Source organism: Amia ocellicauda, chromosome 7 (genome assembly GCF_036373705.1).
Source record: "Amia ocellicauda isolate fAmiCal2 chromosome 7, fAmiCal2.hap1, whole genome shotgun sequence".
Taxonomy (NCBI): Eukaryota; Metazoa; Chordata; class Actinopteri; order Amiiformes; family Amiidae; genus Amia; species Amia ocellicauda.
In genome coordinates, this window is record NC_089856.1 from 21,926,378 (window position 1) to 22,070,556 (window position 144,179).

Sequence of the window (144,179 nt, forward strand, 5' to 3'; positions counted from 1 at the left end):
CTATTGCCAAGATCTCAAGTGAATCTCAATTACTGAAAGTAAAGTTAAAAAGATGTCTGCGATACAAAGGGCACTACCAGTTCCAAACCCTAAGCCCTTGTAAAGGTAAAGCTGCATTAAGGAAACTTGTAGAGATACATTCAGAGTATACAGATGTAAATTTGATGAGTCTATTGTTGAGAAATACCCAGATATAACTGATACTACTGATGATGCTGTAGAAGAACACGTGGAAATCCGTAAAAGTCAAGGTGAGTATGATGATTTGGCCATTGCCCAGACTGAAAAACTAATGACAAATGAGCAGAGTTCAGGTAATGCTAGAAATGAAACTGTTGCACAGAAAATGAACATATAAAATGAACAATGTAATGCACAACATGATGAAAGTCAATCACTACTGTCTGATGAACAGCAAAATAATGAAACCCCTGAAGAGATCAATGGCATTTGCTTAGATACATGCTTACAACCTGCAAACATTACCCAGGAACTGTTATCATATGAAGACAGTGTGTTCTCCATAGCTCCTACAGAGGGAAATAAACCAGTGAGTTGCTTTTAGATTCCAAAGATTGAAGCAATGGCTTTCCCTGTTCAGTTTCCAACTGGCAACAATACATTTGATGAACCACACAGGCAGCTAAACCTGGTATTTCAATACTCGACTGTTTAGTGCTGATAGTCGATTTGCCAAGGACACAAATTATCTGTTTTTTGCACAGTTCACAACTGAAATGCATCTGGCATCTTCTAGTATGTCAATACAGCTTTGAAAAGGGAAACCTAAAACAAAAGATGGACGCACTGTAAACTCTGCCATGCTCAAAGACAAACATGAGGTTGACAGGCTAGTAAGAAATGATGAAGGTATGAAATTCATGCAGCCTCTCAGAGGAACACCTGCATACTGGGAAAAAACAATGAGAGACTTGTTTGCAATGCTCAGACAACTAGGGACACCTACGTTCTTCTGTACATTCAGTGCTGCAGAAATGAGATGGCCTGAAGTTGTAACAGCTATCAAAGCACAGGAAGGTGAAACTGTTGATTTCAACACGTTAGATTGGATAGGAAAATGTGAGATTCTGAAAAGCAACCCTGTTACAGCCATGAGAATGTTTGACCAGCGTATACATGCACTAATCACAGATTTGATAATGTCATCTGCTAATCCCATAGGCGAAGTTATAGACTTCTTCTACAGAGTTGAATTCCAACAGAGAGGATCACCACATATTCACTGTCTGTTTTGGATTAAAGATGCACCAGAGTTTGACCAAGACACAGACGAAACAATATGCAACTTTGTTGATCGGTACATCACATGTGAGCTGCCTGACCAAGAAGAAGACCCAGAATTGTACAATATTGTGACAGAGGTGCAGTGTCACAGTAAAAACCATTCAAAGTCATGCAAAAAAGGAAAGAAGCATTGCAGATTTGGGTTTGCCAAGCCACCAATACTTCGAACATACATAACACGTCCAAAACCAGTTGAATTACAAGAGGACATTGAAAAGGATGATGACCAGCACATGAATGAGAAAAGAGCCAAAGAAAAGTTACAAGCAGTTTGGAATTTACTGAATGATAAGACAAAAAGTTTTGACTGCATTGATCAGCTTCTTCAGCAAGCAAACTTATCTTACAGTGAGTATTCTGATGCACTGGATTACATTTCTACGTCAAGTGCAATCATTATGCATGGATTACTACGAGAAGAACAAGATTTCACAAAAGCAACTGTCACAGTCTCCCCTGCTTCTACCTTAGTTCACCACCAGAGGTCTCCCTCTCCCGAATACTAAATCTAGTGATTCGCCTTTCCTTTGTGCAGTCCAACCAGTTTTTCCACATTCTTTCCTTCCAGGTGCACCTGTTCTGTCCTCCTCTCCTGTCATTGGTTAGTCATTCATTCACCTAGTTCAAACCTTCTTTGCTACACAGTATTTAAACCCCTCTGTTTCTAGCTTCATCGTGAAGTCTCTCCTGGATCAATTCTGAGCCGTGGTTGCGTGGTTGCGTGGTTGCGTGGTTGCGTGGTTGCGTGGTTGCGTGGTTGCGTGGTTGCGTGGTTGCGTGGTTGCGTGGTTGCGTGGTTGCGTGGTTGCGTGGTTGCGTGGTTGCGTGGTTGCGTGGTTGCGTGGTTGCGTGGTTGCGTGGTTGCGTGGTTGCGTGGTTGCGTGGTTGCGTGGTTGCGTGGTTGCGTGGTTGCGTGGTTGCGTGGTTGCGTGGTTGCGTGGTTGCGTGGTTGCGTGGTTGCGTCCCTCTCTCGTTTACCCCTTTTGGATCTCCCCACCATCCTGATCAATTGACCTTGGACTGTCCCTGTTTACTCTCTCTCGTTTTGCCCTTATCGGATTATCTCCTTCAACTCTAAGCTCTAAGCTCCTTCAACGCTTGGATCCTTTCCTTTGGTCCTTGAGGATGTCACACTAACAGCATTTACTGGCACAGCAGCTTTCAATATATCAGGAAAAACACTTCACAGCACATTTAAAATGCCTCGTTCTTTAAATCCACCTTACCAAGGACTTGGAAATAGCCTGGATGAAATCAGAGCTCAGCTTTCTAATATACAGATTCTTGTCATTGATGAAGTATCTATGGTTTCAAAACAGCTATTTGCATATGTAAACTGGAGACTGCAACAAATAAAGGGAACACGAAAACTATTTGGGGGAGTTTCAGTACTTGCTGTTGGAGATTTTTACCAGCTGCCACCTTTGGGTAAAGCAAAACCTCTTTGTGTATATGAAGAACACATTGTTGATTTTTGGCAAGATCATTTCAAAATTGCTGAATTTCCACAGATTATGAGACAGAAAGAAGATGTTTGTTTTGCTCAGCTGTTGAACAGGCTGCGTGTAAGATGTAAAACAGAACCCTTGGAAGAGGAGGACCGATGCATGTTGGAAGGTGTCACTAAAGCACCCAGTGAATGTCCTAGTGATGTTTTGCACATTTTTCCAACAGACAAGGAGGTGGATACACACAACACTGCTGCATTGATGAATAATTTCACAAACATTGTATTCATTTAAGCTGATGACTACCATTAAGATCCATGGACTGGTCAAATGAAAAGGCAAAATACATTTTTGAAAGGTAGCAAGAATGATCTTTTGGACCTGCTACAGGTTGCAGAAGGAGCTCGTGTAATGTTAACGAGAAACATTGATGTCGATGATGGCTTGGTGAATGGTACATTTGGAAGTATTGCAAGAATTGTTACTGCCAGTCAAAATGGGAAATCTGTTGTTCATATGATTGATTTACAACTTGATCACAAACATGCAGGATCTAAGCACCGCAATAAAGTCCAAGGTATTCCAGCCACTGAAAGATTTGAAGAATCTGTGAGCAAGAAGGGCACAGTTCGATGACAGTTTCCAATGAAATTAGCATATGCATTTACAATTCACAAAGTCCAAGGCATGACAACCAATGCTGCTGTTGTTTCCTTGAAAAACATTTTTGAACCTGGGATGGCATATGTTGCACTAAGTAGAACAACAACACTTAATGGTTTGCATATAGCTGAATTTGATGAAAAGAAGATATTCTTATGATGAAATATGAGATATGATGAAATTACAGATTCCCTGAACAACATGCCAAAAGCTGACTTTGACAGTGTCCAACCTCTACTGAAGACTTTGTCAACAAGTGAAATTCCGACTCTCACAATAGTCCATCACAACACTGAAGGCTTGGAATTACACATAGCTGATTTAAAGAGTCATCATGAAATACTGCTTGCTGATGTTTTGTGTCTCACTGAGACTTTCCTGACTGGGTTATCTTCTCCATCTGTTGAACTACCAGGATACACAATGTACAATAGAAATAGACATGTTTCCTACACCAACAATACTCACATTTATTTCTGCTCAGAATGGTGGAGGAGTTGCTATGTATGTGAAGAACAACCTACATACTAAAGTTATTCAGTATGTACACAATGTGACAGATCTGGAATTTTTGGTTTTGAAGGTTGAGCAACCACACACAGCCCATTGCTACAGTCTACAGGCCACCAAACTATTCTATTGCAGAATTCATTGCCAATCTTAATTGCCTAGTCGAATCATTGGACATAATGGATCACCACCCAATTATAATTTGTGGAGACTTCAATGAAGACCAGCTTTCAAATGTGAACAAGCCAATTTTGAATTTATTCATGGACAAGGGCTTTGAGCAGTTAATAAGAGACCCAACAACTGCCAAGAATACTCTTCTTGATCCAATCTTTATTTCAGATCCATCTACTGTCTTCTCATCTGGGGTTCTACAGACATACTATAGCTACCATGATCCTGTCTTTTGCTCTATTTATTCTGTACCTGAAAATACAAACCTGTAATTTGTCCAGCCACATTCTTTTATCCATACCTAAATATGATAAACCATTCAAATGTTATTACATTTCATACAGTTTGATGTACAATCTGAAATTCAATGAAGACACACAATCACTACATGTTAACCACTAAAGTATCCCTTAATGTTACCCACTAATTGTTCCCCTTTTACCCATTTATTTGCAGCAGATGTTCCTATCCTTTTAGCTCATCCTTCCAGGTGCCTTAGGGCACCTATATTGATGCCCAAAAACCTACCTGGTTGGGAGGGCACAATACCTTCCATTCCCCTGACAGAGGAAGCAAAAGCAGACAGAAAGCAATTCCACAACAGAAACTCCAACTCATTACAGGTAACATACATGTATGTCTTTTGGTATTAATGTGACATATATATTTCTAAATATATATTTTTGCAGTAGAAATTTTGCAGTTTTATTTTTTCTATCATTACTTTTAGAATTAAAAGATACAATACAACTGCAATAATACAAAACTGTTTGGTTCATGACTATCAATATTCTTTCTTTCTTCTTGTACCTAAAACACTATAATAATATTATTTCAGTCAGGACAACTCACGTCATAACATAATAGTTTATTGACAATATTACAATCATTTATCATAGACTTTGGCATTGCTCCCACAGTCAAGGAGTCCCTGCTAGCCATTCATTTTGGTAATGCTTGGTGACATCAGCTTAGGACAGGGGGCAGAGCAGTTGCCACTCCTGCCTTGACATGGGAGCCAGGACACAGGTGGAGGGTGCAGAGGTGGAGGTGAATTCAAAAGCACAGCAGGGGATGCTGTTTTAGGTGAGTATAAATACTAGTTCTTCCTATTAATTTTCTGAGGCAGCCAATGGGCTTCTACCTGCTGTCTGTGATTAGATGAGTTTCCTGCCTGAATCACCACTTTGCTTAATACTAGACACATATTATGAATATACAATTTATTTATTTTAACAAGTTGTCTAACAGTCTGACACATAACAACATTATTGTTTATTTCATTGCACAATAATCAAACATAAACACCTGTGAGTTTGTTTTTATTAAATCACAATATGTATTGCTATACCCTAATTGTTCTTCACCTATTACAGCATATCTGAAAAATATAAAAATGGACCTGTCAGCCCTAGTCTCAACCACCACACCACATGGAGTTTTATCAGCATCTCAATCTCAACAAATTGATGTGACATGACTCCCAATTCATATAAGTCTATAACAGCACAGCTTGGATTGATGAAGTCAGCAATAGACAAAGCATGAAACACACAGACAAGACATTTTAAAACTGATGTTTACATTGACATCTGCTGGAAACAACACTTTCAGAGTTAAAATCCAATCTAAACCAACAACGATATTTCACAGGCAAAGCCATCCTTTCATCCATTCCTTCCCTGCAACAACTGGACTGAGCTGGCATACACAGTGCACAAGGAAGGACTCCCTGGATACAACCTCACTGTATTGCAATTTCACGGCAGTCCTCTGAAGAGACCAGTCAACCCCCCAATTCACCTGGAATGTGTACAGAAATAAAAATACATAAAACAACAAATCAACTATAAATAATAACATAAAAACAGTACTGCATCTTTTTTAAGCCAATGTCCATCAAAGCTCCAAGATGACTTATTGAAATGCCAGCTATCTATTAATATAAATAAATTTTCCATGTCCTCAAACATACCAAAAGTGCAGGAAGAGAAAATGCACTTGACAAGGTGGTTGTGGTAATGGGCCAACAGACATTGAGAAATGAGAGCTTGAATATTTTTCAAGACCTCACGACATTGAGCTGTATTTCACTATTTGGTTTCGCCCCACATTTTGAAATCTTCAGTTATACCTTCTGTTATCTTACATTGTTTAATTATTATAGAGAGATGAATGAAGACAGGAAAAATGGGTGGAGGATGAAGGAAATGTGAGTGTAGGGAGGGGGAGCATACAACATGGATGTGGGGAGAGAGGGGGTATGACCTAGTAGTGTGGGGAGGGAGGTATGGGCACTAGGTGTGGAGAGGGGGATATGAGATGGGCGTGTGGGGAGAGGAGGGTATGATCTGGGGGTTGGGAGAGGGGGGGGGTATGGGCTGTGGTGTAAGGAGAGGAGGGTATGATCTGGGGGTAGGGAGAGAGGGGGTATGGGCTGGGGGTGTGGGGAGAGGGGGGTATGATCTGGGGGGTAGAGAGAAAGGGGGTATTGGCTGGGGGTGTGTGGAGAGGGGGGGTCTGATCTAATACCAATATATTAAATAACAGAAGTTTGGAGGAACTATCAATTTAGTCCCTTAGACACTAAACTGACATTTCCCAATTACAATTATTTTTTAAACTAATTTTTACATTAAATCTAAAACACATAGATTATATCAGCAACAAAATAAAATTGATTATTATTATTATTATTTCTTGTCAGACACCCTTATCCAGGGCAACTTAAAAAATATAAGCGCAACACAAAATGCAAAAATACAGTTCAGTACAAGGCATAATTGATCATTCTTCCAGACCCCTTACAACTGTGTTAATTTCATGTGTTCCATCCTCACAAATGTTGGCAATATATTTTCATTGTTTTTATTTCTACCACTGAAATACTATTGGCTTCACACTACACACATATCACAAACTGTATAATTTTTTTTAAATCTTACAATTAAAATCACAAGAACATGGTCTATTAAAAAATGTCCAATGTTACCCTTGACTTTACGTTAAGGTCAAAGAGAATTGTCTCATAACCTCATTTAGAGTGCAGTTAGGGTTATAGTTACTGTGGAACACATAGGAACCCATGTATGATCGATATGGAAATGACCTTTCTAATTACCTTTGACCTTCCTGTACGATCAAATGCAAAACCTTCACTTCACTCATAAATCCTTCCAGAGAAAACCTATGAAGCTGCATTAAAGCTACAATTCCTTAATAGGTGTTTAACATGCTGGACTACTTATATTCATCAGATACTCCTTTAAATGGTCTTAAAATGGCAGTTTTTCAATGCAGATGAAGTTTCCAGAAATTTCTAAATCTAGTTATTATTATTATTATTATTATTATTATTATTATTATTATTATTATTATTATTATTATTCTCGTTTCTGACCGATTTGTAAACGCATCTCCTCCTACAGTTTTCAACTATTCCTTACCAAGCTATGATCATTGCTTTGCACAACGTCCCGAATGATATGCTATTACTTTTGGTGTAGGTCTGTGGTCTACCTTCAGACCTACATGCCACTTCTTGTGAAAGTGAAAGTAGTTTATAACTCTCTGACGGTTGTAAATACAGTCGTAGTATGTATTGAACACATATAGGAAACCTATGGAGCTTTATCTGACCATGCCCTTTTATTGACCTTTGACCTTTCTGGAGCCAGATACTGGTCAATTAATCTGATCCATGGTGCTCTCAGATATTGAGCATCTCATTACTCCTGGAAGGAAGCTGTTCTGAGAAATGTTACTATGGAGCATAGATAGGAAAGTGTATATGAGGTTTTCAAAACTGCTGACAGTTTTCCAATCGGAGCTGTGGATCATGGGATATCGCCAAAAAAAAATCTTGATTTTTGAAGGCTTATAACTCCTTACGGGTGGCAGATACGATGATGGTCACTACAGAACATGTATAGGAAACCATATGGGCTGTATCCATGCATGACCTTGAACTTGACCTCTGACCTCTCCGTCAAGGTCAAATCAAATTTTCTTGCATTTCAGGGTTTACAGCATGCAAAATCCACCAAAGTCACCATGAATCATGTCATAGGGGACCAAATGTGTTCTTTTGAAAAAATAAATTTTGAACTTTTACCTTTCCTTCAGGGGTCAAAGGTCAATTAAATGTTATTTTGTCTAATAACTGCTTTCAGATTGAAGATGGAGTCAGATTTACTATTGGACACATATAGGAAACCATGAGTGGTCTATGTGAAAATGTCAACAATTTTGACCTTTAACCTCTCGTTTCAGGTCAAATGCAATATTTTTTTAGTTTTTGCTCTATAACTCCTCACAGAGAGGAAATAGTCCTTTGGTATATATTGAACACATACAGGAAATCATAGATGGGCTTTCAAAATATGCCCTTGAGATTGACCTTTGACCTTTCATTAAAGTATTAAAAATCTCATATTTTCTCCTAGACGCAATTCTCAAAACTGATATCTGACTTCAGATTTGTAATGAGCATCATACGTTTACTTCTAAAATAGTGCAAGCACCTTCATTTTGAACTTTGACCACCCCTTAGTGGTCAGTCAATGCCTAAAACTGCTTATATTGAACTAAATAATGTAGATAGGCTAATGATTGATATACAACTCAGATAGGAACTCATATGTGGTCTACTTGAAAATGTCCTCCATTGTGACCTTTGACCTCTCCTTAAGGTCAAACTGAGTACGGGCTCATACCTCTTTACAGAGTGCAGTAAGGCTCATACTTACTATGGAACACAAATAGGAAGCCATGTATGATCTAAATGATAATCTCCTATACGATGACATTTGACCTTCCTGTAAGGTCAAATTTAATATGTTCTCATAAATTCATCCACAGAGGAGCTATCAAGCTGCTTTCAAGCTACAATAGCTTAAAATATATTTAACGTGCTGAACTGCTTATATTCCTCAGATACTCCTCTAAATGGTATTAAAATGCCAGTTTTTCAACACAGATGAAGTTTCCAGAAACTTCTAAATCTAGTTATTAGTCTTCCATGCACGAAGTGCATGAAGCCTATTGTTTCTGTTAGGATTTTTATTATTATTATTATTTTTTTTTTGTTCCTTCCGCCCAAACTTCTAATGCCCCTAAAACACTCATACACTCATGAAACTCGCAAGTGTTGTAGACACAACTTATACCTACAAATGCAGTGAAAACTCCACGTGTCGGTCACATGGTGCTGCCGCCATGTTGCGATGAGTGTCGAAATTGTGAAATGCTACAAAAATCTTCTTCTCCAAAACCAACGGACACATGCATATGCCACTTCATACACATGCATACCTTATGCCCTACTGTTACGCTTGTTTATCAGAAGTTGCTCGGTCTCACGCTTTGTCCGCCAGGCTGCGTTATCTGATTCAAGCTTTGGTGCCTTCTACTCCAAGACACTTATTCCCACTGTGCCACAAATTGGTATGCATAACAGTACTACAGAGTACTACCAAGGTTGTTAAAGGCGAGTTGCCCCATTAAAAAACATGGGTGCTGTGGCCAATGAAAAAAAACGTACGCGTCGCTTCAGACAAGTTACACATTTCCTGGACACTGGAATGCAGTACACACATGAAACTCTGCAAATGTGTGTATGCCTCTGCCATGAAGAGAAAACCAGAGAATGAAGTTTGTGGGGTACACGGTTTAGTCGTAATGTTGGATTTAACATGAATCCACGTGCGAATATGAAAATGGCTACTACTCCAGAATGATAAACCCCAGTGCCTTTGAAAGTTTGCATGTATTACATAGATACTGCAATCTATCAAATGTGCAAAAGGCAAGTGACAGCGTGCAAAAACATGGCAACCACAACCAAACAACTGAGCATGTATGCAAAATACGCGTATTTATAAAAGCATGAACTTTGACCCCAGCAAAAAACCATGAGCCATATTCAAAAACTCACCAAACTTGGTACACTAATGAATTACAATGTTATGCTTGATTGTGGTGAGTTTTGTCTCCAAAGGTGACACAGCGCGCTGGTACCGATACAGAAGGCCATGTCACATGCAGCATTGAATATCTACAGAACAGTGAATCCTAAGGTGCTTAAATTTTCAGTGATTAACACTAGTACAAACATCTGTCAAAGTTGAAAAAGCCAAGTTGATTGGACAAAAAACATGACTGCTATACACCAATGAAAAAGACAGCCTCAACCATATACTGACATTCGTTATGTAGACCTCTACCTCCATCATGAGGACAAACTTGGAAATTGCTTTCTGTATCTTCAATGCAGAAAACTTGAAACTTTCAAATGTCCATAAAACGCTTATACATGCATGAAAACTCACGAAACTCGCAAGTGTTGTAGAAACCACTTATATCTACAAATGCAGTGAAAACTTCACATGCTGGTGTCATGGTGTTGCTAAATATTGTGATAGGAATCTGAATTGTGAAATGCAACAGAAATCTTCTTCTCCAAAACCTGATGACACATGCATATGCCACATCATACACATGCATACCTCATGCTCCACTATTACGCTTGTTCATCAGAAGTTCCCCGGGCGCACGCATTGTCCGCCATGTAGCATCCTCTGATTCCAGCTTTGGTGCCTTCTTATCCATGCCACTTATACCCACTGTGACACAAATTGGCATGCATGACACTAGTACAGAGTCCTACCAAGGTTGTTAAAGGCTAGTTGCCCCAGTGAAAAACATGGGTGCTGTGGGCCAATTAAAAACAATGTATGTGTCACTTCAGACAAGTATCACATTACCTCTACACTGGAATGCAGTACACAGATGAAACTCAACACCTATGTTTATGTCTGTGCATAGAACATAAAACCTGATCATTAAGATTGTGAGATACACGGTTAAGCCGCAATGTTGGATTTAACATGTGTCCGCGTGCAAAAATGACAACAGCTAGTACTCCGGAACCCTAAAGCCCAATGCCCTGAAACTTTGCATGTATTACATAGACACTGCATTCTATCACATCTTCAAGAGACAAGTAACTGTGTTCAACAAAATGGCAGCCACAAGAAAATGACTGTGCACGAATGCAAAATACACATATTAACAAAAGCATGATATTCACCCCAGAATAAGCTATCAGCAAAATTCAAAAACTCACCAAATTCTGTTACATTATGTCACTTATGACAGCAAATATCTTCAGAACTATAGCCTAATGAACTTAAATTGTCAGTGATTAAACTAGAAGAAAGATCTGTCAAAGTTGATGAAGCCAAGTTGCTAGGACACAAAATCTTGTTGCTGTACACCAACCAAAATGAAAGCTTCGCATGTCAGCCACATCATGACATTCCTTATGTAGACCTCTACCTCCATCATGAGGCCAAACTTCGGAATTGCAGTCTGCATCTTGAATGACACAATTCAAACTTCACATATATGCTAGAATTAAGGGAAAAATACAATGGCACCTTTCAAAATTGATGCATGCAATCAATAAATTAATATTATACTTCACTGACATTGAAATACACACTTCAAGTGACAAAATATTGAAAAACTCAAATATATACTACATTGGATTAGAATTGAAAAGTACACATTTAATAACACATGCATTTAAACTACAAATGCGTGTTCAAATCTGAAACCTACTGATACAACATGGTAGCCTTAAAAGTTGCATGCAACTTCTAGTTATTATTATTATTATTATTTTCTTCCACCAGAATATTTTCAAATGCCTATAACTTTTGAACCGCTTATTGAAAACTCACCAAACTTGGTATTATTGTAGGAGTCTATGGTATGGTCACTCGAATGCAATATGGTGGCCTAAAGTCACATGGTTTGGCAGCCATCTTGAATGTAGTCCAAATAATTGACCGTTTTCAAACATTGTTTTATCAGGAATGGTGAAGAGTTGAGTCATGAAACTTTTTCTACATAGTGCACTTATGTTAATACTTGATTTGGATATATCAAAAATTGATAAGTCACATGGTGTGCCCACAATTTTTGATTATGCTGAAAACACTTTAGCCTCAACTCCTCATAGACCATTTGACTGGCTGATGTGTGCTTTGGTATACAGCATCTATAAGAAAAGTTCCTACATGAAGAAATATGGGAGCAATGAACAAATGTTTTAGACAAAAAGTAAATTTTGTCCAATTTTCTGACTGTAATGACACACTGTCACCACTTGTGGGAGCATATATCATATTTTTCACTGAGAAAACAAGATTCAGGCGCCATCTTTGGCATGTACATCGTAAAACCTAAGAACTATTATTCACTTGCAACAGTATTAGAGTTGGTGGAGAGTATTCGTTTTAAACAGAGACACTTTTGCAAGCAATACACATAGTGTGAACTGAAATTTGTTATAGTTAGGGATTGTTTCAGCTATACTATAGAGAAGCTGTGGAGAGAAGCGAGAGAAACCGAAAGTGAAACTAAAACATACAATTAAAAACACACGATAATACAAGTTATTAGCATAAATACATGAATATGAACAATGGTACAACAGCAATGATGTTGCTGAATCCGTAGTGGTGGGATATTGCTTTAATTTGAACGTTTAAGCTGTAGTGAAACTGTGAAGAAGTACGAGAGAAAATGAAAGTGAAACCAAAACATACAATTAAATGTGATTCACAACACACGAATATGCAACTTATTAAAATAAATACATGAATATGAACAGTGGTACAACAGCAATCACATTGCTGAATCTGTAGTGGTGGTTTATTGCTGTCAATTGAAAGTCATTTCAAACTGAGATCACAACGAGTGCGTTACTTCCTGTTTATATCATGTTAACGATGCAACACGGGGGTGGGGAGCACGACTTTGTCCTCCTCTCTCTCAGTGAAATCGTAACTTATGGTGACATGTTATATACCAAACTGTGCAGAAAAGTTAAAAGTGAACATAAGACGTTTTCTGTGCGAGCTAAACCCGAAAAAACTGACATACTTGGTCAGGCGCAATAGTATCTATTTGCTCCTTAGTGATTGTTAACTTGACTGCCAGTCAAAACCCTTCAGGTACATGTGGATCGCTTCCCAAGTTTATCACAGCAACAGTAGGAACCCTTCAGTGCATTACGAGCCCGGGAAGTAAAGTCACCGACACAATGCCAGATCGTTTGTCTTCAGTTTATTTTTGCAACAACACACACTTTTATACATGTCAGAAATCTGATTGCCAAGAGTTCCGGGGCAGGTACATACAGATATTACAAACATATTACAGATCTAGTTGCTAGGCAGACATGAAATGTGTTCGTTCTCATAAGTCATAACATTCATAACACACTCAAGAGTTTCAGTTGACACAGCTGCACGGTTTGACTAGTAGTAGATGACGTGGGAAATCTTATTTCTGGTTTGTCTGAAGAGCAGCATGTATATTGTTTATGTTATTAGCTCTGAGCTGTTCCTCAAAATATAATATAAATATAGAGAGTTTTGCGGTTTGACATTTCCAAGATAGAGTCAAGAAGGCCATGAGTTAAATTGTCTAGACCTTCACAGAAATAGTTATGCGCGAGTATGTTATTTATGATTTTATTTCTGCAACAATTACAAATTTCAGCCCCCCTTGCCACGGCAACATTTCCTCCAGTGAGATATTTTAACAATGTTAACTCTGCAACTTCTGTTAAAGGCTAATCCTACAATAAGAATACAATACAATGAGTTACATGGTTACAGTAGGTTAAATAATCAGTATGCCCACCAAATTCAATAATCCCCAACAGTTAGTATATGAATATGTTATATAAAAATCCTTACAGTTATATACTTTGCTTTTCCAGCTGTAAATATTATTACTAACGTTAATAGGGTGAAAAGGTTCAGTTCCCTCAGTCTCTCCGAGTAGGACTTTCCCTTCAGACCTGGAATAAGTCTGGTTGCTCTCCTCTGAACTGCCTCTAGAGCAGCAATATCCTTCTTGAAGTGTGGTGCCCAGGACTGCACACAGTATTCCAGATGAGGTCTAACTAGCGCATTGTACAGTCTTAACATTACTTCCCTTGTTTTAAATTCTACACTTTTGACAATATACCCTAACATTCTGTTTGCCTTTTTTATTGCTTCCCCACATTGTTTGGATGGAGAAAGTGAGGAGTCCACGTAGACTCCTAGGTCTTTCTCATGCGTTACTTCATCTAGATCTGTACCTCCTATAGAGTAATTATAGTGGACATTTTTGTTACCTACATGTATTACCTTGCACCTCCACATTGAATTTCATTTGCCAGGTGTCGGTCCACAACTGAATATTATCTAAGTCCCTCTGAATAGCCTGTGCTGCCAAGATTGTATCTGCTGAGCCACCTATTTTAGTATCATCTGCAAATTTGACAAGTTTGCTAACAATCCCATAGTCCAGATCATTAATATAGATTAGAAAAAGCACAGGCCCTAGTACTGATCCCTGTGGAACTCCACTAACAACCTCACTCCAGTTAGAAGCAACATACATAGTATTAGTAGCTAGCTAACTAGTTGCATAGAAAAAACGAATGCCATCCCTTACAGAAATTAAAAGTTTGCTGCAAATTAGCAGTGAATTTGCTGCAAATTTGCAGCAAACTAAATCGTTTACCAGAAGTGTTTGCCAGATATTTCTGTGAACTTCTGGCAAATATTTCACTTAACTTCTGGAAAACAGCACAGCTTTTAAATTATATGAGAAAATAAATGGATATGAGAACTGAATTTATTTAATCATCATGATGATAATAATTATAATATTATAATAATAATAATAATAATAATAATAATAATAATAATAATAATAATAATTGGTGTGACATCCTCAAGGACCAAAGGAAAGGATCCAAGTGCAGGCTTAGATATGGAGCAGATAATCCGATAAGGGCAAAACGAGAGAGCGTTAACAAAGACAGTCCAAGGTCAATCGATTAGGCTAGTAGGGAGATCCAAAACGGGTAAACGAGAGAGGGTAGCAAAAGGTAACATACACAGTTACACAAACAAGAAACAAGGCTCAGAATTGATCCAGGAGACAATTCAAGACTTTGCGAAACAGAGGGGTTTAAGTACTGTGGAGGAGAGAGGGTTTGAACGAGGTGAATGAAAGATTGACCAATGATAGGAGAGGAGGACAGAACAGGTGCACCTGGTAGGGAAGAATGTGGAAAGACTGGTTTGACTGGGCAAAGGAAAGGAGAAGCACTAGACTAGTATTCGGGAGAGGGAGACCTCTGGTGGTGAACTAAGGTGGAACCAGGGGAGACTGTGACAATTGGTAAATATACGTATTATTACTGTGATTTCATAGTTGTATTTAATGGGGGGGTGGGGGGTAAAAAAATGTATTCTTGAGTATAGACAACTACATAGACAACTACTCACACCCTTTACATATAACTAAAATCAACACTGATCATAACCGGTAATTCATTTAAAAATACACAGTTTATTTCCCTGTCAAAAAGCTTATTGTACAAATACCTCATAACAAACAAATGTAATTACATTAATTCATGACCACACTAGGCCCTACACATTTCAATTGATATAATATATACATTTCACACTGAGTATTCATATTAAACTGTACATCTTAACATATTTACAAATATAACTACATGACATACAGTGTAGATCTTAACTCTCTGACTGCCAATTAAACATACCACTAGTATCATTATACTGAATGGGATTTGTATTCGGCTGCATCTAGTGCTGGCAGTCAAAGAGTTTAACTAAATCTGATCAATCTGACTCTAATGTATTTGGAGATTCGCATACAAATATTTTGTTATTCGCAGGGATATCAACATTCACACATAAGCTACACAGCATGGTAACATCAACAATAACCATTTCCGATTCTGGTATTACAGCATGAATGTGTGGTATATACAATCCAAGAATATCTGGACATACAGAACAATGAACAACAGATTCATGTTGCTCAGAAAGTGGTGTAATCAATGCAAAAGATCTTGAATGGGTACAATCATAAACAGTACACTGACAGCTTGACATGTGTTGACCAAAATAATTAATATATCCAAATTTGACAATCCTTGATACTGTCACGGGTTCCTCGGGTACGGGAACGGTGGACCCAATTGCAGAGCGCGGAAAGGGTGGTTGAACAGGCGTAGGTCGGGTGCTGGCAGATCAGGGCAAGAAAGGCAAGGCAGAGTCGTGGTCGAGGTCACAGGCGAGGGTCGTGGGATCAGGCAAACAGAGTAACAAGGGAGAGACGGAGTCGTGGTCAGGATATCGGACAAGGGTTCGAAAATACTACGGTCAAACAGGGCTGAAGGAGAAATGCTCAGAGATGTAGCGTGAACTAACAAAACTTTGCCCAGACTGAGGGAAGTGAGGGGATTATAAACGGAACAGTGAACTAGGTTGGGAGGTGCAGGGCGAATGGGAGCAGCATGTGAGAGAACAAGTGCATGAGAGTTTCCGGAATGATAATGGAATGATTGAAGCTGGGAGAAGTGACTGACCGTGACAAGGTAATGACGACATCTACGGGGATGTAGTGTAAGTGCTAGGTAGTTGTGACAGATACATTACAAAAGTATTTCACAGTATATGTGTTACGTTTCATGTCCCTTGCATATTTCTTAGAATGATATAGCTGGCCATCTAAAAGTAAGCGGTTATAAAATATTATATTTGGTATTTCATTTCCAAGGATGTGTATTAATTTCATCATTATGTTTTGGGGTAATTCAATTTTATAGCCATGCCCCAAAAATGTGAGTTTATTTCCTGAAGGTTTTCATTTTTTCTTCTGCAATGAATCAATGAACTTTTTATATTTTAATGGAATGTATTCCAGAAGTGATGGTAATGTCTGAATAACATTTACTGAACTAACTATTTGTATGTCAACATTCTGTGTGCCATAGAAGAGTCGTGATAAATCACCATTAACATCTTCATAAGGAAAGCATGAATATACCCAGAGAGGCCCTAATTCCTTAACACATTGAGGAAAGTGTAGTAATAAATTAGATAGCAAATATTTAGCCTCCACAAATGCACCATAGTGATACAAATATGCTTCTAACATAACATCAGCTAAAATGGGTAGAGAATAATATAATAACCAAGATCTCAACTCTGAAGCTTTCCAGTAGTTTAAATGAGAACTAACTGTTCTTGGTACTCTTGTGATAAATGAGGGTGGCTGAATGCTAAGCAAGCGCTTATCAATCAAAGCAGTGTAGTGAGATATGGAAAATTCTTCTCTACAATAAACTGGGAAAAACCATAATTTCATCAGTAATTTTGTGATATCCAGTAGTACCCCATGCATATAATCAATTCCTGTACTTTTGACATAGTCATAATGCTTTAAAGTCAAGCGAAATGATGGTCCCTTCATTCCATTTACTATCTGTTTACTTTCTACAGCAGTAACTGCATCCTTAACACATTGCATTGCAGTTCTGGGCTCACCTAGTGGGTTCTCCTTGTTGAAAGGGAAAACATGTACATTAACACCATTCTTTGTATGGACAGTCTCACCACGTTGATAGTATTTGTGACAGCTAAAAGGACCATTAAACTGTATCTGATTAAGAAAAAGGCTTTTTGCTGGTAAATCTGCAGTGCCACAAATGATAAATGCTTTACATGTTGCATTCTCACCTCTCACATTGATTTTAATACCTTGTGTTTCTAGTTGTCACGGTCTCCCCTGCTTCTACCTTAGTTCACCACCAGAGGTCTCCCTCTCCCGAATACTAACTCTAGTGCTTCTCCTTTCCTTTGTCCAGTTCAAACAGTTCTTCTACATTCTTTCCTTCCATGTGCACCTGTTCTGTCCTCCTCTCCTGTCACTGGTTAGTCATTCATTCACCTAGTTCAAACCCTCTTTGCTACACAGTATTTAAACCCCTCTGTTTCCTAGCTTCTTTGTGAAGCCTAGTATTCTCTCCTGGATCAATTCTGAGCCTTGTTTCTTGTTTGCTTAACTGTGTATTTGACCTTTTGCTACCCTCTCTCATTTACCCCTTTTTGGATCTCCCTACTAGCCTGTTCGCCTGATCGATTGACCTTGGACTGTCCTTGTTAACGCTCTCTCGTTTTGCCCTTATCGGATTATCTGCTCCATATCTAAGCCTGCACTTGGATCCTTTCCTTTGGTCCTTGAGGACGTCACACTAGTAGTAACAAGCTTCTGTGTAGTGGTTCAGTAAATGCTGGCATAAATGGTTTAATTTCTCCAAACCATAAACCACAAAAAATCATGTTCTCTTTTAAACAGCTATATTTGAATGGAAGCTCATTGATTTGAAGATAAATGGGCCATATTGAAAATCTGGAACTTTTAAACAGTGCCACTCCATCTGTATTCCAAGTAAAAGAAACATTGTATGGATTTTCATTAGATAAAGGCCCACCACACATTGATAACTGTTTATAAGCAGTACCATCATATATATCTTCAATATTGTCAATGTTACTTTTTTTACGTGTAAATCTGTGGGAGATTAAATCACTAAAATTGGTTCTTTGAAAAAAACTTTCTAATTGCTTTTCTATGGAAATTTCTATGAAATAAGATTTTGATTTTGGGATCTTTAGGTCTTTCCTACAATAACTGTTGGGACACATTTGAGTATGTGATTCCACACATGTAAGACAGAATGAGCAGTAGTGGTGTTTGACTAAAGGGGACTTTAAGTTTGAGAAGTATTTTTTGAAGTGGAACAAGCTTTTGAGGCCTGGGTGTACCTGTAAACAGTGGAAACTAATCAAGTATCAAATACTGCAATATTCATTACTGATTTCATCAAAGACCTCATCATCACTGTTGTGATCATCAATGCCATCAAAAGTCAAATCACCCTCACTGACCTCATCGTCACTATTAAAATCAAAGTCATGATCAAAAGGAACATCTTGCGATATTTCACCTACAATATTGTCCAATCTCTGTGGACTACTTTGCTTGTCTTCACCAATGCCCTCAAGTACTTCAGCTACCTGTGCATCATGTTCCAACAGGGCATCACTATAGCCTGGCTGAAAAGCATTTTCAGGTTCTTGAATATAGTTGCCCACCATAACTGTTGCTAATAGCTTGTGTTGCTTCTTATATTTTGAAGGCCTCACTTGCCCACGCTGGTTCACTTGTTTTCTGGTTCTTAAACACACAAACACACACACACACATATCTATCTATATTATTGTGTTGACCACAAATAGATTTAGGTGAGACAATATATTTAAACCACAGTGTAAAAGAAGTTGGTCTGAAACAAAATAGTCTATTTTTTAATTGAGTGTTGTTCACATCTTAAATGTAACAATAAAATACAAAAAAGATTCAAGCCACTCCTCAAAGATATTCAAATCAACAGTTGCACGGGGTCCAATAATGGTAGATGCATCTGGACACAGACATATATCGCAGCTTTACAATTGAGTTGACATGAATGTAATCTGATTTTCTACACAATGTTACAGTAAATCAAATTACCTTTGTGGATCACACTTTCCATAGCTGAATGGTCCCTCACAATTGATTCCAGACACTCCTTTCTTTCAACAGCCTATATAAAGGCTTTTTTATATGCAAATACTGCACTTTTTGGGTTTTATTTCCATAGGTGTTTGCGTTAACCAAGACATGACATTTTAACTACAATTTTGCATTTTGTTTATTTAAATCAATAAATCGCCCCCCTATCACTCACTTTCCAAAGATAAACGGTACCTTGCAATAGATTGCAGACACTCTTTTCTTTCAGCCTTGACTTCTACTATAAGTATAATAGAATATAGAAAATATTAAACATTCCCAGTTGAGACAGATAAGGTGGAAGAAGATGCCCCCCTAATTTGTCAATAAAAAGGCTTTTTATATGCAATAATGCACATTTTGTTTTTTTATTTCCATAGGTACTTTAAGCCAAGAAACGTCATACTAATTTTGTATTTTGTATATTGAAATCGATAAATCGCTCCCCCTACTATTAATGTTTATTTTGAGACGGCTATGCAGATATTGCAGTCTCGAAGGAACATTAGACAATGTTGTAAACAGTTACAAATGTGTTTTTTCTACACAATGATTGAAATGCATAATAGAATTAGGCAAATTATACCTTGTGGTTCTGCACTTTCCCAAGATGAATGCTCCCTCACAATTGATTGCAGACTTTTCTCCAAAATCGAAAGTTAAAAAAAACATATCATATTAAATATTATATTTTATTGTAGAGTAAAATATATTAACTACTTAAATGACAGCGGAATTAGAAGTCTTGTTATATAAAATATTTGGTTCATAATTATACACATCGTGAGGATAAAACACACATTTACAGATATTAGTTTAACTTTTACCTCATCAAAAGTCGATGGTGACAGATTCCGCGATCGAGACTAATATCGATCCAAGTATGAATGACCTTGTGCGCGCAGCTTCCCGTTTCCCATATCAGCGCGTCAAATTGAGAGAGAGCTTCAAGTTCAACTGCGTGAGGTGAGTAGTTCATTTATTGAAGTATATTATGAAATTATTGTATTATTATTATTGTAGTACATAGGTATAGGTATAGGTAGGTATAGGTGCTAGAAATAACGTTACTGCCAGTGTGACTAGTGTTATATACAATATACATTTTCCTCAATCAATCAAAACTTTGACACACCCGCTGATAGAAAACTACAGATCTGTACTCAGTTGCGGCTGCATTTTCAGTAAGATGACACTTTATTCTAATCATTAATGTAACCGCTATGATGTACAGGTGTGTAGTCTGCTATTAGCGGGTGGGTCAAAGTTTTGATTTAATCCGGCCCATAGTCAAACTGATTATTTTTCTGCGATATTTGTTTAAGCTGTACCTTTCACTGTTGTAGTATTAGGAGTACATTTTTGATGCAATTATGGTCTGCAATGCTAGTCTGTATTATTGTTTACATAATTAGTGCAATCTGTATTTAAAAAAATAAAAAATAATTAACATTATCATTCCATAGGTTCAGTTGAGGAGGTGTTATACCAGCTAGCAGATCATCTCGACCACACAAGAACAGTTTCCAAAAAGAGAAAAATCAAACCCAAAACATTTGAGGATTACATCAGTCTTGACGGAGAAGGTAAGTAGATTATTATGGTTCATGTAGTAAATGCAAAGTTTCAAATTAATCAGTTTCAGTATCAAATTACTTTATTAAGGTAAACACAAACTACGAGTATACAGTCGTTACTCAAAACATAAAAGTAAAATGTTGTACATAGATTATTAAAATGTGTTGTTTATTTGAAAACATTTGCCATATTTAATGTATTTGATTTTGTTTTACAGCAGAAGAAAAGCATCAACTGTCTTCAGACACTTGCCCTTTAAAAAAAAAAAAAAGATTAAAAAGTGCTGTGGACACTGAAAAATCAGGTATTTTATTTTTATAGATAGATAGGTGTTCAGCTGGTGAACCATTTACACATTTATATGAAAGTGGCTGAAGTTGAATTTCTTTGCAGTAATGGATAGGGGTTGTTAATAATATTTATAATATTAATAACCATAATTCTTATTATGCCGTTTGCATTATTTATTAATTTAACTGGCACCCTATAGTTTATGATTATCAAAAGGCAATGTTCTTTATAATATTACAACAATAGGCACTATAATACAATTATAGTACCAAAACAATATGTATTAACTTGATTAATCCAAAGTGACGTTACTTTTCCCCTGGGAAAAGTAAAATGGGGCACCTCTAAACTGACTTCTTATCACCCTGTCCTGTGCAGTTTTCTGCTCTCAGAAATCTGGTAAATATTCCTATTTCTATTCAATGGACAATATGGTATTAATTTAATTTTATCTTCCAGAGGCAGCAGCACAGAAAAAAACAATGGATGTTGCTCGGAAGCAAACCATTAATGAGGTCCAACAATTTGTTGTAGATCGGTATTTAAATGCCAACAATAATGACACTGACCACATCCAAAACATGGGATTCCATACATCTAACATGCATACCAACATGCATGAGCAATACAAAAGCACAGATAGTTGTATCAATCAGCACAGCAGAACAGATACAAATGAAACCACAAAAAACCCTGCCTTTAATTTTCTTCCAGCTCCTCATTGCTCACTGCTTAACCTCCTCACTCCTCATTGCTCACTGCTTACGTGTGAACAGTGAACAGGAGGCGTGAGCAGTGAGCAATGAGGAGTGAGGAGGTGTGAGTAGTGAGCAATGAGGAGGCTGCAAGAGCAGTGAGGAGGAGTCAGCAATGAGCAATGAGGAGGAGGCGTGAGCAGTGGCGACTGACTGAGGTATGGGGTGAGTAACGATCCTGTTACCCGGAGAGTGGGTGATGCTTGATACTTGACTCGAGGATGTCTGATGCGTGAGGATGTCCTAAAATGGACACCGTACAGTAAGGTGGAACTGGAGTATTTATCAGATTGTGCTGAGTATAAGTACAACTATAACAAAATACAATGTATATCGTATTCTAAATATATAGGTTAATTTAAATAATTTTTGATCTACTTATTTCAAGTATGTGAAGGGTATTTTGTTGCTATAGTATAATTTAAATTGTTTAATTATCATAATATGTTACTATGTAGAAACATGTTTGTACATTTCAAACTTCATCTGTTATACTTTCATTTATATATTGAATACAATTTTAAATGTAGTTTTCAATGTGATATTATTTTAGAGAGGGTGTATGGGAACTACCTGCCATTTAAACAATTAGAACTTGGCTGTTATTGACTACTCTAAAATGTGTAATCTTTGAAACAAATATTCAAATAACTTTTTAAACCGGTAAAGACTATCAAAATATGGATCAAGAAATAATTAATTATCTTCTTGTTACAAACAGTTTGTACACCCTGAAGTACCAGTAGACTATGGAAATTTACCTGACAAATAATCTGTTAGCCAGAAGATCGCCACTACTGTTAGCTAGAAGATCACCAGTACTATTAGCCAGAAGATCACCACTACTGTTAGCCAGAACAGCTAATTTGCATATGAAAAAGTAAACTTGCAGCAAGTTTGCCGCTAACATTCACCACACGTTTTCAGCAAGTTTGCGGAAAACTCGCCATAACAGTTTGCCAGAAGGTGTATATTTTGGTAAGGGATTGTTTAGCGTTGCTTTCTTTCTTCTTTCTGGCCGTGTACTTAAGGTTAGCCTAACGTTAACTAAGTTACATTTATTCAAAACAAAGATTATATAGTTAGTTTATAGCAAACACCCTGGGTTACTTAATTAATTCATGATTGTTAGCTGTCCTAGTCACATGCCTTGGTTCATGCCAGGTCAGTTCGACATTGGACTGTGGCTGGATTGCTTGATGCCGGCTGGCTGTGAACAGTCAACACAGAAATGAGCATCAGCACCGATCAGACAGTCATTTAAGATGCAGCTCCATGGAAACACCCGCTGTGAGGATAGACTGAGCCGGTTGTACTAATGGGATCCGAGATCCCGATCCTGATCCTGATATAGATTAACATCATGAAGCATATTTAACCTCGCAGACATAATTGATCCTGTTTTAGGACCTACATCGAAGCACAGCCCTACCTTACCAAAACGTCTGAAGCTGTATTTAGCGTCGAGATATTTTGCAACCAGCAGATTTCAGCAAGTAGTAGGTAACATTATCGGTGTAGACAAATCTGGTTAAGCAAAATGTTAACGAAAATGTGACTTACATTATTTACAAAGATTTGCACTTTCAAGTAAACAATATAATGTTTCTACTGTTGTGTATTTATGGTGAGGTGTACTTTGTGTTTGATTAGGTTTTTATTTATTAATGTAAAACATAATGTAAAAGCACGTATTTCTCCAGCACTCCATTGCAAACTGAAGAGTATAGCAGCTCCACGGCTGCACAACGCTTGAGAAGCGCCCACTGCATAGTTTTAAGACATTTGCTAAAAGTTGAACTCACATTTTTAAAAAGCTGTTCAGGATCTCTCTTAGTTGCAAGTTTTAAATACTCTTGAGTTGTTGCTGCGGTGTTGCCTGTTTGATCTTGTCTGTTTTGACTGACATATTGGGTATGAGAAAATCACATTATAAATACAGTTGATTATTGGCAAATTATTATTATTATATTATTTTTGTAGTTGAGGAGTTAAAGAAACAGTGGGGTAGCTTGTGAGACGAACACCAGTGCAAGAAACTGGAAATAGTGAGGTTTTAACGGATCCAATGGGCAATGTCCTTGACGGACAGCTTTTCTTACCTTCCATTGACTGTTTTTTCCATCTGTCTGTCAACTGTGCTACCTCCTCTTTGTTCTCCTCCCTCACCTCCTCCCTTGACTCTCTGTCCTCTCACGTCTCGTCCTGCCCATCCCTCCCCTCCTCAGCCTTGGCTCTCTGCTGTTCTCCCCTCAACCCGAACTAGTCTGCGTGCTGCCAAACAGAAGTGGAAAAGGACCAAACTCCCAGCTGCCCTCGAAGTCTACCGCTCTCTACTGTCCACATTCTCCTCTTCACTCACCTTAGCCAAGAAGTCTTGCTTCCAATCTCTCTTCAAATCCACTGTTAACAACCCCCGCAAACTCTTCTCCACCTTCTCCTCCCTCTTTGCCCCCACTCCCTCTTCTCCTTCTCTCATACCCTCTCGCATCTCTTCCTGCTTGTTTGCCATTTCCGCCTGGATGCACTCGCACCACCTCAAGCTCAACCTCTCCATATCGAATCTCCTGTTTTTCCCCCACTCTTCCTCACCTTCTGCTGACCTCCCCATCTCGATCCCCTTGGAATCCACCACACTCACTCCTTCTTCTTCTGCTAAAAATCTAGGAGTCACCCTCGATCCTGTGTTCTCCTACACCCAGCACATCACCACGCTGACACGCACCTGTAGATTCTTCCTGAGCAACATACGTCGGATCTGTCCCTTCCTCACCGACTACTCAACTCAGCTGCTCGTCCAGTCACTGGTCCTCTCCCGCCTGGACTACTGCAGCTCCCTCCTGGCCGGCCTGCCTGCATCTACTACCTGCCCGCTCCAGCTCATCCAGAACTCTGCCGCTCGTTTGGTATTCTCTCTGCCACGATTCGCACATGCTACCCCACTGCTCCACTCCCTCCACTGGCTCCCGATAGCGGCACGCATTCAGTTCATGACACTGACCCTCACCTACCGCTGTCTTGACCACACTGCACCAAGCTACCTTCAGTCACTCGTCTCTCCATACATCCATACAACTCAAAATGTAGTAACAAGCACAGAAAGCCTGTCTACATGTAACAATATGGATCTTCTTAATTGTACAGCAGCAATATAACAATCCAAGATAGCACAGCAGCGTTGTGCCAACGTCGGCCTGACGGATCATAAGTGGTTAGACCGACGTTGGAAGAGGACATCTGGCCGTCGTCTTTTTGCTCAAAAAGAGGACTGCTCGACGACGGCCCGATGTTGGTCCATCCGTGTTTTTAATCACGGTTTTTAATCATGTTAATCCCCAAAAGTATCCTTCCCAGCCTACGACATCATGCCGGAACTGGAATCCTGTCAGCACTGTCGGCTTGCTGTCGTTGTCACTAACCATATGTCGGGACAGTACTGGGCCGGTGTCAGTGACGTCGTTAAGGCAGAGCATCACTTTGTGGATTGTGGCCTGACTCCGGCTTTCCATTTTTCATGTATGAATTTGACATTGATTCTGATTTGTAACATTTCGGATTTATTGCCTCTTCTATTTTATAGTTTTTTTTTAATATATATATACACTCACCTAAAGGATTATTAGGAACACCATACTAATACTGTGTTTGACCCCCTTTCGCCTTCAGAACTGCCTTAATTCTACGTGGCATTGATTCAACAAGGTGCTGAAAGCATTCTTTAGAAATGTTGGCCCATATTGATAGGATAGCATCTTGCAGTTGATGGAGATTTGTGGGATGCACATCCAGGGCACGAAGCTCCCGTTCCACCACATCCCAAAGATGCTCTATTAGGTTGAGATCTGGTGACTGTGGCGGCCAGTTTAGTACAGTGAACTCATTGTCATGTTCAAGAAACCAATTTGAAATGATTCGACCTTTGTGACATGGTGCATTATCCTGCTGGAAGTAGCCATCAGAGGATGGGTACATGGTGGTCATAAAGTGATGGACATGGTCAGAAACAATGCTCAGGTAGGCCGTGGCATTTAAATGATACCCAATTGGCACTAAGGGGCCTAAAGTGTGCCAAGAAAACATCCCCCACACCATTACACCACCACCACCAGCCTGCACAGTGGTAACAAGGCATGATGGATCCATGTTCTCATTCTGTTTACGCCAAATTCTGACTCTACCATCTGAATGTCTCAACAGAAATTGAGACTCATCAGACCAGGCAACATTTTTCCAGTCTTCAACTGTCCAATTTTGGTGAGCTTGTGCAAATTGTAGCCTCTTTATCCAATTTGTAGTGGAGATGAGTGGTACCCGGTGGGTCTTCTGCTGTTGTAGCCCATCTGCCTCAAGGTTGTACGTGTTGTGGCTTCACAAATGCTTTGCTGCATACCTCGGTTGTAACGAGTGGTTATTTCAGTCAAAGTTGCTCTTCTATCAGCTTGAATCAGTCGGCCCATTCTCCTCTGACCTCTAGCATCAACAAGGCATTTTCGCCCACAGGACTGCCGCATACTGGATGTTTTTCCCTTTTCACACCATTCTTTGTAAACCCTAGAAATGGTTGTGCGTGAAAATCCCAGTAACTGAGCAGATTGTGAAATACTCAGACTGGCCCATCTGGCACCAACAACCATGCCATATATATATATTTCTACTGGCTTTATTATCTCCCAAATTATTGTTGTATATTAAATTTAATAAAATCACGAACACACGAATGAGTAAATACATTAATGTGTTTTCATACGGGCGTGTTTATGCAAATTAGGCGTCTATATAATTTTCCTGCCTAAAAGACTCCTTCAGTCTCTGCACGTCATTTCCTCAGACAGCCGCAGAGAAACGACGTTTTTGGTAAGTACTTGAGTTTATTTAATTCTTCAATCGCAATTTAATTACACAATAAAAACACATAATTATTTATAGATTTTTGTAGTGTACATGTATAACTTTAATTAAAAAATAACAAACGTCCCTTACCATACATGACGGGCTTAAATTGTTGCGAGGAGGTGTATTGGATGTTTATTTTATTGTCAAGTATATGACGTTTTCAATTCTAACTTTTTTAAAGTTATTATTTGTGAATTAATATACACATTCACAATTTCTGATATTTTTGATAGTTGAATGAAACGTGGCTAACATTCACATTTAAAAATGCGATAGTTCTCATTTGAGTAAAGCATTGTATTTTTTATATCGGAAATTTGCTTATAATAGTACTATTTTTTTTCAGTCGGCCTAATACTAAACGTGTGCAATGTTTTGACTAACGCATTTCAGTAGACTGTCTGTTCTCATTCATTTTGGCAGTTTGTGTTCGTGTTTGTTCAGTGGGGGTGCTGCAGGGTGTGATTCTAACACAATTCATTTGTCAAAGTTGTGTAGCTACACCATCCTACAGTTTGAAACCATGACCGATTTTTTAAATGTTGTAATAAAAATGCAGGTATTTTCTATTGTTTTTTAATGCTAAGCAGGTCATTTTAGAATATGGATGTATACTTTCTATTTACATGCTTAATGTATATTTTCTACCTAATTATTCAGAAATTATTTAACATTGTCAAAAGCAAGAGAGGAAATCCCTTCAAATAAGCTCAGCATGAATGATGATACAAATTAATACTTATTGATAAAACTATTTTATTCTGACTTTTAAAATGTGACTACAATTAATATATTTTATTATTTTTTAGGAGTGATCCATTTTCATGGAGGGAGAAAGGCATCAGCTCTGAGGTACTGGGCCAGTGCTGAAGTTTAAGCTAATAATAAGCTAATATTATACATATAAAGCTGTAGGGTAATGTTGCATATGATCTTACTGAAGCAGAAGTCAAAGGTTGTGGGAGAGTTCATGTCATTAAGCATTCAATAACTTATACATGTTCAATAGTAGCCATGGTTGTCTTTGCAATATATCAGAAGTTATTCCACATTTTAATTATAATAAACTGTTGTTTATTAATCATGTTGTCTTGTATTTTTATTTAATACATCAATATCCTGAAATTTCATAACATATATATATATATAGTTTTCTTAGTGCTTTCAAAATGTGGTGCTTAATTTTATGTTTGGTTGAAAATGCAAAGGGATCTGTTTAAAAAATAATTTAAAAATATTTTGTAGTTATATCTCCATAGAAAACCATATATGGTGTGTAGCGTTATGTTGGGTGTATTTTGATAAGAGCATTTGGGCTCTGAGCTGAAGCACTGATCTAAAGAAGACCTCTCCCCCCCCAAAGTTATCAGATTTCCTCAGCTCATCAGCTTGGAACTGGTTTGCATCAAAGTGACAGTTTTGGGGAGGATGGCACCGAGAAGAGGCCAAATAGGTTGGAATCCTGCTATGAAATGTCTGGAGAAAGGGGCCTGTAGGTGATAAAAACTCTTTGAAGTGGACGAGAGCCGAAATCCCGACATAGAGCTACGAACCCGGGCCAACCGGCATTTCCAAAAGATGGCATGGATTGACATCAGTCATAAATCAAGCCCCCCTCCAATAGGACACTGGGGGCTGAAACCGAAATCCAATCTCAAAAATTCAAGAACCAATCACCTATTGATCTGACAGACTATAAAGAACAGCGCACGGCCTTTCTCTCACGCTCTCTCTCACCTGAACCAGAAACTCGCTGCCACAGCTCAACCTGTAGCTCTGTTGCCAGAACCGGAACCAGAAACCAACCAAGTCTTTGCCGGCAACAGAAGAGTTAAACTGGGAGAAGGAGATTGAGCCGTACGAAGAATTCTTTTAAAGGACTTTATTAAATAAAGAACTTTACAGACTGCGCATGCCCGCCTGTGCCCACCTGATCAGTGGAGTTTTACAGCTGGACAATTGACTAAGTCGACTGTATACGAAAGTGTCAGTCATTTAAATAGCTATTTGAGTCTTAAGAAACTTGACTCTTGGAACGAACGGGGCCCTGCTTTCCTCAAAGATTTTGTCTTCAAGTAACTACGGTGGAACCCTGCTTACAAAGAAGATTTTGTGCACAACCTTGGAGCCTTCAAACCAGTGGAAAATCTGTTTGGAAAAGACTCTACATTCGCGAAACCCCAACTTCCAGGTGCATCGACTGAGTGGAAGTTCTTGGACAAAGCCGAACTGGACTGCCTTTGTTCCAAACCCCACGGACCTCGTGCCGTGTGCTGTTATCTGAGCCCGAAGCCAGAGAGGCCTCTCTGCGATGAAGTTCAGATAAGTTTAACAGTTTGGAGTTCATGATTCATGACATTTGAGAAATCAATTAGAAATATTAATCTGTGATTCATAACTCTAGAATGTGTAATATCATTTAGTTTTCTTAAATATAAATGTGTGTTGCATGAAACTGTTTTGTTGTCTGAAATATCTTCTCATTCCTGTTTAACTGTTTAGTCTGAAATTGACACAAGTTAATAGACATTAGATTATTGGTGGCCCTGCCTATCCTTAATCATTGAATAATAATCAGTTAAGGGAAATTGTGGTAACAAGTAATGATAGGATCTTTCTCGGCACCTAAACGTAAATGAGACTGATATATATATAACGAGAAGTTACCTGACATAAATACTAACCTGCGTAGTTATTTAATGTCTGACTAATAATACTAACGAGAGACTCACCTTCGTCTTACTAACCGGTATTGTAGTCAATGTGTTTATAACCTTTTTTGTTTAACGATTTGTGTGATATCGTATGCAATCCCATGGTCTTTGATTTGGTCACGGAAGTGATTTGTCTTTGATTTGTTGATCGAGAGTTGAATTTTAATTAGTTTTTCCCTTTTGTATAATTAGTGTAGTGCTACATTTAGTCTTTGTTTTTGAATAAATTTGACAATTTATATCTTTGGAATTGGTGTCTGTGTCCAATTATTACAGAAATTGAGTTCTACAAGATTCCAGGATTCGTGATAAGGTGATACTATAAATTCACTTCTTAAATTGAAATTTATAAGAGTACCTTACGCTACAGGTGCTTTGTACCTATTACACAAATTATGTTTATACAAGTTTAAGACAAAGTTTATATGGGTATCAAAGTTTTTGCAGGTACTTTTTTTTTCATCTGATCAATTGTAATCCAGGTCCGGATGACGTTTTAATTGAACTGATCCATTATCAAAATGCATTATAGTCCTGAATAGGATGGAACACGGTACAATTTCGGCTGGAAAAGTCTGGCCCGGTTTTGGCTAGCAGGCTGTAGCCCGATTGCGACAGCCGTTTCTGGCTCAGTTCCCTTGGTGTGATTCAGGGCCGTCATACATTCTGACATCGGGTCGGTTCTGGCAGCTGTCATTGGGCCAAAATCGCAAGCGTAATTGGGCCAGTATTGAGCCAGAATCAATTTGCTATCTGGGTTTGCTCTTGTCCTGTATCCAGTGTTGCGCGTTCCTTCAGTGTCCTTGTCCTGTAACCAGGGCCGTAGTCAGCTATGAGGTCACCGACGTCCGGTCTATCTATAAACATTTTGTCTAATAAAAAACAATCGGTGCTGTTTAACTGTATAATCGGGAATTGAAAACATCTGGGGCCTTGTACTGACAGGATTAGAAAGCAGGATCGGATCCGTGCTCACTGGATCCGGATCATGAAAAGCTGCTGTAGAAGCAGATCGTGATCCGGCTCCGCTGATCCGAGTGTTTGATCAGATTATTAAGCAGCGCAGGCGGTAATAAGGAGTTTCCTATTGACATGAACACCGGAACTCACATCCGCACCACAGTTAGGCGGGGGAATGAATTTAGGTGTTACACCACTCGAGGACAGAAGCTACTTTTACGCACAAGGTAATTGATTGCGTTTGTGTTTCACAGATTTTAGGAGATTGTATCTCCCATTTTGAATCGTAGCTTAGTATCCGAAACGATATACTAAACAATTGTATGCACTTAATGATTATAATAACGATGTTTTGTTTTTAAGGATTGAATGTGTTTGTGTTTTAATGTGCGGAAATATGTAGCCTATAATTGAAACCAAAAGCAGTTTTAATAACACGAATATGCATGTAAATAATTTAGCTGCAACATAATTTCAGTGAAACGTATCGAAAAGTGTACAGAATTGCTATTTGTTTAAGCATTTTTGTTACAGAGCTTTGTGGTCGGTTTAGCGGATATGTAAGTAAGAACATAAAGTTTACAAACGAGAGGAGGCCATTTGACCCATTGTGCTCGTTTGGTGTCCATTAATAACTGAGTGATCCAATGATCCTATCCAGGCTATTTTTAAATGTTCCCAAATTTTCAGCATCTACCACATTGTTGGGGAGTTTGTTCCAGATTGTTGTTGTGTTACATATTTATCTGCGCCAACTCGTGTACGCGTCCTCACAGTAAGTCCTTGGTATTCTTAAAATTGATTTAGACATAAGACACGTCTGCAGTAAAAAGTTGTTTTAGTGAAAGTATTGCTTTCTGGATCCCTCTTGTTGCCGGGCGGTCACTTTGAAGACCTTGCAAATGGGACAGGTATGTGTATACAATTAATAAGGTCTGAGGGTGTTTTGGAGTTCACTGTCTCTGCAACACTTGGTCTGGTTGGTTGTGTGTGTGTGTGTGTGTATTGCATGCCAAAATGCACATATCATACGAGAGATTATACAGGCGAAACTTGTATATAGTGCTTTCATATGTGGAACGTTTCAATGAACAAAACAACAACATTGTTAATGCGCATGCGCGATATTTTGTAAAGCACTGTATACAAGTTTCGCCTGTGTAACTTCTCATATGATCTGTGCACTTTTAACATCCCAGCTGGCACAGTTAGTTGGAATAAAGTTGCATTGACGTCAGAATCAGTCGTCAGATTTTGGTAATATGATGGTTATATATGAAAGTAGGATTGACGTTAGAATAATGTGGTTGCTACAACGTCAGAATCTGACGCAATTCCAACTTTCACATACAACCAGCATATGACCAAAATCTTACGTCGGACTTTAAGTTCTTAAATTAAACAATGCTATTAGTACACCACTCAATATATAATTGAAATAACACAAGGCTTTCATAGAAAGAAACTGAATAAAGTCATACTTTATTTAATACAATTTTGTATTAACAGTACAATTAACAATAAAAACAAAGTAAAAACATGTCATTTAGCTAGGCCAGTGGTTCTCAACCCTGATCCTGGAGGACCCCCTACCAATTCTGTTTCTTATTCCATTTGACCTCTCGATTACTTAATTGAACTAATAATATGCCTAATCTGAGCCTTACAATAATTTTAAACAGGGAGTTTCAAGTTAAGCATAATGTTATACGAAACTTGAATTGGAACATTTTATAAGATACAGGCCTACAATTTAAAAAGTCACATTTATGTAAATTATTACTCAAATGAAAGTGTTCAATTAAATAATCTGAAATCTCAGAAATTAGAATTCTGACTCTGAAGAAACAATATACCCACAATCATTACCATTATTACTGTCATGTCCTGATACTTTCTCCATATCAATCTGTTAGTTTGTTCATGAACATCACTTGTTTATGAGGACTACAACTGTGTCTTCCTGTTTCTCATTGCTGCTGCTGACTTCAGCAAGCGCTCTGACTTCAGCATGACATTTTCTTCCTCGTTTCATATATGCCATTTTTCAGTTTCAGATGGGCAACGCTGCAAATACATTTTTTTTGTCACTGGAAAATCTGGTCATTTTTGATTGCACCCCAAATATGATCAGTGTAAAACACATTTTAAACATCTACACCAGCTGACCTATTCAAGATTCAGTATTCTTGTAGCAAATTAATTAATACAACAACAGAACCTACAAGACCTGGAGCCAGTTGCAATAAAGCCATAATCTAGACTTAAAATTGACTTCAAAATGACATTTCCCCATCATGCTTTAACTAGAATGTTGTTTTGAAGTGAGTGGATTTCAAATCCTGCTTGGGAGTTAAGTATGCAGTCGGCGCCTAGTTGGTTATCCCGTGTATAAAAGGGATACAAAAGTGCATTGAAAAAAAATCTTTATTATGATTATTTTCTTAAATGAACAATTTTATTATTCAGTTTTTCTGAAAAAAAGTGCACCGGATAATGTGAAATGGGAGGTTTTCAACACAACAACAAATACAATATGCTACAATTGTATCTCGGGTCAGGATAAATAATTAGCCTATACATGCAGTGAGTATTGTTATTGTGATGAGCCAGACCATATTTAACGTTGGTCTGAACATTGTGACCAATAGTGGGATGCTGTTGTTATTGTGAAAATATGGGATAAAAGTAATGCTCAGAAGGTATATGGGGACTTTTTCTGACTGTTATTTGTGTTTGGGATTGGCTTGAGTGTAGAGGCTGCGTAGTTGCCTGTATTGAACTGAACTCTGCACCTGCACTGTGTGAGAGACCTAGGGGGAGGAGCACGAGAGAAACCAGCAAACCTCACTCACCTGTACTAATTCAAGTTCACACAGTATGTTACAGAAACGGGCAGTATAATGTAAAATCTCATAATATTCAACATTATTAACTGTCAACCATGTGAACGCTCCATTGATTCTATATTTACTATTTATGGACAGCAGGGACGTGGCCACGGCCCCACCTGAAATGATGCTGGCCACGGCCCCCCACTACGAATGCCGTCAGGCCCCACCGCTAACGTGAACAAAACACCGTCAGCGCCCCCCCCCACTAGCTTGAACGAAACTCCGTCAGAGCATTGATGATAGGAATGAACCTCCTCAATTTGCCTTGTGCCCCCACTCGGCCACCCCGTTGAACATTTTCTCGACAGTAATGCACGATGAGTGTGGGGGTGTCCTAACAACACACAGACACAGCTTCGGCTGCAAAGGGTTAAGATTACTTTCAATGAAAATATAGAACCAATCAATCGCATATATGTTTACATCAATATAAATAAGTTGTGATTATAAACTCATCGCATACACCTGTAATCAGACCTAATGTCATGCGTCACTGGTTTGTTTGAGCAGATTTGTTTACTTCCTGGCATGCATTTAGTTTAGGCCACCTTTTCGCCCGCATATGTGATCACACTTAGGCCTCCTAAAACCGCAAATGTGAACAAATGTCTGAAAAAAGCCGGACTAAATTTGAGGCGGCCCAGGGCCAGCCTAATAAGTGTGAACGGGGTGTTAGAGTATGTACCTCGGTGAGCGAGGGTGTAGGGTGTAGCGCGATGCTAAAATCAAATGGGACACACTTCAGCATTCAGCGCCTTTACCTTTGACCACAACAATGTTTGTTAACAGGGAAGTATCTATCTATCTTTTCTTGTCAGATTGTAGTTTTAAAGAATAGACTGCTACAGCATTTGCACTGTTAAATCATGATTATAGAATATTTTTATATTATCTATGTATTATAATTTCCTTTATAAATGTAGCTATCTACAACTGCCTAGCTAGCTATATTAAATTAGTTTTATATTTCAGCACTTCAGCACTAAAACCTTTAAGAACATGAGAAAGTTTACAAACGCGAGGAGGCCATTCGACCCAACTTTATTAATATCGTTTGCTTATATTCAGGGGCATTGCAAAATCCATATAATATTGAAAATCATGAAAAGTCAACTTAGTGAAAAATATTTTTTTAGGACAATAAATATATAATAAAGGTTAGTTAGTTAACATGGCTGTATTAACTAGATATTTTTCAATTGCTGTTATTTGCAGGGGTTTTATTTTTAATTTCTCTCTCGCTCGCTCGCTCTGTGTGAAAAGTTATATATACAGTACTGTGCAAAAGTTTTAAGCAGGTGTGGAAAAAATGCTGTAATGTAAGAATGCTTTCAGAAATAGACATGTTAATAGATTATATTCATCAATTAAATGCAAAGTGATGAACAGAAGAAAAATCTACATCAAATCAATATTGGTGTGATGACCCTTTGCCTTCAAAACGGCATCAATTCTTCAGGGCCGGCCTGAGGTACAGGCGGACTAGATGGTCGCCTAGGGCCCCAGAATATATAAATATACAACATATATATTTTATTAAAGTTCCAAATGAGCACTTCTGTGCTGCGCTCAATATGCTGGCTGCAAATGCAGTGACTGACATGTAGCTTTAGCTGCCTTAAAACTGAACTAGTGCTGGAGGTGTGGGTCAGGTGTGGGTTACAGCGGTGCTGTTGATGCGACAGCGCTACAAGGTGGAGAGAGACGTCATCTTTTAAGAGCATACCTGTTGGGTGTAGAAAAGAGGATGGTGATAAGGTAGAGCAATTACAGAAGTTGTAATTTATTTCACTTCACGGCTCACCTGTTGTCGAGTGATGCTTGTGTGTGACCGCAATGCATTAAACAAGTGTGGAAGAAACTCAGTCTTCAATCAGGTTGGAATGTTTATTGCGATGCCTTTATTACATGCAGCATGGAGAACAACAGTGAATCAAGAAGATTCCAGTGTTCCATACTAAAAGTCAGAGCTTTTTATACACGCAGAAGTCAGAGATCTGGTTATAATTAAGACGCCATTACATACTTACAAGTCGTTATCTTAAAAGCTAGCTAAGCAGAATGTCATTAGAGGACAGAGTTCATAGGTCAATACAAGGATTTAAGTAGCAGACACTCAAATCATACTTTTTGTCATTGTCTCCAAGAGGTCAAACTACCTTCTGGCCTGACCTGTGACTCGAGCAGAGTGTCTCCAGTGAGGTCAAAACACGTCAGGGATATTTATGCTAAATTTCATGTAAATATGATGGATATAAGTGTATGTTGCTGAGGAGTTTATGAAGAGAATGTCAGCGGAACTTTAACAGAGATTTTCTGTGTTGTGTGTATTCCAAGCAGTGGGACGTATTGAGGAATTAACATGTATTAACAAATTATATATAAATCAATTATCCAGCTCAATCACATGAAGTAATAATTCATTTTAATAACTGGTTGACCCTCCTTTGACAGCAACCAAACATTTCCTGTCCAACGGGCAGGAGGAATTTTGGACCATTCCTCTTCACAAAACTGTTTCAGTTCAGGAATATTCTTGGGCTGTCTGGTGTGCTCTCTTGCTCTCAACACATTGCTCTCTTGAGGTCATGACACAGCATCTCAGTCGGGTTGAGGTCAGTACTCTGACTGGGCCACTCCAGAAGTCATATTTTCTTCTCTTGACGACTTGTGTGTTTTGGGTCGTTGTCCTGTTGCATCACCCAACTTCTGTTGAGCTTCAATTGGTGGACAGATGGCCTTACATTCTCCTGCAAAATCTTGATTAAACTTGATGATAGCAAAGCATCCCCAAACCATGATGCGCCCCCCCTCATCCCAGCTGTGAAATATGGTGTTTTGATGTTGGTGTGCTGTGCCTTTTTTCCTCCACACTTAGTGTTGTGTGTTACTTCCAAACAACTCAACTTTGGTTTCATCTGTCCACAGAATATTTTGCCAGTAGCGCTGTGGAACATCCAGGTGTTCTTTTGCAAACTTCAGATGTGCAGCAATGTTTTTTTGGACAGCAGTGGCTTCCTTCCGTGGTGTCCTCCCATGAACTCCATTCTTGTTCAGTGTTTTATGTATCATAGACTCATCAACAGAGATGTTGGCATGTTCCAGTGATTTCTGTAAGTCTTTAGCTGACACTCTAGTATTCTTCTTAACCTCATTCAGCATTCTGCACTGTGCTCTTACAGTCATCTTTGCAGGACGGCCACTCATAGTTTCAGCACTGTTGCTACTCTCCCTTTCTCCATTGATAGACAATTTGTCTTACCTTGGACTGATGAACATCAAGGCTTTTAGCGATATTTTTGTAACCCTTTCCAGTAGGGATGCACCGATTAATCGGCCAGCAATCGGTATCGGCAGATTATAGGCAAAAAATGTAATAATCGGTATCTGCTGACTACTTAAAAATGGCTGATTACTTGCGACCAATTGTGGTGTCTGAAAATGACAGATAATATAGTGCCAGGCTGCTTTGTTGTATATAAGGTGAGAGCTTTCATACTTTTGCCCCTTCCCACTGGCTTAACCGTCTGGACCATGGGCGTTGCTAGACCCCTTTTACTGGGGCACGTGCCCCAGTATAAATCTGCTGTGCCCCAGTAAAATCTTAAGTTTGAGTTTTAACAATTTACTTTGTCAGTGCATTCATTTAGATTGATAATCCCTGAAAAAAGAAATGGATCTAAATGCAACGCAGTAACCCAATCAACGCTTGTAAAAGCAAAGCAGATTAACTGAAAACACAAACTGATGCATGCGTGCCTGTGTGCTGCTATAATAGCCACTGCAGTGCGCACACAGAGTCCAGGTGTCGGCACGCAAGTCAGAATTTAAGTAGGTTTTGTTATTTGCATATACAGTGTATGCCTTTTATGCCGTAAAACATGTTGAGAATGTTCATGTACAGTATGTTGAAGATACTTAAATATTTTCATAAAGATTAATATCTCTACATGTTTACCTTTCCCAGTACTTGTTGCAGTGTAGGAGTAGTGGGTTAAGCAAGGGAAGTTTGTATAGTGCATTTTGTTGCACAATTATTGCACGCAGCAGGCTTTCGGAAAAAAAAAAAAAAAGCGATATGAGTAATGGGGAGCATGTGCCCCAGTATAGTTTTATGTCTAGCAATGCCCCTGGTCTGGACGCGTCCACGTTTTGTGGACGGTTAACTATCTGCTGCCAGACGTGGCCGTAAGCGTCTGTTAAGCCCACTAAGGAAATACTTCAATTTCAGAAGCAAAGATGTGTGCTTGACTTGTAGACAGACAGGGAAGAGATCAACTACATTGTCGAAAGATATATAATCTCAAGTGCTGTGTGGGATCACGAAGAAATTAGTTTTATTAGCAGCATGGAGTGAAATCCACATACAGAAACAATGAAATGTTTTACTGCTTACAGTTAATATCCGAGTGTATTAAAAACTTGGATTTCATAGAACCCCGGTGCAGTATCGTGACTAGTTGAACAACTGGACGGTGTTTCAGGCTGTTGTTTTGTAAATGGTTTGCAGGTTTGTTGTATAACGGCCCCGCAGAAAGAATCCATATGAAGGCGAACTTGATTTAGTTAACGTATGCCCATTTACAAGTTAAATTAATGAATGCATAAATACAGCAGATCTGGGTTTCCCTCTAAAACATTGAGGACTGGTTTAATAAATGCATCCATAAGTCCATAAATGCCATGACTGAAATGTACACACTAGTTAAATTATAACCTGCTATATTGTAGCTGCTGTTACTGTATGATTACTCGTTAAACATGTATTTATTTAAACTGTAACTTTCCCTGCTTTCGTCTGCTAAGTAAATTAAAAATAATTTGGCAAAAAGTGTAGCAGTTACAAATCTGTAGTAAGAGTAGTAAGGTAAGGGAGTCACGTTGTGCCATTTAAAATGCATATCTACTAGCACATATCTTGATGATGATTACAATAATAATAATAGCACACTTATTTTATTGTTGCACATGGAAACGTTTTCTTACAGTAATGTAATGCTTGTCTGAATTTAATGTTGTCTATACACAATTAGCTCTTCGTAGTATCTTTTAACAGAAAAGTGTATTTATTATGCTGTCTCCAATCACATAAAGCATAAAGAATAAAATAGACACAAAAGCCCTTTGCACATCAGGCTCTATCACTCGTAGTGTTGTTTTCTGTCTTTTTTTTTTTTTTAACGAAACTTCTTCCATTGACATTTTTTTATCTTTAAAATACAGACAGTGTAAATAAATGGGTGTTTAAAAGTAATTGTTTTAAAGTTCGTTCTTTGTGCAACTTACGTTAAAGTACGTTATGAACTAGTCTGTCTGAAATATATGTTCTTTCCCCACTCATTTCAGATAACATATGCATAATGCATGAAGCCTGCTTCTATAGTAGTGAATAATAATCTTAAGAATTTGAATAAGATATGCACTTACATGCATATTTAATCAACCTACTGCATTATCCTATATTGTACGTTATTAAATACACTAATCTGTAAAGAAATCGGAGATAATGTGTTCTTATTGAAACTATTACCACAGTATTAATTACAAAATGCCACCAATGCTTGTACCCCATTCATACAAATCCGAAGTAAAATAGACTACCTCCGCTGCAGGAAAGAAATGTCGGCTTTGTAGACGGGTTTCTCTTTGCGTTCCTTTAATTTCTAAAAAATACACCATATGTCAAATTGGTGGCCTTTTATCATATGTCTGAATGGGGTCTTTTCTTATTCAAATATATGGGAAAATAACTTGTATAATTAAAATTTGCTGAAATTAGAATCCTCATCAGAAGCAACATTTTTATTTTATTTATGACAGGGTAGAAAGTTGCTGAAATGTCAAAACATCAGTATCGGCATCGGCCAATTAGGTTATATGAACATCTGCTATCGGATTCGGCCAATAATCGTCTTATCGGTTCATCCCTACTCTTAATCACCAAGTCACCAATTCTTAATCTTAGGTCTTCTGAGATTCCTTTTGTTCGAGGCATGGTTCACATCAGCCAATGCTTGAGAATAGCAAACTCAACATTTTGGAGTGTTTTTTAGTGCTGCAACTTTCGACTATTAAAATATTTGAGTATTCTGTTGATTATTTTTTCAATTAATTGAATAATGGATATACGGCATTATTGAAGCTTTCAGTCATTTTATACTTATTATAGCCACCCCTTATTAATGCCATAATTAAAACCTTTACATGATGTAACAAAATACAGACTCCGTGCATACATTATATACATGCAGCATTGTGCCTAGATACTATGTACAATAGTATAGAGAGAAACCACTTAATATAATTCAAATTACAAAATATCTGATAAATCAATTATATAATGTTATTTAGTTTACGGGCTGTGCATTAATAATTAATAATAATATTATTATTATTATTATTATTATTATTATTAAGTAAATTGGTTTGGCTACCCCCAAAATCTGCTATAAATTAAACACTGTACTGCATCATTGTATTCTAATGGGGTAAGGGGCTTGGAAAGGCAGAGGTGTGTGCACAGGGAATGACATTGATGCCCCAAAAGACTCAAACTCCCAAAATGCAGCGCCATAATAACATGAAGCTCAGTTCTCAGTCAGTAACACAAGATGCAGGCAAAGATCTTGAAAAAGACGGACTGATGCAGGAGAGCACAATCACTCAAAGGTTACAAACCAAGTGTCTGAGTAACATTAGTATGAAATGCAAAAAGTCTCCGTTAAACAACTGAAACATTAGCTTTAATAATATAAATACATTTGACAATACAGTACACAGGTTTTTCTATTGTTTACTATAAAAACAAAAATACATTATTTTTCTTAAATGTCCGTTTACGTTTTGCTAACTGTTACACTTAGGGTGATAACCAGTCCTGCATTTTAAGTCATTATTTTCAGATAATTGTCAGACAAATCGTTCAGATGTCCCGGTTTTGTGAAGCACAAAATGAGAACACCTGGATCAATTTAAATGATGAGCTAACACAAACACGAATAAAAGATAACGATAGCAATAGCTGGGTTTTTAGCAAAAAAAAAAAAAAAATCACGGTCACTGTGAAAAAGGCAGGAAATAGTGCTTTATGAACCCCCCCACTGTTTCACTTATGTTTATGTGCTGTAAAATGTCTCGGCTTGAAGTGAGTCTCTCTGGTACGCACATCATACTGGCATTTTTGACGGTCGGACTGCGTTCTCATATGTTGTCATGCAAACTGATTAACCTTATCTAAGTGGCCCTGTAGTTGGTGCACATACTCCAGTCCCATCTCTGTAGCGGTGTCCTTAACAGGTGGCCTGACATAAAGCATTTAAGTGTGCGTTCTGAGCTCCCTGCTGAACATGATGGACGCAAGAGTGCAGCCAGTAGTCTGGTGGACCCCAGTTCTGTATGCCATGAGTAGCAGAGGGAGGTGCGTGTCCCAGTCACGCTAGTGTTGCTCAACGAAAAGGGATAGTCCTAGCAATCAGAACAAAGTGATTGCCTCACTCCATGGTCGGCAGAGGCCCGAGAACGTCAATGGCCACTCGCTCCATAGGCTCACTTACATTATACTGGTGCATTGGAGCTCTTGCTTGGTTTTGGGGCCCTTTTCTCGCTGTGCAGGCATCACAGTGTTGACACCAGCTCTCCACATCCCTTTTACAGCGTACCCAGTAGAAGCACTGCTGCATCCGCTGTAAGGTTTTAGTAATTCCGAATTGCCCTGCTGTTGGAAGGTCATGTGCAACTCTTAAAATAGAGGGCTGGATAGCAGTGGGCACCACTAACTGCCAAATAGTGCAATCTCCCCCCAGCGCCCACCATTTCCGATAGAGCACCTTGTCTTTCACCTCCAAGCTGTTCCATTAAGTCCATGACGCCTTCACTATGGCTCCATGTGGGGCGATTTCTTCCCATTTAGGCCTCTGACCCTCTTGCTTCCAATTCACAACGGGTGCAATGTATCTGTCAGCCTTCTGTAGGACTGCTAGTTGCTCACTTGTCCACTCCTCCAGTGGCTGCTCTGCTGTCTCCCTTATGATCCTGACCCCACAGACCTGTCTGTCATTCTCCTCCCTCCGGTAGCAGTACAAGAAGTTTGCCTCCAGGCAGGGTTGTCGAGGGTGTTAGCGTTGCTATGGTTGCGGCCTGCTCGATGCTTTACCTCAAAATTGTACTGCTGCAGTTTCTCTAGCCACCGGGCAAGCTGGCCTTCTGGATAGTGGAAGCTCATGAACCATTGCAGTTTCCTGCGAGAGCATGGCACCCACACCGTGGTTACTAAAATCAGTGTCCAGGATGAAGGTGTGTTCTGGGAGAGTATAGTATAAAAATACTATAACAGATGGTAATATGAAAATACACCATAGGCCAGGGATGGCAAACCTTTTTTGCTTAGAGTACCCAAAGTCTGGTTTGTATACTTTGCCAAAGGTGCCAAAGTGCCAAAGGGTGTCAGTGATTAAATTAGGTATATAAAACTTTATACAGGCGCTAAAGGGCATTTTTTTAACCAATATTTATATGTATTTTTTGTTGTTATTAAGCAAACATGCCAACAAAACAAATCGCAATACAGAAAAATCTGAAAACTATGGACAGGTATAACCATCCCACCCACCCACCAACTGCATCTTCTGCCAACCCACCCCCCCCACCACCACCACCACCACCACCTTGATCCTCCCCCCCATATCCTTCTGTAGTTTGGAGAGCAAGTGCAGCTCCAGTCTGCTAATGGGAGTCTGCTGCAGAATATTAAGCTGAATGAAGCGAGGCACATATTCTTCCCAAAAAGGATAATAAATATGCAGGTTCCATTTTTGCTCACAGATTATTGTCAATTTACAAATATAAAAAAGCAATAGTAATAGTAACTTCACTGGCTCAATCATTTTTGGAATATGTGCCTTTTTATTTTTTACAATGAGAATCTTTAATCCTCATTCAAATTAAATCAATCAATCTTAATTGTATATAATGGAACACCATGCCAAATCATGTCACAACATTAAAGAATAAGTGCATCATACAATGAATAAATCATTTAAATGTTTCAGTATTGCTACAGTGCAGTAAAATGCATGAATCCCATTTCATCACACATTATGTATGAGGATTATAATGCTAAAGTATATTTTAAAACCCCATTAAAATCACAATCTACCCCCAAAACAAAGTCCCACAGATTCTCCTACTGCCCTGCCTTTGCATAAAAGAAGTAGAAGTTTGTTAATTTGGCTGCATTAGTCACCCATAATGTTTTGTTTTGTTTGCACTTGCACTCAATCATTATCAATGCACCTTTTTTCAACGTACAGTGCATCCGGAAAGTATTCACAGTGCTTCACTTTTTCCACATTTTGTTATGTTACAGCCTTATTCCAAAATGGATTAAATAAATTATTTTCCTCAAAATTCTACAAACAATACCCCATAATGACAACGTGAAAGAAGTATGTTTGAAATCTTTGCAAATTTATTAAAAATAAAAAACAAAAAGCACGTGTACATAAGTATTCACAGCCTTTGCCATGACACTCAAAATTGAGCTCAGGTGCATCCTGTTTCCACTGATCATCCTTAATGTTTCTACAACTTGGTTGGAGTCCACCTGTGGTAAATTCAGTTGATTGGACATGATTTGGAAAGTCACACACCTGTCTATATAAGGTCCCACAGTTAATAGTGCATGTCGGAGCACAAACCAAGCCATGAAGTCCAAGGAATTGTATTTAGACCTCCAAGACAGGATTGTATCGAGGCACAGATCTGGGGCAGGGTACAGAAAAATTTCTGCAGCATTGAAGGTCCCAATGAGCACAGTGGCCTCCATCATCCATAAATGGAAGAAGTTTGGAACCACCAGGACTCTTCCTAGAGCTGGCTGCCCGGCAAAACTGAGCGATCGGGGGAGAAGGGCCTTAGTCAGGGAGGTGACCAAGAACCCGATGGTCACTCTGACAGAGCTCCAGCGTGTCTCTGTGGAGAGAGAAGAACCTTCCAGAAGAACAACCATCTCTGCAGCACTCCAGTGGCCAGACGGAAGCCACTCCTCAGTAAAAGGCACCTGAAGGACTCTCAGGCCATGAGAAACAAAATTCTCTGGTCTAATGAAACAAAGATTGAACTCCTGTCTGGAGGAAACCAGGCACAGCTCACCTGGCCAATACCATCCCTACAGTGAAGCATGGTGGTGGCAGCATCATGCTGTGGGGATGTTTTTCAGCGGCAGGAACTGGGAGACTAGTCAGGATTGAGGGAAAGATGAATGCAGCAATATACAGAGACATCCTTGATGAAAACCTGCTCCAGAGCTCAGACTGGGGCGAAGGTTCATCTGCCAACAGGACAATGACCCTAAGCACACAGCCAAGATAACAAGGGAGTGGCTACAGGACAACTCTGTGAATGTCCTTGAGTGGCCCAGCCAGAGCCCAGACTTGAACCCGATTGAACATCTCTGGAGAGATCTGAAAATGGCTGTGCACTGACGCTCCCCATCCAACCTGATGGAGCTTGAGAGGTCCTGCAAGGAAGAATGGGAGAAAATGCCCAAAAATATGTGTGCCAAGCTTGTAGCATCATACTCAAAAAGACTTGAGGCTGTAATTGGTGTCAAAGGTGCTTCAACAAAGTATTGAGCAAAGGCTGTGAATACTTATGTACATGTGCTTTTTTGTTTTTTATTTTTAATACATTTGCAAAGATTTCAAAAAAACTTCTTTCACATTGTCATTATGGGGTATTGTTTGTCGAATTTTGAGGAAAATAATGAATTTAATCCATTTTGGAATAAGGCCGTAACATAACAAAATGTGGAAAAAGTGAAGCGCTATGAATACTTTCCGGATGCACTGTATATACAGTGAGGGGAAAAAAATGTTTGATCCTGTGCTGATTTTGTACGTTTGCCCATTGACAAAGAAATGATCAGTCTATAATTTTAATGGTAGGTGTATTTTAACCGGGAGAGACAGAATAACAACAAAAAAATCCAGAAAAACGCATTTCAAAAAAGTTATAAATTGATTTGCATGTTAATGAGGGAAATAAGTATTTGACCCCTTCGACTTAGTACTTGGTGGCAAAAACCCTTGTTGGCAATCACAGGGGTCAGACGTTTCTTGTAGTTGGCCACCAGGTTTGCACACATCTCAGGAGGGATTTTGTCCCACTCCTCTTTGCAGATCCTCTCCAAGTCATTAAGGTTTCGAGGCTGACGTTTGGCAACTCGAACTTTCAGCTCCCTCCACAGATTTTCTATGGGATTAAGGTCTGGAGACGGGCTAGGCCACTCCAGGACCTTAATGTGCTTCTTCTTGAGCCACTCCTTTGTTGCCTTGGCTGTGTGTTTTGGGTTATTGTCATGCTGAAATACCCATCCACGACCCATTTTCAATGCCCTGGATGAGGGAAGGAGGTTCTCACCCAAGATTTGATGGTACATGGCCCCGTCCATCGTCCCTTTGATGCGGTGCAGTTGTCCTGTCCCCTTAGCAGAAAAACACCCCCAAAGCATAATGTTTCTACCTCCATGTTTGACGGTGGGGATGGTGTTCTTGGGGTCATTCCTCCTCCTCCAAACACGGCGAGTTGAGTTGATGCCAAAGCGCTCGATTTTGGTCTCATCTGACCACAACACTTTCACCCAGTTCTCCTCTGAATCATTCAGATGTTCATTGGCAAACTTCAGATGGGCCTGTACATGTGCTTTCTTGAGCAGGGGGACCATGCGGGCGCTGCAGGATTTCAGTCCTTCACGGTGTAGTGTGTTACCAATTGTTTTCTTGGTGACTATGGTCCCAGCTGCCTTGAGATCATTAACAAGATCCTCCCGTGTAGTTCTGGGCTGATTCCTCACCATTCTCATGATCATTGAAACTCCACAAGGTGAGATCTTGCATGGAGCCCCAGACCGAGGGAGACTGACAGTTATTTTGTGTTTCTTCCATTTGCGAATAATCGCACCAACTGTTGTCACCTTCTCATCAAGCTACTTGGCGATGGTCTTGTAGCCCATTCCAGCCTTGTGTAGGTCTACAATCTTGTCCCTGACATCCTTGGACAGCTCTTTGGTCTTGGCCATGGTGGAGAGTTTGGAATCTGATTGATTGATTGCTTCTGTGGACAGGTGTCATTTATACAGGTAACGAGCTGAGATTAGGAGCACTCCCTTTAAGAGAGTGTTCCTAATCTCAGCTTGTTACCTGTATAAAAGACACCTGGGAGCCAGAAATCTTGCTGATTGATAGGGGATCAAATACTTATTTCCCTCATTAACATGCAAATCAATTTATAACTTTTTTGAAATGCGTTTTTCTGGATTTTATTGTTGTTATTCTGTCTGTCACTGTTAAAATACACCTACCATTAAAATTAGAGACTGATAATTTCTTTGTCAGTGGGCAAACGTACAAAATCAGCAGGGGATCAAATACTTTTTTCCCTCACTGTGTGTATAATATATATATATATTGATATACTTAAATAATTGTTAAACTAACCCATTTTGCCATAGCCGCCGCTGTGTAATCTTGCATTCTTAACACAGAAGATGGCTGACCGAAATCTCACTCAAAATCAGATGTTGGCAAATGTATTTCTAGTATATATATATCTATGCTACAGCCATACCAAAGATCCTCTATTTAAACAAGATAGTCAACACCCTCTTTTCTTCCATCTTTGAGAGACACCGCATTATGTAATGCTCTCTCTAGTAGCGGCTTCATGAATCACACGTATTTTCCTGTATAATTGGCTACAAGGAGTCAAACTCAGAATGACCTATTCTCCCAGCACTTGCTCATGGAATTACCCTAATTACACATCTCAATTAGTGTACTTGACAAAAAAGCTTTACACATAAGTTGTATATATTGTTCAATATGTTGAAAATAAGTAGCCCCACATAGTTTAAATGTTCAAAGGTGATACTCTTGCAATGAGGTTCATTCAGAAACCGTTGCTATGGCAATGTGTTGATGCTACAGCTGTGATCAACTTGATGGACACATAGTCCACTGTCTCACCCACAAACTGTTAAGCTTCTATAGCAGTTGCAGGGTATTAATTAAGCACAGCTTTATATTGAAGAAAAAATGTTTGCTTTCGACCACAATTTCTAACCCTATTTACTGATGACTTTCCCATAGATCTGAATGCAGTCGCTGTCACAGTCACTTTAGTCATTGTTCTTATTGAAACACTAGCCAGTTGAGCAGTCTTTGTGACTGAAGCTCCTGCTATTGTGCCCCAATAATGACCCATCTTTCATAGTCACTTAGATCCTTTCCTCTTGCCATCTTGATCCAAAATCGAGGTCAGCTGTGCCTGCTCAGCATTTTTATACATGCCACATAGCATGATATGATGTGAATTGCTTAATTGTATCATGCAGTACACCTCTTTGGAGGCATCTACATTCGTTAACGGAAGGATTTACAAGTTGCCATAGACGGACACAGGGCAGTACAGGTGAAAGGCAGCCATCGTGTTGTGTTCCTAGTTTCAGACTTGGCACTTAGCAGTCTTAACATTCCTGATTTTGTTTTAACGGCCTTGAAGTTAATCTTGTCTGTAGTTTGCCTTAATTGAAGTCAATTCAGTACTGCTGCTGAGTTGGTGAAAGTAAATGGGTTGAAGAAAAGGTGATTTAGCAGGACTAGCAGGATTTCAGTTAAGTGAGTTGTGCCAGGTGGATCCAGTTGGAGCTAGTTAGGTGTGAATTGGGGGCAGGTAGACAAAAGGGTACTTAAAGCTGCTGTTGAGAGAGCTGCGCTGTTTCTCGGTAACAAAGTCGAGCAGTTGACCATGGGACAGAAAAAATATTAAAAAATAAAATAAAAAACTTGCAGAATTTAGAAGCATGTGGCCACTACAGTGTTATGTTTGCAGAATGATTGCCTTCCTGGATGAACTCATCCAAGAAGATTTCAATTGTGAATGTTGTCAGCATGTTGAAATCCTAAAGATCAGGATCTTTAAAGACACATTTGAAGAGTTAGGAAAGAAATTCAAGAACAGAACCCCCATGGTAGTTTTCTCCTAAATACTTCTTATACCATGTGCATGGCCAGGGAGACAGGCTGAGATTAGAAAGTTTAACAAATGGTTGACATCTTGGTGTAGGGAAGAGGGTTTTAGATTTATGGAGCATTGGTCTTTCTTCTGGGATAGATGGGAGCTGTACAAACCGGATGGTCTACATCTAAACAGAAGGGGGGCTAATGCATTGGGAGAGCGTATGTGCAGAGTAATTGAGAATCTTTATCTAGGGACCAGGGGGGCAGGGAGCTCTGACATTGGGAGATGTTCCACTAAGGAAAGAAAACAAACATAAGAAGAACATAAGAAAGTTTACAAACGAGAGGAGGCCATTTGACCCATCGTGCTCGTTTGGTGTCCATTCATATCTAAGTGATCCAAGGATCCTATCCAGTCTATTTTTAAATGTTCCCAAACTTTCAGCTTCTACCACATCGCTGGGTAGTTTATTCCAGATTGTGACTACTCTCTGTGTAAAGAAGTGTCTCCTGTTTTCCGTTTTGAATGCCTTGAAGCCCAATTTCCATTTGTGTCCCCGGGTGCGTGTGTCCCTGCTGATCTGGAAAAGCTCCTCTGGTTTGATGTGGTTGATGCCTTTCATGATTTTGACAAGTTTTGCTAACTATCCCATAGTCCAGATCATTAATATAGATTAGAAAAAGCACAGGCCCTAGTACTGATCCCTGTGGAACTCCACTAACAACCTCATTCCAGTTAGAAGCGACTCCTCTAATCGACACCCTCTGTTTCCTAGACATTAACCAGTTCATAATCCATCTACTTACATTACCCTGAAGCCTACAGCTTCCAATTTGAGGATCAGTCTTTGGTGTGGAACCTTATACTTAGATTTTCAAAAAGCTTTTGATATCATATGCTTTCATGTGATCTACAGCTGCAGTTGCATGTTAAAAACAATTCTAATCAATTAGTAAGACATGATCTGCCTCGTCTAAACCCATTTCCAAGAATATGGTTTTCATTAAGATGCTCCTCTATTTTCTGTCTAATCATTTTTTCAGGTGATGCAGGTGAGACTGATTGGTCTGTAATTTCCTGGCTCAGTTTTGTCCCCTTTCTTGTGGATTGGTATGACATTTGCCGTCTTCCAGTCAGTTGGCACATCCCCTGTTCTAAGTGTCTTTTGGAATAATTGAGTTAGCGGCCTATAAATGATTTCCCTCATTTCTTTAAGTACTGTTGGAAATATCCCATCTGGCCCAGGTGATTTGTTGGTTTTTAATTCTGCTAGTCCCTGTAGTACCTCCTCTTCATTTATCCTGATCTCTCTTAGGGTTTGACTGGACTGATTGTCAATGTGTGGCATGTCATCTGTTTTTTCTTTTGTAAAAATCTCTGTGAAATACTCATTTAGAACATTTGCCACATCTTGTTCGTTTTCCAAGATACCTCCATTTTTGCCCTTTATCTGTTTCACTTCCTCCTTTATTGACCGCTTGCTGTTGTAATATTGAAAAAAGCTCTTTGCATTGGTTTTAGCTCCAAGAGCTATGTTTCTTTCTATTTCCCTCTTTGCTTTCCTGATCCCTTTCTTAAGATCTCTTTGCAGCTCAACATATTCTATGTATTTTGTTTCGTCACCATCCCTTTTATATGTGCTATACAACATTTTCTTTCTCTTGATATTTTTTTCACCTGGGCCAGATGGGATATTCCAAACAGTACTTAAAGCTAGGGTGTTTAATCCAGAGAGGCTAGCTGTTAGCAAGCTTGTTTTGAAAGTATAGAGCCTGCTCTCGCTTCAGTGGTGTCTCCAAAGCCACGCCTCCTCCATAACACATGAACACACACACACACACACACACAGCAGAGTCTAAGCGCCAGGAAGAGAGACGTGTTGGTGGAATCGATCACAACGGTTTCGGATGACCTCATGTCTGATTTGCAGGTTTAACAACTTATTTATGGTTATTATGTTTAAAATAAAAAATAAAGAAAGAAGGAGCATAAGGTAGCTGCGGCTTGCTTTCCATTCTCGCGCTCACTCTGCACAGCATCAAGGAACCCGCACTGATGACGTGTGATTGTCTGCGTAAACAGTTGCGCAGCATTATATAAATATAGATTGACAGACGGGAAGGACATCCTATCATTATATTCGGACCGAAGGCAATTATTTGGTCGATCATTGTTTAGTCCTGTCCCTTCCACAGAAGATCTATATATATATTTTTGCATTTAGACCACTTAAAGTATTGATTGCTATCAGGATGTGAAGAGGCTTTCAACCAGTATAACAAAAATGTTTCTGGAAAAGATTGCTCACCCTACCTTTTAAAGTTAGGGAAATTATTTATAGGCCACTAACTAAATTATTCCAAATGATGCTTAAAACAGGGAATGTGCCAACTTACTAGAAGATGGCAAATGTCATACCAATCCACAAGAAGGGACAAATCTTTGCCAGGAAATTACAGACCAATCAGTCTCACCTGCATTACTTGTAAAATGTTGGAAAAAGAATTAAGACAGAAAATAGAGGAGCATCCTAATGAAAACCATATTCTTGGACATAGTCAACATGGGTTTAGACGAGTCCGATCACGTCTTACTAATGTATTCAAATTTTTTGGGACACAAATGGAAATTGGGCTTCAAGGTGGAAAACAGCAGAAACTTCTTCACACCAGAGAGTTGTCACAATCTGGAACAAGCTACCCAGCGATGTGGTTAAAGCTAAACATTTGGGAACATTTAAAAATAGACTGGCTTTAGACACCAAACAAGCACGATTGACTGAGCAGAGTCTGGGGAGAGGCTCTGTGTGGGGGGCTATATCCACCACAACATTTCAGTGCAGACTCGGGGTCATACCAAGTTAAGTGCGTAGAGCCTATTGCAGTGGAAGCTCGAACACACACTTCCTGACCCAGTCCCTTCGTCTGTCTTCCTCTTTTGGGTTTGCAGGCTGCAATGACTCGCCATGGAAAAAACTGTACAGCAGGAGCGGTCTACACTTACCATGAGAAGAAGAAAGACACAGGTGAGAGAGTGGGAGGGTTAATCCTATACTTACACACTGACTGGCTGCATACTTTGGGGTCATGCCACAACAACAACTCAACCAGAAAAGGGACATTTGGTTGCCTAACCCTGTAAGATTTTTTTTTTTTTTTTTTTTTTTTTTTTATAAATATAAATTCACCAGGACACATTGAGTTTAGGTCAACCTTTGGGAAATAAAAAACATGTTTTTATTTCCCAAAGGTTGACCTAAAGTGCAAAAGGCTTGACACGAAAATCACCCTGGGCTCAGATTTGATGCTACAATCATATGTTGCACATTGTTCAGTTAATTGAATAGGGATATCAAAGAACCCAGGTGTTCTTGGATAGATCTCTCTCTCTCTCTCTCTCTCTCTCTCTCTCTCTCAGCTGCCTCTGGCTATGGTACTCAGAGTGTGCGTCTTGGTAAAGATGCCATCAAGGACTTTGACTGCTGCTGCCTGTCCCTCCAGCCCTGCAGAGACCCCGTAGTCACGTGTGTATACCTGGAACCTATCAGTTACTGATCACATGCTGAATTGAACATGTGTATAGCATAATATTGGCTACCCCAGTCAAACAATGTACAGTCATCATGATACATATATATAATCACACATACACACACTTGGGTTGGGCATTTGAAGTGTTTTCACTATTCTAATGATCTTAGTTTTTTCCTGGCTATTCGAATATTAGAAAAAACGTTTCTGGTTCTGGTGTGAGAGTGCAGGGGTGAGGAGGAAAGGGAGCATATGCAAGTAGTACCGTGTGGCGGGGGTACCAGCTAGGGCAGTAGTTGGGAACATATAGCTTGTAAGCCATACAGTGGGGGAAAAAAGTATTTGATCCCCTGCTGATTTTGTAAGTTTGCCCACTGACAAAGAAATGATCAGTCTATAATTTTAATGGTAGGTGTATTTTAACAGTGAGAGACAGAATAACAACAAAAAAATCCAGAAAAATGCATTTCAAAAAAGTTATACATTGATTTGCATGTTAATGAGGGAAATAAGTATTTGACCCCTTTGACTTAGTACTTGGTGGCAAAACCCTTGTTGGCAATCACAGAGGTCAGACGTTTCTTGTAGTTGGCCACCAGGTTTGCACACATCTCAGGAGGGATTTTGTCCCACTCCTCTTTGCAGATCCTCTCCAAGTTATTAAGGTTTCGAGGCTGACGTTTGGCAACTCGAACCTTCAGCTCCCTCCACAGATTTTCTATGGGATTAAGGTCTGGAGACTGGCTAGGCCACTCCAGGACCTTAATGTGCTTCTTCTTGAGCCATTCCTTTGTTGCCTTGGCTATGTGTTTTGGGTTATTGTCATGGTGGAATACCCATGCACGACTCATTTTCAATGCCCTGGCTGAGGGAAGGAGGTTCTCAGCCAAGATTTGACGGTACATGGCCCCGTCCATCGTCCCTTTGATGCGGTGCAGTTGTCCTGTCCCCTTAGCAGAAAAACACCCCCAAAGCATAATGTTTCCACCTCCATGTTTGACGGTGGGGATGGTGTTCTTGGGGTCATTCCTCCTCCTCCAAACACGGCGAGTTGAGTTGATGCCAAAGAGCTCGATTTTGGTCTCATCTGACCACAACACTTTCACCTAGTTCTCTTCTGAATCATTCAGATGTTGGCAAACTTCAGACGGGCCTGTACATGTGCTTTCTTGAGCAGGGGCACCTTGCGGGCGCTGCAGGATTTCAGTCCTTCACGGCGTAGTGTGTTACCAATTGTTTTCTTGGTGACGATGGTCCCAGCTGCCTTGAGATCATTAACAAGATCCTCCCGTGTAGTTCTGGGCTGATTCCTCACCGTTTCTCATGATCATTGAAACTCCACGAGGTGAGATCTTGCATGGAAACCCAGACCGAGGGAGACTGACAGTTATTTTGTGTTTCTTCCATTTGCGAATAATCGCACCAACTGTTGTCACCTTCTCATCAAGCTACTTGGCGATGGTCTTGTAGCCCATTCCAGCCTTGTGTAGGTCTACAATCTTGTCCCTGACATCCTTGGACAGCTCTTTGGTCTTGGCCATGGTGGACAGTTTGGAATTTGATTGATTGCTTCTGTGGACATGTGTCTTTTATACAGGTAACGAGCTGAGATTTGGAGCACTCTCTTAAAGGGAGTGCTCCTAATCTCAGATCGTTACCTGTATAAAAGACACCTGGGAGCCACAAATCTTGCTGATTGATAGGGGATCAAATACTTATTTCCCTCATTAACATGCAAATCAATGTATAACTTTTTTGAAATGCATTTTTCTGGATTTTTGTGTTGTTATTCTGTCTCTCACTGTTAAAATACACCTACCATTAAAATTATAGACTGATCATTTCTTTGCCAGTGGGCAAACGTACAAAATCAGCAGGGGATCAAATACTTTTTTCTCTCACTATATGTCTCTCTTCAGGATTTTATTGGACTCCCAAATTTTCAAATTGGCAAGTTTGCTAACTATGCCAGAGTCCAGATCATTAATATAGATTAGAAAAAGCAAAGGCCCTAGTACAGGTCCCTGTGGAACTCCACTAATAACCTCACTCCAGTTAGATGCAACTCCTCTAAATCAACACCCTCTGTTTCCTATACATCAGCCAGTTCATAATCAATCTACTTTCATTACTGAATGCCTACAGCTTCCAATTTGAGGATCAGTCTGGTGTGGAATCTTATCAAAGGCTTTTTGAAAATCCTAAGTATATCATTTCATATATGCTTTCACATATTCTACAGCTGCAGTTGGATGTTCAAAATTCGAATAAATTAGTCTAATTGATCTAAGACATGATCCGTCTCATCTAAACCCATGTTGACTATCTCCAAGAATATGGTTTTCATTAAGATGCACTTCTATTTTCTGTCTAATTTTTTTTTTTTTTTTTAATATCTTGTCCTGACACTGTAATTAATGGATCAGGTAGTAGTATTAATCGCTAATTTTTCAAGGTAGAGATGCTTTTCTGTAGTCGGTGAAGTGTCTATACTAGGATTACCATTATGCCAGTAGTGCTCCAAGCAATTGATCCTGTGTGGCACATTCTAATTGCTCTAATGTAATAGTCTTCCCAAGGTAATCACACGCATTCCATCTTAGGAAACGTTTCTACCGCAACTCTCCTAACGATAGTAGCCTCCATTATTGTAGTTACAATTTCAAAATGCAGTGGCTGGCGTTGCATCTGGCTACATAAGGGATGTATCAGTATGTGCCCCAGATCAGTTTGGGACTCGGCTGGTATGATGTACGAAACCGTGCATCCTGAAACTAGTTAGAGCACAGGCGGAGGTGCACCTGGGCTATAGTAGAAACGCCCTTGACTCGAACGGCCATGCTGAGGTGCACCTCAACATGGCTAGTGGAAACTGGGCATAAATCACAAAGGTGTATGTTTACTGAGTGGGTATGAGAAACAACATTGACACCGTTCACATTTGAGATTTAGGCCGGCCCACGGCCGCTTTAACTCGTATGTGAATGGGGTCATAGTTTTAAGGCGGCCCTGGGCCAGGTTAAAATTAGTCCAGCTTTTTGACCCTGCCTAAATCTTTTGAGACTGCCGAAAGGTAACCTAAATGTGAATATGAACGTGCCAGGCCCTGGGCCTGATGGAAAGCGTCCGCACGTGATGCAACTCAAGCCACGCCCCCAGAGAGTAGCGTGCCAACGCAGACGTAAATACAGACACCAAAAAGCCCAACAAGACAAACTGTATTTTCTCTATATTGTTTGAATGTCATATCGATCTATAGCCTTAAATGTACAGATACATTTCTCTAGCTTGATATATATATTAAAAAAGTATAGGCTAAGTAATGAGTTATAATGTAAACAGTTCAAACAACTCAGTCAGTTAAAATAAGTGTGGTAAACTTGCTATTGTTGTTTCTTGTACTAAGTATGATTGAAGTCTGAAATTTAACCGTATGCATTTTACGCCTGAAAATTGCATTGTGAAATTGTGAATGGGACCAGGTAACTTTATTCACTTATCCGAATTTTGCATTAAAACGATATAAATTTAAACTAAGCAGTTTTCCATTCAAATCAATGCATTTTAAAACGAGACCAGCTGTTTACTATCCAAACCGATATGCGATTATATTGAGCTGAGCAGTACAATTACAAATGCTGGCATTGGAGGTAACAACTGGGACGATGTAGAAATTAAAGCACTGTTTACAATGTGGATGGAAGATAGTTAAAAAAGAAACCAAAGGAAGTGTACGAGGATTACATTGGACAGATCAACCTGCAGCAAACAGCACCGAAGATAGATAGGCTATTGATAACTAATGCATACAATTTCTTGTGGTTTAATGTAGAAGTCCTACAAAATGTGCTTCGCTTTTGGGTGAATTGTATAACAGCACTTTTAGACTTGCAGAACCGAAGACGGACCTTTGAAAAGGGAAATGTATACATTTTGAGATTCAAAAGATTACTTTCAAAGAAAATATAGAACCGACCAATAGCATATATATATATATATAATCAATATTAATAAGTTGTGATTATAAATACATCACGTACACCTGTAAGCATACCTAATGTCATGTGTAACTGGTTTGTTTGAGCAGATTTGTTTAATTCCCGTCATGCATTTCGTTTAGGCCTCCTTTTTGTCCTTATATGTGAACGCACTTAGGCCTCCTAAAACCGCAAATGTGAACGGGGTTTCTAAAAAAAAAAAAAGTAGGACTAAATTGGAGGTGGCCCAGGACCGGCCTAATAAGTGTGAACGGGGTCTTTGATATCTTAGATAAAAGGTGGAAAATATTACCAAAATGCAGTAAACGCACATCTCCAACAAGTGTTGAAACAGTTTCACATTAAACAAAATGGAACATCATACTTTTACAAAAAAATAAGAAAGTTAGCCTATAAACTCGGCAGAGGCCAGTATTTGTTAGCATAGTGGTTAAGGTGTGCCGCTGCGAGACCGCTGTTGCGGATTTGATTCCTGATGTAAACGTTATTTCTAGATTTTTTTTTTTATTATTTTTAAAATATAAACTTCTGTGGATATGTTCTTTCATTAAAATTATGTTTAGGCCAACAACATATAGAGAGAGCTATTTGTCTACACTATTTAAATGTTTTCATTGCCAGACAATAACTCTCATTCAGTGACTTTTATGGGTGAGCTTTGATTGGCTGAAAATGTCAACTGCTTCTTGGCATACGTCATATCCACAGAAAAGGGTGACCCATTCATAGCCATTTCACCATATACCATAGCAGTTTCACCATGTGTCATATCCAAAAAGCTGTGATTTTGACTTATGGCCTCTCCTTAAAAAAACTCTTCATTTTAAACCTGCCTCTATGGATAACTGATCGTGTTGTCAAAGTTAAGCTACTTAGTTTTGTCCCTCTTATGACAGTAATAGCAGATCAAACAATACAGGTCAATTTAATAAAGTGAATGAAATGCAAAATAGGTGCTACTTACGTTATTTACAACTAGTGCTTATATACGTTACCATTTTTCCCTGTTTAACATTCAAAAAGTGGCTTATTCAGTGGAATTCTGCATAAAAAGGCAAATTCTTCGACAAATTCCACGAACGTGGAATCTCAATCACACGCACACATTTAATTTCAGCAATATCTATAAGCAAATGAAGTAGATATCCGCCCATATTTCTAATGTCTGTATGTCTCTCTCTCCATCTGTCTCAATCTATCTCCCTCTGTTTGTCCATCTGTCTCTGTGTTTTTGTGCATTTCTTTGTATGCATCTGTCTCTGTCCATCTGTCAGGCCGGAAGGATACCTGTATGAGAGGGAGGCAATTCTAGAGTACATTCTTCATCAAAAGACTGAAATAGCCAAGAAAATGAAGGTGAGTTTGTCTGTATGTCTCTCTCTGTCAGTGTATCTGTAATAATCCCAGCATTGCTCACAGATTGTTGGCAGGGGGGTAGGGGTTGCTTGTGGTTTGAAAGAATCTCTCGCACACTGTGCACACTGACCACTGTATACCATCCACTGACCACTCTTTCTCTCTGTCTTAGGCCTATGAGAAGCAGAAGCGTGCTCAGAGCAGTGAGGAGAAGCTGCTCTCTCGTGCCCCTCAGGACTCCAGAGTGCAGAGATTCCTGAAGAGAGAGGGCAGCATTGTCAGCAAGCCCCTCAACCCCTTCACCACAGGTCAGAGAGAGATAGAGGAGGGGGGGATTAATACAGACACCATTGACTGACTGAATACTGATATACAGAGTAAAGCCTGGGACACACCAGCGTGTCGCTTCAAACTTGATGCGCCACGGACAGTGCCACACCAACATGCACTCAAGCATCAAAAGGCAGAGATTCCATTTTGCGCAAAAAAACTATACAGTTACAGAACTAAATTTTACAGTTAAAAGTAAAAATAAATGTCAGTATTTTGGGAAAACTCCACTGAATCATCAACACATGAGGAGGATGTGGAGGAACAGGGTGGGAAATAAACTTTTTCTGGGTTCCCACGGGTCCTTGAAATCCTTGAAAGTTTGTGAATTTGAGGGGAAAAAAAATCAAGGCCTTGAAAGTTTTTGAAAATAGGCAAACATAGACATGGGTCATTGAAAGTGCTTGAATTTGTATATTTTGTGCAAGAATAGAATTTGAATTATTTTTTTTACTTAACATTAGTAATAGGCTACATTTTGCTGTCTTCATGTGTTTCTCCCGCCATCTGTGCGTCCTTGTTTCATGCACCACCTGCCTCGAGAGAGTGCGACTGTCAAGTGCATGCATGAGTGATTGAAGTCGTTAACATTGCCAACTTGCGGCAAGCAGAGCTGGAGAGTGAATATTTAAAATAAATGATGGTTTGCTAACGTTAGCTGAAAGTTTACATTTAGTTAAAGGACGTTCACTAGAATTGTTAGTGACAACGTTTCATGACTAATGCTAGCTAATGTTAGCCAGCTAGCTAGTCATTCATCAGACTTGGACACTTTTTTTTTTTACTGCTCCCACTCTATTGAACTATGTGGAAAAGTCATCACCATCTACATCACCGCCTAGACAATCTAAACCTAAACTACTACCACATTCACCACCTCCTCAAGACAGTCTGTCATAACTGGTTCCCAAAGAGGACACGTTGCGGGCTGAGACATTGTGGTGTCTGAATATGATGGAGTCTCATTACTCTTTCTACTCTAGTGAACGCACGGGTGAGTGGCATGTTTTCATATTTCATATTCTCTCTGACACACACACACGTTCACACAGGCTAGAAACAGAAATAAGTGTTTGATTCAATCTTTTCTTTTTCCTCTTAGCTGTGCTGTTCTCAGCGATGTTCCCAGACAGTGCAATAGCCAAGACCTTTGCATGCGGGGCAACAAAGTCCAGCTATGTGTGCACACATAGCTTGGCTCCTCATTTAAAGCACTTGTTGTCTAAAAAACTGTCTGCTATGTTGGGGAGGAGGACAATGTACTTCTCTTTGATGAGAGCCTTAACAGAAAAACACAATCAAAGCACTGTGACTTTGACGTCCGTTTATGGGATGAGGACAAAGTTGTGATGAGATTATATGATTCTAAATTTATGGGACATGGGACCTTAAAGCGGTCTATGAGAAGAGCACCAAAGATCTACCAAAGAAAAACATGGTTCAGATCTCCATGGATGGTCCAAATGTAAATTGGTTGGTCATTTTACTCAAAGGTTGATAAGTCCCTCCTAGATTTTGATGTACACCTTATAAACCTTGGCAGTTGTGGTCTCCATATTGTACATGGAGCATTTCAGAAGGGAGAGGAAGAAACAAAGTGGTAAGTCGACAGTGTACTGCATAATATGTACCAACTTCTGAAGGATACTCCAGACCACAGGGAGGAGGACTACTTTAACATCATTGGATCATCAGATCCCCCAATGCAGCTTGCAACACTGTGGGTTGAAAATTCGTCTGTGCTGGAAAGAGCTTTAGAGGTTTTACCCCATATGGCAACATATCTGAAGGCTGTAGAGAAGAGATGTCCAAATCCAGGCACAAAGTCCTTTGAGGTGATTGAGGTGTTTGGGATCCTCTCATGACAGCAAAACTGAATTTCATCTCGTCGGTGCGCACAGAAGTGACGCCATTCCTCACACGCTACCAGACCGATAAGTCCATGGTGCCATTTTTTTCTACAGACTTGTTCAAGCTGCTTAAGAGCTTGATGAGCAGATTCATTAAGCCAGACCTCATGAAAGAAGTGAAGACCCCCAAAAACTTATTGATGTCAAGGTGAGCCAGTCATTCAATCACATCGACTCCTCACAGGTCGACTTGGGCTTTGTTACTCAAAGAATTGTGAGAGACTTGTCCACAAGGAAGAAAATAGGACGGAAACCTTTGATGGACTTCAACATTGCTTACAAGAAGTATATGCTCACAACTGTTAACAAACTCATTGAGAAATCTCCATTGAAGTACTCTGGTCTCGCATCTTATTCGTGGATCCAAGGGAAATGGCAGGCACAAATGGAAAGATGCTGTGTACAGCAAAATTGAAGAAGGCCCTGACCTACCTTGTAAAAAGTCATCAGGTGAAGGAAGAAGATTGTCATTTAACAATACTCACATTTTATTGATGACATTGTCTAGGCCCAACAACAGTTTTAAACTTTGATCCTGTCCAAGACAGCATGGACACATTTTTACATGAGTATATGTCAAAGGACAAAGAGCTCGGAAATCTATGGAGATTTTGCCGCCAACTCCTCCTACTTTCACACGGGCAAGCCTCAGTAGAGTGTGGATTCTCCATCAATCAGCAGATTGAAGTGGAGAATTTGAAGGAAGATTCATATGTAGTGCAGAGATCTATAGTTGACCACATAAGAGCTGTGGGTGGCATACATAATGTGTGCATTGACAAACTGCTGCTGATGTCAGTGGCATCTGCAAGGCAGTGGTATGTGACACATAATGGATGAGCAAATAAACAGAAAGAGAAGACCTTATAGATGAAATAGATGAACTTAAAGTAAAGAAAAGAAGACTGACAGATGACAAATGCTCTCGAGACCTCAGCAGACACATTTTTACTTAAAGCGGAGAGCACAGGAAACCTCGGTTCTTATTGCCAAGTCCAATAGCCTGAGAAAGGGTGCTAAAGATTAAAAGAGCACAAATAGCTGAAATGGAAACGCTACTCAATGAAAAAGTTAATGAACTGAAAAGCAAATGAAGGGGCATAGCAGCACAAAGCAAGGGTTGGCCACTGTTTTAACAGTTTGAGAAAGGGCAAAACACTACTACTACTATAAGGCCAACAAGCCCAGAACACAATGGTTGGGGAAATGTTTTATTTATTTTGATCCAATTCATTTTCATCTAATCTTTTATTGTTGCAAAACATTTTATTCATGGTCATGTTTTTGATTATTCATTTGGTCATGGTCATGTTCATGGAAAAAAATGTCATGTTTTTGCTCTGCGACATGTTTTGTGTTAAGCTGGTGCTAATAGTATCAGTATTTTTGACAACCCTTCGATACTACCGCGATACCAAATTTCAGAAGTGGTTCTGAGCTATGCGTTCGTAAGATTGAAGTATTGGAGCACTCTACTTGTATAATGAAAATTCTGCGATTGCGTCTTTCACTTAACTTCACGCATTGACACCATACACCTCAGGTGGAAACAAAGAAGAGACAGCTGATGTTGTAACCAGTGGACCTTATTCCCAGTCCCAGCGAAAATGAGGCTCTGAAAGCATCGGTTCCGGAAGTGCGATAAATAAACGTGTATCACTGTTGTGTTCCTAGCCGTGTGAGTGATTCCCTTTATGACAGAAATAAAGCTGTCATTTCACATTTCAAGTAGACAAACAAAAGGAAAGCCTGGATTATCACATTGCACCACTTTTCTGCAGTATTTTTGTTCAATTTGGTATTGATTTGGACTGATACTTGTGTTTACTGCTCCAGCCCATTTGATCTGGAGTGTAGATTGTGTATCTTTATGAAAGGAATGCTAATGTATGTTGTATGCACAGATTTATTTATTTTTGCGTGGTATCAAATTGATATCGAATATCGTGAAATTGAACTGCTATCGTATTGAAGTTAAAAATTCTATTATCGTGACAACCCTAGGTGCTAATGAAATAAACGATGAGTTACTTAGTTCTTCAACTCGTAAATAATTCTGTCTCTATCACACAACTTACACAATATATTGTATTGCTCTGCTGTGTTAGAAAAGGCAAGAGACCAACGTAGTCTGCTATCACTAACACAGCACAATTGAGAAGTGTTCACACATTCAAAACTTTCTCTTTTTAATTGTCTGTGAGCTTCTGTTGAGCCTGCTAGTTGTCATTATAAAAATTATCAGTGTTGTAACAGTAATTAACCTCGATCCGTGTCTGAAACTATGCCATGTTGGGTCCTTGAATTTGAGGGAGTTGGGCCTGGAAAGTCCTTGAAAAGTCCTTGAATTCGATGTTTAAGAAGGTGTGGGAACCCTGAATTTTACAAATTGTGTAATTTTATTAGAAAAGCTGAATGGAAATGACAATTCGTCAACAATTACAATATCTCTAAAAAGGTTTTACACTTGCTTGAGGTGTTTTTTTTTTTTTTGTGGATAAGGATTGTATGCGACAAATAGGTGATGGAAATGCTTCCTTTCCTAATATGAAGGAGACATTGGATACAAAACCCATAGGCAACTTCGAAAACCAGTGATTATAATAAACTGCTTAATACATCTGTGCCATAATGTACAACATTGAGTGATGTCACCACTATAATTGGACTGCCAAGTTTCAAGTCATAAATTGCTTTGGGAGAAATCTTGACTTGACACCTGAGGACGCGATGTGCTGGTGTGCCCTAGATGAAGGACGAGGTGGTACAGTGGGTGGAGGCGGAGCAGGTGATTACAGTGCAGGTAATTGTGGTCCCTCCATATCCCCTCACATGCTCTCAGACAGAAGTAATGTTTAAGAGACTGAAAAGGACATGGAAGAGGATGTAGCTGAGATTAAAAAGTGCAGAATGGAGGGAGTTGGACCGGGGTTTGGGGGAGGTTTACTACCTTCCGTGGAGGTGCCGAGCAGCGATGAGGGAGCTAACGGACTCTTCTGTCGCCTCAAGTGCGACTCAGTAACTTCAAGGGGGGTGTACAGTCACTAAGATTAGGAGTTTTCTAGAGACAACCAAAGAGAAGAGAGGAATAATTGTTGTGGAATAATATTTTCTGGATGTACCGCTGTTTATTAGTTCAGCTAAGTACCTGATGAGAAAGGGGCAGGGAGCAGATCTCTTTACAGACCAAGAAGGCTGGAGGATTAAATACCACCTTAATAAATTGAAAGTAACTTCTAAACATGTTTTACATGATGGATGAGGGTTGCTTTACTTATTTTTTTCTGTTTGTTTTCTTTCTCTGTGTTGGTGTTATTGCTCACTCTAATTCTATAATGGGTGCAATTAAAGTATGGAGTTTGAATGTAATTGGAGCAGGGATGCATTAGAGAGTGGCTGCGTTTCCGTGTAAAACGGAAACGCCTGTCCGTGATCTTTTTACAGGAGACTCACACGGACAGTGCATTAGAGGCGGAATTGGGAAGGCGATATTATTTTTTGTCGTGGGTCGAGACAGCGCAGGAGTTGCAGTTTTATTTTCAGAGCACTTTTTAGATTAGTTCTTGTTTCAAGGACTGAAGTGGTGAAAGGACACCTGTTGTTGTAAGGCAGTAATTAAGGCACTGTCATTTGTTTTTATTAATTTATATGATCCGACAAATGGCAGGGAAGGAGTGGGGGTTTTAAAACAGCTTGACAGTGTTCTGGAGAACTGCAATATTGACGAGTACCCTGCAGGGGTGGTTGAGTTTTCCGGGGAGATCCATGTCTTGGTGAGAGTGAGGAGTGAGAGTGGTGGGAAGCAAAAGCACAGATGAAGTCGGCCCTGTTGGAAGTTGAGTGGCAGTTACACAGGCCTCCGGAGAGTGGAGTAGAGGGGAGGGAGCAGGTGGGGAGTAGCAGAGAGATGAGGTTAGAGGGATTAGGGAAGCAATGGCGATAGGTGCACGGCGATAGGAAGGAGAGCGCACGCAGATCAGGAATTGGAGAGATCGTCATGGCTTCTTGCTGTTGCTGTGCAGCGTCTCCTCGCAGTCTTCTCGCTGGAGTCCTGCAGCTAGAGTCCCTGCCCTTTGGAGATGGGGCCCTTCGGAAGGGGGGTACTGAGGCTGTTGGCGCTGTCTGCTGACTTATAATGCGCTATTAAATCAATCATACATGAACAAACATCAATATACCTAATGTATGTAAAAATGCAATTATTTATGACCTCAATTCAAGCTATCGTGTTCTCTTTTGTTTTTATTTCCTCCTACCAGTGTGTTAAAAATGACCCTCTTGTGGTTTATGTTTCTGGTGCACTGTGTTGGACATTTTTTCTGCCAGGCGGCACTGGGAGTTAAGAGTTAAAGGCCTGGGAATGAGAGACTCGTCTGGACATTTTCTTCACTGATGTTTACAATTATTCTAGTGGGAGAGACGCTGCACACAGCATTCAATGGCTGAAGAGACCCTTAAATGGGCTCCCTCTTTATTTAAATCAACGGGACAGGCAGTATCCGTATGATTTGACTTTAAACAAGCCAATCAGTACAATGTAGACATTTTCACCAATCAGGGTTGTCGGTGTTAGTTAATCCATGCAGTGGTTTAAGAGTTAAAAGCATGAAAATGAGAGACTCCTCTAAAAATTCTCGGCTCTTGTTTACAATTATTCCAGCGGGAGAAATGCAGCCACTGTAGCTGTTCAATGCTCTTCACATTGGATTGATTTATCCCTGTTATGAACATTTTACGATAAAAAAAAAAAAACTGTTCAGATTGTTATTTTGCATAAAAATAAATAAACTTCTTGTGCTTCTTCATCGGACAATCACGCACATTGCAGCAGCTTATAAACAAACCGATTCCGGGGATGAAATTATGTACAGGGGCAAATTATATTAGATGGAAAAATTACAGGCCATACCTATTTTGTCTACTGCTCAGCTACATTATTATTCAATATAATTATGAATATGAGCAAAGTTAATTTTTTATAAAATAATATTGCAGCATGTCCATTATTCATAGCAGAATTTACCAGACTTGTTTTTTTACAGTTGTGGGTTATGTTTTTTTGTGCTTGTTTTATTTGGAATGTGCTTTGGGCTTTAAATAGCTTATATTGTTAGCTATCTAATGCCCCGTTTCCACTATCCACGTTTAGCTGCACCTCAGCGTGGCCGTGCCGTGCCAGGGGGTTTCCACTAGGGCTCAGCTGCACCTCCGCCTGTGCCGAACTAGTTTCAGGAGGCACAGTTTCGTATATCGTATCGGTTGAGTCCCAAACTGGTCCGCGGCACGTAGTGTAACAGCAATACGCAGCGCGTCTGCATTCTGAAATTGTAACTCCAGTAATGGCGGCCACTCTCGATGCGAGAGATGCGGTAGAAACTTTTCACAAGAAGGAATGTGTGTTTACCTTGGTAAAACGATTCATCTGGAGCAGTTATTAATGCACGGTGGGAAAGTGACACACATGATTAATTGCTTGGCACAGAAAGCCATTTAAGAGTGTTTGAAAAGATTGCGAAAATCCTGCCGGAGAAAGGACCGCATCGGACTGCAATACAATGTGCCCTGACGAAATACATTGCATTTTTTGTATTAAATACCCCCTACCTTGAAATATTCGTCCTGGATTTAAATTAAATGCCCCGATGTCTTGTAAATTATCTCAAAATTATTTAAATGTCACGGTTTTTAGCTTCCCCCCTGTGTACACTATCTTAAAATTATTAAAATGTTTAAAACAGGCAATTTTTTATGTGATCAATCGCATGAAGAATCGTATATTTTAATTATATTTGTATTCCCTCGTTATCGCTATAACTATATGTTACCGACTGCAGAAATACAAACCCTACAACCTTACAAAACTTAGCGATTAATACAACTGATCCATTCATTACGGTGTCAAAGGTGTTTTTTTTTAAAGAATCCCATTCACCATGAAAGCTTATGCCCTGCGATGTTATTGATGTGACTCTTTAATTTGCACATTGATAAAGCTGCGGGTATACAGAGAAAACATGCTGACACTGAATTTGTGGGACAACTGTTTAGTAAGTTATGGATCCCAGAGTGCTGTAGCCATATTTATATACACATGTATGAGTTCTGCTTAAGAAACTGGCTGTGACTGTCATACTGTATATTTCATGATATATTGATATGTATTGACTACACTGGACAGATTTAAACCCAGCGCACTGTATTTCATAATGCAACGCAAGTTCATTCTCCCACAGATAAATAATAAGTGCGAATATGTAGGATACTTAAATTTAAGCTATATTGTCAATGTCAATGGATCATGATACAGGGAGAAGCAACACGGTTATTTACGATGCGCTGGTAAACAAAATAAGATGAAATTTTAAGTGATTTGTTTTATATATTGTTTAAATGTGTCCCGGTTTCTACTTTTGAATATCTTGTATAACTTATACTATAAGACTGTGTTAGATATCGCAAAACCAAGTGTATTGCACTGTAATGTTAGCAATATTTCAGCCTCCAGTTTAAAACACTAAATCCCAGAATGCCGAGCGTCCCAGACTGCGGTTTGACCTTTCGTGTCTCAGTCTCTTCCTAGGGCAGCTGTACCTCACGGCAATTGAGTGGAAACGCTGCCGGGTATAGTTTAGGTACACAGATACGACCGTGGAAACGGGATATAAAAGCGACATGTCTATAAGAAACAACAAAAATTCAGATGTAGTACTGAGGGTATTATTATTTATAGGTGTATTTTGAATCCAGAATTATAAAAAGGTGGAAAAAAACTACATTAATTCATACAATAATCCGTACTAGTGTTTTCTATGTTCGAAAGTCGCAGACATTCACAATTCTGTAATCGTGTAATGTGCGCACCACTATGATAAGATGACCGATTACAAGAAATAATGTCATGTAATACGAGCGGTACAGCGATTGTGGGATTTTGAAAGTCGTTTAATGTGAATCTGCCATTAGGCAAAGATATTTATAAACAAAAAACAAGGTTTATTTTATTATTTTTACTACTTGCGCTCTCTAATAAGTGCATTGTTGTGCTGTCTAGCAACCGGGAAAATGCAACAATGATTTGGGACCATCATCATAGCCTTCATTAATAAGCAAAATTTCCCATCAAACCATAATGGCATTAACAGCACCCCAGATTGTCCAACAGTTTATTGATTTCCCCACCACCAGCGCAAATATCCCCAAAACAAGCCACATTCATAATCAATAGGCTAGCCTATAGTCATTGAGGGTTTTACATTACACCAATTCTATATCCGACGCCACAAAATGAAACAAAATGGCTTTTAAGCACCAAATACGTCACTTTTTTTCATCCCCGCCGCCATCTTGGATTTTCTTTACCTAGCGTCATTAAAACGACTTTTTAAAACTTAATAAAAGTAAAAATACCACTGTATATAGCATAGTACAAGAACCTTGTCTGACGTTTGCATCGTATAGTTGATATGTTGTTATCGATTTGTATGATCTACACCCCAAAACATTGTCAAATGGTGCGAATCCAGCGTTTGGCGAAAAACGGCACCGAAACGCAGCTCCGCGCAGCCGCTTCTAATGTTCGCAGCAGAGCGGACACGCTGACGGCGCCGAGCCGCGGCTGTGCCGTTTGCGCATCTTATCATGACCACACATTTGTAAGCGTGAGACAATGCAAATGTCATAGGACTTCAAAATGGATTCATAGTGTTGTTAGTATTGCAACAAAATACTGATGTATACAATACAATGAAAATAAATGCATGTATGTATTTATCATCAACTTATTTGGTCATATTTGTGTCCTGTTAAAACTGATTATCTATTTCCAGAAGAATTGCAATATGTTTGCAGCACATTTGAAATTGATATTGTAAAAGTATTATAATATACAGTTATTTCTTGTTCTGTGAGAAAACATGTGAAAATAAAGAATAGGCTATATAAAATAAAGTTTTTGTAAGCACAAGTCTGGTAATGAAAGTTTGTTGATTTCAAAACCACATTTTATTTTCAACAACAATGCGTCATCAAAGGTTTATTATGTTTCGTGCATATTATTATTATTATTATTATTATTATTATTATTATTATTATTATTATTACTATTATTATTAATCAAATTGGCGACGGTAAAAAAAACAATGTGACAGCGGGGGGGTTGCGACGGGATCGGCGTAAATACGTACCGGAACACAGACACTCAAAACCCGAGATCCGGCACGATCCAGCACAAATTAAGCACTGGGGATCCCCCAAAACTGGTGCCGGTTCTAAATTCGGAGGTGCCCGATCCGAATCTGGCTTGTTCCGGCACAAATTAAGCCCTTCCAGTTTGTACCTCCATCCATTTATTTTGGAAACCGATTATCCATGTGGGCCGTGAAGCCGGGCATAGGGCGCAATGCAGGAATACAGCCAGGACGGGACGCCAGTCCATCGCTGGACACACACACACACACACACACAGGGCAATTTAGCAGCCAATTAACCTAACCTGCATGTGTTTGGACGGTGGGAGGAAACCCACGCAGACACGGGGAGAGCATGCAAACTCCACACAGACAGACACCCGAGCCAAGATTCAAACCCAGGACCCCTGGAGCTGTGAGGCAAATTCCCAAATCTATACGGCACCATTTCACTATTTTACGTCGCTATATATATTCTAAATATACAAACCCGGATGATAAGATTTGTAATAAGAAAAATATATACTGCATTTGAGAAATCATTTTATGTGAAGCACATGTAAGCAAATAATATGAGCTTTTCCAGACTATACAGATTCATACTTAATCGCATAGGGATGGGGGAGCAGAGTTGCAACCTGATCGGGTGCTTTTCAGCCTCTGTCCTGCGCCAATTTGGAAAGCCTTGTTTTTTTGGGTTTTTTTTGTATGCAAATGCAAAAAAGCGATTTGCTTTTACGATTTCTACTATCATAAGAGCATAAGAAAGTGTCCAATCGAGAGGAGGCCATTCGCCCCATCGTTCTCGTTTGGTGTCCATTAATAACTAAGTGATCCAAGGATCCTATCCAGTCTATTTTTAAATGTTCCCAAATGTTCATCTTCAGCCACATCGCTGGGGAGTTTGTTCAGATTGTGACTCCTCTCTGTGTGAAGAAGTGTCTCCTGTTTTCTGTCTTTAATGCCTTGAAGCCCAATTTTCATATAATATTACCAAAAATAAAATAAAAGCTTTCATTTATATAATGTGATCCGAGTATTATTAGGCTGTTGTTCATGTGGATTTTATTAGAATGTAACAGCCAGCTAATGTTTATTGCATTAGAAACAATGACTTAATGTTATAGTGCCACACAAAACCTTATTTTATATGTACAGCATTAAATATGGTCTGTTAAATAAATAAAACGTAATGTACAGTACTGTGAATGAAAATGTAACGCCCCTGTACTGGATATTATTAATTTACACCACAGTATATTTTCATAAAACTACAGCCGCTTTACTGGATGATTTGTAATTTCATTTTCAAAACTTACTGTCCCACACACATGTATGCACATCTGACAGACTTCAGCAAAACAGTTGCGAGCAAGCACTTAGCAATACAATGCACTACACTCATACTGCAAAATAATCATTAAAAACGGCATTGTAATTAATGAATTACTGTATAGAAACAAAACAATCCCAAACCAATAACATATTTAATACATGTATACAGCAATAAACTCCATACAATACACTTCACCTTGCAGACTGCATGTTCTACGTTACTTGTTTCGGATTTTGTTTTAGACTTTAGCTCTTCATGTTCGCCATGTTAATACAGTGCTGCAAATAAGAGCAAACAAGTTCTACTGTAGTTGGCTGATTTACTTCAAAATGCATTAAATGTGACGAAGTCCTATTGAAATGAATAACCTGAGAGCAGTTTTTAAACCCGTATCTTTGAGAACAACGTACGTGTGCAATTAATCTTAAAGTGGGGCGGGTGTAGTTTTATAGTGATGTTTGAATATTGTATTATATTCTAATACTCAGTCATAGTTATGTGTCAGTGAAATGCAGGTACACTCAGCAGCGCACTCTGAGACAGGGGTGAACGCCTGCCCAGGCTTGAGCCCTTCTATGAAGGGAGGAGCCGAAAATTACGGTGCCGCCCTCTTTGCTGTGTGGAGGCGCTGCTGCAGGGATGAAAACTGAGAGGGAACGTTCGACCAATAAAAGTGTCTGAAATAGCAAATCGGTGTAAATCCTTTAATGAAAGGAAATTCCTATGTATAATCAAAGGATAGTGTTCAATTCAAGATGTTTTATATAGGCTGTATTTTATGATTGTGATTATGAATGTGAAATTAATCTAGCATTTTAATTATATTTTTAACATCTTAATGTCCTAGTAATTAAGGAATGAGGGGGAAACACATTGTCTCAAATTATAAACAAAAAAAAAAGGCTGACTTAGCTTAGCATATTCTTATACTTGTATTTTCCCTTCTGCTTGTCTATACAGTGCATCCGGAAAGTATTCATAGTGCTTCACTTTTTCCACATTTTGTTATGTTACAGCCTTATTCCAAAAAGGATTACATTCATTATTTTCCTCAAAATTCTACGAACAATACCCCATAATGACAACGTGAAAGAAGTTTGTTTGAAATCTTTGCAAATTTATTAAAAAACAAAAAAAGCACATGTACATAAGTATTCACAGCCTTTGCCATGACACTCAAAATTGAGCTCAGGTGCATCCTGTTTCCACTGATCATGCTTGAGATGTTTCTACAACTTGATTGGAGTCCACCTGTGGTAAATTCAGTTGATTGGATATGATTTGGAAAGGCATACATCTGTCTATATAAGGTCCCATAGTTAACAGTGCATGTCAGAGCACAAACCAAGCTATGAAGTCCAAGGAATTGTCTGTAGACCTCCGAGACAGGATTGTATCAAGGCACAGATCTGGGGAAGGGTACAGAAACATTTCTGCAGCATTGAAGGTCCCAATGAGCATATTGGCCTCCATCATCCATTAAATGGAAGAAGTTTGGATCCTTTTCCTTGAGCTGGCCGCCCGGCCAAACTGAGCGATCAGGGGAGAAGGGCCTTAGTCAGGGACGTGACCAAGAACCTGATGGTCACTCTGACAGAGCTTCAGCGTGTCTCTGTGGAAAGAGGAGAACCTTCCAGAAGAACAACCATCTCTTTTTGAATATATGTTCAATATTCTGCAACAATGACGCTGCTGCCTGCTTTCTCTTCCGTCTCTCCTGCTCTTTTCACCCCATACTCACTATCCAGCTGGATGTTGTTGGCTTCACAGATTTTGCTATGAGTGCATAACATCAGTTGCTGCGCATGTAATACTCCTGTAAAGGATGATATTAATGAATACAAAAAACGGACTTAAATTCTGGACCTTTGGCAGTGAGGGGGTGGGTCTTTCGAACTACCCCCCCCCCCCCCGTCTATGGGCACGCATAAGCATTTGGTTCACAAACCAGTGGAAATGCAGGCCCATTCATAAAAAGTTTAGCTGGTTCCCAGGCTGAGCACCAGCTCTGGCACAATGTCAGTGGGAAATCACTACCATTCTGCCAGGTAGATGAGTGGCTGCAGGAGAGGCATGACCTGCAGGATGTATAGAGGAGTTTGAACAGGGCAGAAAGGTAGTATAGCTGATCGCAAGTGTGGGAGGACACTGTAGCCAGAGTTGACTGTTTTTACAGTTTACTCATCATTTTAGTGTTTTTGCTGCAAGGTTATCACACCAACTTCTTTGTCTGACCATTGTCTAGTGACATGTACCTGTGTAATTCCGACCGCTAAGAATAAAAGCTCTCATTGGCATTTTAACAACAAGTGCATTAATAAGTCAATGAGGTCCCCTGAGACTGAGATTGTGGGGATCCAGCGCATTCTGGACTCCACTGGAAACAGGTTGCTGATTGATGCTTTCAAAGACAAAAAGGCCACGCTGGCTGTCAAGTTTCAGGGGGCTCTGGTCACGGCAAGGTTTCTGTGTATGTCTCATAGTGATGCCCCCACCCAGTATTTTTTCAACCTGAAGACGATGCGGTGCCAGAGCCGGCTGATCCGCTGCCTGCGCTCGGCTCTCGGACTTCACCAGACTTTCCTCGGCCAAAGTGAACTGGTCCGAGCACAGCGTTGCTCCTGGGGGAGTGGTGTGGGGGGTAGGGAGGCCCCCAGGGAGGAATTACAATGTTGCAGAGGTGGCCTCAAGTACTTGGTGGTGCACCTGGGGGCTCAGGCCGCAGAGAAGAGGAACTGGGAGGGGGTGCTGTAGGGGCTGCGGTGGAGGCTGGGGCGTTGGCACTGGCTGCTCCCTCGGCTGTCTTCCAGGGGTCAGGCTCTCATCATTAACAACTTGATGGTACCGACACTGGCACCGGCTGGCCTACCTGGATCCACCACGGGGGCTGCTATCTATCCTGCAGGGGGAGTTGTTGGGCTTCTTCTGGACTGTGTCGCACTGGCTGCGACAGGGGGTGCTATATCCTGTAGAAGCTGCTGTACGGCCTGAGCCTCCTGTCCTGGAAGCTGCTGGCATGCGTCCTGCTCTGTCATGTGGGGAAGCTGTAGGTGTACAGGGCAAGGTTCCTGATGGACATTAGCGGACTGTATTGTACTGTACTGTACTGTACTGTACAGCTCCCTCACCCTGCACTGGCTGCCCCAGATCCCCATCGTCCTTAACTCCACTCTGGACATTGAGCTGACCTGCTCTCCAGGGGTGACTGACCAGCTGCTCAGGGCCGTGGTGTACCAGCTGCATCATCTGCTGCCTGAGGGGCTATGTGGCTGGCGGATTGTGGAGGGCCTTCCAGGGAAGCAGAGTGTGCGCTCTGTGTGCTGGATGGGCATTCTGTTGACACAGGCCCATGCCGCCCTGCCCTCTGAAGGGAAGTTACTGTTGAGGGAATGTTTCCTCCAGCGCCAGTATGCGAGTATGGTACAGTGTGTATTGGCCACTGTTGAGTAAGAGAGCTGGGGATGTTCAGTGGAGAGTGCTCCATGCCATCATTTCCATCAACTTCTTCATTTCGCTTATTAACCCTGTACAGTCAGACAGGTGCCCATTTTGTGAGGCGAGGGAGATTCACTGTGTATCATTGTTTTTTATATTGCACCCGCCTAAAGCCTCTCCTGAGTGCAGTAAGTAGAGTTTCTAATGGTCTTAAACGGTTTAACTATTCTGTTTTTATATAAGGTGTGCAGGGTGGTAAGGAGCTGCGTGGGAGATGGCAGCTGTCTAATTTCACCCTGGGGCAAGCTAAAATGGCCATTTACAAGACTAGGAAAACAAAAGTTACTACCAACATGGAGCAGAATCTTGTGATACTGTTTTGATTTTATTAAGGCCAGGTTTTTAATCGACTATAGGTTCTATATAGTTAATAAAGACCTTGATGCTTTTCATTGACTGTGGTGCATAGATGAAGCACTATGTCCCTCAGGGAGGGAGAACTCTTTAAGATTCTACATTTTTTAGTTCTCATGGTTGTTTGCATTTGATTGTTTCAAGTTTTCCTTCAGGTTTTTTTCAATGAAGTGTTTTGTAAAACTCTCCGTCTCTGTCTTTAGGTGAGGGTGGTGCTCAGTGCTCCAGTGAGGTGGACAGTAAGGCCGGCCCGAGCTCTGCCCCGCTGCCTAGTTTCTGGATCCCCTCTCTCACCCCAGAGGCCAAGCCCACCACCATCAAGAAACCAGTAAGAGCCTCTCCCAGTCGGAGAACAACACTACGAGTGATACAGCCTGATGCGGAGAATACTTTCCTGTCTGTTTTATTATTTCTGCTTTACATGATTGTAAACAGCATAATAAATACACGTTTTTGTTAAGAGATATTAGGAAGAGCTAAACGTGTATAGACAGCATTGTATTCAGACAAGCATGTTCCCATAAGAATACGTTTCCATGTGCAACAATAACTACATTTTTGCTATTTAGTATTATTATCATCATCATTTGTGATAGTATATATGTATTTTAAATGGCACAACGTGACTCCCTTAACTTATTACTCTTTCTGCAGATTTGTAACCGCAAACAGTACTTGTTGCTGTATTATTTATAATTTACTTACCAGACGTCTTTAACCAGGGCAAGTTACATTTGAAAGAAAATACGTTTCATGATTAATCATTCAGCTACAATACAGCAGGTTATAATTTAACTAAAGTGTGCACATTTCAGTCATGACGTTTATGGACTTATGGACGCATTTATTAAACCAGTCCTTAATGTTTTACAGGGAAACCCAGATCTGCTGTATTTATTTATTCATTAATTTAACATTAAATGGACACATTAACTGAATCGTGTTCGCCTTCCTACTGATTGTCTCTGCGAATTGTCCCTGCACACCATTCACAAAACGACAGCCTGAAACACCGGCCAGCTGTTCATAAAATATTAATAACATCGGCTGCTACGATCCGATTTATTATCCTTCAGTTTATTTTTAACTAGTCAGGGCACTGCACCGGTCCTGTGTTAATACACTCAGATATTAACTGTAAGCAGTCGTTGTTTCTGTACATGGATTTCACTCCATGCTGCTAATAAAACTAATTTATTTGTGATCCAACACGACACTTGAGATTATATCTTCCGACATAATGTAGCTGATCTCTTCCCTGTCTGCACACACCTCCGCTTCTGAAAGCGAATCATTTCCTCAGTGGGCGGGACGGAGGCTTACGGACATGTCTAGCACCAGATAGTTAACCATACACAAAACATGGACACGTCCGGATGCTTAGCCAGTGGAAACGCCCATTTAACTTTTTCTCATCCGAATTAATATAAAAAAAAATATTTTTTTGGCAAGACAAGTTTACACAAGTGTTGCATCTCTCTCCCAGGCCAAAACAGTGTTGTGTCCGATGTCTGGCAGACCTCTGAAGCTCAGTGACCTAGTTTCTGTCCGCTTCACCCCGCTGAACGCCTCGCTGAACCGCGTCGGCCTGCTGACACGCCAGGACAGATACGTGTGCGCGGTGACTCGTGACACACTTGGCAACTCTGTCCCCTGCGCCGTCCTGCGTCCATCGTAAGTTTCTCTCTCTCTTTGAGTGCATGCTGGGACTGAGTGGGTGGAAGTTTGCGTGTTTTGGCGGTGGGAGAAGTGGTTGAGTGTAAGAATATAAGATCGGCGTCCCGGATGAGTGGAGCCATCGTGCTGTTTTTTGCCGAAACAGACATGGAAAATAAGATTGTAGAGCAGACACGTTTACTCTGGTGCTGCCGCTGGCCCAGCCGGTACTACGGGTTATTGTGCCCCCGTTCGTGCGGAACGAGCTGCTGCACAGAGCTCTCCTGGTTCGGGCAGCTGATGTCGCCCATAATAATAATAATAATAATAATAATAATAATAATAATAATAATAATAATTATTTTTATTTCTTGGCAGATGCCCTTATGCAGGGCGACTTACAACATAAGTGCAAAAATAGTTAAGTAAAAGGCATCAATCATTACAAGAATCGTTATTAAGAACTGCCTGGAGCAGAGAGAGCAAGGTGCCCCAGGGCAGAGGAGGCAGACCACAGAGACTTTGCAGGGTGATACAGGGGAACAGCAGACTGAGGGAGGAGTGGTGGTTCCGATGAGCTTGCAGGAAGCAGGATCGAGTGCCGCGGGAGACCGGCATGGGGCAAGTGATAATCTACAGGGCAGCTCACCAGGAGTGTGGCTGGGCTAGCCGATTGACCCTGCAGGAAGGAGTGGACAGGTAGAGGGTGCAGTAGTGTAGGGGAGTGACAGTCTGGTGGCTGGTGTGGTGGAGGGAGACGCGGTGCAGAGCGACAGGGCTGAACGGGAGCACTGCTATAGAGGGAGGACCCCTGGCTGACGCAGGGGAGCACCCTGCCACTGTGTGGGGTCTGATGGACTGGCTGGTAACTGCGAATCAAGGATCGGAAGACACGGCTTTTAAAGTGCCCAAAAAGGAGAGCGAAATGAAGCAGTGAGGTGGTTCTTACTAAGCAGAGCAAGAAGCAGGTGGAGTCTGGCAGTGACGTGGCGGGGGAGACGGATGCGGACTTAACTGGAGCAAAAGCAGTGCACTGCTGGTAGGGTATTAGCGAGGAGGGTGTCCAAGCCTCCCCAGTGGACTGGAGTGCACAGAAGGAGGTTTCAGGTACCTCGGGGTTCATCTGTGTGGCCCAGGCAGCTTAACCCCGAGCCAACCCCCTGCAGCTGGACCTGCCTCTGTTCCTCACCGACTGCAGCAGCCTGGATTTGAGGCCTGGCACCTGATGCAGGCAGAGAGGACCTGGGGGGACCGGTCCTTACACCGGCTTCTGGAAGAGCCCCTGCTGCACAACCCCCATCTGTGTATAGCCTGTGATGGCCTGCCTGCCTGGATGACTGCTAAAGCCATTACACAACTGCATCATCTGTTAGACAGGGATCATCGGGGTTGTTGTAGTGCGGACAGTTTGACCACAGTGCTGGGTCTGCGATCCCGGTGCTGTGCCACTAGGATACTGTTGGTGGTGTGCACGGCATTGCCAGTGGAGGAGTTTGCTGCTGTAGCAGTTGTTTGAGGGGACAGTGTTCCCGGACCCTCGTGACCCCTTCCCCATACAGCTGGTGAGCCCTGCTTTTAAACAGGGTCCCTCTCGTGGGCCCAGGCCTCGTGCTCAGGCCAGGTCAAGGCCCTGCATCAGGATATTTTGAGACTGCTGCCTGACACGCCCTGGAGAGCGAGGCTGTGGGGGGAGGGGAGGCCTGCCTGCAGCCACCGTTAGACAAGCGGGCAGGGGATCTACAGTGGCTCCTGTTGCACACCATCCTGGCCATTAATTATTTTATTTCAATTCTGAACCTGTGGGTGATGTCGCTCTGCCCTTTCTGTGCGCTGTGCGAAACTGTCCATTGTCTGTTGGTACAGAGCAGGTTGGTGCGGAGACTGGAGAGAGGTTTCCGACCAGTGCTGCGGGGGAGAGCGTTGCAGCAGCAGCACAAGCAGGAATGGAGTGGAGATTGGTGTGCTTGAGCCTGAGACTCTGAGAGACGGTACTGGGAGGAGTGATGGTGTGGTAAAAAAGTACAGTGAAGTCTTTTTGGGATGTGGACATGGATGTGGAAGGCGGTTCGGTTGGTTGGGATGATGTTTTAAAATACCAAAACCGAAAAGATTGGCAAAACAGGCAGGAGGGAAACCAAAATGGCAAGATGAGGTGCCTAGACTCCGAGTATGGAGAAGGACAAGAGCACTACTGCTGTGATGGGGCAGGGCAATTCGCTGGAGCGTTTTCACTTCCAGAGCTGCGCGGGACGACACGTCTGCGTCCGATAGTGAGTGAGACTTTCGGCTCTCTGACTCCTCTTTTGTGTCTGGCTCATCCGTGGGTCAGGATTTTTTGGGTGGTTACAGCGCTGATCGTATCAGGGAGTTTTTGGAGCACACTAAGGGGAAGAGGAGCTTGGTGGTGGAGGAGTTTTTCCCTGACATTGATTTGTTTTTGTTCAGTCCAGGCCCTGATGAAAAAAAAAAAGCACAGGCAATTTAGCATTCACGGACAAGGAGAGGTGGCGGCTGAAAACGGTTGTTGGTAAACTCAGACACGCAACATGATTGTTCAACTCTTGTCTTTTTATTTTCTTTGTCTTTTAGTTTGGTATTTCTGTGTATTTCCTTTCATTTTTTTGACTGAATAGTTTTAGAATTGGGAGTCTTAATATTAGCACAACAGAGCTGTATTGTCTGATTTGATTGCACTGAAACACTTGGACGTGTTTTTTTTTTTTTTTTTTTTACAGGAGATGCACAGCACTGTAGATAATGCCAGTGTGGCAAAATGAGTGGAAAGGTGAGCCACAGGTCCTCTGTCAGTGGGGCGCTGGCTGTGTGTTTTGGTGTTGGGTTCGCACCCCTGTCTTATTCTGTGGAGGAGGTGGTTGCTGGACTACTCAAAGTAAAGGCCACCATTGAAAACATTTATTTTGTTTTTACTATGAGCTGACTGATGGGAGGGATATAGGGCTGTTTTTCTTGGTATTCTGAATGACATTTAGTTTTCGGATCATTTAGTTTTGGGTGGGAATTTTAACTGCACTGCTGATAAGATGGATGGAAATCATATAGAACCTCACACATTATCAGGCAGGATATTAAGAAGATCCATGGAGAAATATGATTTACAGGATGTGTGGAGGAGTTTTTATCAGGAGGGGTGATGCTCTCTTTTGGTTGTCTGGATCGGTTTTACTGTTTTAAGCACTTTTTTTGGTTGTTTTAAATCCTGTTTTAAATCCTGTTTTATAACTCCTGTTGTTTTTACTGATTGTTTAGTTGTGTGTGTTTTTATCCCTGCAGTCAAAGCTAAGAGTGCATACTGGCATTTAATACTCTTTTATTGGAGGACTCCCATTTTAGGAACTTTTTTTTTTTTTGGCAAAAGTGGGGGGGCATAAAAGGGGGATTTTGTTTCTCTCCCACAGTGGTCGGATGTGGGGAAACTGCAGATCAGACAGTTTTGCCAGCAGTATACTCTGAATGTCACCCACAACAGCAACCGGTCTGTGAGAGACATGGAGAACTTCAGACTTCTCTGGAGACACCAGCAGACGGAGAGCAGATTGAGGCTGTCAAAACAAAAAAGCATAATTGGCAGACCTGCTGGCAGCAGGGCACAGGGAGCACTAGTGAGGTTGCGGTTCCTGAGTGCATCTCATATGGATGCCCCCACCAAGTACTTCTTCGGTCAGAAGAAGTAGCGTGGCCACAGTAAGCAGGAGCTGCTGGGGCCAGGGGAGATATGGAAGAGGACTGTGGAGGCACTGCTGTTGTACCCTTGAGCAAGGTACTTTACCTAGATTGCTCCAGTAAATAGCCCCAGCTACAGTGAAGGAAAAAAGTATTTGATCCCCTGCTGATTTTGTACATTTGCCCACTGACAAAGAAATGATCAGTCTATAATTTTAATGGTAGGTGTATTTTAACAATGAGAGACAGAATAACAACAAAAAAATCCAGAAAAACACATTTCAAAAAAGTTATAAATTGATTTGCATGTTAATGAGTGAAATAAGTATTTGATCCCCTATCAATCAGCAAGATTTCTGGCTCCCAGGTGTCTTTTATACAGGTAACGAGCTCAGATTAGGAGCACTCTCTTAAAGGGAGTGCTCCTAATCTCAGCTCGTTACCTGTATAAAAGACACCTGTCCACAGAAGTAATCAATCAATCAGATTCCAAACTCTCCACCATGGCCAAGACCAAAGAGCTGTCCAAGAATGTCAGGGACAAGATTGTAGACCTACACAAGGCTGGAATGGGCTACAAGACCATCGCCAAGCAGCTTGGTGAGAAGGTGACAACAGTTGGTGCGATTATTCGCAAATGGAAGAAACACAAAATAACTGTCAGTCTCCCTCGGTCTTGGGCTCCATGCAAGATCTCACCTCGTGGAGTTTCAATGATTATGAGAACGGTGAGGAATCATCCCAGAACTACACAGGAGGATCTTGTTAATGATCTCAAGGCAGCTGGGACCATAGTCACCAAGAAAACAATTGGTAACACACTACGCCGTGAAGGACTGAAATCCTGCAGTGCCCCCTGCTCAAGAAAACACATGTACAGGCCCGTCTGAAGTTTGCCAATGAATATCTGAATGATTCAGAGGAGAACTGGGTGAAAGTGTTGTGGTCAGATGAGACCAAAATCGAGCTCTTTGGCATCAACTCAACTCGCCGTGTTTAGAGGAGGAGGAATGACCCCAAGAACACCTTCCCACCGTCAAACATGGAGGTGGAAACATTATGCTTTGGGGGTGTTTTTCTGCTAAGGGGACAGGACAACTGCACCGCATCAAAGGGACGATGGACAAATCTTGGGTGAGAACCTCCTTCCCTCAGCCAGAGCATTGAAAATGGGTCTTGGATGGGTATTCCAGCATGACAATGACCCAAAACAACAGCCAAGGCAACAAAGGAGTGGCTCAAGAAGAAGCACATTAAGGTCCTGGAGTGGCCTAGCCAGTCTCCAGACCTTAATCCCATAGAAAATCTGTGGAGGGAGCTGAAGGTTCGAGTTGCCAAACGTCAGCCTCGAAACCTTAATGACTTGGAGAGGATCTGAAAGGGGAGTGGGGCAAAATCCCTCCTGAGATGTGTGCAAACCTGGTGGCCAACTACAAGAAACGTCTGACCTCTGTGATTGCCAACAAGGGTTTTGCTACCGAGTACTAAGTCGAAGGGGTCAATACTTATTTCCCTCATTAACATGCAAATCATTTTATAACTTTTTTGAAATGCATTTTTCTGGATTTTTTTGTTGATATTCTGTCTCTCACTGCTAAAATACACCTACCATTAAAATTGTAGACTGATCATTTCTTTGTCAGTGGGCAAACGTACAAAATCAGCAGGGGATCAAATACTTTTTTCCCTCACTGTATTTAAATGGGTAAAATTTAAAAATAATGTGATATAATGTAACAATTGTAAGACACCCTGGATAAGGGTGTCTGCTAAGAAATATAGTAATAATAATAATAGATGGTCTCCCAGTGGAGTTTTATAAGGGGTTCTGGCCTGTGCTGGGTGAGGACTTGCGGTCTGTGCTGCAGGAGAGTCGTCATTACGCTCCTCCCAAAGGGGACCTGTGTGACATCAAGAACTGGTGCCCTGTCGCTTTGCTTGTGTGCTGTTTTACAAGCTGTAGTCGAAAGCTCTGGCCACCAGACTGTGGGAGGTGATGGGGAGCCGTCAAGCACTTGCACCAGTCGTACTGGTCATCATCATCTTTGAAGATGTTTTTCTTATTCGGGATGTTTAGGTGTGCTGGAGGGGGTGCAAGGGAGGCTGGGCCGCTGGCACTGGCTGCTCCCTCTGTTGTCCTACAGGGGGAAGACACGGTTTATCAATAACCTGGTGGCTTCGGCGCTGTGGCACCGCCTGATGTGTGTGCCGCCTCCTCCAGTACTGCTGGCCGAGCTACAAAAGGCAGTGCTGGATTTCTTTTGGGACAAGCTGCACTGGCTGAGGCAGTGTGTGCTGTACCTGCCCCAGGAGGAGGGAGGACAGGGTCTGGTTCATATCAGAAGCAGGGTTTCGGTTTTTCAACTGCAGTCCCATCAGCAGTTGCTATATGGTCCTGATGGCTTGGCCTGGAAACCGCTGGTCTGCACACTGCTGCAGCGAGCCAGAGGCCTGCACCTGGACCTCCCTCTGTTCCTGCTGGACAGTGGCCACCTGACCCTCACAGCACTGTGCCCCTTCTACTGTATTCAGATGAAGGCCTGGCAGCTGCTGATAGAGCAGAAGGGGCCCCCTCCCTGCACTGGCTTCTGCAGGAGCCTCTGGTTTAGAACCCCCCGCCTGGACATCACCCACATCCTCCACAGCTTCCCTGCCTGCATCACCCAGCTATGCCACCTGCAGGATGTTCCGGAGCGGTGCTGGAAGGGGGCATATAGCTTGGCTGCAGCACTGGGCCTGTGCTCCCTGCACTGTGTTGAGAGGCTGCTGGCACACTTCCGCTCTGTGCTACTTGAACAAGATACAGTCCTACTGGGAGAACTGTTTGAGGGGTGTGAGTTCCCGGATGCACAGGACCCTTTCCCCACTCTGCTGGTCACCCCCAACATCACAGTGACTGCCACCCCAGGGTCCCTGCTCTCCCAGGGGTGCCTGGGGGCCATGTCTTTTGACTCGGTGACGAGTAAGGGCCTGTTCAGACCTTGTGTTACGTCCTGGCACCAGGCCCGCCCTACTCTGCACTCCCCTGCAGTGGAGGGTGCTGCACACCATCGTTGCAGTTAATTCTTTTGTGTCACTTCTTAATCCCAGTGTTGGTGATGAATGTCCCTTCTGCCAGTGGGAAACCGTTTTTCATTGTTTTATTTAGTGTCTGCATCTTTTTACCGTTTTAGCTGGGTTTGTTTTTAAACAAAATAATAAAAGGGGGGAAAAATAAGTATATATTTCTTACTTGAGATAGAGGATTATTGATGTTTTTTTTTTCTTAACTGCTAATAAACTGTAGTTAAAAGTGAGTGTATTAACCTCATCTCTCACTCTCTCTCTCTCTCCCCTACTTCATTTTGCACTGCCTTCCTCCCATCTACTTCCCAATCACCCTGTCCTTCCCTCCCTCTTTCTCCAAAACCATATATATACTCATGCGCCCTCCTCTCTGTCTCCCCCCCTGCCCCATGTCTCGCTCTGCTCTCTCCCCATTCCTTTTCCTCTCCATCTCTCTCAGGGGCTCAGTGGTGACTATGGAGTGTGTGGAGAGGTTAATTCGTAAAGACATGACTGACCCAGAGACTGGGGCCAAACTCAGAGAGACGGACATCATCCCACTGCAAAGGGTAAGGCACAGCACAGTGCAGTGCAATACAGTACAGCAGTGGTTCCCAAACATTCTGGGTGGTGCCCACCCAAGACATTTGGGTCACAGCTCACGCCCCTCTCCCCCTCCCCCATGTCCCACACATTTATATTTATCATTGTAATCTCTCTATGCATGAACGTATTCTTACTCCATCTAGTACGGATGAACCTGAATCAACATAGTTACAGAAGTTCTCTTTCAGTAATGCTCTCTTTCCATTTTATACAATTTTACTAGTTATTTTATATATATATATATACATACATACATACATACATACATACATACAGTGAGGGGAAAAAAAGTATTTGATCCCCTGCTGATTTTGTACGTTTGCACACTGAGAAAGAAATGATCAGTCTATAATTTTAATAGTAGGTGTATTTTAACAGTGAGAGAAAGAATAACAACAATAAAATCCAGAAAAACGCTCAAGTCGCCCTGGATAAGCACTTCTGCCAAGAAATAAATAAATAAATAATGAATATTCTAGGTTCATACTATTATTATTTTTATTTTTTATTTTTATTAGCAGATTTGTAATTTGTAAATTTACAACATATACGAGTAATGCAAAGTGCAATAATACAGTGCAGTTCAAGGCATAATATATTTTACAGATTTAGAATTTACACAAGTGTATACGAGATATACAGTCAACATGTTTATAAGATCTTGCATCCATGAAGGCATGATTTTTATATTTGAACCATTTCAGAATGCGGAGGTGGGGGAGGGTGGGGGGTTGTAAATGCGGGGAGGTATAAAAAACATTTTTCACATCAGAGAATGCTTCACATTGTTAGAAAGCAGAGAGTCTCAGCTTTCATGGGATACCAAACACAACACAACAGTGAAGAGTACACATGGGATTAAAGAGAAGCACACAGATACCAGGATGCCAGAGGGGTTAAATTTTGTTAAACAAAATTATTCCATGATTTCTTTATCTCCAATTGTTTCTTTGTACACTGAGACCTTACCCTGCATACGTTTGAATAAAAACTGGAAAAATGCAGGTGTTCTATAACTTTTGAAAATGCGGTGTAACAGTGTAACTTATTTACTGTGTATGTTAAAAGTATTGCAGTAGCCAAAACATGATGTAGGATTTGCAATAATTTTATAAATATTGTGTATAGTTTCAGTTTTATCCAGCATTGTCTGAGAGGTGCATCGTTTTCATTAGATATTTCATTGTGATCTGAGCATGTTTGTAATTTGTTTTTGCTTTGTCAACATCTTTAGCAAATATTTGTTATAATTGCTTTATTTTAGTTACTACTGTTCATTTTGAAAAGCAATTTTAATGTACTTTTTAGTAAAAATGCGCTTCCATAACATAATATATGGTAATCTTCAGTCATGACAAGAATAAACAGTAACCAAAACCATGGATACTCAAATGCAACACAGCTTTCAAACAGACTTTCTATTGGTTTAGAAGGTTTTAGTAAAACACATTTTTATTGGTTTTAGAAGCCCTGTGTTTCTCAATGGTTGCGTTTTTGTTACACCACGGTGTTCATTAGTGTGTCCACAGTGCCGCTGTGCATGAGACTCACAACAGATTTGGAAGCTTACTGCGGAAAACTTAAATACCATAACTGTTAAAATATATATGTGACTGTTAAACCAAATAAACACGTTTTTTTTTTTTGTGTCTAAAGTCTAACAAAGGATTTTATAGTAATTTGAAAGAATATTTAGCCAACAGTTTGATAATTTATTGGTACATTATTGGAGGCTGTTGGGCCCTATTCTTTTCATTTAGACCCATAATCAAATGTCTAAAACTTGTTCATGGATGCATTTAACACTAGAAGCGCCGACATAGAAAAATTTAGCCTACCTAGTATAAACACCAAAACCGGTCAAATAGACCATTAAATGTTATTATTATTTTTTGATTATTATTATAAATGCTATCCCTATGCAGTAATATACAGTATAGTACAGTGCAGTATAATGCAGTTCAATATAATACAGTTCAGTATGATGTAGTGCAGTATAATGCAGTACAGGCACTTTTGTCCATTCCTGTGTTACTTTGCTTTGTTTATTCCTTTATATATGTCATCTGTGTGTTTGATTTTATTCATACTTCATGCATTTAAATATAAATCGCTGTACTTTTACTTTAGTGATTTATACATGAATTGTATTCCCTTCCTTCGATCCTGTATTTTCTTGGGGTAGTGAGTGTTGCCCTTCCGTACCTAATGGTTTATTTATATGTCGGTTTACTTTATTTTAGTTCATTTAAACTGTTAAAGGTTTATTCATTTATTAAATTTTTAAATTTTGTTGTATGTTTATCACTATGTAAAGCACTCTGTGGCTTTACATATATAACAAAATGATTGATTTATAATGGCCGTGCTTTCAGTGCTGCTCTGACCCCCACCTCTGCTTCCAGCCCTGGAGACCCCATCATCACAGCCCAGCATGTGTGGCACAGCCTGTATTCTTTCCCTTTCCTGTGTATTCACTCACTCCCTATTCACTTAATTAAATCATTCATTTCCTCATTTATCTATTGATTTAATTGATTTTTTTTTTTAATGTTCTGTTATCCATTTCTTAATTTTGTTCATTAATTTCTTCTCCCCCCCCCACGCCCTCTCTCTCTCTCCCTCAGGGAGGTACAGGGTTCTCCGGCTCAGGTGTTCAGCTCAAGGCTAAAGAATCCAGACCAGTCATGCAAGTCTGACACCCACAGAGACACAAAATATAACTTTCCTCCATCTCTCTCTGTTTTTAAACTTTATTTTATAGCTGCAGTCTGTTGTTCTCCCTCTCTACCTTTGTCTCCCCACCTTGTCTTACTATCTCCCTCTACTCTCCTCAGTGCCCAGTGTATTCCTGTACAGTCTGCTGTCTTTTGCCCCCTTCCTTTGAACTGTTCAAAAGGTCACATTATTTTGTATTTTCACTTTGCTTTAAATAAACCGATGAGATCCTTGAGAAAAACTGAAAGTGGTGTTCTTGTGTGTTTGTTTTAACTTTGTAGCTGTTCTCTCTTTAATTCTCACCCTAACCCTGACCCTAACCCTAACTAATACGATGTACGAAACTGCCGCCTGAGCTGAGCCCTAGTGGAAACACCCTGGACTGGCATGGCCATGCTGAGGTGCAGCTAAACGTGGCTTGTGGAAACTGGGTATTACAGATCTCTTCTGGGTTTCGCATTTCATACAGTTCTAAACAAAAGATGCATAATGTCCAATCAGCAGAGGGCAGTGTCCCGGATGCGCACATGGATTGGCCCAGACCTAGCCCCTCTACGTCCTCTTCCTCCTTTGGAGGGTTGGGTTGCCGAGCAGCAGGGGTGATGTCACTGTTTCTGGGATGTGCAAAGGACTGTAGGAGGAGAGAGTTGTTCCATGTGTTTTGCATGTGGAACCAGACAGAGAGAAAAGTGGATGTGCAGGGGAGGGGAGAGAGAGTCAAAACTGTACAACAATATTTTACATATACTGTTGAAATAAATAAATAAATATAATTTGAATATTTTTGCAGAGCTGTTATGTATTTCATTGTATTTAAATTTCTGACAAGACCTCATGTCTTTCAATATGATGTACTTAGATGTTTAGGAAGCTTTTGATAAGGTTCTGCACCAAAGACTGATCTTAAAATTGGAAGCTGTAGGTATTCATGGAAATGTGATTAGATGGATTATGAACTGGCTGATGTATAGGTAACGGAGGGTGTCAATAAGAGTTGCTTCAAACTGGAGTGAGGTTGTTAGTGGAGTTCCACAGGGTTCAGTATTAGGGCCTGTTCTTTTTCTAATCTATATTAATGATCTGGACTCTGGGATAGTTAGCAAACTTGTCAAATTTACAGATGATACTAAAATAGGTGGATCAGCACCACAGATTATTCAAAGGGACTTGGATAATATTCAGCTGTGGACTGACACCTGGCAGATGAAATTCAATGTGGACAAGTGCAAGGTATTACATGCAGGTAACAAAACTGTCCACTATCATTACACTATGTGAATAGCACTAGAACAAGTAACTCATAAGAAAGACCTAGGACTTTATGTGGACTCCTCACTTTCTTCATCCAAATAATGTGGGGAAGCAAAAAAAATACTAGGGTAAATTGTCAACAGTGTAGGCAAGTGAAGTAATGTTAAGACTGTACAATGCACTTGTTCGACCTCATCTGGAATACTGTATACATTTCTGGGATCCACACTTCAAGAAAGAAATCACTGCTCTAGTGGCAGTTCAGAGGAGAGCAACCACACTAATTCCAGGTTTGAAGGGAATGTCATACTCGGAGAGGGAACTGAACATTTTCACTCTGGAACAGAGAAGATTATGTGGGGATTCAATTGCTCAAAATTATGAAAGGTATTGACCACGTCAATCCACAGGAGCTTTTTCAGACCGGCAGGGACACACAGACCCGGGGATACAAATGGAAATTATGTTTGAAGGCATTCAAGACAGAAAACAGGAGACACTTCTTCACGTAGAGAGCTGTTACAATCTGGAACAAACTCCCAATGTGGTTGAAGCTGACAATTTGGGAACATTCAAAAATAGACTGAATGTGATCCTTGGATCACTTACTTATTAAGGGATACTAAACAAGCATGATGGGTCGAATGTGTCAAACACACACAAGATCCTTGAGGGAAAAACTTCAGATATGAGAACCTTTACATTTGTATTGGCCATTTACATTACATAATCCACAAATTACATGGGACAGGTTTCTCCGTATCCCATATTTATCACATGGCAAGGCATTCAAAGCTCATCATGGATTCCAGTCATTAAGAACCCATAGTCAGTCAGGACGCTGCCTGCAAGGACACTGAAACTCTCCAGCACTTCAGTGAGAGAGAGATGGCCATCCTGTAGAGAGAGGGGGAGGGAGAAAAGGAGATGGAGTGAAAGAGAGAGAGAACTGTCTTGTAGAGACAGACAATAGTACTTTACTGAGAGAGTGAGTTAATTGCCTTTATCATTAAAGTTAGTTATATTAATAAGTACTTTCCATTGGACTAGGACTTTAAACTGGAGTGTGGCTTGTTTACCTAATAAGGAATACATAATTGATTAATAAAGTTCTATTGTGATCCCCATACATATAACCCACAACAGTCATATCCTCTGAAAACAAGACTGGGTTGATGCACAAGTTACCACAATGCCTTCCAAATACAATTGGAGGTAATAGCCTGGCAGGGAAACAATGGATTAAAACCTAATGGTTCTTCCAACAGAAGCAGAGGCTGTGAGATTTTAAGTGCTGAAAAAATAAAGCAGTGGCTGTGAGATTTTAAGTGCTGAAAAAATAAAACAGCGGCTGCAAGATTTGGAAGTGCTGAAAAAATAAAGCAGCTGCTGCAGCATTTTCAGAAGCAATTACGGAAAGGGAGGGTACATTGTAAAATATATATGACTTATGTCATTGGACAGCAAACAAGTCACGTCGGCCAAGCCTGCTTCTCCAGAAGAGTCAACAGAATTTGAGAAAGGGGCGCCAACTGCGCAGTGCATGAAGTATTCATATTAATATTTTTGTGATCTTCTAATCTCTATCCACTTTGTGGTGACATATTAATAGTGTTATAGGGCTGTCCTAAAGTGTATCATAAATGAATGAAAGCTTATGGTAACACTAATTTACCTAAACATATTTTCTTATACAATTACAGTACTCAGCTTATATGTAAACTCTAAGAAGTGAAGGTTCTAATAAACACCTTTTTGGGTTCCCAGGGTTGATACTGTGGAGGAACCCTTAAGGTTCTTATTAGAACCTTTTACCAAGGTTCCTCGCAAACAAGGATCCTTAAAGAACCTTAAATGTATGTTAAATCAATTGCGATCATGATGAAAAAGGGTTGTTAAATGATCCCTTGTGTTTACCAAGGACCTTGCGGTTCTTAAATTAACCCTTTAACTCACGAAGAACCCAAAGGTTCTAAATAGAACCGCTGAAGAACCTTCAATTTTTAGAATGAGTATGTACTCAGTTGGTGTTTTTTCTGTTATAGTTATTAATTCACTGTAGAAGCTTTATTTGAAAGATTTTACATTTAAAAAGTAAAGTAGTCCTGATCCAATGTAAATTACACTGTCTGGTTATGCATAAAAAGGGCAGGCTAATTTGAGAGCAATTCCAAAACATAGAATAACACTCATTAATAATAATAATAATAATAATAATAATAATAAAATATGTTGATGTTGATATATATTAAAGATACTTTTCTTACAATTGTGTAAAATAAAATAAATAAATTATATATATTTTTATTTTTTTTGCTTTATAATGTATATTGTGCAGGCGAATTTTTAATTGGTGTATTTGAAGTAGCCAATACAACAAAGGTTAAGGTTCCCAACAGGTTTTGTACAAAACACTACAGACAGGACATGGTTTTAAAGTTAAAGCTAAGCAGAAAAGTACATTCAGTATAAAACACATGTAGAATGAAGATAAGTTAGAGACAATGCAAAAGTCCTTAATAATATAAAAATACTATTTTATATTAATTTGTTATTTATTATTGTTTCTTAGATTTTTTGGAGTTATTCATATTTGTTAAAGACTTCTCTCTAATTTTGCATTTCCCAAATTAGCTCATGCTCTTGTCTATAAAAGCCCTGCGCCACATCATTTGTTGGTAAGTACAAAATCGCTGGCTTCAGCCAGTGAAACCCACCCCAGAAAAAGGCAGCAATACATTTCTGTATAGCCTGCACTAACCTGTGCCACAGCATAGGGGCAACCAGGTTATTATCGACCAAATCCCACCCCCTGAAAGAGAGCTGAGGCAACAGCCACTGCCACTTCTGTAACTTGACCAGCACCTTTTCTAGTAGCCCCTCCCAGTTCCTCTGCAAGAACCCTAGAATCCCAAAAAACACTCCCATAGCGCTTTTCCACTGACATGGTGCTGGTGCCAGAGCAGGTGCTCGACCTGGGAACCAGCTGAACTTTTTCTGAACCAGCCTGCTTTTCCACCGGCCTGGGAACCGAACGCTAACATCACTGGATGTGGACGTTCCCAAGCACAGAGTAGAAGTGGAGAAACACTCGGCAATAATAATCAGCACCGAGGCAGACTGCGTCTTTGAAACCCTATTTAACCATCACAATTAAACTCATTCAGCTTCTACACACAGCAGATACATTGTAAAAAACAAAACAAAAAACACATGTAGACAAGCAGAAACGAAAATACAGCTATACAAATATGGTAAGATAGCCTTTAATTTTTATTTATTTATATTGATGCATTAAGGGATTTACACCGATTCACTATTTCAGACACTTTTACTGTATTGAATAAAATACAAGAGTTAACATGCATTCGTCACTGTGCATACAGTTAATTATGAATATACTTTGTATGAGTGGATACATTTTCATTCATTTTGTGGCGTATTTTTACTTTTATTCTTGTTTAATAACAATGACTATAGGCTAGCCTATTGATTATGAATGCACTGGTCTACAGACAATTCCTTGGACTTCATGGCTTGGTTTGTGCTCTGACATGCACTGTTAACTGTGGGACCTTATATATACAGGTGTGTGCCTTTCCAAATCATGTCCAATCAACTGAATTTACCACAGGTGGACTCCAATCAAGTTGTAGAAACATCTCAAGGATGATCAGTGGAAACAGGATGCACCTGAGCTCAATTTTGAGTGTCATGGCAAAGGCTGTGAATACTTATGTACATGTGCTTTTTTGTTTTTTATTTTTAATACATTTGCAAAGATTTCAAACAAACTTCTTTCACGTTGTCATTATGGGGTATTGTTTGTAGAATTTTCAGGAAAATAATTAATTTAATCCATTTTGGAATAAGGCTGTAACATAACAAAATGTGGAAAAAGTGAAGCGCTGTGAATACTTTCCGGATGCACTGTATATATATTAAAAAGACCAGCAACAGTGAGAACATCTCGAATTAAAAACAAATTATCAAAAATACAGCATCCAGGAACACAGTATGTTTGGTCTGTGTGAATCAGAGTTTCCATATGAGTGTTTAAGTGGTTTGTTAGAGCTCTAGAAAAGATCTTGTAATCCAAGCACAACAATGTTACCGGGCACCAATTCCTTATATTACAAAGGTCCCCTTTCTTTGGTAACAAAGTCACCACTGCTCTATGACAACTCAAAAAAACCTTTTAATCTAGATCTTTCCAATGTCCCATCACTGTCTCAGGGACTCAAATAAAAACCTCTCCTCTCTCCAACTCTCCCAAAAAGAAGTAAAATTATCTTTAAGCAATTTACAGTTGAAATGCCAATAGGAGTTCTGATGTGTGAGGAGAGGCAGGGGACAAAAACAATTGAAATATAGTGGTAGTCAGACAGACCGTTAGACTGTGCTGTGAGGCAAAGAAATGGTCTAGTCTAGCACCAGAAATCCCTGCACTAACATTAGAACCATGACTCAGAAACACCTCCCCCTTCTAATCTCTAACCCAGTGGCTCTGATTCTCTGAATCTGTATGCGTCTCCTGTAGAAAAACCACATGCTCATTTCTGTTCAATAAACTCAGAGAGAGAGAGAGAGAGAGAGAGACAGAGAGAGAGAGAGAGAGAGAGAGAGAGAGAGAGAGAGAGAGAGAGAGAAAGAGAACCAATACTCGAGATTTTACTCAAGGCACAAAACATAATATATATAAAATAAATAAATAAATAATAATAATAATAATAATAATAATAATAATAATAATAATAATAATAAAAAGTATTAAGCTACCCGTTCCTATAATTGAGAGCACATACACAAGTAGGTTTTATGTAATTGCGATATATCTAGTCCTTGAATAGTATGTGCAATGTACTACCTGCATAGTTTACAAATTTCAGTAATTCAGATGTTCAATACCAGGGAGGGCTGGCAGACTGCGTCAACTTGAGGACTTGGTTGCCAAGCTTCCAGGTTTTAGGTGGAGAAGTTTTGGTTTGGATTCCTTTGTGTTTCCACTTTAGTGCCTTTCAATCTTTCTGGATTTTTACTCATAGGGCTTTTAACTCCAAGGTTGTTCCACTTCAAATTGCTAGTTTTAACTTTTTGTTTTATAGGTTTTAGAGTAAAGATTCTAATCTTTCCCTCCAAACTTCTGATTTGTTAGGTTTGAGGTAATACATTTTCAATTCAAGCCAATGCAGACTGTCATTCCTTTCATTTTCTTTCTGTGGTGACTCTTGTGGCTGTTGCCCTGGAACACTTAAAGTTTTCAAATTTAATTTAGACTCATTGTGGCTCATCGAATCCCATGTTCCCACAAAAGACTGAAGAGAAAGGACATTTTAACAATTATGTTTTTTGTGTCCCTGGGTGTTTGAGTGATGGTGTTTTTAATGTGTTTGAATGAGCATGTCTGTTAAGTGTTTTTTGTATGTGTGCATTTGGGTGTGTTGTGTTTTGCGTGTCTGTCTAAGGGTTATTGTTGTGTGTATGTAGACGATCGGGTTGCTTTGTGTGCTGTGTGTTTGTGTACGTGCAAGTGTTGCATGGAAGTTTAAATGTGTGTGTGTAAGGGAGAGTGTGTGTATGTATTTGTGAGTGTGTTTGTGTGTGTTATATCATGTGAGTGTGTTTGCATAAGTCTGTGAGTGAGTTATGTTATTTGAAAATGTGAGTGTGTTTGCGTCTGTGTATTGGAGATCGCCACAGTATTGGGTATTAATACCATGGTTCAGTCAAACCTTTTTTTTGGTATTTTTTTCTTATTAATAAAAAAACCCCATAAAAAAACGTGTAAACAGTTTGCATAATAGGAATACAATATAAATATAATGGAAAATTGCAGAAGCTCCCTCTTTCATCCTCTAAAGCAGTGGCCTTGTAGAGACACATAGACCCAGTTTCAATTGGCGCTCCAGTGACAGTCACAACAATATTGTATGAGTGAGACTGACAATCACAGTTGTTGTGTTATTGACAGTCACAGCAAGATTGTGTGTGTGTGTGTCTGTACTGTATGTCTGTGCATGTACTGTATACTGTGTGTGTGTGTGTGTGTGTGTGTGTGTGTGTGTGTGTGTCTGTAATGTACTCTATTTGTCAGTGTCATAGCCGTTGGGGTGGGGGGCAGGGGTCTCAGTCAACTCTCTAGAACTCTGGGTCTGATTTAATGCTAATTTTGCTCATATACTTCGTAACTTGTTCACATGTGCTTTAAACTTGTATGAGACTAAATGTACTGGGTTCTACTAATTTAATACTGTGCTGAAATCATTAGACCTCAGAGGCAGTCCACATGTGAATTAAGGTTATGTTCTCTATTTTTCTCAAGTATTAATCCTATCTAAGGATTCGCCTGTTGCTTGACGTTAAAATGGGGAGAATAAAACACACGTTTCCCCAGTGTGTTTCATGGTGACACATCCAAAAAGTTCACAGTTGAAGGACATTTCTATACTACAGCAGGACTCAAACACATTATTAGTATGACATCATACAGCCATTGCACATCAATATTAATCCCCCAAAATGCCTGTTCTTTTCTGTTCAGATATGTTCTTAAGCTTTTTAAACTGCATTTTTTGCAATGGTGTGTTGTGAATTAAAAAACAATATGGAACTGCTAAGAAATAGTTTCAGAGCATTTTTGTATTCATATGAGACATGCATTGAACTGTTATTTAACAGCATAGGTAGAATATAAGTACATGGAACATGAATTGGGACAGTGGTGTAACTATACTGTCTTGGGTTAACCCTTTAAAGTAACCAGTTTTGTGATGTAAGGACCGAGTCATCCCATAAGGAATTACTATGCACTTACCCTGGAGTTGTGCATAGCTACCATGTAGGCATAGTGTAATAATACTGTGCTTTTGTGTACTTTGTGTATATATCATAATTTCACAGCATCGGCCGTTACACATTAGCTCAGTGGTCCCCTGGGGGGGTGCAAGACCCTTTTTGAGGTGGCACGGGTAAAGAGCTGAACATGTAAATCCGTTCATTGCCACACCGCTAAAATCACATTGGAAAAAACTATTTATTTTGCATTGATCTATCTCTGTGAAACGACTTTTTCTACACTTACATACATTAAAAACAAACTGTACTGTCGCGACTCCCAAGAGTTTAAATCGGTTCTCGGTTATTGGATTATTCCATATCCAGTCATGGCAGGGCTCTACAGTGCGAGCGTTTTACTCGCATTTGAGAGAGCCAGTACACTGAGTAAGACACTACACTGAGTCTGTTACTGAGGCACCCTGGGTAGCTCTTCAAAGCCAGGACTAGAGAGCTTAAATTGAACATATCATACCCCTTCCTCTCACCCCTGAGTTGCTAACCTCTCCCTCTCTCTCCTTTGCTCTACCTCCCCTTCCCTGTTGTATCTAACCCATTACCCTTCACACACCTTCTCCCCTTGCTCTCCCTCTCACATCCACCTTCCCAAACTCCATGGTTATGAAACCCCCCTCCCCCCTCCAGAGGTGACTGGTCAGAGCTCGTCGTGCTTCTTGGTGAGGTCCTCGCCATAATTGGTGGCCTGGCTGCCAACAAACATGTTCCAATTGGTCAGGATCTCCTCCTTGGTCAGCTTCTCATCCTGCCAGGCAATCAGGGCACAGAGCAGACAGCCAGTCAAGTTCAAGCTCCATCACCAGCAAGTTCCCACTACCCCCTTCCAATTACTAAAGCCTGGTGTACAAAGCTCAGTTATAACTAATTATGATTCATTGTATTCACTCATTGGTTAATTAATAAAATCAGTTTTATAGGAAAAAATGCTGCTCTGTTTGCAATGTGATTAAAGAGACTGAGAGCTTGTTAGGCTGTTAATTAGACTGTGAAACTGGTTAGCACTGTATCCATTAGGACGTTCATTAATTCATGTGGGTTAGGGCTTAAAGGCATTCAAGACAGAAAACAGGAGACACTTCTTCACACAGAGTTGTCACAATCTGGAACAAACTCCCCAGTGGTTGAAACTGACAATTTGGGAACATTCAAAAATAGACTGGATAGGATCCTTGGATCATTTAGTTATTAATGGACACCAAACGAGCATGATGGGTCAAATGGCCTCCTCTCATTTGTAAACTTTCTTATGTTCTTATGAATTCAAGATGTGGGCAATTATTGCACCAAAAATCATGGTCAAATCTGAGAAGGAAAAAGGCAGATGGAAGAGGACAGTTAAAAAGAAAGACACTGGGGAGAGGGGGAGTGAGAGGGAGAGACAGAGAGAGTATAGATTTGTGCTGACTATGGTGGGCTGGGGTTCATACAGGAGACCAGTGTAGTACACCATAGTGAAGTCAAATGGAGCCGAACCCCATAGGAAAGCACTGTGATACCATAAGGCCCATCGATAGTAACACCATGGTAAAAGTGCACACAGCCTATGGGGAAAGAGAGCAGTGTATCTATCCGTCTCTGTCTGGGTACAGATAGATTGTATTACCTTGTCTTTGTCAGTCTCGTAAATCAGGTGCTTGGCTTCAGTATCAGAGTGGTCGACCTCGCCAGGCAGGATCCACTGGGACACCTCCTTGGCATCCAGAGACCCATCCTGTACGAGAGAGAGTTAACTGTCAAACAAACACTGTCTCCAGTCAATCATGTACTGACTGACTGGTTGACACACTGACTGGGAGCTTTCTCACCTTATTCAAATCTCTGAACTCATTGAATTGCTGGCGCTCTGTCTTCACCCAGTCAGGCTCCCCCTCCCCTTCTTCAGCAGTAAACATGTCACCTATCAGGAGACAGGGAGGATGGATTAGATCAGATGTTTAGCGAGTCATAGATAGGGAGAGGGGTTAGAACATGTGAGAGACCAATCACAGGAGAGAGAAGAGAGATATTACTGATGGCTGATTGGAATAGTGTCACTGTGCTAATACAGTAGGGTGACAGTATACTGTGGTGTGTGTGTGTATGTGTGTGTGTATGAGAGTATGTGAGTATGTGAATTAATGTGTGTCTGTGAGGGTAAGTCCTGCCCTGAGCCTTCCATGTGTACTTGGTTAGGCTCTGTCTCACTGCTGGATGAAGCAGGTATTGAAAAAGGCTAGAACAGTAAACTAAGAGGGTATTCACAATGGGTTAGTTTCAAACTAACTCAGTTTGGTTTGTTTGCTTTGAAACAATGTATCAGTGCGCTAGCTGTTCACACTTGCCACAAATTTGCCGAGTTAATTTGGAAACAAACTCAGGATCGTTTTCTCAGAACTCAGTTCACTTGTGCTCATATTGCAATAATCAAGTGAACTCTGTTAGTTTTGTATTAACAAAACACAGGATATTTACATTTTCCTGCAATACATCTCAGTATTTCCTAAAGATGGGGCGATTGTGGCAGTCCTGTTTCCATGGCTAGTTATGCTTAAATATTTCTTAACCTGCAAAGACAAAACAATGCGGAGCACAGGAGAAGAGAGCAGGAAGTGATGGAAGAGCAATTTTATGGCTTATACTGTTGTAACGATTCCCAACCAAGAAAAGAAGGGATCGCCAGACTTAAAGTTAGGGAGGATAAGGACTGCAGAATATCTGGTTGTAAACCCAAAGTGTACTATACAAGATTTATGCATGTAAATAAGTATCTCGAAACCATTTCTCTATACCGACACAGCAAACAGTATATACGAATACAAAACAACAAAAGAGTACATGCTGAAGTTTATGAAAAAGTTTAGTGCCTTTTCACCTCAGCATTAAATCTGTATGTGTCCTGTGTTTGAGTCTCTGTACAGTAGGAAGAATCACACCTTTGAGGAATTGGTACAAAAAGGAAGTCCCAAAAAATAATGTTCTCAACCACTGGCTGGTCTTACCACTTCTTGGGCTAGGCCGAAGATCCAGGAATGATTTGGTAATCCACCAAAAATGGAACAAAAATAATTCCCAAATACTCCAAAAGTTATCCAAAATTGATGCAAAGTTCAAAAGGCAATCCAATACTCAAATCCTTTCAGAAAATAACAAAAATAACTAGGCAAACTAGCCAAAAACCAAAAAGTCTTCAACAAACAACAAGGCATGAACCACCTCACTTAGGTCAGCAGACTAATAAGGCAAAAATGACAGAGGTTATAAGTATGCTAGAATTTAGAGAAGCCAGAAACACACAACTCTCTCTCTTGACAAACACTAAGGGAACCTCTCTTTGAAAACTACCATAGCTGGCAATATATTGTTTTTTCTGGTTTCAGAAGATCCATCTAACCTGAAAAACTGGTTTTCAGTGAAGGCTGCAGGCAGCCTAAAAAATAGCAGGGTGAAAAGAGGAAGGCTTGGCCAAGCCAGCTTAGAACTGTCAACTTATTCTGATGGTGTTACATTGTATCCGCCTAAACAGCAGCAGAAGATTAGGTTTCATGAGGATGACTAGTAGAAGACAGCACTGGCGACAACTGATGATGTTCTATGTGATGACAACATAGTGCATCAAAACTTTAGGGAACAGGTACAATTTTTTTTTTTATTTGTGTGAAAAATAGTAAAATCCTTCCTGTACTCCAAATGAAGGTGCACTATCTTGTTTAGCTTTGTATCTACAGACCGGTGACAGATTAAAAGAAAAAACCTGAATAAATCAGTGGAGGAACATAACGAATGCAGTTGCCGCCAAACAGGTGTACTGCATGATACAATTAAGCAATTAACATCCTGATCCTTGATTTTGGATCAAGATGGCAAGAGGAAAGGATCTAAGTGACTTTGTAAGAGGGATCATTATTGGGGCAGAAATGTCAGGAGCTGGGGTGTGGTGTACACCAAGAGAACGTTACAGACCTGACTGCTTGACCCCTACAGTGAGGGGGTCCAGAGGCTCTGTTATGCTGTGGGGGGCATTTTCCTGACATGGTTTGGTTCCACTTTCCCCTAAGGTGAGAAAGCTCACTACAAATAATTACAAAGTTATTCTGAGTGATCACCTTTATCCTATGGTGAACCATTTCTATCCTGATGAGAGTGGTCTCTTCCAGGATGACAATGCCCCCATCCACAGGGCACGAGGGGTCACTGAATGGTTTGATGAGTCTGAAAACTGTGAATCATATGCTACGGCCTTCGCTGTCACCAGATCTCAACCCATTTGAACACCTATGAGAGATTCTGGACCGATGTGTAAGACAGCGCTCACCACCATCATCATCAAAACACCAAAGGAATGTCTTTTGGAAGAATGGTGTTCCATCCCTCTAGCAGAGTTCCAGAGACTCACAGAATCTATGCCAAGGTGCATTGAAGCTGTTCTGGTGGCTCGTGGTGTTCCAACACCATACTGAGGCAGTTTATGTTGTTTTTTCCTTTAATTTGTCACTCGTCTGAAGTTTACTGTAATGATAGTTTATTTACTGCAAGTAAGTAAATACATAACATAATAAATAACAGCATTGGAAATTACAGAAACATCTTTCCAGATTAATTGCATATTTTTGTATATGTTGATATGGATTTTCCCATCCTGTAAATTAAAATGTGATTATTTTTGACATATGTTTTTGCAATATCCAATACTGATTGCTTTACAGTTGTTCATGCTTTCATGTTTATGCAACAAATACTGAACGTACACTTGCATTTGTTTGGCAAAAATCTACTTTTAGTTACACTGTATCAAGGGTATAGTACGTATTAAAGAGGGAAAAAGAAAGAAACATAGCTCTTGGAGCTAAAACTAATGCAAAGAGGTTTTTTTAATACTACAACAGCAAGAGGTCAATAAAGGAGGAAGTGAAACAGCTAAAGGGCAAACATGGAAGTATCTTAGAAAATCAACAAGATGTGGCAAATGTTCTAAATGATAATTTCACAGAGGTTTTTACAAAAGAATAAATGGATAACATGCCACAGGTTAACAATCTGTCCAGGATAAATCAGCATAAATGAGGAGGAGATACTAAAGGGACTTGCAGAATTAAAAACAAACAAATCACCTGGGCCATATGGTATATTTCCTACAGTACAGGGAAATTATTTATAGGCTGCTAACCAGGGTTTGAGTTATGAGGGAGCCAGTGGGAGCTCAGCTCCCATAAGGAGGGGTATGAGCTCCCATGGAAGCAGTAAAATCATGCATCTGTGGGGGTCACTAATTCATTTACCAACAACCATTATTCTGAATCACAAATAATGTATTTTTCATTGCAATTAGTATTATTTACATTAACAAGATAAACAGGCAAAAATAAACATGTTTTTCAAATGAAATTTGCTGCACACGGCATGACTGTCATTATGACAGGATGGCTGCACTTCACCAGGCAGCCACTATGGTGCGCAGTACAATATTGACCTAACTATAATGCAGGTTGAGACCGCGCGACCATGAACTCAGTTGGAAGAAGCCACTACCTGCCAACATTATCTTATATTGAATAGAAAGTTGTAGTTTTAGAGTAGGTGAGTTACCATGCCGCCGAAAATAAGGCAGCTGCTGCCAACGGGGTCTACAAGCCTGGCTAGCTTCGGTTTCTTCACTAAGAAACAAAAAACAGCTTCACCTGCTAGCATGACAGCCAGCACAATCTCGGCTGCTATGGAGGATGCTAACTCTGCTGCCGGACCTGATGTTGCAGCCTGTGGGACCACCACAACACACTCGGCACACACATTCACCTGCTAGTGTTAAAGCAAGCACTAGCTTTGTTGCTGCAGAAGATGTTACCAGACCTGCTGAATGTGGGACCACCAAACACTTGGATCTTTCAGAAGAGGAGCAGGATGAGGAGGTACAGGTTGCTACAATGGAACGACCGCCACAGAACTGGGGGCACAATCAGTGGCGATCCTGGAAGGAAAGAAACCCCTGGCTGTTTGCAAAGGAGGATTGTGTTGGAGGCCTTGTGTGTAAGGAAGCCAAGACACTTTTACTCTCTGAGAAAAGGCTTGGAGTGCATTTGGCGGATGCCTGGATCAATGGGACTGTAAGTAGCCCTGTTCAAAAGCAGTTGCGCAAAAAGATTTACATACACCACGACAGCATTGCTCACAAACGAGCTGTTGAAATAGCAGAGATCAAACAAAAATACGTGCTTCCAAGGAAAGTTGCAGAACTCAGTTCCAGTATGTTTAAGGAGACAGCTAGTTCGTTCAGGGCAACCTATACTGTTGCCAAAGAAAGGATGCCTTATACAAAATTAAATCCCATTATGAAACTTAATGAGATGAATGGTGCAACAGTCGGCCCTGCTCACAGATCTGATCATTCATGTGCCCAGATTGTAGAGCACATTGCACAAATAAATTTATTTCCACTGTCAAATCACTTGATTCCCATATTAGCATAACACTAGATGAAAGCACAATTCATGGACGCTCATACATGATTATTTATGTCAGGTGCGATGTCACTGGGAATGGAGATGTGGACAATGTTTTTTTGACATTGTTGAACTGGACCAGGGCACAGTTTCAGAGTCGCTGTGTACTGGACTGAAAAACAGCCTTCAGGCAGCAGGAATGGACGAGGAGTTTCTTCGAAAAAACCTGATCAGCATAGCCACGGATGGAGCAGCCGTGCCAACCGGACTCATAGCTAGAGTGAAACAGGATTTCCCTCGACTTCAGGCAGTTCATTGTCTTGCGCATCACTTAGAATTAGCGGTAAATTACTCATTGAAGGTGGTGGCAGGATGTAATCATTTAGAGTTTTTTTCTCTCAAAACTCTATTCCCTTTACCACCAGTCCCCCAAAAATGCAAGGGAGTTAGAAGAAATGGCTGCAGAACTGAACCTACAGAGTTTGAAAATTGGACAAGTGTTTACAATAAGATGGGTGTCCAGCAGTTTCAACACTGTCAAAGCTGTGCTGAAGGATTTCCCAGTATTAGCACATCACTTTAAGTCTGCAAGTGAGGATGGCTCCCATTCCAGTGTAGAGACAGGCAAGTACACGGGTTTACATAAGCATCTGACATACACTGGATTCCTTGCTGATTTACCGACAATGAAAGATGTGTTACGTGAACTTCAAAGTCTCTCCCTAAAATTACAGAAACGTGACATGTCCCTGGTTAATGCAAGCTGATTACAAGGCCAGGACCAGGGCCAGGAAAAGACTGATATTGACGAGCAACACTGTTGTCCTGACTTCTACAGAGTGTGAGAGGGGCTTTTCTGCATGTAATGACACTGACTGCAAAACCAGGAACCTGTTGCGAGCCAAGAGCCTTAACGCATTCTTGTTTGTGGATCTAAATGGGCCTCCCATCGACCAATATGACCCTCTCCCTTTCGTACAATCTTAGATAAAAAAAGGACATCAGACTTCAGCATCATGGGTTCCAGGACCACGACCGCAGCCTTGCTTTGGTCTATTTTTTCTGCGTAATGGTAAGAGAACAGCCTTTACTGTTTACTAGCCTAAGAGTATTGTGTTATGTGGTGTATGAAAATTGTTGAACAACTGCTGGTTTACATGATGCACTGTATAATCCAAGGGCTCTTGCACTGTTTGTAGTCTACTACTGTATTAGACTATATTGACTGCTGCTTGTTTGTTTTGTATTATTGGCTTTATGATGCATCCTCCAATTAATAGAGCACTACATATGATAATCTGCTTGCTACTGTGTGCCGGTGGCGAGCAGTGTGTAAAATAATAACACTTTATATGATACCATAAAGGGGAGAATTGCGGTCTCTCCTTGAGCGATGTGTCTTTGCTGGCATATTAGGCTACTGAAACTTAAACTTTGTTGCAATTATCGCAGACATCTGGGGCAAATAGTCGGCTGCTGTGTGTGTGTGTGCGTGTGAGAGAGAGAAAATGTTGGACACGTAATGAGCAATGAAGTCTCTGTCTCTCTCTCTAGGCTTATTTATTTATTTATTTAGCCTATCTCCGTCGGTAACGTTAGTTATATTAGAGACCCCCACGAAGCTCAGGTTATAACTCGAACCCTGCCGCTAACTAAAATATTCCAAATGATACTTAGAACAGGGGATGTGCAAACTGACTGGAAGACGGCAAATGTCATACCAATCCAGAAGAAAGGGAACAAAGCATTCAGGGTAATGTAGGTAGATGGATTATGAACTGGTTGATGTACAGGAAACAGAGGGTGTCAATTAGAGGAGTTGCTTCTAACTGGGTAGTAGTGTGGAGTAGTGATTAGGGCTCCGTACCCTAGAACACAGGGCTGTGGGTTCAATCCGTGGTGGGGGCACTGCTGTCGTACCCTTAAGCAAATGTACTTTACCTAGATTGCTCCAGTAAATACTGTATAATGGGTAAATGTACAAAATAATGTGATATCTTGTAACAATTGTAAGTCACCCTGGATAAGGGTGCTAAGAAATCAAGTAATAACTGGAGTTAGGTTGTTAGTGGAGTTCTACAGGGATTAGTATTAGGGCCTTTCTAATCTTTATTAATGATAAAGATCAGGGATAGTTAGCAAACTTGTCAAATTTACAAAATAGGTGGCTGCACAGATACAATCTCGGCAGCACAGGTTATTCAAAGGTACTTAATATTCACAACTGATAATATTCAGTTGTAGGCCGACACCTGGCAGATGAAATTCAATGTGGACAAGTGCAAGGTATTACATGCAGGTAACAAAAATGTACACTATAACTGGAGGAATAGAACTAGATTAAGAAACGCATGAGAAAGATCTAGGAGCAATTAAAAAGGCAAACAGAATGTTAGGGTATATTGTCAAAAGTGTAGAATTTAGAACAAGGGAAGTAATGTTAAGACTGTACAATGCACTAGTTAGACCTCATCTGGAATACTGTGTACAGTTCTGGGCACCACACTTCAAGCAAGATATCGCTGCTCTAGAGGCAGTTCGGAGGAGAGCAACCAGACTTATTCCAGGTTTGAAGGGAATTTCCTACTCGGAGAGACTGAGGGAACTGAATGTTTTCACCCTGGAAAGAGGAGACTACGTGGGGACTTGATTCAAGTCTTCAAAATCATGAAAGGCATTGACCATATCAAACCAGAGGAGCTTTTCCAGACCAGCAGGGACACATGCACCCGGGGACACAAATGGAAATTGGACTTCAAGGCATTTAAAATGGAAAACAGGAGATACTTCTTCACACAGAGAACAAACTCCCCAGCGATGTGGTAGAAGCTGAAAATTTGGGAAAATGTAAAAATAGACTGGATAGGATCCTTGGATCACTTAGTTATTAATGGACACCAAATGAGCATGATGGGTCGAATGGCCTCCTCTCATTTGTATACTTTGTATACTAATGTTCTTATTAATATCTGGCCACAACTAAACTGTCAAGTTAACATTACATTGATTAGTGCATATAAGAAATGGCAGCATAACAACTAACAAATTTATTTGACGGTAATAAAATAACTACATACAGTAGTCCATCAAACAAATTTGTGTTCATCCATGAATGTCATCATTCTTCGCAGATCTGTGCCCGTATGCATAAAACATCTCAGAACTACTCCTCTGAATCACGCTAAAAGTTAGTTTAGGAGTAAAATTACTCCTCACTCAGAAGTTCACATTCATAACCATAATCATAAGATATAAAATGTTTCCACCTGTGGACAATTTCCTATGTACAACAGAAGGATAAATACTGTTAAATTAAAGCTGTTTTAAGTATATCTGAAGACCCTGTATTGGAAAGTTGAAGAAAGTGTTTGGTGATAATTATATAATGTTTTATATTAATACTAACATTAGAAATAGCTTGTATACAGACTGAGCAAATTAGATTTATCAGGCTAAGCAAAAGGTCAGCAAGGTTAATTTGTTAGAAATTCCTGTTAGTAATAAAAGATCACACAGTGCCAAAATAGCCCACAGCTGTTTGTTGAAAATCTCTTTGTGGACTTAATCGTTTTTCCAGATAGGCAGGAACTGTTTTTGTTAATGATTGATTGACAGTTGTTAAATGACGACCGTGAGATCAAATCTCCCCGGTGCACATCAAAGAAAGACATCTGGTTTTTGGATCTAACACTTCTCCACTGGAAGACAGATCGCAAACGGACTTAGACTTGTACCTTTTGATTGGATGAACGGCCACAACATTCTACGTCATCTTCCTATAAAGCTTCACTCATGTTTGTAAAAACTAAGTTCTCACTATAGGAATTCCCTGACGTGTTGCTTCCAAGTTAGCTTGTAAAGTTCTATTTGCTTTTCCAATTATTTCTGAGACGGGTTGTACACTATCTATGAAGGGTTTCACACTGATTTGCTATTTCAGACACTTTTTCTGTTTTGAATAAAATACAAATTACAATTAACATGCATTCGTCACCATGCATACAGTTTATTATGAATATGCTTTGTATGAGTGGATAATGTTTTAGTTTTATTTGTTTTTAAAAAATTGTCAGATATAGAATTGGTTTAATGTAAAACCCTTGATGAATATAGGCCAGCATTGATTATGAATTGACTAGGCTAGTGATTATATAGACAATTATTTATTATGAATATGGCTTGTTTTGGGGGTATTTGCCATGGGGAAATCAATAAACGATCTCGGGTGTTGTTAATGTCATTATGGTTTGATGGAAAATTCTGCTTATTGGAGTCTGTGATGTTCCCAAATCATCACTGCTACATTGTTGCATTTTCCCTGATGCCACAACCTTTCTCTGCTGACAGTGCCGCATTTCTGATAGTAGCAGAAGAAACTGCATTTCTCACTAGTTCAGTAACCAAGAATATTCAATTTCTGTCCAATCTAGATCGTCACGGTAACTCTTCATCATACCACTGTAACACCTTTCCTTTCAGGGAACATGTGCTCAGTCGTCTTCTTATTGCTGCCATCTCCCAACTCCTAACTTGTTTGGGGACCTCGTGAGGTCTCCTAAATATTGTTCGAGTTAAGAGTACTTTTAATACAAAAGAATCTTTATGAATTACTTTTACTCATAATAGTAGAACCAAATTGACATCACTCTCAGATATTTCAGGCACTTAGGACCAATTTATCACTCTCAGATGCTTTATGCATACGGGCACTGACCAGCAAAGCAATTCATTATCAGAAACTATGATGAAAGTCAGTATAGTGAATGCATATAATATTTAAACGTACTGTATGCAACAATAGGCTATAATACTTGGATATTATGGTGATTGTTTTGGTTATATAGAAATATATGTGTGACGTCCCCTAAATATCCGTCTAGGAGTATTTTACCGATACTGCCATACTTTTAAAAATATAGTGCTACTTTACTGCAGCACACAGCCCAGCCGCCTTCAAGTCCCTCACGGCGTAGTGTGTTACCAATTGTTTTCTTGGTGACTATGGTCCCAGCTGCCAAGATCTACAAGATCTAGACAAGATCTACAATCTTGTCCCTGACATCCTTGGTGGAGAGTTTGGAATCTGATTGATTGATTGCTTCTGTGGACAGGTGTCTTTTATACAGGTAACGAGCTGAGATTAGGAGCACTAGAGTGCTCACTAGAGTGCTCCTAATCTCAGCTCGTTACCTGTATAAAAGACACCTGGGAGCGAGAAATTTTGCTGATTGATAGGGGATCAAATACTTATTTTCCTCATTAACATGCAAATCAATTTATAACTTTTTTGAAATACGTTTTTCTGGATTTTTTTGTTGTTATTCTGTCTCTCACTGTTAAAATACACCTACCATTAAAATTATAGACTGATCATTTCTTTGTCAGTGGGCAAACGTACAAAATCAGCAGGGGATCAAATACTTTTTTCCCCTCACTATATATACAACGATCAGCCATAACATAATTAACATTGACAGGTGAAGTGAATAACACTGATAATCTCGTTATCATGGCACCTGTCAGTGGGTGGGATACAGTGCATCCGGAAAGTATTCACAGTGCTTCAATTTTTCCACATTTTGTTATGTTACAGCTTTATTCCAAAATGGATTAAATTCATTATTTTCCTCAAAATTCTACAAACAATACCCCATAATGATAACGTGAAAGAAGTTTGTTTGAAATCTTTGCAAATTTATTAAAAATAAAAAACAAAAAAAAGCACATGTACATAAGTATTCACAGCCTTTGCTCAATGCTTTCTTGAAGCACATCTGGCACCAATTACAGCCTCAAGTCTTTTTGAGTATGATGCTACAAGCTTGGCACACCTATTTTTGGGCAGTTTCTCCCATTCTTCTTTGCAGGACCTCTCAAGCTCCATCAGGTTTGATGGGGAGCATCGGTGCACAGCCATTTTCAGATCTCTCCAGACATGTTCAATCGGGTTCAAGTCTGGGCTCTGGCTGGGCCACTCAAGGACATTCACAGAGTTGTGCTGTAGCCACTCCCTTGTTATCTTGGCTGTGTGCTTAGGGTCGTTGTCCTGTTGAAAGATGAACCTTTGCCCCAGTCTGAGGTCCCGAGCGCTCTAGAGCAGGTTTTCATCAAGGATGTCTCTGTACATTGCTGCATTCATCTTTCCCTCGATCCCGACTAGTCTCCCAGTTCCTGCCGCTGAAAAACATCCCCACAGCATGATGCTGCCACCACCATGCTTCACTGTAGGGATGGTATTGGCCAGGTGATGAGCGGTGCCTGGTTTCCTCCAGACATGACGCTTGCCATTCAGGCCAAAGAGTTCAATCTTTGTTCCATCAGACCACAGAATTTTGTTTCTCATGGTCCGAGAGTCCTTCAGGTGCCTTTTGGCAAACTCCAGGCGGGCTGTCATGTGCCTTTTTCTGAGGAGTGGCTTCCGTCTGGCCACTCTACCATACAGGCCTGATTGGTGGAGTGCTGCAGAGATGGTTGTTTTTCTGGACGGTTCTCCTCTCGACACGCTGGAGCTCTGTCAGAGTGACCATTGGGTTCTTGATCACCTCCCTGACTAAGGCCCTTCTCCCCCGATCGCTGTTTGGCTGGGCGGCCAGCTCTAGGAAGAGTCCTGGTGGTTCCAAACTTCTTCCATTGACGGATGATGGAGGCCACTGTGCTCATTGGGACCTTCAATGCTGCAGAAATTTTTCTGTACCCTTCCCCACATCTGTGCCTCGATACAATCCTGTCTCGGAGGTCTACAGACAATTCCTTGGACTTCATGGCTTGGTTTGTGCTCTGACATGCACTGTTAACTGTGGGACCTTATATAGACAGGTGTGTGCCTTTCCAAATCATGTCCAATCAACTGAATTTACCACAGGTGGACTCCAATCAAGTTGTAGAAACATCTCCAGGGAATAATCAGTGGAAACAGGATGCACCTGAGCTCAATTTTGAGTGAATACTTATGTACATGTGCTTTTGTTTTTTATTTTGAATACATTTGCAAAGATTTCAAACAAAATTCTTTCACATTGTCATTATGGGGTATTATTTGTAGAATTTTGAGGAAAATAATGAATTTAATCCATTTTGGAATAAGGCTGTAACATAACAAAATGTGGAAAAAGTGAAGCGCTGTGAATACTTTCCGGATGCACTGTTTATTAGGCAGCAAGTGAACATTTTGTCCTCAAAGTTGATGTGTTAGAAGCAGGAAATATGGGCAAGCATAAGGATCTGAGCAAGGGGCAAATAGTGATGGCTAAACGACTGGGTCAGAGCATCTCCAAAACTGCAGCTCTTGTTGGTTGTTCCCGGTCTGCAGTGGTCAGGTCCAAGGAAGGAAATGCGGTGAACCGGCGACAGGGTCATGGGTGGCCAAGGCTCATTGATGCACGTGGGGAGCGAAGGCTGGCCCGTGTGGTATGATCCAACGGACGAGCTACTGTAGCTCAGATTGCTGAAGAAGTTAATGCTGGCTCTGGTAGAAAGGTGTCAGGGTGCCCATGCTGACCCCTGTCCACTGCCAAAAGCACCTACAATGGGCACGTGAGCATCAGAACTGGACCAGAGAGCAATGGAAGAAGGTGGCCTGGTCTGATGAATCACGATTTCAAGGTGTTGACTTGGCATCGAAATTCCCCAGATCTCAATCCAATAGAGCATCTGTGGGATGTGCTGGCCAAACAAGTCCAATCCATGGAAGCCCCACCTTGCAACTTACAGGACTTAAAGCAGAGGTCACTAACAGGCGGACCGCGGTCCGGGTCCGGACCCAGAAACTGTCCCATATGGACCCGGACCTACAGCCAAAACAGAAGGTTATGATTTAAAACCTGACGGGGCGCTTCTATTTTAACCGGCGCAGCACAGACCAATTGCATGCGAGTTAAGCCATCCCACGTGATACCACTCAGCCAATCGAGTATTCCAGGCGGTAAACATTGTGACTCTACAGTGCAGACGGATGATATAGTTAGAGGCAAGTTACACATGAAAAGAAAAACAAAGGGAGAAATACAGACGACTGCGCCGGAAAAAAGTTGAGAAAAAGACGGGTGAGACGGAGAAAGGGAGAGAAAAATAAGGAACAAATGACGCTCTCCAAAAAAAAAAAAGTGGATAGCGAAAATAGAGAATTTAATCCAGAATGGACAGACTCATTTCTGTTCATACTTCCCACTGGGAGCACTAAACCAGTATGTCTCATATGTTCAGAAACCGTGGCACTTATTAAAAGTGCCAATGTGAAATGCCATTATGAGACAAAACATAAAGGTTTTGAAGAAACATACCCACTCAAATCTGAAGTGAGATCACAGAAAATAAGTAGTAGAGCCCAGTATGACCAGTCCACCAGGATCCTGAGCCACACATTCACTGCCCAACAACGTGCTCATGAGTGTTTTGTTTAGTGGAGTCATGCTCACCTCTCACATAGGGCACTATCATGTATGTCAGGAATGATGAACCTATGGCATCAGAATGGCACACTGAGCCACATAGGCTGGCATGCCAAGTGAGTGGCCATCTGCGTTTTTTTTTGTTTTTTTTGGCCAGGCCACCCCTCAATTATCTGAATGGATTGGCACTTCAGAAAACCAGTCAGTATACTTGGCAATGACGGCACCGCCCCCAAGTAATTGAGTAGTTCTCATGTTATTTTCTGAAAATTCATGTTTTAGGTTGGGTTCTTGTTGTGCAGATTTCCGCAGTTCTGTGGAATCCCAGCAATCCCAGTCATGGAGAAGCACAGATCCATGCAGAACTGCCTGAATCTGCGCTGCACGAACACAATCTTAATGTCATGATGACTGTTTAATTCTGCTGTGCTGCACTCTGGGACCAGGAGGAAGATGACAAAAACTGTCATCTGTAAGTCTGTCCTGTTGTGATTAAATGTCATTAACAATGGATGTGTTTGCTGAAAACGTAGGAAAGAAACATTTTGCATTCCGACAATTTAAAAACTTCATAAAGTTGGCAAAATAAATTTGTAAATTCTCAGAAAAATAAATAAATTATGCCTTTGATTTGTGCATACTCATTTTTGTCACGGTAGTTTGATACGACTGCATTATTTTCAGTGCCACACAAAGTATATTAATCTACTACCAGTTTTAGTTATTTTACAAAATGTAAAAGCAGTAGATATTTTAAGTAAATATACCTTGAACAAAATGAAGGTACACTGATAATAATAAGGGCCTGGATAAGGGTGTCTGCCAAGAAATAATAATAATAATAATAATAATAATAATAATAATAATAATAATAAATAATAAAAAATAATAATGACTGAGTGCAAACAAAAAACAAAACAATATGGAAGGGTTACTAATGCATCCAAATTAACAAACTTCTACTTGTATGGGTAATGGGGGATTCTGTGGGACTTTGTAGTGGACTCGCGGGGGTAGGGGAGGTGCAGACTCCAATCAGGCAGCTGTGAGTGCTGTGTGATAGAAAGCAAGCGAGGAGTGTACGTGTGATGTCAATCAGGAGGCCCTCTGCTGCATTGTAATGCATTGTGATTTTAATGTTTTTTATTTCTAAATGTACTTTTGCAATATCCTCAAACTTAAGGCATGATGAAATGTGATTCACGCATTTTACTGCACTGTAGAAATGCTGCAACATTTAAATTATGTATTCATTGTATGAAGCACATATTCCTTAATGTTGTGACATGCTTTGGGAAGGTGTTCCACTATATCAAATTAAGATTGATTGATCTTATTTGAATGAGAATGAAAGATTCAAAATTTGGCCAAAATAAAAAGGGACATATTCCAAAAATGATCAAGCTAATGAAGTGCTATTATTATTACTTTTGTTATATATGTAAATGTACAATAATCTGTTAGCAATAATGGAACCTTCATATTTAAAATCATTTTTGGTAAGTATTTTCTTGGTGCCTCGCTTCATTGAGCTTTATATTCTGCAGTAGTAGTCCAATTAGCAGACTGGAGGTGGGGGAGGTTAGCAGTGAATGCAGGTGGGAGGGAGATTGGGTGTCCATAGTTTTATTATTTTGTATTGTGGATTGAGGTTTTTTTTGTTGACATGTTTGCTGAATAACTTAATTACAACTAAAAATAAATAAATATTGTTTACAAATTTTGTGATTTAGCCCACGTATAAACTTTTAAATCCCTAATTTATCATTGGCACCTTTGGCACTTACCAACGTAAACAAATTCTCGGCACTCAAGACTAAAATGATTGCCATCCCTTATGTTTGTTAATGAAACATCAGGGTGTATTGGGGTTATTTATGTACAGTACATGTTTTAATATGATATATATATATATATATATATATAGTTGGACCTGAGGAATGTCTATTTATAGATCCCTTGTTTTAATTCTTGGTTTAGTCAGAGGGAGGTTCTATTGAGGCTAGGCTATATAAGACCTCAGTATGAGACCTCTGGGTTGTAAGAGATTCCTCCTGCATGATTTACAGAATTATATCTTGTTGGAAGGTTTGTTCTTTTTTCGGTTTCTTTTGTTCAAATAAACATTTCATACTTTGTTCTAAGAAAAACAATTGTGTCTCTACCTGGCTGACTACAGCAATGAAGATCAACCTCACAGGCCATAAGAATAAAGCACCTACAATCCAGAAACATTTGATCTAGACACTGCTGACTGACTCACCAATGTACTCCTCCAGGTTGATGAGGCCATCCCCGTTCTTGTCGATGTCTTCCACTGTTTCCTGCGATGACAAGTGACATCAACACAAAATATTAAGAACATAAAAACATAAGAATGTTTACAAATGAGAGGAGGCCACTCGGCCCATCGTGCTCGTTTGGTGTCCATTAATAACTGAGTGATCCAAGGATCCTATCCAGTCTGTCTTTAAATGTTCCCAAATTTTCAGCTTCTACCACATCGCTGGGGAGTTTTTTTCCAGATTGTGACTACTCTCTGTGTAAAGAAGTGTCACCCTGTTTTCCGATTTGAATGCCTTGAAGCATCAGCATCGTTAGACCCGGGCTTCCGGGGCTTTAGCCCCCCCCCGCTCGCACCAGAGAAATTCCCGTCAGCACCGCCCCCCCCTGCTCCTACCGGGGACATCATTGTGAGCTGAAGTCTATCGACGCCCCTGCCTTGAAGCCCAATTTCCATTTATGTCCCCGGGTGCATGTGTCCCTGCTGATCTGGAAAAGCTCCTCTGGTTTGATGTGGTCGATGCCTTTCATGATTTTGAAGACTTGGATCAAGTCCCCATGTAGTCTCCTCTGTTCCAGGGTGAAAAGGTTCATTTCCCTCAGTCTCTCTGAGTAGGACATTCCCTTCAGACCTGGAATAAGTCTGGTTGCTCTCCTCTAAACTGCCTCTAGAGCAGCGATAATTAAAAAAAAAATAGTTCTAATTCCTTTAAATATATATTTATAAATTCAAAGCTTCAGATAAAAAATACTGTCATATGCATTCCTTTTTGAATTTTGTCACACAGAAGAATTAAAAGTTTAAATAAAAACTATCCCTGTTTCTATCAGCACTGCTCTGGTCACATCACAGCTTCTTTCTTCGCAACCGGCGGTGGCAGGAGGAGTGCTGCACTTGACGAGCTGCTGTGGAGGGAGGAGGTGCCCAGTGTGGTGCCCAGAACTGTACACAGTATTCCAGATGAGGTCTAACTAGCGCATTGTACAGTCTTAACATTACATCCCTTGTTTTAAATTCTACACTTTTGACAATATACCCTAACATTCTGTTTGCCTTTTTTATTGCTTCCCCACATTGTTTGGATGGAGAAAGTGAGGAGTCCACATAAACTCCTAGGTCTTTCTCATGCATTATTATTATTATTATTATTATTATTATTATTATTATTATTATTATTATTATTATTATTATTCTTGGCAGACGCCATTATCCAGGGCGACTTACAACATAAGTGCAATACAAAGTGCAAGAATACAGTTAAGTACAAGGCATCAAACATTACAAATTCAAATTTACTTTATACAAAGCAATTCAAAGTATAATACATTTTACAACTTCCAATTTACACAGGTAAGTACAGTAAGTGAGGTCATACATCCTGGAAAGTAAAAGCTAAGTGCTGTCAAGATGTTAGGTCACAGTCAAGAACTACGGGAAAGGGAGCAAGGGGGAAAATCAATAATACAAGTATTAGTAATGCAAGAAGCATGATAAAATGCTTCTTGATAAAGTGCTGTCTTACAGGGGATTAAAAGGACTAATATTACAAGTACTGTTACTTCATCTAGTTTTATTCCTCCCATAGTGTAATTATAGTGGACATTTTTGTTACCTGCATGTATTAACCTTGCATTTGTGCACACTGAATTTCACACTGAAATCCCCTTTTTTGTGGATTGGTATGACATTTGCCATCTTCCAGTCAGTTGGCACATCCCCTGTTCTAAGTGTCTTTTGGAATATTTGAGTTAGCAGCCTATAAATAATTTCCTTCATTTCTTTAAGTACTGTTGGAGATATACCATCTGGCCCAGGTGATTTGTTGGTTTTTAATTCTGCTAGTCCCTGTAGTACCTCCTACTCATTTATCCTGATCTCTCTTAGGATTTGACTGGACTGATTGTTAACCTGTGGCATGTTATCTGTTTTTTATTTTGTAAAAACCTCTGTGAAATACTCATTTACAACACTTGCCACATCTTGTTCGTTTTCCAAGATACTTCCATTTTTGCCCTTTATCTGTTTCACTTCCTCCTTTATTGACCTCTTGCTATTGTAGTATTGAAAAAAGCTCTTTGCATTAGCTTTAGCTATTTTCCTCTTTGCTTTCCTGATCCCTTTCTTAAGATCTCTTTGCAGCTCAACATATTCTTTGTATTTTGTTTCATCTCCATCCCTTTTGTATGCACTATACAACATTTTCTTTCTCTTCATATTTTTTTGCATACTTATATTAAACCATTTTGGCCAATGTTTGTTGGTCCTCAATTTGCTAAGTTTTGGTACAGATTTCTCCTGAGCCTCAAGTAGTATATTCTTAAAATATAACCATCCATTTTCAACTGAATCTGTATCCAGTGTGCTCCAGTCTAACTCTTCTAAGTGCCACCTCATACCTTAGACCATTGTTTTAGACTTGGTCCTTGTTTTTTGAAAGAATGCCTCCAAGCTAACCATATTGTGATCACAGTTTGCCATTGGTTCTCTAACTAGTGTCCCTCTGACTCTATCTTGGTCATTTGAAAAGATCAAGTCAAGGCATGCACTCTCCCTGGTTGGTTCCCTGACAAATTGAGTTAGAAAACAGTCATTTACAATCTCAACCATTTCTATTTCTGCTTCTGTAGTCCCGACTGGGCTTTCCTAGTTTATGCTTGTGAAATTGAAATTGAAATCCCCCATTATAACAGCCACATCCTTGCTACATGCAGTCCTGATTATATTGTACAATGCAACATCTTGCTGAATATCTGAGTTGGGTGGTCTGTAACATACTCCTACCACTAATCCTCCAGATCTCTTGTTCAAAAGTTTGACCCACAAAGATTCTGTTCCGTTACTGGGATCTAATTTGAGTTCTTCTGCCTCAATGTCATTTTTCATATATAATGCTACCCCACCCCCTCTTTGATTTTGCCTGTCTCTCCTAAACTGTGTGTATCCTTTCAACTTGTATTCATCCCCATCATTTTCTGTAAGCCATGTTTCCGTCACTCCTACAACATCATAGTCACATGCCAGCACTGTGGCTTCTAGGTCTAACATCTTTTTCCTTATACTCCTGGCATTGAGGTACAAACATTTCAGGACTTTCCAATTAGCAGATTCCCTTTGTTTTCTTTCCTTAGTGGAACATCTCCCATTGTCAGAGCTCCCTGTACCCCGGTCCCCAGTTTAAAAGATTCTCAATTACTCTGCACATACACTCTCCCAATGCATTAGTCCCCCTTCTGTTTAGATGTAGACCGTCCGGTTTGTACAGGTCCCATCTATCCCAGAAGAAAGACCAATGCTCCATAAACCTAAAACCCTCTTCCCTACACCAAGATTTCAACCACGTGTTAAACTTTCTAATCTCAGCCTGTCTCCCTGGCCATGCACGAGAAAACTACCGTGGAGGTTCTGCTCTTTAGTTTTGTTCCTAACTCTTTAAATTTGTCTTGCAGAACCTCTGCCCTACCTTTTCCTATGTCATTGGTTCCAATGTGGACCATGACCAGTGGATTCCCCCCGGCTTTGACCAGTAGCCTGTCTACTAGTTTAGGGAGATCTGCAACCTGAGCACCAGGCAGGCAGGATACCATGCGGGTCTCCTTATCACTAGAACACACTGTGTGATCACTGTGTGATCTACGACTCTAAGGATTGAATCTCCTACTATAACTACCTCCCTGTTCTGGGGGGGAGTGGGCACCATGGTGCTCTGGTGCTCAACTGCCCTCCCATCACCCTCTGAGCTGTCACTGTCCAATTCGGTGTCCAGCAGTTGGAACCTGTTGGGCAATTCTAGCTCTTGGGGTGTATCTACGGATTGTGCGTGCCCTTTTCTGCGGATTATGACCTACTGTAACCCAGCAGTTCTCTACACTGTCCTCCTCTAAGGACTCAACTCTCCTAGATTTTGGCGTCCACACCATCATCTCTCTCATGGGCTGATTGACCAATTCTTCTATATCACTAATACTGTGCAGATCAACAAGCTGAGCCTCAAGACCTTGATCTCTAGGATTTCAACATGCCGACAACGTTCATAAATTAAATCTTCTTGGATGAGTTCATCCAGGAAGGCAATCATTCTGCAAAACTTAAAACAAAATGAGCAATGCTAAGACTGGTCTGAAACTAGTCAAACAACAAGATGGCTGTCTCTCACCTGTACTCTCCTGTGTCTGTCTGTGGCAACTTGTAAATACTTCTGTTTTTACTTATTGTTTAGTGCGGCCAACCCAGCCTACCCAATAACTTTGTGGCGAGGTTGTGATAAAGTGATCACAGAACATCATGATGTTGTGGAAACATTGTAATGAGCTGACCACAGAACAGACTAGGGCCACCGCTGTGTGGATTATACTATAGGGACCAGACTGGGGCCAGAGCTGTGCAGTCTCCCCTCACCGTGACAACGATGTTCTTCATGTGTTCGAACTCTTCTGGGTGCAGGAAGGCTGTGAACTCCTCCTTGGTGGCGATGAGGTCGCCGTCACGGTCCGCCATCTTGAAGCGGCGCTCATCCCGGCTCAACATAGCCTTGTAGCTGTGCTTGTCGTTCATGTCCTCAAACTCCTCATCTAAAGCGGGATGGAAAAATAAAAATGAAAACCTTCCTGCTTGTTTCCTGCTTCTTGCTACCTTCACCTCTGTATGCCTCCCTCTCTCTCAGCAGTGGTGCTCTGTATGGCAGCTGCACACATTTCAAGATTACAGAATTGTAACGCACCCATAGAAAACACTAGTATCGTACGAATAATGTATTTTTCCCATTTTTTATATAATTCTGGATTCAAAATAAATAAATCTATAAATAATAATCATACCCTCAGTACTACACTTGATTGTTGTTTTATATAGACATGACACTTTTAGATAACTAATAATAATTAAAGCCCAAAGCACATTCCAAATAATATAAGCCCCCAAAAAAGACATTAAAGCATCTGTAAAAAAGAAGGCTGGTAAATTCATTTTTAAAGCATTCTTCTATGAATAATGGACATGCTGCAATCGTATTTTATTAAAATGTTACCATGCTCACATTCATAATTGCATTGAATAATAATGTAGTTGAGCTGCAGCGCTGTCACTTTTAGTAGAGAAGATAGGTACCAGTAATAGCCAGTAATCTTTCTGTTTAGTATAATTTGCCCTAGTAAATAATTTTGTCCAGGGGAATCAGTTTGTTTATAACATTATGATTTTTATGTTCCGTTTTGAATAGTCAGTTGAAAGTAAGCATGTGCATTCCTTACTTTATGGTAACTTAGTGTATATGTGAACCCGTGTATTCACCTTATTGAGGCTGCTCACTGAACGGTACTTGGCTCAGACGATACATTGTCTGTATCATAATAATAATAATAATAATAATAATAATAATAATAATAATAAAAACAATGGAAAAAGCTGTAGTAATGCGTGCAGTGGCATAGTTAATGAGTTTCATATTGATTTATTTCCATTGTTTAATGTCATTATAAATGGTAAAATGGTAAATCATATTTAATTGATTTTAACTTAAAATAGTTAGCTTGTTTACAAATAAAAAAAAAATTCAAACATGTATTTAACATTGCAACCTGCAATTGTACAGATACCTGCAGTGTAGAACTTTACACTTCAACTTTCAATATGAAACACTGCACCTGCCCACCTCCTCCCTGTGGTCTCTGCTCTCTCATTGGCTGCAGCTCATTGCCGATCTTGACAGCACTCACACTACAAGATTAGGTACCGATAATTTCAAACACGGTTGAAAATATTAGGGACTCTGGGAGAGCGAGTTGATGTCACTGAATTAACCGAACCCCCCCCCCCCCCCCTCCATTGTCCACCTATAAGTGGTGCTCTTGTACTCCTTTCTCTCTCTCTCTCTCTCCCTCCCTCTCTTTTCCTGTCTCTCTGTTCAGTATTTTAGCCATGTAGTACCCATAAGTGGTGCTCCTGTATTGTCTCTCCTCTCTTTCTCACTGTCCTTCTCTTCTCTCTCTAGTGTCTTACCCAAGTAGTACCCATAGGTGGTGTTCTTGTACTCCTCCCAGGACACGCGTCCATCCTTGTCCAGGTCATACTCTGCCCAGTGTTTGTTTACATTCTCATCGATGTACCTCTGCTGTCTGTGCTTGATCCAGCCCCGCAGCTCTGAGTGGGTGATGTAGCCATCTTTGTCTGCATCGATGCGATCAACGATCTTGCTGTAATGAGAGATGGGGAAGGGTTAATACACATACATTCATTCTTGACACGGGGGGGAGGAATGTGACTCTACCCTAAGAAAGAAAAAGAGAGGGGGGTTATATAGACATATTCACTGACCCAGAGAAAGGGTGGAAAGGGAGAGAGGGAGTAGAGGGAGATGATGTAGAGTGGGAGAGGGGAAGAGACAGGGGTGGGGTAAATACAGATACACTAATCACTGACAGAGAAAGAGTGGAGAGAAAGAAAAAGAGTGGTGGAAGGGAGTGAGGTGGGGAAGAGGTGGATGGAGAGGTCAATGGAAAAGAGGGGAGATTGTTAACAAAACAGGGCTGTCACTGTATTATTAATAGGGGTGACACTGCATGATTGACAGGTATGGCACAGTATGATTGAAATCCTTACCCCAGCCTATCTTGACTCTCCTCGGGCGTCAGCTGGTCGAAGGTCTTGGCCTCCTCCTTACCCAGGAAGGCCTCATGGTCATACTCATAACCATGAGCGTCATCGTGGTGACGGTCGCTAAGGTCATTTCTGTGATGAACCCGGTCCTTCTTCTCCTGGGTGGGTTTTGCCATCGCCATTGCCATTGCCGTTACAACGAGCACTGACGCAGCCCAGAGCAACTGCCTTGGAGTCATTGTCTGAAAGAGCAAAGAAGCTTCCTCAGTCGCTTACAAGCATTAGGTCTGTAGACAAAGCACTAGTAATAGCGGCTGCAGTGGTAGTAGTAGCAGGAGCAATCGTTTTGCAACAATCTGAAACTTGGGTGATAAGGGGCTGCAGTGTTTATGTCTCAGCTCTGTGTTTGAGGGGCAGATTGTTTGGGGATGTGAGTTAGATCCTAAACAGCAGCAATGCCCTCTATTGAAACATAACGCGTCAATTAAACAGATTTATCTAAACAATACAGAGTGTACTCGTATGAATATAAATCAAATCTAAATAATCACAAACTCTTGTCACTGTGATCGCGTTCCTGCTCTAACTGCCTCCAGTATTTGTCCTGTCCTGCACAGTGTACAAGGCTATAGTTTCAATGACGTATTAGTACTGTAGCAGGCCAGAGGGTAGTGCCGTGATCTTGAGCCTCACTAATAGGCCTGGGCCTGTTAGTGATGCGGTAAGATCGTTGCACTGTGGCATGGAATAGGGTTTGAGTCCCAGACATAGCTACCCCCTGAAATATTACATTGGTGTCAGAAGTGGGATGATGTAACCCTCGTTGGTGAGAGCCTGAGAGCCTCTGTGGCCCGATGATGGTGGAACAGCGTTAGGATGTGCTGTGATGACACGGAATGCTGAGAAGCCCCTGTGTGTGCCGGTGAAGGCAGAGCGTAAGGTCGCGCTCTAATGACAGTAGGGGGTAGTGTAGCGTGCCAGAGGGTAGTGTAGTCATCTCGAACCTGATGCGGTAAGATCGCTGCACTGTGGACTGGGAGAACGGGATTCGAGTCCCCGTTGTGGCTGCTACCCCCGAAATACTGCAGTACTTATATTTTATAACTACATTTTAGTTCTTGTGTAAAACGTTTTGGAAAGAATGATTTATGTTTTGACAAGGGTAAAGTCACCCTGCATCAGGGGTCGTCTAAGAAATGTAATAATAATAATAATAATAATAATAATAATAATAATAATAATAATAATAATAGGTAAGTTTCCTGCAATATTTTAAAAAGGAGGATTGTATTCAAATCGCATTCCCAGAATAAAGACCCAAAGCACGCTACAGAAGAGATGAATACAGACAGAAAGATAATAATAATAATAATAATAATAATAATAATAATAATAATAATAATAATAATAATAATCCCAATCTGGTTAATTTCTAAGCCATTCGGTTCAGCCGCAGACCACCAGACACGTGTCTGAAAATGATGAAATGGCCCCTATTTTTTGGCAAGGATGATTTGATTTAGTTATTTATTTTCTGATGTATGAAACCGAATTTATTTAATATTATTTGTAATATTATTAGTAGCAGTAGTAGTATTCTGTGATGATTTAACTAAACCCTTTTTAAATGTTTTAGGCTGCTTGCTGTATTGCTATAAATATTTTTCCTTCCACATTTTTTAAGAACTGGTGTAAACTGACACAAAGAAGAAGACGGAATCTTTATAATTATCATTATTACTATTATATAATAATAATAATAATAATAATAATAATAATAATAATAATAATAATAATATCATTCCAAAGTACATATGCACTATTTTCCCTTTCTTTCTTTCTTGTGTGGTTCTAATTGTTGCACTGTCTCTCTCACAATTTTCAACTTTTCAAGTGTAACGTATCTTATGTTGCCCAGGTTTTCGGTCTCCGTTTCGATCAATTTATGCAGACAATACGTGCAAATACTTTGTCTTAAAAATCTGTGCATCTCTCATACTGATTATAAGAACGCAACATTCCTCTACTTACTCTCTCCTCGCCTATTTAACTACTTTCGATTGCTTTCCGTCTCTGCAAGCCCTTAGTTCGACAGCTAAGGGGAACAAATCATACATTTTCCGTGCTTTACCTCTTTATTGTGAAGCTCCGTTCCTCTCGGATGAACACCTTCCGAGTTAGCAACTTTGTCTCAGTGTCTCGGACAGTCCCGTTAAGTCCTATCCCTTTCATTGTAGGCGAGGACAGGGGCCGCCAACGTGGCTGGCTCGACCAATCGGATGCGCCCGAGCCTCAGCGGGGGCCAATCGGGACGCAGAGTGGGTCGGCCAAGAGAGCAGAGGCTCGGCTTCAGCGGGGCTCTGATTGGAGGAGAAGCGCCACGTTGACACGGGGACGCGCGCGGGGAGCCCAGGAAGCACGGATGCCCCACAGGCGCGCACCCTTTACCAGCCAGGAAGCCCTTAATGCTATTTCACACCACACGACTTTCAATATACCTAAATCGCTGTACCGCTCACATTACACGACATTCTTTCTTGTAATCTGTCTTGTCGATGTAGCGGTGCGCACACTACATAACTGAGCGCAGACGAGCTGCCCACATTACAAGATTACAAAATTGTGAACGTCTGCGATTTTTTTACGCACCCATAGAAAACACTAGTATCGTACGATTAATGTATTTTTCCAATTTTTTATATAATTATGGATTTAAAATAAATAAGTATATAAATAATAATAATAATACCCTCAGTACTATTTTATATAGACATGACGCTTTTAGATAACTAAGGTAAATTCTATGAATAATGGTCGTATTTTATTAAAAAGTTACTTTGCTCACATTCATAATTGCATTGAATAATAATGTAGCTGAGCTGCAGTGCTGTCACTTTTAGTAGAGAAAATAGGTACCAGTAATAGCCAGTAATCTTTCTGTTTAGTATAATTTGCCCTAGTAAATAATTTCGTCCAGGGGGATCGGTTTGTTTATACGATTATTATTTTTATGTTCAGTTTTGAATAGTCAGTTGAAAGTAAGCATGTGCATTCCTTACTTTACGGTAACAGTGTATATGTTACAAGAGGTGCTGGGAGGGGTGATTGGTGTTGCCTATTAATTGGTTATGTTTATTTTATTACGGGGTTTGTGGGTTTTTATTTTCACTTGTCATTACTTTTGTATTTGTTATATTACTTGTTAATTTTCACTTGATTTGCTTTGTTTTTTTCACTTGTTTCCAAGGAAACATTCTCACCAACTGCAGACACCAATTAAGGACACACCCGTCTGATTGGGCGGTGTCCCCCACTCCTTTAATTAGCTGTTTTCATTAATCTCCTGACCCCTACTGAAGAGCACCTGCTTTAAAAAGAGTGCAGAGAGCAGGAAGGAGGATGGCACTGTGGGGGAGCCAGCCAGCCAGCCAGCCAGGCAGGAGGGTGTGTGACAATGGGGAACAAGACTAGAAGACAGCCTTGAGGCACAGAAGAAGCTGCAGATGGGAACAGGGGAATTGTTCATGGCAGGATAAGTACTCTGATGTCTTCTGAGAGAACTCTCCTTGGTTTTGAATGAGTTTTGGCTGATTTGCTGCGCACCCTTCCTGGCTCCTGGCTGCTTCTGCGTAACATGAGTGTGGTATCCTGAGGAGAAAAGGAAAGTCAATTTGAGAATAGATATTGGACTTTTTTCCTACTTATCTGACAGCCCTGACAGAGGGCTGGTAGAGACGGTGTGTTTCCCCCGGTGGTCAGCTGGACCTGAGACGGAAAGCAGTGCACCTGTGGAGAGATGCGCTGGGGAAAAGGATAGCGGAGGGACATGAATGGGGAAAATAACCACTGTAGGGTGTGTGGTTTCACTTACCTGGCCTCAATGACGTGTCCCCTCTGAATGTCCTTTCCTTGTTCCTCTCCCTGCCTAGGATTGGTGGCACTGCAGAGCCTGGTCCAGGTGCTGGCACAGTAGGAGGGGGACCCCGTACTGCCAAGCCTCCTAGGAATCCACCTACCATGAACTTGATAGACATTGGTGACAAAGACCAATGCAGCAGATTTGCACTTTAATTCCAGGACTTTGACTTTGGGGGGCCAAGAGTCTTTAATTTTAGCATAGTTTTATTGGGGATTTTCTTAGGATTAGTTTTAGTATTTTATTTTGCCTGTCTCAAACATTTTCTGCTTGGGGTTTTTTTTTTTTTTTTTTTTTTTTTTATATATATATATATATATATATATATATATATATATATATATATATATATATATAATCGCTTGCTAGCACAATTGCCTGTTATTAAAGGCGGTTTTGGTATTTCTAATTGTAGGTAATGGGGCCTCTAGGCCGGCGGACTTCGTACCCCACCTGGCAACCATCGTAATAAACTTGTGTTGTAATTCCAAATATTGACTCTGTGGTGTGTACATTGGGATCTTGCTAAAGCCTGTGCGGGGAGGTGGGGCGGGGAAATGGTGAGACCCCCCTCCTCACTGGAATAAAATCGGGGTGGCGTGGTCACATGATGGTGGCAACTGTTCCCCCCTTTGTCATCGTCACATGTGACTCCCTGTATTCACCTTGTAGAGGTTGCTCACTGAACAGTAGTTGGCTCAGATGACACATTGTCAGTGACTGTAATAATTAAAACAATTGAAAAAGCTGTAGTAATGCGTGCAGTGGTATAGTTAATGAGTTTCATATTGATTTATTTCCATTGTTTAATGTAATTTATAGGGAAGTAAAATGGTAAATAATATTTGAAGAACCCAGTCTGGATGCATAGATGATAAATGTATGTATTTAACATGCCAGGCCTGGAAGGTGCCTGACATGGAAGCACTCTACCTCAGCTGAGACTTATTGAACAGCAGAAGTGGACAGCCTTTTATACAATGCATGACATGTTGGTCTGTGGGCAGGGGCACAGACTGATTTCTCAAAGTGTTGTCTTGAGATCAGGTTTCTGAATGTTTCTGGTGGTCTTCCTGAGCAGGGGGGGTCATCATGGAAGCAGGTGTTTTCCTGGCATACAAACTGCCCAATCTCACATTTCTTGAACAATGAGGTAGTCAATCACTATAATGTAGCATCTTCAGCCTTGAGAGAAGAACAGGAAATCCACAAACAAACTGGTATCTGTGGGCTGTTTATCTGTTTGGGTATTCCTCTTATCATAATGAACAGAAATCAAAGTAGAGAGAACAATGTCCAGAGGATATGCTCTGGACAACTGCATTTTGCCAGCTTGACAAATCTAATTTGCTCAGTCTGCATATTATTATTTCTAATATAAAACATAATACAGTTTATATAAAACATTAATAATGGCTCTTCAATATTTATTTGATTTTAACTTGTTAAAATAGTTAGCTTGTTTACAAATTTAAAAAAATGACACTTGGTTTCAAACATGTATTTAACATTGCCACCTGCAATTGTACAGATACCTGCAGTGTAGCACTGTACACTTGAACTTTCAATATGAAACACAGAGCTGCACCTGCCCGCCTCCTCCCCGGGGTCTCTGCTCTCTCATTAGCTGCAGCTCATTGCCGATCTCGACAGCGCTCAAACTACAAGATTAGGTACAGATGATTTAAAACACGGTTGAAAATATCGCTGAGTCTGGGACAGCTCAAACTCACACTACATGTAACATTTAACGACATGTAAAATGGTGCAAACCTTTGTGATGTTACTGTAGCGTAAGGTACACTTATACATTTCAATTAAAGAAGTGAATTTATACTATCACCTTATCACGAATCCTGGAATCTTGTAGAACTCAATTTCTGTAATAATTGGACGCAGACACCAATTCCAAAGATATAAATTGTCAAATTTATTCAAAAACAAAGACTAAATGTAGCACTACACTAATTATACAAAAGGGAAAAACTAATTAAAATTCAACTCTAGATCAACAAATCAAAGACAAATCACTTCCGTGACCAAATCAAAGACCATGGGATCGCATATGATAACACACAAATCGTTAAACAAAAAAGGTTATAAACACATTGACTACAATACCGGTTAGTAAGACGAAGGTGAGTCTCTCATTAGTATTGTTAGTCAGACATTAAATAATTACGCAGGTTAGTATTTATGTCAGGTAACTTCTCGTTATATATATATCAGTCTCATTTACGTTTAGGTGCCGAGAAAGATCCTATCATTACTTGTTACCACAATTTCCCTTAACTGATTATTATTCAATGATTAAGAATAGGCAGGGCCACCTATAATCTGGTGTCTATTAACTTGTGTCAATTTCAGACTAAACAGTTAAACAGGAATGAGAAGATATTTCTTGGCGTTGACAGATTTTATTTCTAAAATTATCAACAAAACAGTTTAATGCAACACACATTTATATTTAAAAAACTAAATGATATTACACATTCTAGAGTTATGAATCACAGATTAACATTTCTAATTGATTTCTCAAATGTCATGAATCATGAACTCCAAACTGTTAAACTTATCTGAACTTCATCGCAGAGAGGCCTCTCTGGCTTCGGGCTCAGATAACAGCACACGGCACGAGGTCCGTGTGGTTTGGAACAAAGGCAGTCCGGTTCAGCTTCGTCCAAGAACTTCCGCTCAGTCGATGCACCTGGAAGTTGGTGTTTCGCGAAAGTATAGTCTTTTCCAAACAGATTTTCCACTGGTTTGAAGGCTCCAAGGTTGTGCACAAAATCTTCTTGGCAAGCAGGGTTTCCACCGTAGTTACTTGAAGACTTGAAGTTATCTAAGTCCCTTTAAATAGCCCGTGCTGCCGAGATTGTATCTGCTGAGCCACCTATTTTAGTATCATCTGCAAATTTGACAAGTTGGCTAACTATCCCAGAGTCCAGATCATTAATATAGATCAGAGAAAGCAAAGGCCCTACTACTGATCCCTGTGGAACTCCACTAACAACCTCACTCCAGTTTGAAGAAATTCCTCTAAATCAATTCCTATACATCAACCAGTTCATAATCCATCTACTTACATTACCCTGAATGCCTACAGCTTCCAATTTGAGGATCAGGCTTTGGTGTGGAACCTTATCAAAAGCTTTTTGAAAATCTAAGTATATCATATCATATGCTTTCACATGATCTACAGCTGCAGTTGCATGTTAAAAACATTCTAATAAATAAGTAAGACATGATCTGCCTCGTCTAAACCCATGTTGTCTATCTCCAAGAATATGACTTTCATTAAGATGCTCCTGTATTATCATTGTCTTATCATTTTTTCCAACATTTTACAAGTAATGCAGGTGAGACTGATTGGTCTGTAATTTCCTGGCTCAGTTTTGTCCCCTTTCTTGTGGATTGGTATGACATTTGCCGTCTTCCAGTCAGTTGGCACATCCCCTGTTCTAAGTGTCATTTTAAATATATATCAATAAATTCCCTCATTTCTTTATGTACTGTTGCAAATATACCATCTGTGATTTGTTTGTTTTTATTCTGCTAGACCTTTTAGTATCTCCTCCAAATTTATCCTGATATCTGACTGTGGAGTAGTGGTTAGGGCTCTAGATGGGGAACTGGAAGGTTGTGGGTTTAAATCTGGGGCAATGCTGTTGTACCCTTAAGCAAGGTACTTCACTTAGATTATGCCAAGTAAAATACCCAGCTGTATAAATGCATACAAATGTAAGTCACCCTAGATAAGAGCATCTGTTAAGTGATGATAATGTAATGACTGGTTGTTAATGTGTGGCATCTGTTTTTTCTTTTGTGAAATACTCATTGGGAACATTTGCCACATCTTGTTTGTTTTCCAAGATACTTCCATTGTTGCCCTTTATCTGTTTCACTTCCTCCTTTATTGACCTCTTGCTGTTGTAGTATTAAAAAAAACCCTCTTTGCATTAGTTTTAGCTCCAAGAGCAATATTTCTTTCAGTTTCCCTTTCCTGATCCCTTTCTTAAGATCTCTTTCCAGTTCAACATTCCTTGTATTTTGTTTCAATTATTATTTCTGATAACATCAAATAACAAGCCTTTTATACGGTGGCCCCGAAGTGCAAAACACAAAAGCAAAAAGACAACCACAACTGCAAAAAGAAACACGCAATTGCAAAAAGAAAACCGCAACTGCAAAAAGAAACATGCAATTGCAAAAAGAACAACACAAAAACAAAAAGCAGAACGCAATTGCAAAAAGAAAAACACAAAAACAAAAAGCAGAACGCAATTGCAAAAAGAACAACACAAAAACAAAAAGCAGAACGCAATTGTAAAAAGAAAAACACAAAAACAAAAAGCAGAACGCAATTGCAAAAAGAAAAACACAAAAACAAAAAGTAAACCGCAACTGCAAAAAGAACACGCAATTGCAAAAAGAAAACCACAACTGCAAAAAGAAACACACAATTGCAAAAAGAACAACACAAAAACAAAAACAAAAACACAATTGCAAAAACAAAAACGCAATTGCAAAATGAGAAACACAAATGCAAAAAGCAGAATGCAATTGCAAAAAGAAAAACACAAAAAGAAAAAGAAAAACACAAATGCAAAAAGAGAAACACAAAAACAAATAGCAGAATGCAAAATCAAAAGGAAGAACACAAATGCAAAAACAAAAACAAAACGAGAAACACAGAAACAAAAAGATTTAGATTGCGTCATCTAGAGTCCTACCAATAGAAAATGTGTCCCGCCTCTTCATCCCAAACCGCTGTTATGGGCAAGCTACACACCCACACAGGACTGAAGCGCTGCTATTGGTCAGCGTCTCTGTTCGCTGTTCTCTGCTCTGTGCTCTCTGCATGAGAGAAATGCTCGATTTACAGTTTGTTATGATTGCTTACACACTAAAATTTAAAATAACACACAGTTAGTGAAACCTGACATTCAAGGAGCAAAACCTCAGCCCAGATCTGCACAACTATAAGCACATTCTCAGCCTCACACTTTTTGCAAAACACTACACACAGTGTTTTGCAAAACACTAAACACACTTCTCTACATTAGACACAGAAATCTAACATGATGTCACTTCTTTGCCTGCCTTTAAAAATACCACACCTATGAACCAATTGATCAAACATGGCCGTCAGGTGTACAGACACTTAAGTGCTTAATTGTAAACCAATCAGGCGTAAGCACTATAAAAAGGCAACAGGTGAATTTACCGGTCTTCAGCAAACATGGAAGGCAATATTGCAGTAAGAGGGAGAAGGAGAGGGAGAGCCTGCAGAGGAAGAGGAAGAGGAAGAGGAAGAGGAAGAGGAAGAGGAAGACCTGGAGGAGGATGTGGACAAAGAAGACGAGGACCACATTTATCAGATGAGATTCGAGCAACATTGGTTCACCATGTTGTAAACCATGGGTTGACATTGAGAGAGGCTGGACAGAAAGTTCAGCCCAACCTCAGCAGATGGACTGTTGCAACAGTAATTTGGACATTTCGACAAGAGCACAGGTGAAAAACAACTTCTCTCTACTGTCTACAGTAAAATCAGTACAATGTAGCCTACTATATGCACTACATCAGTACTTTTTGGTACCAATTCACTGCATTCCATGTTTGAAATAATGCCTTGTACACTGTCCTATGACATTTTTACATGTATTTTGATTGGTCTACATAGGATTAGGGGTCGAGAAAGTCAAGGAGGAAAGGGCCCCATATTCCCAGAGGAACGAGAGAGCTATTGTTGTAAACATGGTTTTGGCCAATAATTCAAACATCCTCAATGACCACACAGTTTTCAATGATGTCCATCAGGTCTCTCTATCAACACTGGGGAGAATCCTTAAAAACGTCACGTACAGATGAAACAACTCTACCGAGTGCCATTTGAAAGAAATTCTGAGAGTAAAAGACCTGTGTAGGTAAGTAATGTACACTTCAGTATTGTGCACTGCACACAGAACCTTTTTACAAGTTTTGCTAATGGATGCTGATGTACTCCCACATAATTTATCTTCATGGGTTTAACCTGACAAAAGTAAGAAGAAGAGGGAGAAACATCATTGGCCACAGAGCTATTTTGAATGTCCCTGGCCAATGTGGTGGTAACATCACAATGTGCGCTGCAATCACGCAGAATGTGGTCCTCCACCACCATGCCACATTTTTAGACAGACTACACAACATCGTCACAGCAGAAGACCAAATGGATGTAGAGCAGATGAGATACATTGTCATCTGGGACAATGTATCTTTCCACCGATCTGCTCTGGCCCAAAACTGGTTTCATCAGCATCCACAATTTTCACTCCAATACCTCCCACCATACTCTCCCTTCCTTAACCCCATTGAGGAGTTTTTTTGGGCAAGGTGGTGGAAGGTTTACGATCTCCAGCCCTATGTCAGGATGCCCCTCATTCAAGCCATGGAGGAGGCCTGTGACCAAATTGATGCAGGGTCTGTGCAAGGATGGATTCGCCATTCAAGAAGATTCTTCCCTCACTGTCTTGCGAGAGAGGACATAGTCTGTGATGTGGAGGAATGCTATGGCCAGATCCAGCTAGGTGAAGAGATGAGGCTTTTTTTTTTAATTCATGCTTTCTTTTTTGTCTCCACAAATGTTTTTGCTGTGTTTATGTACTACATTCTATTTAGAATATGTTCTGTTCTGATTTTCAGTGAAAAATGAAACCTGTGAAAAAAAATGAAAATTACATCACTCATTTAAAAAGTATCGCTTAATAACAAGAAATAAAATAGCACAAATGTTTATTTTAACTGCACAAACCAGCACGAAGGTAGCACAAACAAGAGATACGATTTTGGTGCAATTTGGACGTTGATGGGGTGCTGAGTGATGTCACAGCTCATCAAATATAATCTTATATGTGACCATACCGTCACAAATGATGATTTTTGTGGCACAAACCAGCACAAATGCAGCACAAATTAATACATATATTTTTATTCATAGTCTGAACACATGGGGTGCCAACTTCATGGAGGTGTAAACAGAGCTTAACTCACATTCATTGCACCAATTAAGTATGTGCACACACACACACACACACACACACACACACACACACACACACACCCACATACAGACAGGCAGTATTGTGTGAACTGTAAAATTTTAGTGTTCAGCTAATAAAAGCATGATGTTCTTCATTAATGTGAAATCAGTCCTCTTATTTCTGTGTTAATATCTGTGTTTAGTTGTTCCTGTTCTGTTTTCGCATGGCAATTGCTTTAAGAAACACTTAAAGTAGGCTAACATCTCTTGCAGACATGATAGATAGCAGTGTCTATGTAATACATGCAAAGTTTCAGAGCACTGGGCTTTAGAGTTCCGGAGTAGTAGCTGTTTTCATTTTCGCACGTGGACACATGTTAAATCCAACATTGCGGCTTAACCGTGTACCTCACAAACTTAATTATCAGGTTTTATGTTCAATGCACAGACATTGACATAGGTGCTGAGTTTCATGTGCGTACTGCATTCCAGTGTAGAGGTAATGTGATACTTGTCTGAAGCGATGCATGCGTTGTTTTTCATTGGCCCACAGCACCCATGTTTTTCACTTGGGCAACTAGCCTTTAACACCCTTGGTAGGACTCTATACTAGTGTCATGCATGCCACTTCGTGCATGGAAGCCTAATAATAATAATAATAATAATAATAATAATAATAATAAAAATCCTAACAGAAACAATAGGCTTCCAGCACTTCATGCATGGAAGCCTAATAATAAAGACAGTCCAATTGTAAATCTATAACATGTCTATATTCCTCAATGTATTAATTTTACTTAGATTGCCTAGGAGAGCCTACTCTAGTTGCCGAATGCCAAGTTGTCTTGTATTCCAATCGCTGATCACAGTTCTTGAATACCAGTCTGAATGAAGTCCGGAATTCAACTTGCCGTCCTCTGCTGTCTCCCCCTCCTGTACTGGTTCCTTATTCGCTGATGGCTGGTTGTTAGATTGTTAGCACTACTGCTGCTGCTGCTCTGGATCTGGATTGTAAATGGCTGTGTAAATGTGCCTATTGACTGCACCCACATTGCTATCTGGGCATGCTGACACTTTATGAACATTGCAATTCTACTGTTTACAGGAGGAGGAAGAGGAGATGGCAAATTTGCACAATAATTTATTATTTAGAGTGTTCAATATTCAACACTTTTAAGGAACTGCTATTTACTAACATTTGCTTGCTTGCGAGTGATAGAAACATGAAAAGAAGCATATTCCTTCGAAGAATGCAGGCAATTAAAGTTACTAAAGCGAATTCCAGGGTCACAGCACACAAAAGACAAAGACAGAATTGAATTTTTTTTTCTCCACATGAGGTAGGGGTAAAAAAGAGTGAGGAAGAGATGGAGCAGAGATGGAAGTAAGCAGGACAGAGTAACAGAGAGAATGAGAGGCAGAGTAACACTGAGAATATGATTGAATGTAACTGAATTGCACTGAACTGTATTGTGCTGGACTAAATGGAACTAAACTGAAATCCACTAATCCGGTTTGTATATTGGAAAAACATTTTGGAAATTATTAGAAACACACAGCGCTGAGCAGGGAGGCTATGTGGCCAGGCAGCGGCTAGGCATTTTCCATGGAGAGACTATGCCCTGTGTTCCTGTCCCCTGCAGCAAGCCCTGACTGTGAATTCAGAGTTGGAGAGGGTGGTGGTGTGGAGAGATGAAGTAGCCAGGTGGCAAGCGGAGTGTCAGTAGAGGAAGGCAGAGGGAATGGGAGGATCATAACCTCACAGAGGTGACAAGGCTTTATAATTAACTTTTATGTAATTATTTGTTCTAATCATTATCCATTTTGTTTTGTTTACTCACTTGTTTCATTACCCATTATTATTACTATTATCATGATTACTATTATTATTATTGTTGTTTTGGAGTGTGGTGTGCTTCTTTAATTATTTTAAGTGTATTTTCTTTTGAGCCTAATCCCCAAAGTGGATACACCTGCACCAAACAGTGCTTCGCCCACTCCCCATGCTCTGCCTGCCTACACACCTGTTCCCTGTTCTAATCAATGGAGAATCAGCCCTATAAAGAGAGGGCTGAGGCAGAACAAAAGAGAGCACAACCAAAGCAAGAAGCACCAGAGACACAGACTGAGCGAGACAGGAGAGGGAGAGTTTTTGTGCAGGGAGAAACCAGAGTGGGATATTGGCTAATCAACACTGGGACTGAGCAGAGAAACTCCTTGAAGGATCGAAGCGGCTTGTTGGGATTATGAGAACAGCTTGGAGTTGGGGAAGTAGATCAGAGTGCCCAGAAGTTGAGTATACTGGCTTGTTGGAAAGAATCCTAATTCATGCAGATCTGTGATGAGAATAAGAAATCTGAGGCAATAAGTTAACAATAAAGAAACCTTGTTCTACATTTAAAAGTAATTTATGAGTAATGTTGAGGTCTATTGCTGCAGGTTGTTTTTTTTTTTTTTTTTTTTTCTCCCGGTTCAACGACACAACTCTTTTCATAATAATCAAATTAATCAAGGTATAATTGCATAGTACTTGTGAATACATCCACCTATTTGTAGGTCTATTTTGCAGCCTTCTCCTCCTCGACAGCCTGCTGGGCGTGTGGAGCATTGAACTAGTGTGTGTGTGTGGGGGTGGCCTAGCTGGGAACCTGTGTGCCAGTGTCATATCCACCCGACAGTGTTAAATCCACCATGACAATAAGATCTTTATACATGACAAGCTTAATTACGGATTGTATTTATGTATTTTTGTGAACTAGTGTCACAGACCGTGTGAGCTCATCTTCACAATTATGTTTTTATCTTGAATTTCTTTCTATTTGTGCACTGGTTTATCTTTTGAATTCCTTACTCCTTTCAGCACATGTATTGTTTGAATCTTAATCATTTTACACTGTTTGGGTTGTTGTATTCACACTTTGCTTTATTATTCTGTCACAGATGGTGCCACGATTGTCACTGTCACGATTTTGTTTTCTGTTTTTTTTTGTTTATCTATTTTACCAGTGGTTCTTATTTTGTACTGATTGATTTATTTTTCCACCCATTATTTGAGTTTTTTTTTTTTTTTTTTCCCCACTTTGCTTATTGTTTGTTTTGCATGTGTGCATTTGATTTATTGCACACGTTTTATTTAGGCTTGAAGAAGCACACCCATTTCTATTGACGGCATCCTACCCTATAGTCCCGACAATTTACACCTGTGTACGCTCAACCTAATTGAATTCTGTGATATAAATAGCCTGCCTTTGTTTAAGCGAGAGGGCAATAGAAGAGACGCTGGGGAAGATGGCAGCGGAGCTGAGAGCGAAGGGGCAGGATTGAATGGATACATCAGGCTGTGAGGGTGCCAGCCAGGACTGAAGCTAAGTATCCCTGTTCAAACCGAATTGACAGTCCTTTTGTGGATATTAAGATATCTGCAAATGACTTCCTGTTTATTTAGAGATCTCTACATTATTTTGAGCTCTTCAAATCACTTCCTGTATGCAGCCCAAGATTATCCCTTCCTGTTAACTTGTTCATTAATTTCTATGTAACTGAATGAGGAAACGGGAAGTGAAAATCTCAGCCAAAATACAGGAAGTAAATTGAAGATATCTTAATGATTTGCAGATATTTAAATGAACAGGAAGGCATCTGAAGATATCTCGCAGTGATTTAGAAATTTCTCTAAATGAATAGGAAGTGATTTGCAGAGATCTCAAAATGATTTGCAGATATCGCTAAATCATTTAAAAATATCTTTAAATGATTTAGATCTCGAAATATTTGAAGATGCATTTAGAGATATCTATAAATGATAATTATAAAGTAGACCGCAGATTTCACCAATATATAGCTAGGTGCAGTATTAGGTAATCTATGTTCAAGCGAGTCAAAGAAATTGGCCAATATTAACAATATGGTACATTCTCACAAATAATTAAATACAAGGTTAAACCCAGGTCCTGTATTTAAAACCCCAAACAAAAACACGTCTTTTGAAATGCTCCCCCTTTCATATGCAAGAGCCTACCTGACTGGGAACATGGAGGTTACTTACTACAAACCACTCTAAAAGAGCAGGCCAAACGATTCTCTTAATACTCAATTAGGACATAAAACCAACAAGAGTGTTCTATAATTTGTATTTCCAAAGATATCTTCTCACACTAGCCTTTTCCCCCCTCATGTTCCCAGCTTACTCCTCTTGGGTAGCTCTCTCCAGTGTTCGAATTGAGGGGGGGCTGGGGGGGTCCGGGACCACCCATAAGAGGTAAGGGACCCCCCATAAGAGAGAACGTTGACCTTGTGCGGTCCCGATATTTCATTGTCCGTCGCGCAAACTCGCGGTGTTGTGACTTAGTTACAGCAGCGACTAACACAGCGGAGCAGGAGGGTCTGCAGTATTGTGTGGTCCACGGAGTGGTCCAGATCACGTAGCGCAAACTAGGATGGGTTTTTGTTTTGTTTTCTTGGACATATTGTAGCGATCCTGGCAGGTGTATGTGCCAGTATGGTAGCCCAAAGGTGGGGGGGGACATATTAGTGTGTATGCAGGGTGGGATGGGTCAGTTCGCGGACCCTGCCTGTGTGTGTGCATGAGTGTGAGTATGTGTTGCATGTGGTGTGTTATTGTGTTGGGTTAAGGAGGGATGTTTGTGGGTGTTTTGTGTCTGGGTGTTACAGTCGGAGAGCGGTGATTGGGCCAGTGGGAGTCACCAGATAGGTGGATATATAAGGGCGTGTCGCACCAGGAACTCGACAAGTCGAGTTGGAGTAGTGGGAGAGACGTTTATGTGTAGCGTTTATGTGAATCTTAGAGCAAAAGGTGGATAGTGGATGTACCTCTTTGAAAAGATCAATAAACGCCAGTTTTGTTTTGGAAGACTTCTGCTTCTTTTGCTTTTATTTCAACAGCGACCATTAAAAGGTTAGATCGCTACCATAATGTTTACTGTTATTATTCCGTACAATAACGAGGAAGGGATTAAGTATGTTAACCACTAAGTAGACCACAGTTATATCTTATAAAATTAAAATTAAAAACCGAAAAGCAAGTGTTCATATGCATACAGTTTCCGAGGTCCGGACCACTGTTCAGAGGTCGCTGAGGTCTGGACCTCGGACCTTCTTGAGTTTTCACCAGCTCGGTAAGTGTAAACATCAAATTCTTCTCTGATTTAGGATTGTTTACACTTTAGTTACTATCGAATTTTTCACCTTCATGTTGAACAGCAGCTAGTTTGTAGCTTTTTTTTTTTTTTTTTTTAATCTTGCCTATCATAGTCGTAGGTAGCCATAGCCGCGGGAAAGTATTCTGAACAAGGGGTGCTGAAAAAAAAAAAAGGGGGGGGGACTTAACAGAATTGGGGCTGGCAGGAATGACGTTATGAGTGCGCATATAGATGCTTCATTAACAACATTGATCAAATATACCGGTGCGGCAAGACTATGCGGAGTGCTTGTACGCTGTCCGTGGTGCTCACTGCCAACTGGTGAGCGCTGCTGCCTGAGCTTTTTATATCAGACCCAACAATGTAACAAACTGGAGTCACTGGTTGAACAGTTCCAGGAAGCTATACAATTATTGGACACCATTTTCTTAAGTAATATTTCGGCATTTTTCTTTTGCCTTTGCGGTATAGCATCCAAAATATCATCGAAAACAGGTTGTGTGTGTGTGTGTGTGTGTGTGTGTGTGTGTGTGTGGGTTTTCATCCGGGGTATCGGCATTAGGCATCTGCAAAGTCAAAGTGGCTTTTTCAGATTCTGCCTGCTGCGTCAGAGCCAAGTACTGCTGTAACACTTGTGCATCGCATTTTGCTTTTTCATATTCACCCAATTGAGAGCTTTGCAGAATCTTTCTTTTCCCTATCCAATTTATACGTGGCTATTTTTCTGATGTCGTGTTCAACTGGAAAGTCCTCTTTAATTCGGTCCATCTGTTTCTGAGGAACTAGATTCAGTTCACTGAGAAAATGTACTTTCATCTGATCAGTAAGCAGGTGTTATGACTAATTCAGTGACTGCTAGGATTCTTGTGACCAAGGGGATGTGTGTATGCACCGGTAGCAATCCCCGCTGTCTGCCTACGGGAGCGCGTAATCACGGAGCAAAGTGCGTCATTGTCAATAAAGCATGCGCACTACTGCAAATAGCGAGTTTAGCGCTTCTGCACGGTGCATATCTGACTTTGTGCAATTGTGCATGCTGAATGGATTGTTTAAAAACAACATCAGCTATACCAATTGTCTATAGAGATGTGTATACATTAGTTACACTTACTATAGGATGTAAGTATATGTACTCTTACTGTAGGTTATCGAACTTTATATACATAGTTAAAGTTGCACTTCTTAGTACTGAAGTTAATCTGTATTTGATCTGCTTTTACTGTAAAATATATATTTTGTGTAAGTCGCTCCGGGTAAGGGTATCTGCTAATTATAAAAATAACCTAATGCAACGGATACATGTAGGTAATTCAATTAAGTCTTGTACGATGTACGTGTATTTTTCACATACCACAACAAAAGCATTGAGACACTAGTTTATATAAATTTCTTATTACTACACAAGTAATACCACTTGTAAACGTATGCAGACATCATACACTGCAGCGACATAAATGCAGTACGATCTTCTGTTTATTTACTTATTTGTAAGTAATTTAATTCCTGAGAGCTTTACACAACGATCACACACACGGGTGGAGCAATAACAGAAACATTGAACTTTAAAGGAGATTATAATGGTCAATTATTTGCCATCTGAATACACACTCACACTTTTGTGACTGTAATGTGTAGTTTGCTCTCAATAAGGAAGGGGTCACCATTTTTTCCAAGGGTTACAGTTTTTTACAGCCACTGGAAAATTTGGTGACCGTCCTTGTAAATCAAGCAGGTGTTCTCCAAGAATGCCCAAACTTGTACTGCTAGTGTGTCCCCCTTCAACCTGCATCAGGTATATAGGGTGATAGGACAGTATGAGAAAGTTAATACCGATGGCAGTGATAATGAATCTGTATTATACTGCACAAGCTCACCAAAATTGGACAGTTGAAGACTGGAAAAATGTTGCCTGGTCTGATGAGTCTCGATTTCTGTTGAGACATTCAGATGGTAGTCAGAATTTGGCGTAAACAGAATGAGAACATGGATCCAACATGCCTTGTTACCACTGTGCAGGCTGGTGGTGGTGGTGTAATGGTGTGGGGGATGTTTTCTTGGCACACTTTAGGCCCCTTAATGCCAATTGGGCATCGTTTAAATGCCACGGCCTACCTGAGCATTGTTTCTGACCATGTCCATCCCTTTATGACCACCATGTACCCATCCTCTGATGGCTACTTCCAGCAGGATAATGCACCATGTCACAAAGGTCGAATCATTTCAAATTGGTTTCTTGAACATGACAATGAGTTCACTGTACTAAACTGGCCCCCACAGTCACCAGATCTCAACCCAATAGAGCATCTTTGGGATGTGGTGGAACGGGAGCTTCGTGCCCTGGATGTGCATCCCACAAATCTCCATCAACTGCCAGATGCTATCCTATCAATATGGGCCAACATTTCTAGAATGTAGAATTAAGGCAGTTCTGAAGGCGAAAGGGGGTCAAACACAGTATTAGTATGGTGTTCCTAATAATCCTTTAGGTGAGTGTATAAAGTTCGATACATATACTTACATCCTATAGTAAGTGTAACTAATGTATACACATTTCTATAGACAATTTGTATAGCTGCTGCTGTTTTTAAAGTATCCATTCAGCATGCACAATTGCACAAAGACAGATATGCACCGTGCATAAGCGCTAAACTCGCTATTTGCAGCAGTGCGCATGCTTTATTGACAATGACGCACTTTGCTCCGTGAGCGAGTAATTACGCGCTCCCGTAGGTAGACAGCGGGGATTGCTACCGGTGCATACACACATCCCCCTGGTCACAAGAATCCTAGCGTCACTGAATTCGTCGTAACACCTGTAATGAGGGGTAGGGCAAAACTTATCAAATTACCGATAAACCCCCCAGACTGATTCAATAGATTTCTATAGGTTTCCGAAATTGTTTAGCGCTCAAGTGAATGTTGCCTTTCAGCGCATTTAGAGCAATTTCAGATACGGCCTGCGCTAGATCACTCCCCACCGCGCACAGAATGGCCTTCCTTTGCTGTGGGGTGGCTTTAACCAGCAGCTGCAAGAGAGCGAGTCTCCTCTGCATGCGCTGTGACATACTGACAGCCAGAGGCACAGATGGCAAATGCGCTCAAAGTTAGAAATCCATCAGCTTTACTTTCTTTGTTTTTTATACACATAAACCAGGTGTATCCGGGGGGAAAAGACCTGTCCTTAAACGGTATTCATCAGGGGTATTTGACATGAGATCGACAAGATCAACTTCTTGGTTGCATCTTCAAAAGCTTCCAAGAAATATTTATGATTTGCCTGGATACATTTGCCCGGATCTCCTGTTTTTCCCCACTCTTCCTCACCTTCTGCTGACCTCTCCATCTCGATCCCCTTGGAATCCACCACACTCTCTCCTCTCTCCTTATTCTTCGACTAAAAATCTAGGAGTGACCCTCGATCTTGCGCTCTCCTACACCCAGCACATCACCTGCCTGACACGCACCTGTAGATTCTTCCTGAGAAACATACACCGAATCCATCCCTTCCTCACTGACTACTCGACCAGTCACTGGTCCTCTCCCGCCTGGACTACTGCAACTCCCTTCTGGCTGGCCTGCCTACCCGTCCGCTCCAGCTCATCCAGAACTCTGCGGCTTGTCTGATATTCTCTCTGTCCCAATTCGCACATGCTACTGCACTTCTCCGCTCCCTCCACTGGCTCCCAATACTGGCACGCATTCAGTTCAAGACATTGACCTTCACCTACTGCTGTCTCGACCAGGGGCGTTTCTGGCTAATCTCGCACCCTAGACGAGATCTCTAAAAATCACATTAGAAATACAAGTGCAACATTAAAAAAAAAAAAAAGGAGAGTCAAAATATCGTGTGCAGCTATAAAATAAAATAAAAAAAGACAACATAAAAACACAATATTCACGAATGCACCTCATGGCATTGCAGCCCGTCTCTCACTACATGACCATCGGCACCGGGACGCACCCTGACCAGGCTGCTTGTCGTGACGATCAGTGCTGATCTGTCGTGAGGGCCAAATCGGGCTCAATTCGTGTAGTGTGACCCCAGCATAATTTTGAGAAGCTCCTCTCTGCAGAAGCTGCCGTAACAGGAGCAGTTTTTAGCGATTTTTAAGGTGCCACTTCCACACTTTGCCCTCTGCCTGAGCACATGCTGTGTATTTACTGCTACTCTAGTTCAGGTTTAGCTAGTTAGCTATGCTGGGGTCACACTACAAGTTTTTAAACTCGATTTGAGCCCGATTTGGGCCGTACTTAAGCAATCGGGTAGTGTGCTCTCCTTCATGACACAAAATACATAAATTCGGTACAAAATAGCCGTTAAGTGTGAGCTGCCCACTGTTCACAAAATCGGGTCGGATTGTAGAAATTGTGTAGTGCGACTTTAACGCGCTACATTTCACATAGCTAAAACCAGAGACGGACGGATGCTTTAAAAAATGTCCATAAAAAAACATACCACTATACTTCTGTCTTCTTTCTTGCTCATCTTTCCTCTTGTTTCTATATTGTGCCCCCGATGGCTTCGGTCTTTTCATGAGAGCAGCAGTCGGACAGCAGTCAGAAACTATTCAATGGACAAACTCAACTGCGCACTCACCTCCCTCACACCATCTCTCCAGTCTTTCTGTGATGAATTCCACTGTCGAAATTTGTCAACAGCACCCTCGTGAAATTGTTTTAACGGAAACAATGTTTTTATAATTAAAAAAAAAAAAAAATATATATATATATATATATATTTTTTTTTTTTTTGGCGGTATATATTGTTTAAGGCGGGTGGGGGCGAGGTAGTGCCCAATCGGCGCCCCCCCTGCAGGTGGCACCCTAGGCGACCGCCTAGGTTTCCTATGCCTAGAAACGCCCCTGGTCTCGACCACACTGCACCAAGTTAACCAGACACTCATCTCTCCATACATCCCCTCCAGACCATTGTGGTCTTCCGGTGCCAGAAGACTAACTCTGCCTCCTCTCCACTCTCCTTCCTCCTGAGCCCGCTCCTTCTCATCCCTGGCCCCTAAATAGTGGAACGACCTGCCCACCGTAGTTTAAATATCAGAGTCCTTGACCTCATTCCGGCGCTTACTCAAGACCCATCTCTTCCGACAGCACTTGTAATATTAGTCCTCTATCCCTGCTAGATAGCACTTCAGCTTATTATGCTCCTCGTGTTCTTGATTGTTTTTCTCCTTGCTCCCTTTCCCGTAGCCCTAGTCTGTAACCCTACATCTTGACAGCACCTAGCTTTCACCATCCATGATGTAGGAAGTCTCTTACTGTACTTGTGTAAATTGTAATTGGAATTTGTAAAATGTATTATTTTGAATTGCTATGTTTTAGCTAAGTTGAATTTGTAATGATTGATGCCTTGTACTTCTCTGTATTTTTGCACTTATGTTGTAAATCGCCCTGGATATGGGCGTCTGCCAAGAAATATTATTATTATTATTATTATTATTATTATTATTAACAGAGTCTGGTGGAACTATGGGAATTTCATTAACTATCTTTTCCATAGTTTAATAGATTGACTACTGGATTTAAAGAATTGTGCCATTTGGGTATATGACTGACATGTGAAATGATATGTGACATTTCAATGTAACTGTAAATGGGAACACATTGAATAATATTACTATGGTGTATTGTATCATTGTATATGGGAATAGTGTGAAAAACCTAGGTGTAGCGGCTGTTTCTTGCAAGACGTGGATAAGGAGGGTCCTAGTGTTGTTTGAGACGCACACAATATTCCAAAGAATAATCCAACGAAACGAAATATGATTTGATATAAAAAATGAAAAACCTAATTTATTTGAAATCCAAAACTTTAATCCAACAAACTTTCCAAACAAACAAAAAAGTCAAGAAAACAAAAAACAATATGTATGTATGTGTGGTTAACAAAATATACACCATCCACCCTATCCAAACATTTTCTGAATCTCCCCTGGCCCACCCATCATTCGATAGATAACACCTTACCCCATTCCCCTGGCTTCCTGGGTGCGGCCACTAAAGAGCATTTAGCCAATATACAAATTGAACCAACAAAATCAAAACAAAAATGCATAAACAAAACCAATACATATATAAAACATAAACAAACTAAATTAACTTCCCTGTAAATAATAATAAATTTAAACTAATAAAGATAACAAAAAAGGAAAAAACAGAAAAGCTTAATCTGGCTCCAACATACTGGCCCCTAATTGCAGACTTCTTGAAGCAATTATCTAACAATAAAATAGAGCCATATTACTAAATCATTACATATATACATATTTTTTATATATATATATTGTCATTTATTACATTTTTTTTAATTACATTTACATTTTTTTTGTTTTTTGTGTTTTTGTTTGTTTTTTACAACAATACTAATGTCCACATTTTCTTCTTTTGAAATACACTTATGTGGTAACAGCCAATGCTTTGTAATGAATGAATAATACATATTTGCTCTAGTTAAAAAAGTATATAGCATAATAAGTCTATTTGGTGATAGAATTGGCAGTTATACAATTATAGATGATAAAATACTAAGATGATTGTACAGCAGTCATCACAAGGTTTAGCTTTTGTAAAATAAGGATGGAATTATGTAATCCATAATTAATGATGAAGGTTTATTTGAAGAAAGAAAAAATATTGGGACAATGAATGTCCATTAATGAGTAAAATATAAATAAAGACAATGGCAATGTTGGGTGAAAATATTAGAGAAATAAATAAAAATAATAATAATCATAATGAAAATAGGAATTGTTCCTAATGATTCTATGGAAATAATTACAAATGTATGGTTATGATGGTTTATTAAAATGAATTAAGTAAAGAAGATTAATAACTGCCATTATTAACCTAACTATTAACTATGTTGTTGAAGGAGCTGCTGTAATAATTATTGTAATATTAAAACGGTCTTTGATATTTAAGTTGGATAAAAAGAGGAAGGAGATAAGCACATTGTTTTGAAAGTTTGACAGCTCCACAAAAAAACAGAGTGTTTACACTAGGAAGTAAAATTGGTTCAATAAAACACAGGAGATATGATGTTGCTGATAACTGCTATACTGAAATAATTTGTGATAAACTAGAACCAAGATTATTATTGTTTTTAATTGTCCCTATATTGGAAACCTTATAGATTGTGTGAATGTGAGGTGCCTTTTATAAGGAGGATCTCTGATGTTGTGAGAACCACACATTGTGTCTTCAGATGATTTATTCCACATGGGAGAAATGCACATTATGAATCGTATCCTGAAGGAACCGATGTTTGACCCATAGTAGCAAATGTGCATTTGAAGAAGACGCTTGTGTTCTCGTTGAGACACAGTAGGCCATGGGCGCGGCTTTAAAGGCAGCCACATGGCATCTTGAACAGACCGATGTTGAGGTGCACAACGCCGAAGTGATGGTTGACTTAATGGAGAAATAAGTTAAAATACTTTAATTAAAGGTTTCCCAGATTATAGGAATCTACAGTACATTGTGAAAACAACTCTAATGGCATCTGCAGTACCCAGATAGCACAGGACGTTGGGCCGATGTCGGCATATGGTTGGCATTGTCGGACAGCAGTAGGTCGGGGAGGTGGAGGATGACCGATGACGGCATATGGTTGGCATGGTCGGACTGCAGTTACGGTCAGAGAGATGGATTGTGTCTAAATTCCAACAGATATGATATCGGTGCAACTTGTTTTAATACGTTGACCTGCATAACTTTAAAATATCATGCGTATGAATAATAATCATTATAAATGTTTGATACTGTAAAAAAGTTTCCCAGCTTCATATTAGACGTTGGACCGAAGAATGCGCTGGAAGGTAAGTTCACTTCCACAACTATTATTAAAATATTGAAATGTACTGTTGTTTAAATGTATTGAAAAGTAGAATTGTTTGAAGTACCCGGTTGTATGTATGACACATTAACTGTGGTTCTTTTCAAAATAACATTTTTTAAATATCAATGATAGGCTTTTAGTTTTATGTATCATGGAATAGCTTAAAATGAATGTAAATTACAATATATAGCCAGTTGGGAAATTAATTATGTAGCTGTAGTCAGAAGTGAACAACCGAAGTGTTCACATTTTCTTCACATTGTTTTTTTCTTCAGTGAGTCAGTTTCATTAAGTACAGGCGTTGTGTGCGAAGATGCCACAGAAACTAATTGTTTGTTTGTATTTATAAGAGGACACTGAATTAGCCACAAATGTAATTTAATGGCTACAGGACAGAAGGGAACATTCACATAACTCTTTTAAAACTGTTCAATACTGACAATTAAAATCGGTTATAAGAATGAATATGACTTATGGAATGCCTTGTAGTTTACAGTTATTTTTTGTTTATCTAGAATTGAGCCATACGTGTCCAGAGGATTCAGGAACTTGATCACTGAGAAGCAAGATCAGATGTTTGTCGCTTATTATTTTAAATGTTTAATCTACTATTTGTCAATAAAATTGGTGCTTTTTTTGTCCTTAATATTGCCTCGGCTGAGTGATTTGAATATATAATCTTACATGTCGTACAGTTGTTTTGATCTGGCTACATTTACTTATTACATTCATTATTTAATTAAGCTTTCTGTTGAGCATGTATAAGACATCAGCTTTTTAAATAACTGTGTGTATTGGGTAATACAAATTTTAGAAATACTCTGTCAATCTTCCCGCATTTGTACTTCACCATGTAGAGAGTAAATGAAGCATTGCCAAAGTGTGACTGTAGTTCTGCTCTTCTGCAATATATTTCTACAAGATCAAGAATGGGTTCTGAAAACACTGAGGGTTACAGAACAAGGACACCGAAGGAACGAGCAACACTGGGTACATGATTAGAGCTAAGGATACTTTTGGGGATTAACATTTGCAGGTCAAAACACGGATGGACCAACGTTGGACCGACGCCTGGACATCGTCTTTCTGCTCATCGGGACAACGTGGTCACGATGACGTCAGCCAACGTTGGCCTGAAGTCGACCTCCAACGTCGGTCCGACCACTCATGATCCGTCGGGCCGACGTTGGCCTAATGCTGCTTTGCTATCTGGATACATTTTTGTATTGATGGTTTCATTTATAATGTGTTTTTGGTGGAGATGTCAAATTATTCAAATTAATAGAATAAAGAGCCATGAAGTAAGAATAAGTTCATTGCCCTTCTCTTAAAGGGGTCATGAACTGAGAAATCAAAATTCCCTTGATCTTTTGACATAGGTAACTGTACTATAAAAACATCCTGTAAGTTTCAGAACTTTATCGTTAGTCTAAAAACAGCTTATATTATTATTATTTTTTAATAATAAAAAGAGTCTGGAGGGGATGTATGGAGGTCGAGACAGCGGTAGGTGAGGGTCAATGTCTTGAACTGCCGGTATCGGGACCCAGTGGAGGGAGCGGAGCAGTGGAGTAGCGTGTGCGAAACGTGGCAGAGAGAATACCAGACGAGCCACAGAGTTCTGGATGAGCTGGAGTGGGCTGGTAGTAGATGCAGGCAGGCTGGCCAGGAGGGAGTTGCAATAGTCCAGGCGGGAGAGAACCAGTGACTGGACGAGTAGCTGAGTCAAGTAGTCGGTGAGGAAGGGACGGATCCGGCGTATGTTGCTCAGGAAGAATCTACAGGTGCGTGTCAGCGTGGTGATGTGCTGGGTGTAGGAGAGCGCAGGATCAAGGGTGATTCCTAGATTTTTAGCGGAAGAAGAAAGAGAGAGTGTGGTGGATTCCATATTGAAGCCAATCTGCAAAAACGACAGGATTTGGAATGTGCCACTTTATTACGTAATAGTGTGGCTAAACCCCGCCTCCGCAGAAGAAGATCAACGCCTGCTTCTACATTACTGCCTACTTAGCCCCACCCACTGAATAATGCATATAGTAGGTAAATAATGAGAGAGGCAAACGCAGGTCTATGCAGAAACCAAACGATAAAGATGGCTCCGAAGACAACAATTGACAAGTTTTTTTACTTTAATGAAAATGATGGACGATGAATATAAGAACGACAGCTTGACAAAGGATGGTACATTTATTTATACTTCGTTTACATGAAGCAGCGCGAATTATCCTTTATCAGATATAACTGTATTAATGCCTAGTATCTGAACTTTATATGCAACAACCAATGAAATATAAAACATGTAATATGCATAAATGTTAACAACATAACGACACAAACCGCTTTCTGTAGCGTCTTCGGCTAAACTCTAATATAATGTATTAGGCTAACTACCTCACAAATACATAAAGTATAAATATAAATAAAGATGATTTTTTACCATGCTGTCGCAGGCTATAGTATCCTTGCCATTTGAGGTACAGGTTCGTTGTCTTCTGATTTGGGATCAGACTCTGGATCAAACATGTTTGGCTGAATTTCACCGGCTGCCATTTCTCAACATTAGAAATTTTCAAAACAATTCCACACATGTACTGATGGGGGAGTTGAAATCTTTTAAATATGCAAAACTGTTAGCCAATCATACCAGTGGGCATTTACTTCCGAGTCTACAATTAGCCACGTCTATTCAAACGGTGTATTCCGATCAGGGGGGTCAAAACAGGACAGAAAATAGCCTATTACTTCAAAATGTATTTGGTGTAAAAATCTTGATAACATTATAAGTGGACCTCGGAGAACAGTACAAAATAAAAAAGGCAGTTCATAAACCCTTTAAAATTGACTAAGGGAGAGATTTGTAGAATTTGCAATGTTTATAAGTTAACATGCAACAGAAATATATGTAAACTGAATTTGTAAAAGTAACAGATATTGCTGACTTTTGTATACTATATGTAACAAGAATTACTGAGCAAGAAAGTGACAACTAAAGAGTGACTTTTTGTATTCTGTAAGAAGCGGTCACTTAGAAATGTCCTTGTTTTCCATGAAAACATACATGAAATGAGTTTGAATAGGAGATATAGCAAAATGAATGGGAAATATAGTCATTGACAAGGTTAGAAATAATAATAATTGTGTCCTTCAAACTGCTTTCATCATAGAATCCTCCATTTGCAGCAATTACAGCCTTGCAGACCTTTGGCATTGTAGTTGTCAATTTGTTGAGGTAATCTGAAGAGATTTCACCCCATGCTTCCTGAAGCACTTCCCACAAGTTGGATTGATGGGCCCTTCTTACGTACCATATGGTCAAGTGGCTCCCACAACAGCTCAATAAGGTTGAGATCCAGTGATTGTGCTGGCCACTCCATTATAGACAGAATACTAGCTGACTTCTTCTTCCCTAAATAGTTTTTGCATAGTTTGGAGCTGTGCTTTGGGTCATTGTCCTGTTCTAGGAGGAAATTGGCTCCAATCAAGTGTTGTCCACAGGATATGGCATGGTGTTACAAAACACTTGATAGATGGTGTCAAGCACTCCTCCAGCATCTTTTCATTTGGTATTTTCATCACAAATGTTCTCCTTTGTGATCTGAACACCTCAAACTTAGATTCGTCTGTCCATAACACTTTTTTCCAATCTTCCTCTGTCCAGTGTCTGTGTTCTGTTGCCCATCTTAATCTTTTCTTTTTATTGGCCAATTTTTCTTTGCAACTCTGCTTAGAAGGCCAGCATCCCGGAGTCGCCTCTTCACTGTTGACATTGAGACTGGTGTTTTGCGGGTACTTTTTAATGAAGCTGCCAGTTGAGGACCTGTGAGGCATCTATTTCTCAAACTAGACACTCTAATGTATTTGTCCTCTTGCTCAGTTGTGCACCGGGGCCTCCCACTCCTCTTTCTATTCTGGTTAGAGCCAGTTTGCGCTGTTCTGTAAAGGGAGTAGTACACAGCGTTGTATGAGATCTTCAGTTTCTTGGCAATTTCTCGCATGGAATAGCCTTCATTTCTCAGAACAAGAATAGACGTACGAGTTTCAGAAGAAAGTTCTTTGTTTGTCCTTATCCAGGGCGACTTACAAGATATAAGTGCAATACAAAGTGCAAAAATACAGTACAGGCATAAAACATTACAAATTACAAATTACAGTGCAATTCAAACCATAATACATTTTACAAATTTCAATTTACACAAGTGTATACAATATATGAGGTCTTACATCCTGAATTGTAAAAGCCAAATGCAGACAAGATCTTACATCACAGTCAAGGGCCAAGGGGAAGGGAGCATAGGGGAAATCAAAATGACAATACAAGCACTAGTAACGCTAGGCAAGCAGTATGAAAAAATGTTGCAAAGTGCAATCTTACAGGAGAATTAATTACTAAATTACAAGTAGAGTCTGAAAAGATGCATCTTGAGTAATCGCTGGAAGGAGGTCAGGGACTCTGCTGTTTTGACTTCAGTGGGAAGGTCATTCCACCACTTAGGGAAGGGGTGTTGTTCAGATGGAATGCAAGCTACTCACACACCCAC

General features: G+C 40.1%; 2 protein-coding genes and 1 pseudogene across 4 annotated transcripts; 2 read left to right on the forward strand and 1 right to left on the reverse strand.

Moving 5' to 3' along the window:
• The first annotated feature begins 30,918 nt into the window (after positions 1–30,918).
• On the forward strand, positions 30,919–84,159 carry nosip (nitric oxide synthase interacting protein). Of its 3 annotated transcripts, none has more exons than XM_066708847.1 (9): positions 30,941–31,028; positions 50,661–50,736; positions 51,129–51,234; positions 56,514–56,595; positions 56,768–56,903; positions 72,410–72,534; positions 73,693–73,880; positions 81,049–81,157; positions 83,822–84,159. In XM_066708847.1, exons 2-9 carry the CDS (start codon positions 50,667–50,669, stop codon positions 83,891–83,893), a joined length of 888 nt encoding a protein of 295 aa, XP_066564944.1. In that variant the 5' UTR covers positions 30,941–31,028; positions 50,661–50,666; the 3' UTR covers positions 83,894–84,159. The 3 variants fall into 3 exon arrangements, with proteins under 3 accessions (XP_066564945.1, XP_066564944.1, XP_066564943.1); XM_066708846.1 differs by lacking the exon at positions 30,941–31,028 and adding an exon at positions 31,072–31,712; XM_066708848.1 differs by lacking the exons at positions 50,661–50,736; positions 51,129–51,234 and having other exon boundaries at positions 30,919–31,028.
• A 4,254-nt stretch (positions 84,160–88,413) lies between these two features.
• On the reverse strand, positions 88,414–117,917 carry rcn3 (reticulocalbin 3, EF-hand calcium binding domain). Its single transcript, XM_066708844.1, has 8 exons — positions 117,822–117,917; positions 115,694–115,932; positions 115,094–115,287; positions 113,495–113,667; positions 109,079–109,139; positions 93,821–93,912; positions 93,619–93,726; positions 88,414–92,760 (listed from the first exon to the last, which is right to left on the reverse strand). The coding sequence occupies exons 2-8, from the start codon at positions 115,927–115,929 to the stop codon at positions 92,653–92,655; spliced, it is 972 nt and encodes a 323-aa protein (XP_066564941.1). The 5' UTR covers positions 115,930–115,932; positions 117,822–117,917; the 3' UTR covers positions 88,414–92,652.
• Positions 97,712–99,195, forward strand: LOC136753239 (E3 SUMO-protein ligase KIAA1586-like; annotated as a pseudogene).
• Positions 117,918–144,179: the final 26,262 nt, after the last annotated feature.

Coding starts and splice junctions, on each gene's coding strand:
- rcn3 (XM_066708844.1), bottom strand. CDS start 115,929: ATGACTCCAAGGCAGTTGCTCTGGGCTGCGTCAGTGCTCGTTGTAACG. Junction 113,668..115,093: donor CACCTATGGGTACTACTTGG/GTAAGACACTAG, acceptor ATCCCGCTTTAG/ATGAGGAGTTTGAGGACATG. Junction 109,140..113,494: donor TGAAGAACATCGTTGTCACG/GTGAGGGGAGAC, acceptor TTGTCATCGCAG/GAAACAGTGGAAGACATCGA.
- nosip (XM_066708846.1), top strand. Junction 72,535..73,692: donor CCACCACCATCAAGAAACCA/GTAAGAGCCTCT, acceptor TCTCTCTCCCAG/GCCAAAACAGTGTTGTGTCC. Junction 81,158..83,821: donor ACATCATCCCACTGCAAAGG/GTAAGGCACAGC, acceptor TCTCTCCCTCAG/GGAGGTACAGGGTTCTCCGG.